We start from the raw sequence: 118,577 nt of genomic DNA on the forward strand, positions 1-118,577 counted from the left end.
AAACATTTTTCTCATTTGAAAATGCCAAGCACACTTAAAACGAAAATAATCGGAGTCTATCTGCACACGACGTTTTTCCAAATAACTGTTATCTCTGAAATAGCTACTGTTTTTTGTTCGTAGTTTTTATACCAACAGATACCAATTAATAATCATAATGAAATCACAAAAGAAGCAAACCTTTCCTTCAACTAATGAATGAAGTATCAAAAGGTAGCGATGAAATGCATAGATTACGAAGCAATTAAACCGTCTGTAAATTAAGTGTCGAAAATGTTACTTAAAAGGTGTGCGCCGACGAAATAATATTAATACATTAATGAATCGTGTGATTAAAATGTTAATGCCGTGGTCGCGATGTGCTCGGCCCCGAAACGAGCGCGACGATTTACTGTAGCGCCCATTGAAATGATTACGCTATTATGTTTCGGTATCTTGCTTTCGCGATGTAATGCCGTTGGTCACTGAGCGTTAACCCGATCAGATATAATTTACACATGGATATTGTTATTATATCACCATCGGCAAGCAGGCGGGCACATCGCGTTGTGGAATATTTATGCGTTATTAGTGTCTAAATGGCTTAATGTCTTAATAAAATATGCATATACATGCAGCCCCTTGGGGCTCCTTCGAGCACCTGCTTCCAGGTCCCCATGGCGCATGGCTTCATGATCGCTGTCGGCATCCGCCGAAAGAACGATTTAATCTGCCACGTTGATTCTTATCCCAAAAATTCCGGGACAGTTGTGAAATAAGTTCACAACAAATTTGATTAATGCCAAATTTACTCTACTGCTACTATTTCCAACTTATTTTATGTTTTAATTATTATATATTTGAATTTAGGTGGATTCAAATTTAAACTAGTGATATGGTTTGTAGATTCAAGTCTAGTATAGTTAAAAGCACGTTTTTAAACCAAACTAAATTAAATCATTACTTTACTTTAATAATATACTCGTGGCGCCACACTTTGGTGGGTAGTAAGAACATCTGCAGAAGTTAATCAAGAACGTAGTTCAAAACGAGCCTAGCGCTACCATCTGTATTTTGCGCTCAATACTAGTTGATATAAAGTATCAATCAGCACCATTCTTAAATCACTACAAATGTGGTGAAGTCTTATTTTCGAAAAAGTACTTCTATCTCATAGAACACACCCCCAATAATTACTAAAAACTTCCCTTCATTGAAAATGTAATTTAAAAGATAAACAGCAGATTACAAAAAATATTAAGTTTTTTATACTAAAACCTTTTCTACATTTCAACAAAGGCAATCTTGTGCATCTTGTGATGTATCAACAATTTTTATTATAACCAGTTTCAAATCTTAATGAACAATTATATCAACAATAACAAAAGTTAAAGTTTAAAGAAAATTGTAATAAATAATTAATGTTTGTGTTCAGACCTTAAAACATTGATTGCATAATACACATATTTTGTTTCTGATATACTCGTAATAGGTCAAACGTTGTGTTCTCATATACAGAATGTTAAATTTCAAATATTTTCATAATTTCTTTAAATAATTTAATTATAATTAACATATCAAGATATCAAATATTGTAAACTTCTACTCTTATGCAAGAATTAATTTACTGTAATTGTTGCAATTAATACCAGACTACTGAATATTTCCACTAATTGTTAATGGAATGTTTTCACGCGTACGTTACACTGTATAATATGTAATATAAGGAACGATAAAGATATAAATATTTATAAAGCCAAAATGTTTTAGGATTCCTTGTCATTTCAACTCACAGTTTGTATTGTACGAGTACTAAGATGTTGTGCATGCCGTTAAATTTTATAGTTTTTGTTCAATCTTAATACAAATTATACAAGCAAATGTGGTGGTTGAAATTGGCAATGGTAAAATTTTAGGTGAAACTTTATTTGATTTGGACAATGAAAAATTCTATAGTTTTCAATCCATACCATATGCTGAACCACCAATTAATGAGTTAAGGTTTAAGGTGCCTTTAATTGTTTCAAATAATGTATGTGAATTATTTATCATGTATTATTACAGGCACCTCGAAGAGCTAAATCATGGAATGGAATCTTAAATGGAACTATACCTGCCCCAATATGCCCACAGTTTCATTATGAAGATCTTGTGGGTCAGGAAGATTGCCTCTATCTGAATGTGTACACCAAATCAGTAAGATATTAATTTATAAGGGAATATTTAAATAGTTGTGTATTGTACTTAATTTTATAATATTTAGATTGATAAAAAAAGTAAGCGACCAGTAATGGTTTATATTCATGGCGGAGGTTATTATGTTGGCTCAGGAAATTCATTGTCATATGGTCCCGAATTCCTTATGACTGAAGACATTGTTCTGGTGACTGTTGATTACCGTTTGGGGTATCTGGGCGCGCTAAGCTTTGAAGATCAAACTCAAGGTGTTCCTGGCAATGCTCATTTAAAGGATCAAGTAATGGCCCTCCAGTGGATACAAGAAAATATTGAACATTTTGGTGGAGATCCACATTTGGTTACTATATTTGGTGAAAGCGTTGGTGGCGCTAGTGTGCACATGTTAATGTTATCACCGATGTCTAAAGGACTTGTTCATCGAGTCATTGCTCAAAGCGGATGCGCTTTAAACACTTGGAATCGTGGAAATCTTGGGACGGGTAATAAAATTGCGGAGATTTTTAAAATTGATGAGAAGTCCACAGCTGATATTATCAAAAAACTACAACAAATTCCAATGAAGGAGTTTGTAACAAAAATACAATCTCCTGGAGAATTGGTAACTCAGCATAAAATAATGTGTTAAATTTATTTTTAATTTTTTTTTATTTAGGGCGTGAGAGTTGATGTTCCTATAGACTATTCACCAGTGATTGAAACACAAACCAACGAACCAGCATTCATTCCAAAACCAATCATAGAAATGATTTCAGAAGCGAGCAACAATGTCCCGCTAATGTTAGGTTACAACAACAATGATACGTTAATTTTTCAAGTTCAAAAACGCCTTTACACTGGAACTGCTTTTATATTTGACAATCTCAACGAAACTATTCCCGCTGATCTTGACTTATCCCATGATGAAAGACTAAATTTACTTGCATCAATCAAAGATACTTTCTTCAAAAACGGACAAATTGATCTGACGACCAACATCGGAGCTATTTCAGAGTATGGCTTAGGACCTTGGTTTGTCACTGGATACTTACAATCGATTCAAAAACATCTTGCCGCTAATCATAACGTATACTTCTATGTATTATCATCGGACACCACTTTAAATTTCTTCAAACGCATGCATCCAGTCACAGGTACATATCCAGGAGCAAGTCATATGGACGAGTTGGGTTATTTATTCAGAACGCCTTACGCGCCATGTTTCAAGCGTGATTCTTTAGAAGAGAAAAGTTTTCGACAAGCTGTTAAAGTCTGGACAAATTTCGCACGTTATGGAAAACCTGCATCCGAAGAAGATACCTTTAAATCTATCAAAATAACTGATTTAAATGACATTGTTTACATAAATATTATTAATGATAAAGTGGTGAATAGTAATGAGCCACATAAAAAAGTATGGGACTTTTGGCGCAATGTTTATAAAACACATAAACGAGTTTCAAATTGAGGTCTATAAAGTAATTAATAAAATATAATCTTGAGTTAAAAGTACAATTAAAAGTTTCAAAAGTCATACGCACAATATGTTTATTTTGAGTGTTTATAAATAATTTATGCAAATATATGCATATGAACAATCGCATTGTTTATGTTTTAAACATTGGTGCGCAATACATGTTAGAGTCATAATTTCATTTGTCATGCATACAATACAAATATATGCACAAGTTTTCTTGTTTAATTTATATACAGTGACTTCAATTGATACTCCAAAAGAAGTTATAGTGAAAACTGCAAATGGATACATTTCGGGTTTGGAACTACAGGATTACAACAATAATTTGTATTATGCTTTTCAATCAGTGCCATATGCGCAACCACCTATTGGAGATTTACGTTTTCTTCCTCCTAAAGAATCACTACCATGGGTAGGAGTAAAGGATGGTACACGCGAATCACCCCAATGTGTTCAACCCGCTGGACCTACATTTGTTGGACAGGAAGATTGTCTATACTTGAATGTCTACACAAATGCAGTAAGATTTAATACAATATAGATATATCATTACATAATTGGAAATATTACATAATTTTAGTTAAATAATTCACATTTGCAACCTGTGGTAGTCTATATTCACCCTGGTGGATTCTTTAGATCATCCGGGATATTTTCCAACGCCAATCCAAAACTTCTCATCACAGAAAACATTGTAATTGTCACTATAAACTATCGTCTATCAGCGTTTGGTTTTTTAACGCTTGGAAACTCAACTTTAATTACACCTAACAACGGATTTCGAGATCAAGTAATGGTTTTAAAGTGGATCCAAAATAACATCATGCAATTTGGTGGAAATCCCTATTCGGTGACGATAAGTGGAGTGAGTGCAGGTGGATTGTCAGCGCATTATCATCTATACTCGCCGCTATCAAAAGGACTTTTTCATAAAATCATTTCACGGAGTAATACTGTACTGGCTCCATTAGAACCACTAAAATGGAACACCGCCATTGAATTAGCCGAAGAACTTGATATCAATACAGAGAATTTTACTAGTATGATACAAAATTTACGTAACATTTCCGTTGAGGATTTATATAAAGCTCAAGAACGCAAACATTGGTTTGATTTTTATTTGGATAAACCAATGTATTCGGGGTTGTACATTGAAAAGCCAAGTAATTTGAGTTTTATAAGTGATTCCTTATTGAGTGCTACTAAATCAGGCAATTTTAATCGTGTTCCAATGATGTTGAGCAATACAAACATGGAAGGCATGGTTTTTAATTCGTCCGCAATTCCGAATTTGTGGCAGATGACAAATATATCTATTCATGTGCCATCATTGTTTGGTGTGAATCATAGTTTGATGGTTGATGAAGTCGAAAACTATTATTTTAATAATAATAGTTTTAAATATCCGTATTATGAATTTTGGGGTGACATTTGGTATAAGCACGCAGCATATCGTACACTACAATTCGCGAGTAAATATCAGAAGATTTACATGATGAATTTTGGATTGGACACAAACCTGAATGTTTTTAAATTAACTCATAGTACTATAGCAAATGTGGATGGTGCATGTCATACCGATGACGATACTTATATTTACAATAAACTACTGAGTCCTCAGATAGTTCCAAATAGTTTAGAAGAGACTTGGATGAAAAGGATGATTCGATTGCAAGCAAATTTCATTAAGTACTCCAATCCTACGCCATTCTCTGATAATTTATTGATGAATGTTAAGTGGAAACCATATCGTAAAGCCAGTGCTAATGTTTTAATGCTAAATAATACAAATATGTGGATAGGCAAAGAATATAATAAGAATTTTGGTTTTTGGGAGAGAATGTATCAGAAATATGCGCCAGGAAAATGATAAAAATACATTAAACGTACATTACTTAAATGAAATTTAAATGATTATAATATAAACTACGGATTACGTATTCTACGAAGAAAATAAATATAATACAAAAGATAAAAAGTGAGAATTGTATATTAAATATTGACTGCTGTACAATTTATTAACGATTGGGGTTAATACTGTAAAACGGGTTGTAGGCTTTAGTATGTGCATCTAGGGTGTACCTTTACTTGTAGAGGGCGGTAAAATAAGTTCTATGCCCAAAACCTGAAAAGTTCATTATATATGGGCCTGAAAATCAATGATGGTTATCGCTTCTCGGCTCCGGCTAAGATCAAAGTGTAGTATCTGTTCTTATCAGCTTAATATCTGATACGACCCGCATGCGGGTCCAGTATATTAAACTGATTTTTGGACATGGATGAGAGTTAGGGGCTTGCTCCACTCACATCACGGGTTGGCCCGGTATTGCAGTACCTCCGGGATCGGCCCACATTTAAGATTATTTAAGAATAAACCTTGTAATATATCTTTAAGAGCTACCTCAGCTCGACATCAGCTACGTCAACACCGATCCAACTCTCGTTCTCTTCTTTGTTTTAGCAATCGCTTTCGAGTTCCGAGTGAATTCCGGTGATTTATCGCTTTGCCACCATTTTCGAGAAATATTTGTATTTTTACGAGTTTGTAGGCGATCTTGGCAGCTTAGTTAGTACCTTCAGCGCGGCCCCGAAAGATGCGGAATTAAATTCTCCGCCGGATTGTATTTGTTAGCGGTCGAAGTGACTAGTTTCAGGGCACCGTGAGAAGGTAGCGGTGGATTTGACCTGATAGAGGTAGTTTCCGACGGAAAATAATATGAATTAATTAATATTTAGACCGCTTCTTTTTAACTAAAATGATATATGAATTTAATTTCAAGAGTAAATTACTAAAAGAGTAAAATTTGAATGTTTTGATGCTTTTTTGTAGTTTTTAAAGAGATTTGATGCAATTTTAAAGAAAATACGTGATTTTATGACGAATATATTCTTTCATTGATTATTTATGCAGTGTATAATTTATTTATTGCTAAATTGATGAATATTTACATTAAAATTGCAATATTTAGTTCATTTATTTTGAATTATTACATTCTAGCGACATCTACATGAAGAGCTTTCAGTTATGTGCTATCGCCAAAACGATATTGTAAGGGTATAGCGTACAGTAAGTGTTTACTTAACTTTACTTAGCTTATACTCACCCTCTCGTACTACCATTGTATTTCAATAATTTCAGTTATGTGTTAAAATTGCTATTCGTTTAGATAGGGTGGTGCATGCGCAGTTGCGTGTACATATGACACACGGGCCCTGCCATTTAATTGCGTGACCATACACTGACTCATAGCCAATCACTTACTGCCTCATATGCACGCCACACTTTTTGACACACTTTGTATTTTCTTGAGGTACTCAAAAGTAACCTCAGATGGCGCAATAATGCATGTTTAAGCTAAGAATATTCCTGCGAGTGAAAGTCGACGTGCCCAGTTGTTGTGTAGCCGGCTCACAACTCTTACTTCATGCGATAAGTAATAATACTTGAATGGATATTCGTGTTTCGTGTTGTAAATTCGTTATATCGCGTTATATTTGCTGAAATTTAGTGTTAATAGACGGGTTTTAGTCGCTAAATATTTATCACGTGTGTAATCTTCGGAATTTAATGTTTGGTGTGTTTAATACAGTTTCGCATGTATCTGGGATCGGTTGCCGACGGACGCCACTCGGCCATATTGTGTGATTGTAAATAATATTTTGGAGTTGTGCGAACCATTTTTGTCTTCAGCAGAACACGACGGGCGGTTGTTCTACCTGGTAAATATTAATATTTAAATAATTATGGCAAATAAGACATTTTTTAGGCAAAGTTTGGGTTCCTCCGGAACTCGGATTCATTTCAAAATTGTCCGAAATTATATCACTAATGTTTTGTTTCTTGTTTATTTCAGAATCTACTCGCATTTGATTTATAGTGTTCGATACAATGGTGAGTGAAATTTTTCATTGTTGCTAGTATCTATTTTGCGATTTTACGGTTTTCCAGCAATTAGAGAATGAAATATCTTAAACTTCTTTTCGTGAAAATTTCGGTCAAGCATTCCGCAGAAAATTTGAAAATGGAAATTCAAACATTTTTATTACGGATGTTCAGCTTTGAACATCGCTCTGAACACTTCATCATATTAAGTTTAATCTATGACTCATAGCTTTTCCGTAATTTGACTAAATGTGAACTTCCATTTTCCGGAGAAATATTAAATTTGAAAATTTAAAGTTTTTATTTGGAATTATGCCATAAAAAGTCCTCCTGAGCATTTTATTTAAGTAAAATTTTACGCTTGAACTAATAGTTTTCCCGCAAATTGATAAAATGTAAACACACATTTTCCACAGAGAAATTAAATTTGTAAATTTAAAGTTTTTATTTCGGAAGTCGTTATAGAAGGTCTTTCTGAGCATTTTGTTTTAATAAAATTTTACTCTTGGATTCATAGTTTTCCTGTAATTTGATCAAATGTAAACACTTTTTCCACAGAAAATTTGAATTTGTGAATTTAAAGTTTATATTTTGGATGTTGCTATAGATTCTATAGTATAGAAGGTCCTCCTGAATATTTTATTTTAGTAAAATTGTATTCTTGAACTCATAGTTTTTCCGCAATTTAATTAAATGTGATCTTACATTTGCCACAGAAAAATTAAATTTGTAAATTTAATGTTTTTATATCGGAAGTTGTTATAGAAAGTCCTCCTGAGTATTTTATTTTAGTAAAATTTTACTCTGGGCCTCATAGTTTTCCTGTAATTTGATCAAAGGTGTGGTCACATTTTCTACCGAAAATTTAAATTTGTAAATTTAAAGTTTTTATTTCGCATGTTGCTAGAGAAAGACCTCCCCTAAATTTGTAAATTTAAAGTTTTTATTTCGCATGTTGCTATAAAAAGACCTCCTCAGTATTTTATTTTAATAAAATTTTACTCTTGATCCTATAGTTTTCCCGCAATTTGGTAAACTGTAAACACATTTTTCACAGAAAAATTAAATTTGGAAATTTGAAGTTTTTATTTTGTATGTTTCTGTAGGAAGTGCTCATGAGCATTTTATTTTTGTGATATTTTACACTAAGACCTATAGTTTTTCCTTAATTTGACCAAATGTGAACTTACATTTTCCACAGAAAATTTTAATTTCTAAAATTAAAGTTTTTATTTTGGATGTTGCTATGGAAAGGCCTCCTCAGTATTTTATTTTAGTAAAATTTTACTCTTGAACTCATAGTTTTCCCGCAATTTGATTAAATGTGATCTTACATTTTCCACAAAAAAATTAAATTTGATCATTTTAAGTTTTTACTTTGGATGTTGCTATAAACCGTTCTCCTGATCATTTTATTTTAGTAAAATTTTACTGTTGGACTCATAGTTTACCCGTAATTTGGTCAAATGATATAATACTTTTCAGCAGAAAACTTTCAGTTGAAATTTATAATTTATATAATTTTTCTACTGAAGTTGCAACAAAACGTTTTTACGAACCTTTTATTTTAGTATAAATTGTGTTTAAAATTCAATTCAAATTCTTCATTGCTAAAATATGAACCTATATAGTACAGCAATACATGTTCAAATTAAATATCACTTAAATATTTGATGTAAAATCGGTCAATCTTTTAGCATAAGAAATCATAATTTCATGTTTTGAATTTTATTCTTTTATTAATTTTATTAATCTAAATTCTGGGACTACTATCTGTTTCATTTATAGATGGCACAAGGATATACTAAAAATCATAAAATCGAGTTATACGACTTATTTTTATATTTATCGACAAACGTTGCCACGAGAATAATTTTGTATACAGTGCTGTTATCAGCGATTCGATATAAACAAATTTTTATCGCATGTGTCCCGCGCGCCGTCTTCTCACGCCGCATCAACTTGCTGCATGCAGCATATTCTAGTTTAGTTTAAATCGCAGGTATCGTGTCTATTACAAACCGCGTTGGTAGTCTTATCATCAATTGTTGCGACCTAGTTTGCTTTGATGAAGCACATCTTGCAATATTTTAATACTTTGTCTTTTAGAGAATTTCTCCTAGATTAATATTTTTCAATCCTTTCCTTTCTACCGCCTTTAGTCTACGAGATATTCGCAATTGAAAGAATTGAGTAAAAAAAATTGCACTTTTTTTGGCCCTTTTACCCCACAAAAATCTTTCACCTTGAGAAATTAGAATTATATCACTCAAATTTTAATTTTTGATCAGTTTTAATAATTTTAATTGCGGGACTACTATCTGTAGCATTCAGAGATGTCACTTGCCTGAACGATAAATCATAAAATAGAATTGTATTCTTTATTTCTATATTTATCAGCAAACGTTGGCATTCGATACGAGAATTGTGTTTGTTTTGAACACAATTTGCACTTTCTTATCGAATGATATTTGATCTTAACTGCCTCAAAATGGCCGCCCAAGTTACGCCTTTTCTTGCAATTTTCCAAACACGCGGTGGAAAACAGGCCCTATCTCGAGAACCCTTTGTCATATTTTAATTTTTTCTTTATTTTATGATACGGCAAGAGTGCAATTTTAAAATGCACTCTTGAATTCCCGCAAACTTCGCCCGTTACTGCCTCAAAATGGCCGCCAAAGTTACGCCTAATCTTGCAATTTTCAAAACACGCGGTGGAAAACAGGCCATATCTCGGAAATCATTAGCCATATTTAAGTTATTTTTCGATTTTATTGAACGGCAAGAGTGCATTTTTAAAATGCACTCTTGAATTCCCGCGAAATTTGATCGTAACAGCCTCAAAATGGCCGCCAAAATTACGCTTTTCTTGCAATTTTCCAAACACGCGGTGGAAAACAGGCCATATCTCGGAAACCCTTTGTCAAATTTTAATTTTTTCTTTATTTTATGCTACGGCAAGAGTGCATTTTTAAAATGCACCATTAAATTCCCGCAAAATTCGATCGTAACTGTCTCAAAATGGCCGCCAAAGTTACGCCTTTTCTTGCAATTTTCCAAACACGCGGTTGAAAACAGGCCATATCTCGGGAACCCTTTGTCATATTTTAATTTTTTCTTCATTTTATGATATGGCAAGAGTGCATTTTTAAAATGCACCCTTGAATTCCTGCGATATTCAATCGTAACGGCTTCAAAATGGCCGCCAAAGTTACGCTTTTTCTTGCAATTTTCCAAACACGCTGGGAAAAACAGGCCATATCTCGGGAACCCTTTGTCATATTTTAATTTTTTCTTTATTTTATGATACGTCAAGAGTGCTTTTTTAAAATGCATCCTTGAATTACCGCGAAATTCGATTATAACTGCCTCGAAATGGCCGCCAAAGTTACGCCTAATCTTACAATTTTCCAAACACGCGGTGGAAAACAGGCCATATCTCGGAAACCCTTAGCCATATTTAAGTTATTTTTTAATTTTATGCTACGGCAAGAGTGCATTTTTAAAATGCATCCTTGAATTCACGCGAAATTCGATTGTAACTGCCTCAAAATGGCCGCCAAAGTTACCCGTTTTCTTGCAATTTTCCAAACACACGGTGGAAAACCGGCCATATCTCGGGAACCCTTTGTCATATTTTAATTTTTTCTTTGTTTTGTAATACGGCAAGAGCGCATTTTTACAATGCATCCCTGAACCCACCCAATTTTGGTCGTATTGACCTCAAAATAACCGCCAAAGATTCACCTTTTCTTGCTTTTCTTAAAACACGCCGTGGAGAGCAGGCCATATCTCGGGAACCTTTTATGAAGATGCAGTTTTGTACCCTTGCGAAATTTTGCCCTACGTGATCGCCAAACACATTTTTCTTTTATTTATTAGAATATTCGATGGCAGCAACCATGTGACAATATGAACATCTAACGTAAACATCTGTAATATTAACATGATTTAATTGCAAAAATTGGAACTGTGGCACGTGGTTGTAAGATTTCAATTTGCGTATATGACAGTACTTATGGCATGTCTTTAAATTTATATTTTAATATATTCGCATATATTTAGTACTGCCGTACTAAATACTACGAACGTAGTACTAACCGTATAGTTTCAATATGCATATGTGAAAATATCTATGCTATTGCCTTAATAGATCCAAGCAATTTTCGTCGTTTGTTGTGAAACTTTTCATGCGATTTGGTAAGCGGAATTTCATATTTATTGATGCATTGTTTTAACTCTCGTTCTCTTCTCTGTTTTAGTTATCGCCTTCGAGTTCCGATGACCGAGTCACGAGATAAATTAGAATGCGAATTTGATTCGCTTCGTTGGTCGACTCCCAATTTAAAATAAAATAAATAATGGCACCCCTTCCCACACTTTCCCTCGATAATGTAATTTATTTCGCAGATTTTTCTCATCTTCATCAATAGTCTTAGTGTTGCAACGCGTGAAATACTGGTATGGTATCATTTGGGGTTTGTGTTGTACTGCACACATGCTCGTAATACGTATGTCCTTTTAGTCATTGCGCACAAACTTGAGCGCGTCCTTTTTAAATGTTGTCTAGCTTTAGCTCGCAAAGGGGACGTCTCTGGAGGTGTTAAATTAAATTCTCCGTGAGGTTGTATTAAATTGTTGCGGGAGTGACACATTAGTAAATTCGAAAATGTGGTATTTTCACATGCAGAGTGAAATCGTTTGAGTTTTTCGGTATAAAAATTAAATTAAAGTGTCCGTCGGGTTGTATTTGGCCAAGCCAAGGCATTTTACTTCCTGATTGTATGAACTCCAATAAATGACAATTTAATATTATACTTATAAGCTTATTTATTTTTGTATCCCATTTGTCGTTTTCAGAAATCGTTTAAAAATAATATTGGGTTTAAATTTGTGTGCGTGGCGAAAAACAAGTATTGTTTTCTTACAAACATAGATGAAAGTGCAACATTTATACCTGAAACCAATATGGTAAGATAAGAGAGCTCGGTGGCTCAGGTGCATGTACCTGTACTTGCAAATTAGAGGTTCATGGTTCGAATCCCAGTAGAGCAAGGATGTTTTCTTAAATATGAAAATAAATCCGAGTAATGTGGGTTGTCTATGCATCAAAGTTGAAATTCAAATGCAGTTCCGGGCAACAACGAAGTACGAGAAGACGGCAGTTCAGAGAAACAACTTGGGAATAATAAGAATAAAGATGATGTGGTAGGAGTACAGAATAGCAGCAGTAGAGCGAGCAGCAGGAGAAGCAAGAAGAGAAGAGAGTACAGGAAGAAAAGTGAATAATAATTAAGGGTGGCGGAATTTTTAAATTCTGCGCAGCCCACTGCTTCGATGTGTCCATTGCTCCCGGCCCATCCTACAGCTACGATGTCTCTACGCTTCATCCCCAGGATTCTCAGGCATATCAACAATTTTTATGGTGGGGGATCATCCCCAGAGAGGGGAAACTCCTTATAAAGACAATCCTTATATGGTTTTGTAAAATATTTCTAAGTTTAAAGCCGCCTCAAGAGAGGTGACTGAAATGAAAAGAAGAAATGAAAGAAGGAGCACACAAATCACAACAGGATACCTTAACAACTTTTATAGTGGGGATCATCCCCTGAGAGAGGAAACTCTCTTAAAGACGTGTTCCTGAAATGATAGAAGGGGTACACAAATCAAAGAAGTCCATATATCTTACTATTTATTAATTAACAATAGAATACAAGTTTATTTTTTACAAGTCAACAGAATACATGTTGCCATATTGAAACAGGACTTACGACCTGCATAGTCGCGCACATACCGGCAAGTACTACTTCATAAAGTTCTGGCGGAAAAATTAAATTAGTAAATAGCCAATCTTCTAGATGAATGAAAATGGACACATATACGAGGGTATACAGGGTGTTCCAAAAGGAAAATTTAAAGTGCAAACAAAAACTCTCAACACAACAAACGCCGCTCACTCAACGATCAGGGAAACTAATATACAGGGTGTTGCAGGAAGAAAATTCAAAGTGCAAAGGGGAAAATACCAAAAACAACAGGTAAAGCAAAATTTTCCCGGACACAGAGGAAAACATACATACAGGGTGTTCTAGAAAGAAAATCCCATCAATCAAAACAGAGAACACTCAAAACTCACAACTAAAGGTGGTTTCCTACGGGTTGTTAGAAAAACTAATATAATGGGTGTCAAAAAAAAATTTTAGAAACTACAAAGGGAGTCAATATTCACAATAAAGAAAGGGGAATTTTACAAGTTTAAAACAATATTTTATTACTTTCATTTATGTATACGTAATCCATTGTATAGTTTAAAAATATTTATTTATTAAAGTTCATAAATTTATGAAGATGCCCTCAGGGCGAAACATGTCAAACTCATTATATAAAATTGTATAATCCAGTAAAAATCACGTATTTTAATATAAAATCAGATATTTTACCCGAAAATCATCGGGAAAATTGAGCAAAAAGGTGCTACAAAAATAATACACTTAAATTTTAATATTTTCTATCCTGTAATATATTCTAACAACTGAAAATTAGCGCAGGGATTAACGGACACTTATTTCTCACTTAAGGAGACTCTAACCGCCACAACTAATCAAACAAAACAGCCACATATGTTTGTTACGAATATTTTGCTGTTGACGAAAAGAATACACGACGATTAATTGAAGTCTGAAAACGCGTAGCGGGTAGTGAGACGCATTCGCGGACCACGCGGTGAAACGACTGCCGTGTGCACGACTTGTAGCAAGGCAGCTACACAGCGATAACACGCGTCAGTCGGACAAAGTTGTTTATATACTCGTACAAACGTACTTATAAACACGTAGTTGAGAAGACGAAACTAAAATTCACAATATTGATATAGCACATATACACGGAATCTACTTTTACTTTCAATATTTCTCGGCCTAAGAAAAGAATATATTTACTTTGGGATGTAATAAGATTGACAAAAACAGGAATTTAATTTACCATTACAAATAAATAATTTATTGTTCTCGTAAAAGTTTACTGTATACCTTAGATATTTAAGTAATTGGTGTTCACAATATCGCGGCTACTTTAAATATTCACTTAAACGGGCAAAAAGGGGGTACTGCGTCATGTATTTTTTTAAGTATTTTTGATAACGAATATCATTTAAACTAAAAACGTTAGCGACCAACGGATTGAAGATTATAAACTTTTGGAAAATTCTCTATCAGATAAAAGTATAAAATAAATAAATTTCCTGGGTTAAAACGACCACCGTGAACACGAGTCACTTCTACCGCTACCTTCGTGCGGTGCCCTGAACACGAGTCACTTCAACCGCTACCTTCGTACGGCGCCCTGAACACGAGTCTCTTCTACCGCTACCTTCGTACGGTGCCCTAAACACGAGTCATTTCTACCGCTACCTTCCTACGGTGCCCTGAATATGAGTCTCTTCTACTGCTTCCTTCATACGGTGCTCTGAACACGCGTCACTTCTACCGCAACTTTCGTACAGTGCCCTGAACACAAGTCATTTCTACCGCTACCTTCGTACGGTGCCCTGTACACGAGTCACTTCTATCGCTACCTTCGTACGGTGCTCTGAACCCGAGTCACTTCTACTTTCAATATAACTCGCGTTACGGAATTTGCTTAAGGGTACATTTTAAAAATGTACTCTTGCGGTATCCAATATATATATATATAGTTACTATATATAAAATGCACTCTTGCCGTATCATAAAATATATATATATTTATGTATCATAAAATAAATAAAAAATTAAAAATATTGTAGCGGCCATTTTGAGACTGTTACGCCTGAATTTCGCGGGTGTTCAGGGGTGCATTGTAAAAATGCACTCTTATCCTATCATAAAATTAAGAAAAAACTAGAATATGACAAATGGTTCCCGAGATATGGCCTGTTTTCCACCGCGTGTTTTGAAAATTAACAATAGAAGGAGTAACTTTGGCGGCCATTTTGAGGCAGTTGCGATCAAATTTTGCGGGAATTCAGGGGTGCATTTTAAAAATACACTCTTGCGCTATAAATTAAAAAAAAATTAAAATATGACAAAGGGTTCCCGAGATATGGCCTGTTTTCCAGTGTGTGATTTGAAAAACGCGAAAAAGAGGCAAACTTTGTCGTTTCCTTCGTTTTCTATATTACCCGCAATTAAAATAAACAAGGCACTCATAATTTGCGAGCTAATGCAACACGCAGATCATAAAACATTTGACCGAAAAATACAACTTAATAAAAACTTGCCAATGCAGTGCTAAGTTGTTTACTCAAGTACGAAAGGACCTCCTAATGACGGGAAACATCATGGCAACGATATGCATTTGGAATGTAAACATCAAACGCAAACATATAAAAATTACGCACAAATTAATCAATAACAAAACACTGCAGATGCATGTTACAACAAAATAGTCAATTGATGACCGAATACAATGCAATTTTAGAAAATAAGAGTCCGATAAAAGGATACGTCCCGCAATTAAAATATATAAACTAATAAAAAATTAAAATTCGAGTGGTGATATGTCTAATTTCAAATGGTGAAAGATTTTCGTGGGGTAAACGGGCAAAAAAACGTGACTAAAAGTGCTAAAAAGTGCAATTTTTATTAAAAATAATAATCTACGAGAAATTCTTTATAAGGCAAAGTATTAAAATATTGCAAGATGTGCTTCAGCAAAGCAAACAAGGTCGCAACAATTCATGATAAAACTACCTACGCGATTTGCAATAGACACGATACCTGAGATCGAAACTAGAATATGCTGCATGTAGATGCATTGATGCGGCATGAGAAGACAGCGCGCGGGACACATGCGATAAAAAGTTTTTATATCGAATCGCCGATAACAGCATTGTATACAAAATTATTCTCGTGGCCACGTTTGTCGACAAATATAAAAATAAGTCGTATAACTCAATTTTATGCATTTTAGTACATCCTAGTGCCATCTATGAATGCAACAGATAGTAGTCCCAGGATTTAGATTAATAAAATTAATAAATGAATAAAATTCAAAACATGAAATTATTATTTCTTATGCTAAAAGATTTGTCGATTTGACATCAAATATTTAAGTGATATTTAATTTGAACATGTATTGCTATACTATATAGGATTATATTTAAGCAATGAACAATTCCAACTGAATTCTAATTTATACTAAAATAAAAGGCTCGTAAAAACGTTATGTTGCAACTTCAGTTGAAAAAATTGTAAATTTCAACTGAAAGTTTTCTGCTGAAAAGTATTATATGATTTTTCCAAATAACGGAAAAACTATAAGTCCAAGAGTAAAATTTTACTAAAATAAAATGATCAGGAGAACGGTTTATAGCAACATCCAAAATAAAAACTTCAAATTTACAAATTTAAATTTTCAATGGAAAATGTGAGTTCACATTTAATCAAATTCTGGGAAAACTTTGAGTTCAAGAGTAAAATTTTACTAAAATAAAATACGCAGGAGGGCTTTCTATAGCAACATCCGACATAAAAACTTTAAATTTTAAAATTTAAATTTTCTGTGGAAATTATGTGTTTACATTTTCTCAAATGGCGGGAAAACTATTAGTTCAAGAGTAAAATTTTACTAAAATAAAACGCTCAGGAAGACTTTTCATGGCAACATTCCAAATAAAAACTTCAAATTTTCAAATTTAATTTTATCCGGAAAATGTAAGTTCACATTTTGTCAAATTACGGAAAAGTATGAGTCCTAGAGTAAAATTTTAAAGTGTTCAGAGCGATGTTCATAGCTGAATCCGTAATATAAAAGCTTGAATTTCCATTTTCAAATTTTCTGCGGAATGCTTGACCGAAATTTCCGCGAAAAGAAGTTTAAGATATTTCATTCTCTAATTGCAGGAAAACCGTAAAATCGCAAAATAGATACTAGCAACGATGAATAATTTCACTCACCAGTGTATCGAACACTGTAAATCAAATGCGAGTAGATACTGGAATAAACAAGAAACAAAACATTAGTTATACACTTTTGGACAATGTTGAAATCCTTGAACCATGAACTTTGCCTTAAAAATTGTCTTATTTGCCATAATTATTTAAATAATAATATATACCAGGGAGAACAGCCGCCCGTCGTGTTCTGCTGAAGACAAAAATGGTTCGCACAACTCCAAAATATTATTTACAATCACACAGCATGGCCGGCTGGTGTCCGACGGCAATCGATCCCAGATACACGCGAAACTATAATAAACACACAAAACATTGAATTCCGAAGATTACACACGCGATAAATATTTAGCGACTAAAACCCGTCTATTAACACTAAATTTCAGAAAATATAACGCGATATAACGAATTTACAAGACGAAACACGAATATCCATTCAAGTATTATCACTTATCACACGAAGTAAGAGTTGTGAGCCGGCTACACAACTGGGGACGCCGACTTTCACTTGCAGGAATATTTTTAGCTAAAACATGCATTATTGCGCCATCTGAGGTTACTTTTGAGTACCTCAAGAAAATATAAAGTGTATCAAAAATGTGGCGTGCATATGAGGAAGTGATTGGCTATGAGTCAGTATATCATCGTGTATCGTGTATTATCGTGTATGGTCACGCAATTCAATGGCAGTGGCCGTGGGTCACACGTACACGCAACTGCGCATGCACCACCCTATCTAAACGAATAGCGATTTTAACACCTAACTGAATGCTTTTAATGTAGATGTCACTAGAATGTTTTAATTCAAAATAAATGAACTAAATTTTGCAATTTTAATGCAAATATTCATCAATTTAGCAATAAATATACATTATACACTGAATATTTACCATAAAATCACATATTTTCTTTAAAATTGTTTCAAATTTCTTCAAAAACTACAAAAAAGCATAAAAACATTCAAATTTTACTTCATTAGTAATTTACTCTTGAAATGAAATACTTATATCATTTTAGTTAATAAAAATCGTCTAAATATTCTTTAATTCATATTATTTTCCGTCGGAAACTACCTCTATCAGGTCAAATCCACCGCTACATTCATATGGTGTCCTGAATCAAGTCACTTCTACAGATACCTCCATACGGTGCCATGAATCAAGTCACTTCTACCGCCACCTTCATACGGTGCCCTGAATCAAGTCACTTCTACCGCTAACAAATACAACCCGACGGAGAATTTAAGTCCGCATCTTTCGAGGCTGCGCTGAAGGTACTGAGTCGCCAAGATCGCATACAAACCCGTAAAAATACAAATATTTCTCGAAAAAAAGGTGACAAAGCGATAAATCATCTTTTTATGCAACTTTTAACGGGTTGCAGGTCGAATTCCTGCAACAGGCAAGTACAACCAACCGGAGAATTTAATTCTGCACCTCTAGCTGTCCCGCTAAAGTTTGTGCGCCGTGTGTATGTATTACGAACACGAGTGTATAAAATAAGCAAGTTATGATACCTTACCAGTATTTTATGCGTTGCAACACTTCGACAAGGGCTGACGATGAAAATAATCTGCGAAATTAATTACATTGTTAAGGAGAAGTGCGGGAACGGGTGTCATTATTTATTTTATTTTTAATCGGAAGTCGACCGACGAAGCGAATCAAATTCGCATTCAAATTTAGCTCATGACTGCGATCGGAACTCAAAAGCGATTGCTAAAACAAAGAAGAGAACGAGAGTTAGAACACTTCAGTGTAAAGTTAAATATGACGGAACAAGCCGGCGGAAAATTCAACGCCGCTGTCAAAAAAGGTCAACTTCAGATTCGCAGCAGCTGGAAGAACCCATCGCAGCCGGTCTGGAGCAGGAAAAGCAACCGTTACACACAAAGTTAACAAATAATTGTATATTAAATAAAATCGAACGTTCCAATTGCGGGAGTAATAATGGCATGAAATTGGTGTCAAAAGTAACAATAGAATGTCAATATTTTTTAATATGTTCTCAAACGACCATATTTATTCTACGAAAGCTTTTCGCTTTTATTTCATATCGTTTGACATATAATAATATAAACAGCGCAAACAACCGCGCATATTTCAGTTTACATCGAAGCGTAGCCATGGTTACGATTAAATTGACGGTGACGACGCATGAACTTGTTGAATATGTATATCGTGTACATAAACTACGTAATACTTTTTACAAGTTCTTTCACTATGAATAAATGCAACACTATATTTCAGTCCGATTACGCTTGGCCTCTGTGCCCACAATAAATACGTTCATAAATTGGTTTAGTTCGCTTTTCAGCTGCTAAGTATTCGCTTCTACATATTGTTTTATTGCATGCTATTGTAGTATCGTTCATTACTAATGGAATATTAATATATTCATTGGGGACACTGCGGTATGCACATGTGAATTGAAAGGGAATTAAAATATACGAAATAATCAACTCATATATATTTTACAGTACTGACGTGTCTTGTTATCATGTTTTATTAAAACAGCATAACATGTTATGAGAGAATTTTACAATTATTTGTTTGTTTGCGAAATATTGCAACCAGTAATTATTATACTATAAAGATAAAACAACATGTACTTCATCAAAAAAACTTAATGAAAATTGACGAATTCAAGTAGGTGTTTGCATTAAACCATTAAGAAACGTGGTGTCACGAAAATCAATTGTATTCTGTTCATATCAACAATAACAAGCTAATAAAACACTTCATCGCTTATAATTTTAATTACCACTTAGTGAAAATGCTAGTTAAAATGTGGTCATGAGTAAATTAATAAGAATATTTGAGAAATCAATTAAAAATACGAGTATGATGTTCAGTACTTGCTGCAACCCTTATAAAATACATTTGTTATTTTTTCATTAACTAGACAAATCTACTTCAAAACGCCACTAAATTTGTTAAAACACTAAAGTAACTTGGTTAATTTATTAAGGTAATCACTTTAAAGAACTTGCAGATAAAAGTAAGTTCATAATAGTTGCATATTTTGAAAGAATTCACTATTACCACATTAGTGTCAAACTTCCGCATTCAATATTAGTCAACTTCATCATTATTAAACGATTTCAAGTAATATACCATTGTTTGTGGGTTACAAAAATACTTGTTTTATAATATGAATATAAAAATACTACAATGTCGAATATATTATTAATGCTTTAACAAAATAGTAAGTTTGAAACAATGTTAATAACTTGGAAAAGTTTAAATACTCTAGTGTTGATAGTGCAGAATGTGTCGTTCTAGATTTACCTGCACTGTGTGCACTTTCAACGCACCAGCCGTCGCCGCTAAGCGCCAGGTGGGAAAATTAAAAAAATAGTGGGAAACTACATGCGCGTCCTGCGCAAGGTCCTGCGGAAACAAGTCGCGGCGTCGCGCGTTGTAACAATGCTAAACCGACTGCCAAAGTGATCGCTTTCTTTCTAGTTTTGAAGGGACGATTCTAACTCGCGTGTGTCGTGTGTCGATTAGTGATAACCAGTAACTAGTGATTAAAATCTACACATAGAATAAACTTTTATCGCATAAATAAATATACACTAGTTTCTTTAAAAAATCGTTGAAAATGCAATAATTACAATAACGACAAAGTAAGTAAGCACATATTTTTCAAACTTGTTTTGCAATACCAAATAAAATATATTTCTCCAAGTGGAAACTGTGCGCATGTTTTGAATATTAACGTCCGTCATCATTCGATTTGATCACAAATAACAGCTAATATGAAACTTTGACCAAGGATAATAGCATTCGATGAACACGTACGATGTATGACAAATGCTCATTTCAATTAACCATAACGCACACGCGGCGCGAGCAAATTGAAGAAATCTATGTTTATGAGGCCGATCTGTTGGAATCCTACATTAATTTTAGGCGATTCAAATGTCCGCGCATTTACTACTCAATATAAATTGTTCGGCCGTCTGTAGTAAGCATTTGCATAGATATAGATTTTAAAGTGCATGCAGGAATGCCAGTATTCGCTCAAGGTTTAAAACGCTGAAAAACATAATGATTTCACAAACGTTTCACGCCACGGAATTTCATGACATAACAAAACATGATTTATTATTTTAGAAGTTAACATATCCGGAGAATTCATGGGATCATTAGATAGAATAGTTAATAATCAAAACAAGGATATTTACATCTATTTTATTTTTAATTTAGCAGATAAATGCATTATCCCCGATTTTCATTATTACAGTTTTGATGCCAAAACATGATAATTACAGTTAATATAATTACATTATAACAAATTAAAAATTTCAAAAAAAATCAAAGTACTAATCCATTCTATTTAAGTAAAATTAAAAAAATACTTCAAATGTTCGGTTTAATATGTAATATTTGAAAGTGACACATACATTTTGGAATTTCTGAGATATTTAATTTCCAATGATTCATAATCGATTAATGATGAAGCGAGATTTTAAGATTGTAATTCCCTACTTAACATTGATAACAAGATGATATTATCAAATAAGTTACCAAAACACTTAAAAATGTTTTAATACATAATTTATGTCCCCATAAAATTGTAACTCCCAAAATGTTTATGACAAAAACACCTTTGAAAATCCAATAGAAGATATAGACGATCCTCAAATGCCCCGATAAGATTACAGCATTACGATATCCAATTATTGACACTGTCGAACACTAGTCAAACAAAATATAACATTTGTTGTGCGACTCTGCACTTCAGTCTATATAGTAATTGCAACCAGTCTCGACAAGTGATCAAAACTTTTTACACTCTTAATTTTAGTTATTTAATCACGTCGGTGCTAAACAAACACGATGGAGGAGGAATTCCCGGTGAAATGCTACAAGAACTCGTATGACATTGGCAAATTTCTCACCTATCATCCTGGAGGATTCAATTACCTACAGAACTATGAGAACAAAAATGTGGAACGTCGTATGAGAGAGACCAATCATTCTACTACTGCCTACTACCTGCTTAGGGAATATGAAATCGATGGCAGGGACGTTGACCAACACGAAGACAATGAAGATTTGGAGGTAATTAGTACATTGTTTTCAAAATTGCTCAGTGTAGTGTAAATCAAATTAATAGAAATGATTAAACACTCTAAAACAATTACAATGCTTACAATTGAAATGACGTAATGATTAAATAGACACGATTTAAAACAGACGTGTAGTAGATATCAATTGTTAACAAAATCAATGGAACTATGCAGGTGCACACGGGTCTGTAATCCGGCCTTCTGAAATGACATATTGCTGAATAAATAATTAAATACATAATTTTGATCAATCAATTACATGCAGTAACATGTGAATAAATTCGCACAAAAGTATAATTCATTCTGCCATTTTTAAAACTTATTTTTTAGCATTTAGTGGATTGGAACAAGCCAATGCTAAGCCAAATAGGAAAATTGGGCACAAAATATAACCAGTGGGTGACGCTACCTGTAGACCGCGAACTGCGGCTGTTTGGAAATCCGCTAATTGAAAACCTCACGAAAACACCATGGTTTCTTGTTCCTATAATCTGGTTACCGGTAATTGTAGTTTTTTTACATATTGGTTGGCAAGATTACACAAAAAGTACACGTAAGGCAGAAAGATTACTGTTTGATTAATCGAAAACCAAATATTGCCATATTTTTGTAGGCCAACCAATCCACACCTCCATTTTGAGCGCCATTGGCCTAACTGCTTTCGGTGTAGTGATTTGGACTCTTCTGGAGTACACGATACACAGATGGGTGTTTCATAAAATGCCATCAGGGCACTCCAAAGCACAAATTGTGTTTCATTTCATCACACATGGATTACATCACAAGGTGAGTTAATATTTTTAAAACGCCATTATCATTATTCAAACATGGGGAGCATAAAATTGTGGAGGCTTGCCACACGAAACGCACGTATCGATTGTGGAAGGACACTGATAAGAGCATTAATAATGATTTATCTACATGCGTTTCATTTTTTTTAACACGCTCGATTCTGTTTACTACTAAATTTCGGTTGTTTTCTTTTTTACGTAACAAAAAAATAAAACATACAAAATGCGGGTGTTTTGTACCAGTTAAGTTAATAAATTACTTTGGCTATCTCAAAAATCTATTCTAATGAGAGATAATGAGGATTTAATACAGTTTGCTACAACATTTTACAATAATCATGTTCTTTTTTCCAAGAAAATTCTGTTCTATAATTATTTGAATAAAATCATATTTGTGTTTGCACGTGCCAGTCCGGAAACGACGTTGTTTAACGCAAACAAACAAAAAACTCATGATACAAACTGTATTTGTCTCCAAGTTGTGGTACCTGGACGCACTTGTTTTCAGTACATTGCTCGTAACTTTATTTATCGATTGAAATAATCGTTTCTGTAGTGTCTGTCACATGTCCAGTGCTAGTAAATACAAACATGTCCGTCTGCCCAGAGCCCCGGACGCAAATTGTCCAATTTATTACAATAAAAAGCGACGGGCAGCAATCAATAGAAGTCACGATTATCGTTTACGAATTGAAAGGGTTGTGGACAGTGTAGGCTTCAAAATTTCACCACTGCACAATAAGAAATCGATTCAGTAATAAATATTTTCAACCGAATACTTGGACTTCCCTCATTGATTTGTTCAATTAACTTAATGTTACTTGATTTGTTGTTCCTAGTTCGTGTGTAAATTATATGTTTTATATCGGTTTGTTTGTATTTCACACTAGTTTAATAGAAGTAGATTAATCCACGCATTTCCTTAATTATTAATTAAGTAATTGAAAACATCAGCGCACCCGTGTCCTAGATTTTTTCACGCTCATTCCTATTTCCCCAACTTGCCCGGACCCGTTACCATTATCATTTTCACCAAGTCGGCTACTATTTATGAATGCTACCTTAATTAAAGCTCGTTATAACACGATTTTTGTTTTTAGGTGCCTTTTGATCACAAACGCCTGGTATTTCCACCATTTCCGGCCGCAATTGTTGGCTCTATTCTTTTAGCGATCTACTCAAAAATATTCCCGGGCTCAGTCTTGTTTTTAGTCGCAGGAGGAACTGCTCTTGGTAAATATTCGAATGTTATTCAAATGATACTATGTTTGCTAAGTCAATCCTTCAAACTCTAAATCATGTATTTATTTTGACTCGTTTGTAGGATATGTGACTTACGATATGATCCACTTCTATTTGCACTACGGTTCGCCCAAAGAAAATACGTTCCTGTACAACATGAAGCGATATCACAATCAGCACCATTTCGTTCACCAAGATACAGGTAAATTGTTTATTTTTAGCCGCATATCGCCACTTCAAATACGCCTGCCATACGTGCGGATTTTTATCAGTTGAAGTGCGTGATGTAATTAGCTAGATTGTATAAATGCGGGCATTCAAAACAAGCTTATTTGTGTATAATATAATTAATCGTAACATTTCTAGGTTTTGGAATTAGCAACAAAACATGGGATTACTTCTTCGGAACATTAATAAACTTGAAGAAACTTGCAATGCCCATAAAATGGTCTACATGTTTCTCAAAGAACAAGTAACCGTGTGATAAAAACTGTTTGCGTATTGAATTTGTTACACGTATGCCAGTGAATGTTACACGTAATTTATTGTTATCATTTTATAAACCAAAGGCACAAAGATTTCGGCTGAATACATTTTTACATTGAATCGTCTATTTCTTCCAACAAAAATTACATTACCTTACATTTCATTCGCATTTTGGAGTAAATAACGGAGAATTGATTTTTCTTGACTACCTTCTTCACCGCATTCCGAATGCAACTTTTCCAATGCTGACAATTCGTGTGGTTGCAAATTCGGTAAGTAATAAAATAAACACAGAATTTTTATCTTTGCAAACTCAGGATTGTGATTCTCATAATTGCTGGAAACTTTAATATGCTTGTAGTTACCTAAAAATAAAAACGACTTTATTATCCCTACTAATATTATAAATGCGAAAGTCCTGATGTTTGTTTCACTTTCACGCAAAAACTACTTAACCGATCATTATGAAAATTTGTACACATATTCTTAGTGGTCCCCGAATGGTTATAGGCTACTTTTTACTTAATAAAAAAATTATTTTTTAAATAAAATAGAGAAATTGTTTAGCCAATAATACCTCTGCATCTGGCTATTTGACTACTTTAACACCATCAAGCATTCTAGCAATGAAGCTCAAACCTAAGTACTATAGTACCATCACACTGTATTATCACACTGTATTACGGACAGCTACGTCAACATCAAATCCAATTGACTACAGTATGGAGACTGTACACTATACTTTCATAGACTATACTTTCAGCCATTTTAAACTTCCCGCCATTCTACTTCATTGTTACTTCTTCTGTGACTACAGACGCGTACGGAAGCAACTCCATTATTTTAGATATTCGCGAGCGAAGCCGCGGGTTAAAGCTAGTAAAGTATAAAGCAATTCTGAAACAGTGCTAGATAATATGTTATATGAACCATAAGACAGTGCACAACAGCTCATAACCCAATAGTTGCATGTTTAATTGTACGTCAGATGAAGTACCTGTATTCTTTTAACCCACCTAAAATTTGTGCCATATTCTCTCTTAATCCCTCCAAAAATTCAACATTATTTTGTTTGCCAACTAGAAGTAGTGCATCAACTACATTTTCACTAACTTCAGTACCACCTAGAGATGCAGATATATTCCCCAACCATTTTTGGTATACAGCATTTCTAAAACACATAAAATAAGCAATTATATTATTATAAAATAATAAAAATGATTTGTAGTTTAAATTACTTGTTTAAATGAGGCAGCTGCGAAATTTCACATAACAGATCAAGAACACTGTTATTATTTTGCTTTGCATTGGCAGAAGCGGCGTCCTGATTGTATATTGTGTCATAAAAGTTCACAAACCGAATCAATATCGTTTCAACGTCGACTTTACGATGCCACTCCAGGTTGTTAAACAAAATGTTGCGAAGTACAATCAAAAGACAATCCATATTCGCATTATTTATATTTCCTCTGGTTGTTAAACAATCTGTAATTGATTAAATAAAATTAATAAATGTTTTATTAGATTCTATTACAATCACAAAAACTTACGTTCGAGATAAGTTAAAATGCGTTGCGCATCGCATATTTGTTTGCTGCGCACTAAACGTTTATTCAAATTGCAGAACAAGTAACAAATCAGTAAGTTCTCACGCACAAACTTTGTATCAGTACTGAGGTATTGCGTCAAAAGTTTATTTACGCCGGAACTCTCGGATTTCGGTCGATCAGGCGATTTAGTAAACGGAAACAATGCAATCACACTTGCAAGAAATTGTTTACACTCGTTTGTAAAAAATGTATCATACTAAAATTAATGTTTTATTTTTTAAATATAAAGTAAAATGATAATGACTCACCAAAACAGTTAAATCCTGAGCTTCATTTTGAAGAACTAATCTTTGTAGAAGTAAATGCTTAACATTCAATATACAGCTTAAGATTGCAGCGGCATCATTGTGTAATAAAGTAAAGTCGCTAAACGCACGTACATCTTTCTCAGGAGCTACTTCCATCCATATCTCATATAATAAACGAATCAAAGTGCTGAGATTTTTCTCGACCACATCATATTTTGATTCCGAATGTAATGACTCATTATTGTATGTAATTTTGCTGTTTAAATAACTATTGTGCATAAGAGGGACGTATCTGGCCGCCTTTTGATTTGCTGATATTTGTATTAAGCTAGAAATTGAATAAAAAATAAACTAGACTGTATTAAATACTAAAACTATACCTATTTGTTTTCAAACATTCATTTGCATCTGCATTAATAGCTTTAAGAAATCCATACATCCCACTTAGAACTTGAATATGCCATTTTACACTAGTTAATTTTGTGTTCAAATTCATGGATAATGTTCTCACAGATTTAGTTTCCACTTTAAACCTGGAAATCAGGGCAAACAAATTTGGTAATACTTTGTGACTCTCTTCAGCAACCATTTCAGGTACACTCTGCAGTAATATAGCCAAGAATCCAAGTGAATCCTCCTGAATGCCACGATTCAGATTTGTCATTGAGCATCTTAAGTAAGAAGATAGTATTGGAAAAAATGGTTTAATTTTTGCCCCTGGCACCTGTTGAATTATTTTTGTAAACTGCTCATCACAGTTTGCCTAACAGTTTTGTTAGCATCAAGTAACAGTGGTGGCAGCCCTTGCAAAACTTGTGCTAAGTGTTGACTGGCGAGTTCTTCAATATGGCTATTTATTATTTGTTTTAAGTCATTCAAACAATCATGTCTCACAGTTACATTATGATGTCTCAGCCTTGATAGAATGTCCTATAAATTATTTTCAGAAATAAAGTGTTAACTCTGCTACCTGATTAGATTTACCTTGACATTCAATTTCCTTTTGCTAAGAAGTTCTTGGGTATCTTTTTGTTTGAGTTGTTCTGGAAGAATGATTGGTTTAATTTTGAAGTCTGTTTTGGTTTCATTCAGGCCTTTGGGAAGGAACTTGGTTTTTTCGGATTTCACTTTTAGTTTAATTTTTGCCTTCTCAGTCTTCAGCATTTTCTTATGGCGATGATTCTTTCCCATGTTTAATAAATATTTCGGCCTTAAAATAATAAGTAAATGCAATTGTAAACGTTCGTGATATTTGTTTATTTCAGGTTAATCATAAAAACACGTGTTTTATTTTGAGTGAATAATTAGTTGCCTATGTTACAGTTATATATTTAGCCCAAACATTTTTAAAAATTGAACGAAAAATATACAAGGAAATTTTGTGGTATATTGTAACGAGGAATAATTAGTGTTACAAAATGTATCCTTAAATTAAATGTAATTAACACCAATTAAAATGATTACTTCTCAAAACAAAAATCATCAGCAAAAAGCAATTATTACGACTTACAACTTGTAAACTCTAATTACATATTTAAGAAACATTAAAACTTTTCCGTATAAATCTTGAGTAATGTTTCCACATTCTATACAATGTCAATCGTTTAACGCGTGGCAATTCAGTTTAACTTATTAATTTGATTGAGATATCAAACAAAGAATTGTATACGTATATTATTAACATGTCGGTTTGCAGCTAGATATCTCAATACAAAATATATTTTACTTCTGCCTTTAATTATCTTGTCAAATATTATATATAAAAAGAACCGTTGATATTATTATTACCATTGTTTACAATTGCAACATGAGAAACCCTTGGACGGCTTTTAAGGATCCCACATTACCTAAAAATTATTTTAGGGTGGAGGCAAATAAATTATTTTTTAAACTGCTTATAAAGAGTATTTTAAAAACAATTATTTTAGATCACAATTTTAAGATGTCTTGGAATCGAATTAATTAAAGAAGAAACTCTGGCATACAGCATTTATTCAAAAATATTTCTGTTGTATACTGTTTTATTGTACACCGGCGTTGAAATTTACGAAATTTATGCGCAATTGGGTGAACTCAACGCAATGCTTGGCGTGCTCAACTATTTAATTACGCATTTAATGGGTAAGTTACACCGTAATATTAAAATCAATAAGTAATGTAAGAAAATCATCGAATTAGGAGCCGTTAAAACGGGACTTTTGTATTGGAACCGCAAAAAAATCGGTGAAATGATGATGTCTCTTCATCAACCACCATTCAAACCAGACGAAACACGCGGTGGAAAAGAAGAAGAACGTTTAATTCGCGATGCAATTAAAAAGACCGAAATTATATTGATTGTTTATTTTCTGGTCGTCTCTGGCACCATATTCTCAGGTGTGTACAATGCGTGTATCATTCGCATACGGAAACCTAAAGAGCAGTGGACATTTCCATATGCGCCAACGATGTCTCTGGGTGATTGGCTTCAAAACTCACCTTATTTTGAACTGGGTATTTTATATCAATTTTGGGGAGTGTTGAGTTTTGCTGGCGTGATTGCAACCACTTATGTTTTACTTTCATCTATTATGGCGCACATTAGTGTTCAGATGAAGATTTTAGGAAACTCATTTCGGTACAATGCAAATAATCACTAATTATATTTCAAACTATTTTTTTCTTCATTTAGCAATTTAAAAAGTCGAGCAGAAATAATGGCGGGTTCGCAGAAGGATGACGCATGCATAGTAAACAAACATATGGAAACTCTAATGCGAGAAGCTGTTAAACATCATATTAAATCATTAGATATGGCTAAAGAGATGGAAAGCTTATGTAGTTTGATGATTTTATCAATTTTCGTTGCAAGCGTAATTTTACTTTGTTTTCTTCTGTATTTTGCGTCTTTGGTATGTCTTTAAGCATTATGGTGGATATATAATAACAAACAACATTGTAGTATCCTCTTGCAAGCGTTGAATTTTTTCAAAATTTCTGTTACTGGTGGATTATTGTATGTCAAGTTGGAATGTATTGTTTCTGGGGCAACGAGGTAAGTTTGGAAAGCGATGAAGTCGCAAAAGCGGCAGCAGAATTAGATTGGCCTGGATCAACCAAAAAAGTTACTAATGCTGTGGTCATGGTCATACGACGCGCCCAAAGACCACTTTATATAACCGCTGGAAAATTCGTTCCCTTGAGTATGGAAGTGTTTATGAGTGTAATACAAATTAACAGTAACAACTTATTTAGTGGGTAATTTAAATAATTTTACAGATTATCAAAGGATCTTTTTCGTATTTTATGGTTTTACGACAAACTCAAGGTCCTGATGCTTAATTACTTATTAATTTTGCAATGTTTAGCTAGTTACAAAGTTTAAAATTTCTCGATATAGTATATTTGGAATCCTATAGCTGGCTCATCATTTATTTACTCATCGGCAGCGAGCAACAATCATTTGCAGAAGTGCCTTCAATACACACGATGCAATAATAATCTTTGTGCAATATATAACTGCTGTTGTAACTGCAATGAGTCTAACATCGGCTCAATTCATAAGATGAATTAAAGAACGAAAATATAAATCAACTGAAAACCTGCACCTGGTCAATGTAGCACTAACCCTGAATTAGATGTTTCTTAAAGAATAATATAATCGAAATTGATAGTTTAAAAAACTAGAAAATAAAGTACAATTAGAAACTTGTTTATATATTTTTTGTTGAGTTATATACATACTTGAAGAAAGAAGGGTCGTGTATAAGCTCTAAATCTTCCAGGTAAGAAAAGGTCCTTTTGAGTACGAAGTAATATTAATAAAACATCCCTATGCACTGCCGGATCTTCTTTCCATGGAATATTTGAATAAATATGTAGAGGCACTGTTGCAGACTACACTTTTCTATTAATCGTAATGACAAAATAAAATTGCAAGACATACTCACTTTTTGTGAAATTCGTGATCCCATCCAAGAAATAAGAAGACTTGGCCCAATATTGAGCGCACCTTGCATTATAATAACGACAAAATCGATTTGCATTTCAATTGAAAGTACAACAGTACTAAATATTGTACTTATTGTAGTAAAGCTCCATTGACAAACCAATATTGGCGTGCTAATAGTCATAAAGCGCTTCCAATTACTAAAATTTAATTAATAGTAGCTTGTTATTAAGGTCATGATATTAAAACATACTCCAGCATAATTTGGTGGTATCTGATGCACAACTTAAGGTGGCTTTTACACTTTGATTTGTTTAATTTTGGTAATTGATCAATTAATAATCGTAGTGTATCAAAGCTTCGGGTTGAGAGGTCAAACAAAGCAATTTTGCACAATAAAAACATCAACACAATGTAGAAACCACCAATTATTTCAAACGAAAATAGTATATTAATTACTAATTGATTTATATTAGTGGTCACGTCAAATGGTAAATACTAGAATCAGAAATTTATAAAAATTCAACTACATACATGAAATTATGTGAAATAGTGTGAACCAAACCATGTTTACAATTAATCCACATCCCGGTATTTTTACTTTATCACATGGTATTATTTGCTTTCCAACTATACACATTACAGCAGTTGCAATAGTCAAGGGTAAAACACATTTAAATACTTTATGATAGATTTTATTAAGGCGATATACTTCATCCCAATCGCAATAAACTCGCATGAGTGTTTTTTGTCGGTTTACTAATTCAAGACACTCTGTACCATTCTTGGTATAGAGAAAAAGAATAGAAATGCACATTGCCACTGTTAAACCTTGCATGATAGTATTTCCAGTTCGTTCCACATCCAAAGCACCTAAACTTTGATACGATATTATCACATTAGCAACTATGAGCAAAAATTCAATGCACAAAATGAATAAAAATATCCGGATGTAACGTGGCATGTAATGTATTTCTATAAAATGGTTGGTATAATTTGGAATTAAATTGAAACGATACAATGTCGCTAGAACATTTCGTAATAGATTTGATTCGGACAAGTTATCCCGTCGCCGCATAATGGGAAACTACATGTATGTACGTAGAGTAAAAGCAGTAAACCTTCATATTTTGCCATTATCATTTTTATGTTACTTATTAATAATTAAGATATACGCATTAGAACCGCCCTACTAAGAGTGTTAGTAGTAAATTATATTGATGGTAATCGCGTAAATGAGCGCTTTTTACTAACAATAGCACCCGACGAATACTATTTAAACACTTTGTGCACACTAAAGACCTAAATCGATATCGATTTATTAAGTAACCGGCTCGCCCACTAGATCAATGGGAATTAAACTTCAAATTTTTGTACTAATGAAATAGAATCTTTTGATTTTAATAAGTTTTATTGTAAAGATTTTACGCCATAATGCCAAAATTCCTTATAAAACATTGAAATATTGCATTGGTGTTGTAAGGGATTTTCTATCTCTTGTGTCATTAAAGGAATTGTTTTTAAAGGAATCTTGTTCTTGACATAGTATGTGTCAACTCTATCAATTAAATTCGTAATTTTATTTTAAAGGTATTAATTATGTAAAGAATTGCTAATAATGCACTTCAACGCGCCATTTCGGATTCAACTATTTAACTATAACTATGATTGAATTTCAATGCCAACTTTTATCCTATAGAAAAGGGCTGTCTTTAGGATTTTCCCAGCAATTATTCAAATTTTTCTCGCCGTACAAATCAATCTGGGGCTTTAACGAACATTAAAAAAAAAGAGTTGGCTAAATTGGTCTAAGCGTTGTTGAGTTATGCGCTTACCAACAGAATTCATTTTTATATTATAGACAAAGGAGTAGCAGGAAAAGTCTAAAGGATTTTTCACAACGACATCGAAACAACTTTATTTAGCTGTTATAAGCTTAGAATGGGTGACTGTTTTAAATTGAATTAGTTAATCTCTGAATTTAATAATATACTCAATGTTTATAATCAGAATTCAGAGCAAATTAGGTTTTCTCTACTGTCGACAATCATAGATAATAAAACACATGCATTTGTAAATACGTAGTTCATTACAGATTTATTTGTCGCTATCGATACATGGTTATTTACGAATTGGTTCTATATTTTATTTCACTACAGTTTATTAGTAGGTATACTTCATTTTTCTAGCAAAGTGTCGCCGCCGATTAATTGATTCACTTGAATGAACACAACTATAATACCTAACCTCGTGCTCGTTTTCATAAGTTAATTACGATTATAGATATGTGACGAAGACATTAGAAGCTTATGTATTGCGTTATCTTTATTAAGACTTTAGGTTCAACGAGTCCGCTTCATTAGTGTATGACTACTATACCTTATCTTTCCGAAATAAATAATTACAATATTAATAAAAATCAGGAATATAACGTTATAGTACATTTAAAATTAACATTAATGTCGTAAACGATAATTTGGTATAACATTGTTAATTATATTAATTGTTAACAAGCATAATTATCGTTTCGATTAATCCTTTCAAAAAATAAATAGAAAAATAAAACTATTTACATAAAAAACTAGTTTCTCTGGTCAATATTTTTTATCTCGTAATACTTTCGTAATTAAAATTAAACAATTAATAAAATAGTACTTTCGCACCCAAGAAAAGCTTTCATTGCAACTCGTCTTTGGTTTTCCGTATATTTCTCTTCAGTAAATTTAAGCAGTCGTCCGTTAATATAAATCGTTGTTCAACTAAAAAAAAAAAAACATTTAATTCAATGTCCAGACAATAAATTACAAAATGTGTAGCTATTACCACACAAAACTTTACTTTAACTTACGCATTTTCCGGAATATTTCGTTTCGATTACATATCGCTTTGAACAGGAATCCTGCATCATCGTGCACCAGGATGTATAAGTACTATTATTACTACCGCAAATAGGGCCGTACATGTGCCTCGGCTTGCAGTGGTGCAGACAAGTGACACACCGCGGCGTACCAGCCACAGGGTCCTGTAGGCACGTCTGCCCGTCACGACATCGTATCTTCTTGCAGGTGGCGCCCGCGCGACACGCGCCTTTGTAAGCTACCGGAATGGCGGCCCCATGACGACACGCCTTTTCACGAAGGTGACATGTGCTTGGATATGTAATACCATCAGCTCCGCAAACGCGCCGACGGACTGGGTTGGCCGCTGGGCATTTTCTAGTACACTTGACGCAGTGCGGTGAGAGATTCTGATCCAAAAGACAGTGTTTGCCGCTAGGACATTTTATGTTATCACAGGAACCTATAAACCAATTTGATTTTAGTTTTATAAATTATATTAAAGAGGAATGGGTTTATACTTTGGCAAAAACCGTAGTAGGCGATGCTTAAGTTGCTATTGCGTCGTCGACACGCACGTTTCTTCAGTCGGCAAACATTGCGATAGCTACGGCCATCAGTGCCACAAACGGCGCCCTTCGGATGGTGTTTGGCTTCCTTCCCGCACTTCGGTGCGCAGATGCAGCGTGGTCGGCCGCCTTTCACAACACACACACGATCTTTCCCACAATCGACGCCAGTGCATGTTTCTATATCATGAGTCAATTTAGTCAATAATATAAATTAATTTAAGTTTAAGTAGTGTTTATTACCTTTGCAGGGGGTGCATGGCACACCGCCACCTAGGACACGCCAGAAGAAAAGGGCACCAGGATCGTGGTGCTCACCCGACCATGCGGTAGCGATGCCGAAACGGGCGCAGCATTCTTCTTTGGTGGACGACTCGCTTATCAGTTCCGTGCATTTGCCGTTTCGCACCATCGCCGACCAACAAGTACCTCCTGCAAAAATAATTTTGTTACATCACTTGTCTTCATAACGTCTTGACAACAACACAACATGATTATATCAGGCTAGTTCATAATTATAAATTGTGTTTATTAAATTAGTAACAATTTCCATAAAATTAAGTGGTACCGATCGATCAATTACGTTAATTGATGAAATAAAACAAAAACAAAATGTTTTATCATAGAAGAACTTTTTTTATAATTAATGACCCTCATAATAAGAGGCTAGTTTGCATATCAATTATCTAAATTAATTCAAATGTACCTGCTGCCTCCATTAATAGATCAAACCTACTAATTGACAGGTATTATAATCATAATTGCCATCATCGATGAAACTTTATACCCATCAGGATGCTGCGAGTGCACAGCGCTTGTTATCAGGACCGTCGTAATAATTTTGGGGAGGAAAAGCCAAAATGTCATGCGTATTGTTGTTTTAATTGCAGTTAAATTAAAATAAAATTTTCACCAAGTGACGGTCCTAATCTATACCTTGATGTAAGAACAGTTGTCTAAAGTCGGCTCTGTTCATTATTAAACGCATCGTTCTCAAGTTCCAAAGGATGTGTTTGGTAAATAACCCATTCAACGACCGAATGCATTTATACAAATATCTAGATATATATTCTAAGGCAGTGATAAAGAAACGAGTCGCATTTTCTAACTTTGGAACGCTCGATGTCCAAGTGCATATTTTAATGCCACATCATTTCCCGTCCTATTAAAAAGCCACCATTTGCACGTCGCCGATATTGCCTATTGCCAATTGCCAACAAACGAAGTACTAACGACTGATGGTTAATGCGCGAAAGAGGAAACAGCGCGTTAATAAAGAGCCAAGGAGCAACAAAACTAGGCGGGCGCGCAGTCGTAAGTAAAACGACCACCCTACGGCTAATATTAATATTATTAACCCGCACCTAGTTTATTTTGTTTTGTTCAAGTAGTATACCAATCGCTGTAGTAAAATACTTTGATTTTTCTGTCTCCAACTGACTGTGAATTAAATTTTAAACACGATGTATGAATAAGCGTAAAAACCCGCTGGTGTTCGTGCTCGTAGTAAATTTAAATGCGAACGTGCGCGATGCATTACGCACGTCGCGGAATGGAAGCAACAGGCAGCAGACGCGCACCGGGGCAAAGCAGATGAAGAAAAAAAATATGATAGAGTCCGAGCAGTCTACGCCAGCGTGTCCGATGGGAACGGGAATTGCAGAAAACGAAGGAAAGGAGCGCGAGCGCGCCCAGCCACAATGTGGCGAGCGTAAGCACGTAAAGTGCATTGACTATAAACATACGCTGCGGCCGGTGTGCGCGAATGAAACGCGTAAACGTGCTCGCGATTCGCGCATAGTTCTGCGCCATCCGGCCGAAAGGCTTTTTCTACGAATCCTACAACCGAGCGACCGTATCAGCGCGTCCGCAGACTCGATTACGTCTCGGGCAGTCGGGCCGGGCCGCCTTTCGCGAATGTGAACCTCAACCTCGGAGGCTTCAGACGAGAGGTAAATCGTGAGCACGTCGACGCAGTTCGCTAGTGTGCGTTCGTAATTGGACATCATCATTGAGAGACGGGCGGTTTAGCGTTACATTTACATGTCGGGAAACTTAATTTGATTGCAACATTGTTGCGTTATTATATATCATCGGTGCTTGCCACTATTTCTTGATCTACTTCCACATAATAGCCCGTCATGTACTCTTTAAAATCTGCATGTTATTAGAAAAATCATTTTTCCATTCAAAACTACAGAACCCCAAAACTGAAATTTACTACTGGAGTGGGTAATAATAGTGTTTACTTTGCGAAAAGTGAAAATACATTTGTACATTTTAATCTAAGCAACACGAAAACTACACAATTGCATCTATAATATAAAAATAAATCGCAAAATCTGTTGGTAAGCGCATAACTCAACAACGCCTAGATCAATTTGGCCAATTCTTTTTTTAAATGTTTGTTAAAGTCCAAGGATGGTTTTTACGGCGAGAAAAATTTGAATAATTGCTAGGAAAACCCTAAAGACAGCCCTTTTCCATAGGATAAAAGTTGGCATTGAGATTCAATTATAGTTAAATAATAATAGTGCATTATTAGCAATTCTTTATATAATTAATTTCTTTAAAATAAAATTGGGAATCTTAATAATAAAATTGACACATACTATGTCTAGAACAAGAGAGTAAAAACGAATTACATTTTTATTAAGCACTACCGGTACGAAGTCGCGGGCAAAAGCTAGTTTTTTATATAAATAAGATTTTATTCACCTCCCTGCGATTGTAAATAGCTGAGTTATAATGCAGCAAAATAACGGGTAACTTTTAACGAAATTGATTGCATTTTTATTCCAACACAACCACAATCTTCCCATAAGATTACGAACGTGTCGGAGCGTTCTAATTATATTTCTTGATTCTTGATTTCATGTTTTCGTCCGGGTCATCCGGCTGTAAACTCTCGGCTACAATTTCCATCCGAGCATCGCAATTACGATGGCGTATATCGCCGCGCGCCCCGACCATCACAATTATTACGAGCGTAAAAAGCTCGCGCCGTTGTTGTTGTTTGCGGTGTGCGCACCGGCGTTTAATGATAGAGATAATATAATAAACGTAATATTAGAAACACGACGGCCGTCGCACACCCAGCGGTCGCAGCGCATTTATGAATAAACAATTCCCGGCGGCGCGAGCTTCGAGCTGCGATGCGGAACGTAAATGCATGTCTACGCAGAACACAACGACGAATTGAAATCATAAGCGTGCCGCAATTATCCAGACAGTAAGAATAATAAGAAGAAAAACTTAACACCATAAATGTACTAGAAAATACACCTGCAGGAAAAAAATCACTCCACTTTCAAAATTTTAACTTCAGTGCATTGCACGATTGTCGTCCAAAGCACAGTTTCGAGGAGAGCTTTGATTGTCGCTGGTGTTTTTTTTTTCTTCCGTACCTCGACCAACTTTCCAAGTAAATGGCATTGGTGTGCATCGTGCGCGCGCGCTCGCGTTCTTATTCTTGATTTTGTTCTTCGGCGCGCGCGTGTGCGTACTACTCGAACACTTGTGGTCATTGTGTGTGCATCTAACAGTACTCGTCGGTAACAAGCATTATTTTATGGCGGCGCTGCCAGATGAAGATGAAGACTTCCACCGACTTTATGAATGCAGCGCATAAAAAGTGCATCGCGAGTGTCACGAGCAAATGAAAAACTTGTTTTCCTTTCCGGTCTCGTAGTATAGTATTTACAACTAATGCGCAGGCAACAATCACATTATGTAATTACGCCTTATTTGCGTTTCATTCATCTAGGATTCATTCAAATCGCAGGAAGAACCTTTCGCCAAAACAATAAACAAGACATTAAAACAACCTTTTTATTAGATATGAATCGAAAATTTAACTTAAAATTGAAAAAAATAAAACAAAGTTTTCGAAACTCTTAAAGTTTTCAGTAAGTATTAAGAAACTTTTAAAATTGTCTTAAAAATCAAAAAAATCACAATCAAAAATTTTCTTGTTTTAGAAAATATCACAAAATTGTATTTTATTATAAACTTTTTTACGATAAGACTTTCGTGGCCATACTTTTATAATTATTAAATTATTAAAGGATTTAGTAATTTCAGTTCAAAACGTACAAGTTACTATAATTAAAACGCAACAAGTTATTACAACTCTAATTGAATTATTACATAAATCTATCTGTTAAATGATTCAATCACATACATACACATAGGTCCTTGACCGCCAACGTGTGGAATGTAAAAACGCAAGGACAACGAGCGTCGTTATTAAATCATCGCGAGCGCCACACGGCTTTCAATCGTAAAAATATTTGCGCTTGTTTATATATTGCTGTGTGCGTGAGTTTTTTTTTTGTGGTGTTTGCCTCGCGTGCCAAATTTATTCCTCCATTTGATTACCCACATCATTAGTGCTTAGTGCCGAATTCGAATGAATAAATATTACAGCATTGGAATGTGCGCCAAGGAAGTTGAACGTAAATATTTTTTTCTTCTTTTCGATTTAATTGCCCATCACGATCTCGCACTCGCACATTACATCCATCAGTACGCGAATTGATGGAGGAGCTGCGTGAAGAAGTGAAGGTCGAGACGTGTCCTAGTAAAATGTGAACGTACCAAGTGTATGGATTGGTGAATGCAAGTGGGTGTAACGCACATTCCACTCGCATGTTCATTGATATTAATTGCAGCCACGAAATTTGTTGATTTGTTGCTGAACATTCGCTTTTAAATTATAGTTGGTGTGTTTGTGTGTGGGTCGGGGTTAGAAGAGATTGTAAATACATGCTTTGCGTAAACGTATTTATCTTGCCAAAGATTAAATACCGTGTAATTGCGCCGGAATAGTTTACCAAATAGCTGGTGGCTATTTGATGTATTAATAGGCGGGCGAGATTTCGAAGATGTGCGCCGTGGCAAACGGCACTATGTAAATACCGTGCCGATATTACAATTTCGCGAAAGTATATCGCACACACCACTCACTCGATTTTCTAAATATATAATTTCGAAGCCGAACGAGCGCGCGCGCTCCTCGCGCTTTAGGTTTATTGACTCCTGCGCTGGCGCGGCCCGTGCAATTTAGCGCCCGGTGCAATGTAAATATTTTTTGCATGACGCGTAATTCTTCCGTTCGCGTTCCGCGCAAACTTCTTTCGCCGGCAGCGCGCGCGCTCGCGCCCGAAGAGGAAGAAAGTCGACGACGGCGCTCGCGCGAGCGTCGACGTTACCGACCGCAAGAACCCGCCGCGTCTCCTTGTCGTAGACAGAAGGCAGACGTCGGGCAGGTCGCCGTGGTAATAACCTCGGACGGCCGGCCCCGCATTATGTAAGTTGGCGGCCATCGGAACGGCCAGCGGGAGCGACCGACCACGTCTGCCCGGCAAGAAGAAAAATTATTGCACATCTGCATCGAGCGGTTTCCTTTTGAAACATTTTCAATTTTTAAGATCTTAGTAACGTCTGAGGATCTCAGAAAAATCATCATGGAAGAATATATGGTAGAGATTCATTTTAGAGTAGAAACTTCAAAAATTTTGTTACCACTCCGATAATTCAATTCCGTTTGTCTAAATAAATCACAATGGTAATAATTATTTCCAAGAGGGGCATGACAAAAATTTAAAAAAATGCATATACCTATTTACTATTTGTGGAGGAATTATCGCGATTTGTTTTTTTCAAATGATTGCAACAAGAGTGAACTAAAATTGCACAGGAAATGCAACAAAAAAGATTTTAATCAATTATATCTTGCTATATACTTGTAAAAAATCACTTCTCAAGTAATAAATCGTCGAAATTCTTAAATTTTACAATATTGCAGTGACTATTCTTGCAATTTTAATCTTTTATTTACTCCCTGTACATGGAGAATTAGAAGTAGTAAACCTTGATGCGTTTTCTCTTCACGTCTTGCTTATCAGATAAAGCAGCTACGCAAAGGTGTAATTTAATAAACTCCAGCAGCAGCCGGCAGGTCAGTCGCTTTATGTTTTGTTTCGCGACGCGTTGTTGTGTTGTTCTTACTTATATGTATCGTGTTTCGAGCGTCCCGCGAAATAGTTATCGGTATCGGCCGCGAATCAGTTTTGTTTAGTCTCCTTTGCGCTCGCGGCATTCCACGCTGAAGATTATAAAAGTTACGTCTCAGCCGCGCAATCGGCAATTATAATTAATAACAACAAAACGTCTAGAGGAACGAGTACTAGAGAATCAGCGCGTATGTGAATTTTCTCGTAATTGCAGCCGAGATAAGCCAGCAATAAAAACAATCGGCATCCTCTTTGGCAGCCTTGTGATTATCGCATTGTGGTAACACGGCTATCAATTAATTTTCTGGAAAAAATCCGGCGCGCTTCTTTGTTTGATTATATTTCGACGCTTTCGGCAGAAGCAGGAAGTTTATTTTATTGGGTGTCAATTAATTAAAGGACAAGGCGTCAATGGATAGGAATCTGCAGTGTTTGACGTAGGTTATTCTGAAAACACAGCTTCCTGAAACTCCTCACCTACTTACTGTACAAATAAACTCATTGAAAGCTAAAAGCTAAAAATATATTATGGGAGGATCTAGTATCCTACGTACTAAAATTTCTAACTGCTTTTTTATTGTGATTAAATAATCTATAATATAAAAATGAATCGCAAAATCTGTTGGTAAACGCATAACTCAACAACGCCTCAACCAATTTGGCCAATTGTTTTTTTAAGTGTTCGTTAAAGTCCAAGGAAAAACCCTAAAGACAGCCCCCTAGGTATTTAGTTGAATCCGAGATGGTGCGCTGAAGTGCATTATTAGCAATTCTTTATAAAATTAATTTTTTTAAAATAAAATTGCGAATCTTATTGATAGAATTAACACATATTATGCCTAGGACAAGAGAGTAAAAACGAATTACACTTTTATTAAATACTACCGGGACGAAGTCGCGGGCAAAAGCTAATAATATTATAAGTGTCGTTTATCTCTGCACAATTACATAATTCAGGATTTTCTTCCACTTTATGTATTATTTATATGAATACGCACGACACCTTTTCTTCCCATGTTCAATTTATCGTAAATTTCATTGTTATAATGTCATAAATAAAGTGTTGCACTTACCTAATACTGTATCAAAATTATAAACTATATGTAAGAGGAAAAGTAAAGGTGTAAGCCGGGGGCCAGTGCTCATGGCGGGCGCAGTGTGTAGCAAGACAATCCCTGTCGGCCGCGGCCCTCACTCCGGCGTGGGGTTGCACGCGGTGCACAACATCAGCTCGGTCCACGACACGCTTACATATTCATTGGCGATCCGGCCGATTCCGGGCGCAACAATATCTGAAACAATACAATAATATGCTCATAAATCAGGCAGGTGCGATGGCCGCATTTGCATACTAGTGCAATTTTTCGACCACACTGGGGGCATTCCATGGCGTCGTCACATTTGAATACTGCCCAAAACACGCGCGAACGACCTTCGGTAAAAGTGCGCGCCGCATAAATTAACAACAATCGACAGTCCGGCCGAGAATGCGTACGCACACACATATTCACCGCGCTCAGGAATAAGCCGCGCGATGGCACGTAAAGCATCCGAGAGAAAACCTACGCACTCTTGGACTCTCGCTTGCGTAATATGAAGAAACTCCGCGGAATGTGATGCACTTAACGCGGCTGGTAACAAGTTATAATGCGCGTTGTGAAATCGTCAAAATTCGGAAGATATGCATTTCGGGACGCAGAGGTCACGCGACATCGACTCGCATTCTTTGTTTAGCATGCTCGCGAAATATTTAACCGTCGAAAGGGTTTATTTCTTATTTTTGGTGTGGTCATGTAGACAATTGGGTGTTGATGATTTATTAATTGATTCTCCAGACGGGCTCAAGTTTTACTTTTAAATAAACAAACGCCCCTTTTATTACAACTCACAATTTGATTTTTCCATTGTATGATCCACATATCTTTAGCACTATAAATCAATCTTTTTTTAAGAAAACAAGACTAATTGGTCGCATGTCGCGCCGATTCAGTTTTCGCACGCGGTCGAAATTGATCGCGTTAATTAAAAAGCGTATAATTAGTTTTTGGCAAGCGCACGCGCGCACTAGTCATGCCATACGTCGTTTTGTAATTCGAAATGTTTACGCTCCAGATTCCACCAAATACCTACATAATTTACATGTGATATTTAAAAGTGGACATATTATAGACCAGTGTCAGTACGTTCAGTACAATTTAATTATGTCACCGAAATTAAACTTTATGCACCTGCAGTTTGAAAATTGTAAATCTCGAAGGAAGCGAAACTTTTATTGCTAACATGGAATGTCGCCGTGCAATAAAACCACGCATCTTGTGTTGTAGGGTCATCATTTATTTAATACGGATGTAAGTTTTTGCGACTCTCAGTCGTTATATGTTTGCATGATGTTTAATTAAATAAGATTGTAAAACCACGTTGACTCGTTGACAAATTACGACACTGGAAACGCATTAAAACTTGGCAGTGCATCAGAAAACAATTTGCCTACACAAAATATACGATATCGCTAACAATAATTATATCTTTAAACATTTTCATCTTGCTTAGAAAATCGTTGTGACAATTATTACCAATTACGCTCGAGCGTTGAGAACAATTTAGATGATGAGAGTGTTTGTCATTTTCCTATACAGATTTTTTTCCACTTTGTTGCCAAGTGCACGATGCAAGTGTGACGCATGTAAGAGGATATGTTTATGACTATTTAAAGATTATTGTTAGTGTTTGATTTAAGCAAATTGAATAGAATTACAGGCAAAATTTTATAATGAATGTTTAAATATTTAAATGTTACAAAAATTAAATTTTTTAAACTAAAAATAACCAAGTTGTAAATTAAGTAATAATATTTAATTTATTAAACTTAAATTTCTACAAAACTGTTAACTGTAACCCCTTGCTTAAATCAATAACTTGCCTTTAATGGACTATTAACATGAACGTTGTTCTTTACATTCAATAACAACTTGGAGAACGTATATCACACTCTAAAACTTGAAAGATTAAATTGCTGTTTAAATTAGATACAATGTTGCAAGCAACAATTTCATTAGTTGGCATGTTGAAATTGTTTAGATTTTCTGAATGAATGAATTAAGATCTCGCTCGCTTTGGCGTCTCACGTCGCTTTAATAAATAACATAATAACAACATTGTGTTCACTGGGCGGTTTGGCACATTTCCATACATACCGCATTCACTTACTTACTTTAATCGGTGAATGTTTCAAAAATTTTCCGCTTATCTCATGCAAAGTGGACATATGTGCACAATCATCCGATCCCTTCATTTGCAACCAATTTTTTGAAGTGTTGTCATAAATTGTGTTTATTACGCGGATAGTTAAGATAGTGTCGCTTTGAGATGACGTTGGTGTATCCAGTCGGATGTTGAGGAGTTTTGATGAGTCGCGAGTTTTCGGCGCGCGCGATAATGTTGCGTTTACTGCATCCTCGCTGCACACGTGCGTAATGTGTGCATAAATTAAGCGCCGGCTGCAAGCCAACGCAAACTGGTAACAGCGGTAACGGACGGCGCAATAAACGATGGAAATTACGTAATCTTTAACTTGTTACTGGCTACTGGACAAGGTGTTAACAGTATTAGATTTATTACGCTTTTAACTCAAATTTTCCAAAGTTATTCGGAAAACATCAGATTTCAAAAGTTATTATTTAGTTAACTAAAAATACTGGAATATTGTTGTTAATGTTAAGTTTAAAGTTGAAGAAAAAGTTACCAAACAAAGATTTAAAAGATTATAGATTATTCAAAGTATTTTAATGGCGTGCACCATAAAAATTATTTACTACACTAACACTTAATTTAGAAAAAAATTATATATTTAATGTTTTTTGCCAAATTTGATTAGCAATTATAAAGAAATCTATTATTTTCATAGTGACTTGACATTAAAAAATAATTAAATTTGTCCACAAATTCGTTTTTCAAAAAAAAGTATGAATATGAATCACTGCATGTTTAATAAAAAAAAAAAAGGAAATTTTGATCGCTCACTAGGCCGATGACGAGCCGACGAATTTATTTACGACGACAGTGCTTGTCCCCGAAATCTGTGCCGCGCGAAAAATAAAACAAACACGAAGCTGCGCGTCGCGAAAAAATAATAACATAATGTAAAACGATTTATTATTGTAACCAGTAAGTAACTAAGCTTGAAGAAGGCGCGTCGAAAAAAGCGCACGTGCTTTCAGTAAAAGTTGGTATTTTCGGGCGGTGTGCGCACCGCAAAAACTCGTAAAATTTTATTATAGGTGCGCTGCGTTTTTTCGCATCCCGTCGACAAAATTCCTGCTAATTTAGCTGAAAATGTTTTCGGACAATTACACGCCGACGAAAAATGTTTCAATGTTGCTGATTTATGAGCTTTGAAGACCGGAAACAATAAAAGTATCTTTCTCTTCAATAAAACGCAAAACACAATTTTATTCTAGTCTTCTAGATTGCGATTAAATATCTACTGCAGTACTGCATACTTTCCGCAGAAACCGGGTGCCGAAAGAAAACACACGCCGACGACAACGACAACAATGTGCGGATCGCACGCTGCTGAATTCCCACTGCAATATCCCGGTATTAGATAGTTAACTCTTGCATACATAAGGCATGGATAGACTTTGTTATTGTAAACCCACGCAGAATAGGCAGAAGAACTAAAACAACTCTAACTCTAACTACGTAACACTTTGTTTTAACTTACCATCAAAATAAATGCGTGCGTATGGAATGTTCGAGTTCGTGTAGTGGTTGTGCACGTTTGAAATTTTATTTTGAGTTAAAAATGCTCAAAACGTTGCACTTGAGCGTTGGTTACCGAACGTTGTTTCGCACTCGGTGATCTCTCGTATTGAAAACGCGCCGCGAAACCGCGCGCTCGTCGTCGTCGATGCTGAATGGGTCCGCACTGCTGCTGCCGACTGCCCGCTGCCGTCTGTGCTTAAAAACTGCTGTGGCTGCGGCTGCAGAGAGCCTCTGCGGAGAGCGTACGTTGCGTGCTTTCCTGCTCGGCGGGGAATGCGCTCGACAGGTGCATCTCGCCGCGTCGGCGATATCTGCATGCGTTGTCCCTCCCGTGTGCGTGGTGCTCTCGTGCGCGCCGAAGAAACTCGCGCAAAGCTCTTATCTGGCGCATATCGCACCCCAACACATCTACATCGAATGGAAATGTTTGGAAAAATGATACTTTTGAACATTGGTTTCTCTTTTGCGAGTGGTTACCTTTCGTATCTTATTTTTCCTTACATTGCGATACAGTTTTATAATTATATCTTGAATGCGTGGAAGAACACTTGTCATTTGGATATATTTCATTTTTGACCAAGATATTGGTTTTCTACTGAATTCTTCAACATTTTTTAACATCCGCAATGTTGTAACACTCACTGGGACTTCATTAGTCCTGCGTTTTCTTATTTTGCAATATTTATTTAAAAAAAAACCAACAAGCTTATAAAATTAATAATAAATTCTCAATAATCTTTTACTTACGTGAAAAATCTTACCTCTAGAAATTTATTTGCAATCAGTACTCTTTACGATTTTAAAAACTCGTGGTATAATACTACTACACCTTTAAACATACTCGTAGTATAAGCATAGTAAACATAGTATTCTTACCGGATTCAATTCAGTTATGTTATTATTCGTTCGTGCAGCGAATCATTTGCATCCAAATCAAAGATTATATATTTTGGGCAGCCACGTAGTTTTTGATTTAATAACTTAATTATACTTGTCGAATATCTGTGCGCTTCAAGTATTCCCTACCTCACCACCATTGCCACGCTCCAACCGAATTAATCTATGACAATTTTAATGCCCTCAATAATTCTTGCTTCCTTCATCATGCGCTGAAAACTCGGATAAACCAACGTGGCATTTTAACGTCGGAGACGGAAAAATTGTAATTCCAGACTAGACAATCCCGACGCTCTTGTGCGGATAATACCTTTCTCTACGTTACGTTTCAATAGGAAGGAAGGATTTTTCACCGGCGTGGCGCTTTTTTTTGTGTTAGCAAATAGTATTCATCTAGCTCGCCGGCTGCACCAGACATCGCGCCGCGTTTCTACGTCGCCTTCGGTTTTGAAACGGTTTTTGAAATACGAGAGTCGAGCGGCCGAGATTATTCAACAATTCTAACCGTTCGAGTGATATCCACTAGATTTTCGACAGGCGCGCCGCCGTCCAAGTCATTTACTATGCGTGTGCACTCAACATATTTTTAAAATTCAAATTACGTGGAAATTGCCAGCGGGCTCTTGCGTTGTCTCACCGCGGCAAGTGGAGCGAGCGCTGGTGGAGCTTTTCGCTAGACACAGACATTTATTTCAGACCGAATGTAAAAGTATACATTTTGCATAGTATTTCTATTTTGCGCAAATTCAATGTTTCGTTTTAAAATAATTTCGTTTCACTACCGATTTATCATCTGCTTGAAAGTCTCCTAACTCGTTAAACTATCACGCGCAATTTGCACCAGAAACAATTCATCAAAACATGCGCTGCACATGCAGGCAACACAACACACACGCAGCTTATAAACATTCGAACTACTTTTTTTTCGCCATTTTTCACAAAACACTTCATAAATCAAGTTTCCCATTAGTTCCAGGAGGTCTTTTATCATAGGATAACAGAAAAATCTGAAGTATTATCCAAATGTGTGACATTAAACACTTATTTAATGTTCTTTGCTCTAACTAATGTAAACATGAGAATTGCAGGCGCAGCTAATGACCTACTCTTAAATATAAATTAGAAGTAACAAAACTTAACCATTATAAACTATACAGTAAGATTTATATTTATGCGTATGGGATGAACAAAAAGAAAATAAATTATTTGCAGGTTACCAATGATATTTATGATGATAGACTAATGTTACTTAAATCGACTAAAATAAAAAATATAGTTTGTTTCGGTAAAATCGACAGTACACTTTTATGTGTTACTCCCACTCAATCTGGTCAATTATTGACTGCCGACGCTCTATTAGTAGTAATTGTTTATATTCTGTGCCGAACTGCCGTCACCTTCTGCGTTGAGATACGGCATGGTTGGACTAAACATTGGCGACTGTGCAGCCGCCGAGGAACCATTAGCCATCATACAAGACGCAGGTTGCGATTGTGTTGTAGCCAAATTTTGAGGTGATGATGGGGGAGGCGAAGGACTGTCCAAAGCAATCACGCCCGAAGGACTGATCGGGTAACCAGACGACGACACAGACGAAGGACCGGGCGTTACAGATACGCGCGACTGATTGCTGCTAGATGAGATACTCGTAGTATCAGAAAATTTATTCGTTGAATCCGGTTTGGTCATAATTGCTCGTCGTTTTGCAAGCGGTTCGTCATCATCCGAGTCTGAAATCGTTAAATCTACAACAGATTTTTCCATAATGGGTGTGGTAGCTTCCTGATCCTTCAACTCTTCTTTAGCCTCAAGTTTTGTAAGCTCAGAGGATGATGTAGCATTTGAACTTGGTAGATAGTCTACACAAAAATATTATTTTAAAATTATGCATACTCATAGTAAATCATACATACCATCGTCGATAATTTCAATCGAGTCATCCAAACTTGCTGATTTTTGAACGGGTTTAGCGACCGGCGCTGGTTTCACCTCGTTCTGCACGCTCCACGAGCCGTCTTTGTGCAGCTGAATTTCTTTGATATCGGAACTTACTTCAGGAGAGTTGAGCACTAACTGGAAGTACCCGTCAACGTCTAGATCCTCGTACAACGCGGGCTTATCGCAGACGGGACACGTCCAAGTCGGTTTACGTTCGTTCATCTGCAGGTATAACGACGCGTCGAAACACTGCAGATGATTGCATGTTTTCGCTCGGCAGGGATTCGTCATTCTCATCTTGCCAAGGGGACACATTAGTGAGACGCGGAGAGAAGTCGTGGCAATTTCATTGTCCGCATCTTCATTTAATTTTTCTTGAACTAAAAAAGAACAGTAATTTTGATTCTCCTTATTAAGAACGCAGTTATTTCCTTACTTAATCCTCTAGTAATATCTGCATGTTTAACCCCACGCGTTTTCAATCGTTGTAGAAGATCAGACGATGCTTGTTTGTGAACTAGGGCTACAGTGATAGCATACACTCTGCCATAATCATGCATCCATTGCACATTTATAGTGTTTGCTGATGTGGGGCTTAATTTGATGTATTGGGTAATATTCACAGGCCGCGGTGGCCGCTTTGGTTCAACACCTGGTTTATTCGTCGGAACAGGATTCTAAAAATTGGATTACTATTATCGGTTTCATTTAGGCAATTAATCTGCACTTACTGGTAATGGGCATTGCTTGTTATTAACTTTAACAACAATACCAGGTGGGAAAAAGTCCTCCTGCTTACAAGAGGTCTCCATCAAACAGAATCTCATCTGGATCTGTTTGAAATATTCGCCGCGACTGTTGTGACGCACATCTCTCGACTGAGCTATGTCCGTAGCTTGCTGTGGAGTCAGATGAAAGTAAAAATTGCATTCCTGTACGCGTGTTGACGTCATAGGCATAAGTGTCGACGGTTTGATAAGCTCTGCGACGACATCAAAGAAAGGAAGTCGTTTGAACTCTACATCGGGATGGACCGGATAATTATTGACTATGTTAGTAGGCGCGATTCCGCGAGGTGCAGCTTGGTATTGCTGCGTATTGTGATAGCTCTGTTGGTACATGTTCTGATGCTGGGAGTAAGTGGCGGCTGCCACTGCAGCGGCGGCGGCTGACCGTGTTTGCTATGGTTATTAAGTTGACAATTAGGCGATTTAATAAAACATGTCAGTATACCTTACCCTAGTTACATGTGCACGCGTATCCATATTGAAGGGGTTTACAGCTGCTCGTGGAATGTTTGCAGGATGTTGTGGCATGTTAGGTGAGACGTTACCAGTTGGTGTGGTCGGTGGTGAAGTTGACTGAATTGGAAGTAGAGAACCGTTTTGTCTGAAAATGTAGAATGATTATTAGCCCTCATCTTCCTCGTATCTTCAAATGCAATAAAAATTACTACAATTTTCAATGTGCAGCAATGAAATTCAAACACGCGATCATCATTGAACCGATTCGAGTTAGCATACCATGTAAGTGTATGTGTTACTTACTGAATAGTTTTATGCAGATCTCTAATTTTTTGGTGAACTGACTGTGACCTAACACGAAGAAGTTCTAAAGCTCTCTGTTGAAGTTCAGTTTTACGCCCGGTTTTGTTGCGCCCTGCGTAACCTAATAGCATTTGCAGTTCAGAAACCCGGAAGGAAAATAGCATACTCTGCAAACAAAAGCAAACAATCCAATCAGCGTTTCGTTTGCTAGTTTATGTTGTTACAACTACCGCGTACAAATATTGTACGTACCCGTAATTCATCTATGTTCTCGGACATCTCCCACAGCAATTTTACTGTCCAAATGCAACGCTTTCTGTTCGTGGTTCATTTAAACAAATAATTAAGCACACTGAAGAAAAAAGACAATCGCACGGGATGGAACGCAAACAGCGATTAGAACGTCGTCAAGTTAACCTCGCCAACGACACTTTCCTTGCGCAGCCACCAGTCGCACTCTAGATTGTTCATGAAACACGCGCATTAATAAAACAACTGCCGTTGTAAACAACGTTCTTTTTAATTGGTATCATTGGTGTATTCTTTGTAATAGTTCATCTGCCAACATGGGAAATTTAGAAAACCAATCTTCTCGTGAAACTAGCGCGATAAAACCGCGTACCAAACCATTAATAATCTGTGTACCAAACGCTCACGTTAGGGAATTTTGTTCTGAGACAATATTCCCCATCTTTTTGCCCGCCATTTTAATTATTTATTAGGATTTATTTATGTAGAACACAAAATTGACAAGCTGCCAATGTTAAACAAAAAACATAAATGAATACAACTTTATGTTTTTCTTTTGTTTTACTACTGCATACTTATTGAATATTATTCAAATTTGTTTCAATGCTTCCCCTATGTAGCGGCGTAAGTGTCAAATTGAATCACCAAAGGCAAAGGTAGTCTGGCAGCCAATTGACAAGAGCTCATTTTGATTTTATGTACTTATGTACATATTTATTGTCGCATTGGGTACGATAATTTCCAATATTGTCAATATCAATGAGTACAATTGATGAACTGACCTATACTTATTATATTATTATATTATACCAAAAAAAATATTAAAAAACCTATCACTAGTATCATCTGTCTGTGAGTAACTCAACTACGTCGCTATTAGATGTTACTGTAATTTGAAAATTCAGCAGCCTACAGCACGTTCTGCGATCCTAATGTCAAAAAGAATTTTGTGTATAAATTTCATTGGCTTTTTCAACAAAATTTGTCGAGGAATTGCCGCTCATCAGTGTGGGGTATTAGGAACGCAGCAAGTGGACATAGACAGTTCCCGCCAGATATAATTTTAATTCGTTTCGGTTCAAATTCAATTTTTTCTATACAATTGCAAATAAGGTCTAACTGTTATTATTAATAACAAACAAGTTACTAAAATAATTGATGTAGAATTAAATTATCTATCAGAATCCGCAAACAGAATTTAAAAATTCCAAATTTTAATTTCGAACATAAATAAGAGCTTGTGCCATTTTGATCATTTTTCAATAAGGATGTCATCTTGTAGAGAAAGTTTCTCACTGCTATGTCAAAGTTAGGGAGTTCCACTATGCAATGAATACCTTATTCCTTTTCAACTTCCTAGCCCTTTTAGAAGTGAGCTAAAATGCCCTTTAAAAATAAGCATTTTTCATAAAATGTAAAAACATTGTGTAGAAAACACCCTGTATCTCGCAAATTAATTGACTTTATCAAAGTTTCTTACTGCTATATCAGGGCTGAAGAATTCCACTACGCGATGAATACCTTTTCAACTTCCTAGCCCTTTCGGAAGTGAATTAAATGCCCTTTAAAAATTAGCATTTCTCAAAAAATTTAAAAACATAGTGTGGAAAACATCCTGTATCTCCTGAATTAATTAACTTTCCTAGAGTTTCTCAGCGCCATATTAGAGCTTAAAATACTCTCTTTACGATGTATCTTATTTCAGAAATCTCGGCCGTTTTAAGTGCCCCGAAATGCCCTTCCAAAGGTGGCAATTTTATGAACATTTGAAAACATGGTGTGGGAAACACCCTGTATCTTGTGAAATATTATACTTTCTTTAAGTTTCTTGGTGCCATATTATAGGTTAAGAGCCCTTCTTCACGACGCAATAAATTTTTACCTGCTAGACCCTTTGCATGTATCATAAAATACCCTTCAAAAGTTGGCAATTTTGTGAAAATTTGAAAACATGATGTGGAAATCGCCCTGTTTCTCGTGAATCAACTGGTTTTTTAAAAGTTTCTCAACGTCATATTAAAGTTCGAGAGTCCCCCTTCGCTATGCATACCTTTTTTAGTATATTAATCCTGGGGAAGTGTGTTAAAATTCCCTTGGAATATCGCTGTTTTGTACAATAAATTTCATTTTTGGCCGAATAACTGAGTCGAACTTTTTTATTAACATTTTTTTGGTCAAAGAACAGGGTCAAACTTACTTTTTAAAATATTTTCGGTCGAACAAGAGGGTCAAACTTTTGTGTTATATTTTTTATTTTGATCGAAGAACAGGGTCGGACTTTTTTCTTTAATTTTTCCCGTGAAACCGGCGGAATTAAATTGCGATTATCTCGAAAACAAAAAGGGCTACGGAAAAAAGGACTTCATATTCTTGATTCTACAAGAATTCTCTATAAGATGGCATCCTTTTAAAAAACGACCAAAAATGCATAAAAAAATTTAACGAAAAGATTTTGTTATAAAAAAGGCAAAAGATTTCTATTTTTTATGATCGAAATTAAAAGTTGAAATTTTTAAGTTCTGTTTTCTGATTCGGATAGATAATTTAATTCTACATCGATTATTTTAGTAACTTTTTTGGCTAGCATTTACCGTTTAGGCCCTATTTGCAATTTTCATATAAAAATGTAGGTATGTAATTTGAATAGCTACAAAATCTGACTTTGTTAGGGGTATTATTATCAAAGAGCTTTATTTTAGAACAAAATTTAATTAAGATAAAGTATGTAGAATCACATGTTCTTCTATATTTGGTAATATAAAGTTGTAATTTCCAATTTTTATTTTTTGCTTAGGAAATTATAGAGAAAACGAATAAACCAGTTTTTCGCTCTTATCTCGAAAATCATTAGAGATAAAGAAAAACGGGTTTCATATTCGTATGTAGAATTAAATTTTACATTATATAACATGTTAAAATTTTCAATTATCAACACTAATAATTAAATATGGTCAATAACTTAAAAACTAATTAAGATGGCGCAACCAAACTTGAACTAATGAATTCCTGGTATTGTTTTTCATCAGTTTGGAAAGTTTGGGGAACATTGCAGGGGTAGTTTTATTTGATCAGTTTTGAATTTACCACCCATTTTCCAAAATATTGATGTTATCGGAAAACTGACTTCATATCTTTCATCCCCTTGGAAAACTCAATTGATTAACGTTTTCGATTTTCTTCTAGCGTAAAAAAATATTTTTGAGTCCAAAAAGAGTCAAGTGTAACCTCTTGATCTTTTTGAGTGGTCTTTGGTCACCTTTGGAAAATGGAAAAACTAAATCTGCCATTTTATAAATCCATATCATGGCATGAACAAAATAAAGAAAATTCTTTTCTAACTTTAATACTTTCTGAGAAAATTGTGGTGGAAATTTTTTTAGGCATATATTATATTTGAATGTTTTTAAACGTTATCTTTCATGGAATTTCATACTAAGCATTATAGTGTTTTCTGCTTTTGTTTATCTCTTCTAGTTTCTGAGCTAATTGATTCTTAAGTCTCCATGTGAACACACGGCTTACTTATATCCGCAGAAAAAACCCTTAGTGTTATTAAGTGAAAAATTGTTTAAATTTGATAATTAAGATCTCCGCTTCACAATGGGGTAGTTTGTATTTATTATTATATTACTAATAATTATCTTTAATATGTCAGGCGCATCCACCATTTTGGTCATAATTCATAACTAATTTCAAAAATATTACAAAATTTACTATTTATCACTAATTATCAAAGAGAGCAATTTTATGATGCGAATAATTTAATACATAATTGTAATTCAGACATCGAGTTATAAGTAATCTTTACAAGGCAATAAGGTCAAAACCAAGCATGCTAGAAGAAAATATTACAAAGATAAATTACTCAAATTTAATTTTTTGGGTTGTAGCGATAATATTCTGCAACATTTTTAACGTATAAATGGATGTTAACTCAGCAAGTTTTAGTTTATTTGCACTGAGTTTTTCTAGGTGTCTAGTAAGTATTTATCCTGTCATCGGTATATAAATGACATTTTGCTGTCTCAGTCTGCCCATTTATCGAAATTGGTAAAAAGTGTGCCTGCCGGGCCGGTTACACACAAGCAAACAAACAAACAAATATACTTGTGAAGCTATTATAAAGCGTGTAAACAGATTGTTTTAAACATTAATTTTACCCGCCACTACTAGTTACCCCTCGAAACTTTATCATCCTCCTCCCACTTTCTGCGATCCGAATACCAAAATCTGATTTTCAACAATTCGAGACCATTTTGATTCTCAGAGTGTACAAAATTGATATTCGGTATTAGGAACCCAGAAAGTGAGCATAGACAAGCTCCCCGATTATACTGACCTCTAGTGGCGACGGATCGAAGTTTATATTTTATAGCTAATAGTACGTTCTGTACAATAAGCTTTAAAACTTTCAGTTGTTGTTGCTTTCAAAAAATAGAGGGCACTGGCATGCACCTATCAAAATGAATCGTTCTAGGAATCTTGAATATGTGATCAGTTTTAAATAACAGAAATAATTATAATTAGAAAAACTATATATTATATTATTCTTTATTACAGAAAACACGGACCCTAAAATTTTGGGAGTCAATTTGTGTGATAATCACAAAGGTTATTTAGGAAAATGACAAAGAAATTTAATACTTACAATCTGATGCAAGAATTCAACAATGTCAGATTTAGGTGCAAAATTTTTAAAACAAGAATAAATTAGTCCTTCATACAAAAATGCAATTTTGGGGGTCAATTTAGGAGATAATCACAACAGTTATTAGGAAAATAATAAAGAAATTAAATACTTACAATCTGGTGCACGAATGGTCCTTCAACGATGTCAGACTCAGATGCAAAATCCTTAAAACCAGCAAAAATTAGTCCTTCGAACATAACAACGCAATTTTTGGGGTCAATTTAGGAGATAATCACAAGAGTTATTTAGGAAAATAATAAAGAAATCAAATACTTTCAATCTGGTGCAAGAATGGTCCATCTATGATGTTAGACTCAGGTGCAAAATCCTTAAAACCAGCAAAAATTAGTCCTTCGAACATAACAATGCAATTTTTGGGGTCAATTTGTGAGATAATCACAAAATTTATTTAGGAAACTGATAATGAAATTCAATACTTACAATGTGATGCTAAAATAGTCCTTTTACGTCGGACTCAGGTGCAAAATCTCTAAAACAAACAAAAATCAGTCATTTGGAACGTTGCAACGCAAAGGTCCAATTTTTGCGGCCCATAGAAATAATTGACCACAAAAGTTATCAGATTGAGAAATGGTTCTCCTATTATGACGGCTTCAAGTGCTCATTTCCTAAAACAAGCAAAAATTAGTTCTTGAAAACACAAAAATGTGTTCATCGGCTCCATTATATTAAATTTATAATTGTAAACATGATTATATGATGACGCGGTAAATAATAACATAATTTATTTAGTATATAATCTATTTGTTTATAGATCCTATTAGTATAACAATAAAGTGTCGCACTAAATAATGAACGGTATTTACAATACGTGACTTAAACAAATTTGGTTGGAAATCGAATAAATTAAACGTAGTTGTCAAAAAAAGAAATAGGCTTGATAACAATGAGCGCATCTAGTGGTTACGATATGTCAATATAATTTATGAACTCATCGAGTCACGAAGTTTTTGCACAAACTCCTCGATTGGTGCGAGTACTTCAATTACAATCAAAGCAGCAACAATTATGATGTTTATGATGATGTATAACGCCAATAAACACTTTCGTGATGAAGAGAACTGAAACAGTTAATATCTTATTAGTGGATGCGACTTCCAACAAACATTTGACTTACAGGCGCATCGGGGTTTCTATCATTGTACATCGAACTTCTGCCCGAACCACCCATCTCCTTCATTGGGAACGAGTTGATTCGTCTCTCCGCGGATTTCTCTGCTGCGTAACCGATAATCTAAAATATACGATTAAATAAGCAAAAAGAAACACTTGACAAAACAGTTGTTTTTGTTACATACCGAGAATATTAAATGCATCGCAACATGAAAAACTACAAATGCCACTAATACCCAATACATCCAATCAGGTAACTCTGCCTTGTTAAGAGTGACGGCAAAGAAAATAGTTACAACTAAAAAAAATACAGCTTAGTATTCAATAGTCAATAACACATAACATTGCGTTTACTTCCGACAATGTGAGCGGCGTTTCCGACCAACCAATGCAGCCAATTAAACAATGGCCTATTCTTGGTCCCAGGATGAGGTCGGAAAATAGCTCCGATGGGTTGGATGAAGCACAATATCGTTGTAACCGTGCCCAGAATAGCGTGTGGATTATTAGCAGCCGACCACGCTTTTAATTCCAAGAAAATTAAAATGAAGCCCGCCATTGTTAAACACCAGGTGAGCACCATAAAAATACGATGCCACTGTCACAAATTAACATATTACAGCAAATTGCACTTATGTATTTGGCAAAGATAACTTACGGCAAACCACAAATCCTTTCCGCAAATGCTTTTTCCTGGCCACATTTGTCTGTAATATCTCGCTAAAATAATACCGATAGATGCAGTGCCCAACCATGCAGCCAACATAAATGCACCATGAAGACGCAGCAATAATTTCGAAGCGGCTTGTATCGCTGAAACGTCCGACAAGTACTTTTTCTCTCCACTGACTATGTAGGCATCATTATGGAAGCCGACTTTATTCGGATGCACGCTGGATCCTGCCGCCACCAGCATGTGGTATTTGTCTTTTGCCAAGTCAAATATCCGTCCATTTATACTAGTCCGGGTCTCGCGTAACACCCTGCAGTACATTACACCGTCGTTGATACTTCCAGCCAGCAATTGAATGTTGGCCTGATGGCGATCGCGATTCACATTCAAATTGGGCCGTGGAACCGTGTAGGAAATGTAGGACTTCACAGAAGAACCTTCTTTGACGCATTCGATGACAGAGTCATCGCCCATTTGCATATCACTTGACAAACCAACACCCACCCATTGGGAAGATGGAGCCGCTTTCATTTCAAACTCATATCTATCTCCGTAAACTGTCACTGCCACTACTGCTTTGCAGTTCTTTGTTTTTACACAATCAACGGGCGCTCCAAAGCAGGCCTTTTTCGTGTCGCATCCATCATAAAATGGATCAAATTCAGTAGATGATTGTTGTTTACCTTCTGGGACGAAATTTGGAGGTGTGGTACTGGTTGGACGAGCAGGTGATACACTAGGCTCGTTGCTGGATCCTCTTGTAACTTGAATTCGAGGTGTTTCTACTCCTGTCCAGAATGTGGCATAGTTTTGTGCGACAGTTGCACTAAAATTAAACATTTAATAATGTTATTTAATAATGTACTTAATTAATCCAGATAGATAACTAACTTGAAAATGATTGGTCCCTCAAAACCACTAGGATTCCATGGGACTTCCACTGAAGGCTTGTCAGCCGTGTTGGAATGAGTTAGAGTATCACCAGGTTGGGAGCAGTCGATGGTGTGGATGGATGAAGCGCTTGGTTCAAAAGACCCGACCAATTCCCCGCCTGGTCCTCGTGCTTGCAGCATAAATCCTGCAAAGGGAATAGTTGCGGCTGATTGGATGGTCACCATGTAGCCGGATCCGTTTCGTCGCGCAGAAATTGCGAAAGGACTAGGTGTGGTTTGTCGTGGTATTCCACCACCGTGATTCGGCAACATTGTTTGGCATACGCTTGGTGGTGCACCGCCGGGAAGCGCACTCGCCGTGGCAAGCAGTAAAAATACCAAATACATTCTGTAAGCGACAAACAATAAACTACTAAATTAGAATTTCTCAGTACAAACATTCATGCATTTTAAACTAGGTGCACCGACAGGCTTCAAACACCAACACATTCTCATCGTCCAGAGGTCGTGCATAAAATTTCCTTGAACATAATTTATGACTCATAACATAAGGTGTGCTGGAGAAACCAAAACATTTAGTTACATTTAGATGCCGCGAAACCCATCAATCAATAATGGTGATATAAATAATGACAAAACGCTTCGAAAAATTTAATTGATTTTAATTTTAATTTCGCTTGCGTAATTTGCATTTTCAACTGCCGTTTATTTAGTTGTAACCATGTTAAATTAAATGCATATCAAACAGAGCATGCAACACCAAACCAGGACAAAGATTTGACAAGAAATAATCAGTGACAGTAATTTAATGTTGTCAGAAATATCTTAGATGAAGTTTGAAATTTAATTAACCGCTATTCTTATTAAAATAAATTCTTTTCACGTTTTACGTTCAGTAACCTTGACTTTAACAATATAACTCATGATAAAACTTATACGCAATAGCCGATGTGCAGCCGATTAGATCATGACATAAAGCATGACTGCACGATTCGCATTCCGAAAGGAAGCGAGGTTTTCAAAGTCTTAACCTTGCGCGCTCGCATACACACATATTTTCGCACTGACCGAAGGAGTAAACAATAACTAAACTTACATAAGCGAAATAGTTTTCGCATAATATTCGTCGAGGTGTCTACTATGTATAAAAAGGTTGTAAACTCTGTATTGTCTTTGTTCGCGGTGTCGTTTGAGGCTGTAAAACTATACAATTAGAGTTTTAGAGGATAATGCCACTGGTAACCATCAAATAACAAACATCTGCCACAAACTAAATATATTTCTATTAACCGCAATATTAATATACAAACAAAAGTATAATTACTTAAAATTCCCAATCGATATAAAGAAATTAAACAGCTCAACGACAATTGCTTCATTTTATTCACCTCATTTACATATAAATTAAATTCGTAATCATCGATTGCGACGGTAAATATATTCTTTTGACGTCGCGTCGCAAGAAATACGTAAATAGCCTACACCCTACTTGTTACTCACGACTCATGACTGAAATCGACTGAATTTAATTTATTCAGTGTACACCATAGAACGTAACATATAATTTGACGCAAACACTAATCGTTCGGGTACGGGTTAACCGCTCAACATACATATCGGTAAATTTTCAACTTAAGTTCGGTTTTTAAATAATAAAATTGATATGAAATAAAGTATTGTTATTCATACGAACGTGTCTTTCCGACATTTGCTAGTTTCAATTTAGATATGAGTTCAAGTTGCTGTTTATTTTACCAGCATGTTTTCTTACTTAAAAAACAAGTCTACAATAATTTGGGGAAACAATGAATCATAAAACCACATTAATTATTTCGTACGCATTTGTATGTGTCATAGATATTAAAATATTAAAGCGTGGAAAAAATATTAGGTTTTTCCATCAGTCGATTCATTTATAATTTAATTCACTTCACATTCTTTCATTTAACAAGACAGTTCAAATGTGATTCTAATCTGTTCTATTTTACCGGAACAGTGAAAAGCCATGGATATATTATGAGTTCGTTTACTACATTAAGTCCATTGAACGCTTCAAACGGTGATTGTAAAACTTTTTTGAGCGGTAGATATTTTACGTTGTGTCTTATAAGTAGACCAACATTTTGGTTCATTTTTCAAACTGCTAATTATAATTTTTAGTTCCGAACCTAGCCTCTAAACATTTTAGTGGGCCACTTACAAGTACAACATTGTTGATTGAACGCGTTTATATATATTTGCACATTTAAACTTTATTTATATTATTTGTCTACCAAATGATAGATTTTGATACCTACATTAGGTGAATTTTATTCATTCACAAATCATTTGTATTAATCTATTCATTTATTCTATTATTCTTATAACAAAAGAAGGCGAAAAAAGCGTGTTTACTACGAGAAAAAAATATTAATGCGGCATGCAACCAACTCATGCCACCAAACAATTTTCGTCTCAGACCATGCACACAAGACATCACAAATGAATGATATAAATCTACAGTTGTATTCATTTTGTTTGTTACTAAGAAATAATTTCTTTATGAATTCTTGTTGTTTGTCTATCACTGGTCTAAACGGCCTACATAAATCCTAACCACATCTAAACCCAAGGCCAACGATTAGCACGGACGCCATGGATACGCGTTATACACACGTGTTTAAAAAGAAAACGAAATCGTGTCAACGTGCCAGAAGTAAAATTATTAAATACAAATATTCCGCTATTGTTTATTACCAGCGCATTACCAGCATGCCTTCTCTGATATTCAACGAAAGCAACATTGACAAACTTTATTTGATGGCACTTGCTTTCATATTTATAGATCACCATAGTTTTATGCCTATGTATGCATCACCATGCATGTACTTTTACTTCCTTTATATGTTGACGGTTCTATGAATTCTTCAACCATGAATTCATTTTCCACTTGCTGTTTTATTTAGCATTTACCGCGCGCACACAAAAAAGCGATTTACGGTAAGCACCTTGACTCGCTTTTATCTATTACCGTAGAAACCGCAAGCATTCCTTCGAGTACTTTTGTGTTTTTAATGTTTTTTTGGTTCAGGTCATTATTTGGTCTTCAGAAAGGTTTATAAGAACTGCGTAGATATTAGCAGACCGGAAAATTATTTAAAATAACATTATATATTCGCAAATATTGATCATACTCTTGTAAAAAGTGTTGTGTCTAGTGTTAACATGCAAATCATCAATGTCAATAATAAGTAACTACCGGATTTCATTTTATTTTTTCTGTGTTGTTGGTAGCTTCACCATGATGCGCAAATTGAATTTTTTTTAAATTTTTCTTGTCCCCTGAGAAGCGAATGGATTTAGAAAGGTTTTATTAAATTAATTCTAAAATCCTCAAAAAATTGTTTACGTTTTGATTTTAAGATGCTTGACATTGCATACACAATTCAAACTACAAGAAATCGAAATCATTTTTATTAACAAACATTGTTAATAATAAATGCTGCCTTATTAAACCGGTGTAAGGACTTCTTTTTATGTATGTATTTCGAAATTATAAAATTCCACTTGCGACCTGACATACAGGTCTACACTACCTCGGACTACGTAACATTTTAACATTCCACTCTTCTGCGGCCGTGCGGCAATGTGAATGTAACCGAATTGCGTACGTAACGTTTAGCTACACCTTGTGTGCCTCCTTAAGAGAAAGCTTTCGAAATCGCATACTCGCACTGACGTTCTATTCATACATAACACAAACATTGAAACATTCATTGCGGCACCACACAATTACACTCGTACCTGGCGGAAAGATGTTCGAAAGATAATCCTCTGAAGTAAGATCCACTAATTCACTACAGTTTAACAAAATAAAACGCCAACCGATTGTTTATTTTGCGAGTATGTTGTCTTTGCGGCTTAGCACTCGTACACGCACATAATGTTTTCACTCACCGGCGACAACTGCAAAACACAGCGGAACGCGCGCAGGAGTGGTTTTTGGTAACTCGACGAATGCGTTCCGCGGTCTGACGCTCGCGCGACTTGCGGCACTTGCGCTTGCTATGGTCGCAGCCAGCACCGTGGAATCCACTACCTCCACTACAACGCGCTGCCATGCCTGCGCCATCAAGGTCGAAAAGTGTCGACGTCACTTCTTCGCGGCGGTAAATCCTTGCGCGCCGAATGCAACCAAAACCTGTCGTCCCGTCGCGTACGTCCGCAATGTGAATGGTGATAATTGCCATAGGAAGTCGTCACGACGCGACTCATGCCCATGACGCGCACAAAGCAAACAGGTGCTTAAAATGCTCACAGTGTATCGTACTGCGGTTCCTTCTTTTTGCTTTGTTTGGGTGTTTACAATTGGTCTGTCGCCGATGACAAATAATGTTAAAGTCGAAGGCGTGGACGGTGATTCGTGGGTAAATCCGCAACATACAAATCGGAAGTTGCGATCAAAGATTATGTTGGTCGCCCGTAGACCTTCGACAACTGTTAGTTAGTGTTGATGGTCTTGACCCGAATGTTATTCTTATTTTACATTTTTTTTACGTTCACTTGGTTTACTTCCTTAGATCTTACGTTAGGTCCAAAACTAGTCAATGTTAATATTTTTGCACAAAATTGCTGTGATTTGAAACTTTTATTTCTAGCGCTACTTTTAATTCCAAGTAGTTATAAATATATGGGTTATATTATAATAATGAGTAAGTGGGTGTATTGCACATAATTTTATTTACCCTTGTCGCCATTTCTGCCATTCTTTGTTTTGCTACTGTCGTTGTCATCCTTGTAGTTGTCGTCGTCGTGGTGTTCGATTTTCACCTTGGATTTTTGCGCCGGCGGCGCCTCCAAGCACATAATGTGACGCTTCAACGTGAGATGATTATTGGGCGCGATCATCAAGAGATTGTTGCCGTTTCGGTCGCACAACGGATGTTGTCCCAAGTTCCTTCGCAATCTCGCTCGCATCCGCAGCGCTTGTGAGTGCGTGGTCGTATATTGGTTTTGGATTGCATGTCGGACGATTGCGTCTTCGCATTTAATCTGCATGTTATTTTCATGGCCATTTTGCCATTCTAGAACATTCGTCAGGAGGCGTATGTACCTTATGGCCATACGAAGTATTTCGTTTTTGGATAGTTTTTTATCTGGAGGATGGGTTGGAACTAAATCGCGTAGTTGGGCAAACGCTCCGCTGACATTCTGTTGACGCCATCGTTCACGAGTGTTTGTAAATATTTTTTTCACTATACCTCGTGGTTCCGAATTTGTTGCCTATAGAAATTTTATACATGTACCTAATTTAATTAAATATTTTTTTAACAATTACTAACCGCATGAATAGTGCACGTTTTCTTTTCATCATCACTATCAAGGAGAGAGAACTCGTCCGACAGATCGTCTTCATCTGACATGGAATCATGGTCCTGCTGAGGATTTCGACGATAGTTGTTGGCCGGCGATGATGTCGTGCTGTAATCCGTGTTGTCACCATCTCCGGACCATTCCATTTCCACCAGCGCGTCGGTATTATATGTGATGGGCTTCAAACACAAAACAATGTACATTATTTAATCGACTTTTTAGATATTTGTACTGATTTTGTTATTTACCATTTAAAGTCACTGGAAATTGGTATTGAATTAAAGTACTCGGAACGAATTGCACACTGGCAGGTCAGAGCAAAACTGGTGACGGAAATAGTGCTCGGAAGTCATGGAAGCTGATTATCAACTACTAACACTCTTATCTGCGCAGAGCAGACACCCCCGCGCGCGCCAATGGGATTTTGGGCGCAGAGCAAAAGGGCGTGTCGGCAAAGAGAAGCTGTGCGTGGGATTCGCCCCCCAGTAAATTCAACATCCCTTCGAAACGATTTCTCTGGCATGTTAGAGTTTGTGCTTGTTAAATAAAGGGAATTTAGAATTTATAATGTACAACAAACAAAAAACGAAACGTGTGGTAATATATTTCTGGCTAATAATATGGGTAGCCGGTTTGCTTAAGTTAAAATAAAATTAAAATTAAAAACATGCCAATTATGTTTTGCAATTAGGTTATTTGGTTTGGTCCTGTTTTTGAGGTTTTTGAGGTTTTACACAACGATATTCAGAATTGTTCAGTGCGGCCGTTCAATATTATGCATATTATTTAAACAAAAGTTATTAATGAAATTCATGAGAGATAACAGTAACGTGATAATTTAGTTTATTATTGTATTTGAACGATGCCTTAAATTTATTTTGAACATTGTTGTTGTATCGCAAATATTTTCTGTTAAGTTCAAGGTAATAGAAAAATATGCGCATAAAAATTATTATCTATTAATACGACCCTAACAACATCTAAATCTAATTTATTGCATGAATGCATACATGGGAATTGAGTACCTAAACCGTTCATCCCTTCAACTCTAAACGAAAGTCACCCCTTATGAGCATAATGCGCTTCTAAATGTGCATTGTTAGTGTGATAGGCGTCAAAATATTCCCATTGTGGCGAACGCGCTGCTCACGTTAGTCAAGTACTTGTTTTTTATCGTCAAGCTAAACACAAACATTGCATAAATTAAATACAATATGAATTTATCAATACTGAAATATTATTTCAGTCAATGGCCTCTTGCCACATTTGTTCGTCACGTTTTGCAATATAAGAAATATAAAATATACCTACAGATAACAAATTGATTCTTGAATAACTCTTGACAGGACTTGAGATGGCACATCCGTATCTGACCCCGCCTTTAGGCCCCTAAGCTGGCTATTGTGCCTTCCGGTTATCAGATGGTGGGTAGAGATGCGTTAATTAATTCCGATTTTTGGGGATTAGCTGCGCGTGTCCAACAAATTGTCTTAGCGGATTAGGATTTATTGTATTTTGAAGGCGTTGGGAAAAATGCTCAGGGTCATAGAAATCTGCAAACAAAGCATCAGTTTCGGCAATTCATGTAAAAATAACAATAATTTAAACTTCATAATTGCATGTTTCGTTGTGATGAACATTGTATTAAACATTTTTTACATTTCGTAACGTGCGATGTGTTATAAAACAATCCACAATATCGACTATTATACAATAGCTTTTGTCGACACACCCTTAATAGGGTAATGAATAAAAAGTCACCCCAGAGCGTTCCCAGCACGGCGGCACGAGCCTAAAACCGCTTATCAGAATTGCACGCGCCTGAAATCATAAAATTCTCATTATGTTTATTTTTTCTCGTTAACTTGGTACTACAAATTGATCTAGAATTTTTTTTGGACCCTCGATTTTTGCACATTCTCAGGCAGCATATTGTTGAACTCATGATGTGGACAAACGTTTACTCCGCAATCGATCCTTTGCGCCAGACTCGACTAAAACTGCTTTCCGCGGAGTAAATATACCTGCAACTGTGCGATAAGGGATGCTGTTAGAATATCACCCTCCACACGTGCGGTTGTAATAAAAGCCATTTTACTAAGCTCGGAGCTCGAAAATTGAAATCAAATTCATTTGAATGGCATTGAAGTTTATCATTCATTTTAAAATGTATGAAAGAAATATTTTGAATGATATTTAAATTCTAGATAAAAAAGGTACAAAAAAACCAAATTGTATGACACAAATGTTTGTTAATTTTGTGTTTTTGCTTGTTGATAGAATAAATAATAATACATATGTTTAAATAAATGCCCACTTAGTAAATATCAATTTAATGAAAACATAACTAAATAAAAATAAAAATGTATCTTGACACAATAATATTAACATAGGTTAGATCTAAAAATAATTTGCAAATATAAAACATTCACATTATCACAACCATTTGTTTTGTTGAATATCACTTAAAGTTGATTTCGCACTCACTGAAATGCGAATAGGATGACTAATATCGGCACAAGAATCACGCAAAAAATGTAAATGGCTGTGCGTGGCTCACAGACCGAAACAACAACGTATTCCTGATTAAACAAATCCTGGTCTTCTTTGATCGGCAGTTCCATCACCAATTTCTCATCTGAAAAGAACTTCAAATCGAGTGCGCATTGTTCTGTACTATTGGCACACTCTGAAATTGGATTCGTCACATTATAGACGGTCTTTTCAATATGGAAATGCACTCGGATATAATTTGTTTGTACTTCATTTTCACTATTGAAAACGAAGAAATAGTATCCGTTTGTTGGCACTCTGGAATTATTAATAAAAGCAATTACTAACATTATAATTTGAAGATGAATAGTAAATACTTACTTGTATGTTATGCGATTAGCTAAATATGCAGTCTCTACATCTTGATCAGATAAACTTCTTTGACATTTCGTGTGAGGACTCAGAGGCAGATTAAGAATTAATCCGGCGCAGTTAAGCAGCGCTTCCTCCGAGGAACTGAAAGACGACCAAAACTCGCTGTTGCTCATATCATTCAGAGTATTTTCGTTTAATGTGGCATGATGATCGGCAATACCGTCGGGAACAAAACCCTTAAAATATAATCATTTATTAAAAATATAAAACTTGTAAAAATTAGTTTCTTACTTCCTCTTGTCCAACATCATCAGTTTCATCGTTTTTATTAAAGGTCTCACTTAGTTCAGCCGTTTGCAAGATTAATTCACGTCGGCGACGTCGGGCTTTATCAATGTTATCGTCAAATTGCACCGCAGGCTTGTGATACTGCCGACCTCTAATATGAATCACATTTTCTTGTTGTTGTTGGTCTAGTCCCGTTGATTTATTCAACGCATATCGTGCGTTTAGTTTCTCTAACAGATTACCACCTCTATCCACTCCTAAATTGTGAAGTTTTCTCAAAACGTCGGAAATGATTTCTTCCGAATCCGTTGTAGTCGATTGCATAAATCTTGGGCTCTTGTTTTCAAAGTCAAAATTACCCGTTTCTCCTTTGCCAATCGTTGAATTTCGATGTACGTGTACATGAGGCTTGCGCGGTGCTTTCTCATTAAGACTGTCCAAAATTTTCTTCAAAACTTTCGGATCTGTCACATCAGTCGTATCCAAGCCTTCACCTCCCAAGGTGTGATTTGTTTTACTGGTTGTTGCATTATGGATAGGATCATGAAATTTGACGTCTTCACGATGTCTTTTCATGAGGTTTGGTGTGTTTGACGGCGCGTTATTATCAACAGTATCAACTACTTCATCACCGGTCTCCGTTTTATAAGTTCCTTCACGAATTGCTTCCATCATTTCATCCAACTCCTCCGATGAATTGTCTCCGATATATGCGCATTCGTGTAAGTGTTTGTGTCCTCTGATTACGATAAGCGATGCACCAGGCCATCTAGGGAGAAAAAAGTTTGCACAGTGATTAAAGTTGTAGTAGTTAGATAACTTTTCGTCTACTCGTGTGTAACTAATGTCTAGAGTCGATTTGCGCATTTACTCAGATTGTATTTGGTTATTACATTAACGATAGGTAGATATCCATGTAAGTACTCGTAAGATAATATAATTAAACCGTCACCCAAGGACGTTTCACTATCGGTCGTTTGCTTTAGCCATCTTACTCAGCAAAAATTATAGATTTGCGGATCTTCTTAAAACGCACTGTAACATGAACTAGCAACAAGAAATAAATTATCTATTGCTCTAAATAATTACTAAAAACAATTGAAATTTACTTATCTTCCTACTATGTTGTTAGATAACTTTCCATCAAAATATTTTTCATTTGTGTCTAAGTTTGATTTACGCATTCGAGCAAATTTTATTTGATGATTAAATTAGACAAAGCTACACATATGTATTTTTCCATTATTGTAGCTATATCAGTTATATCCGTAGCTCACCTGACGCAACTGGAAATCGTGACAGTGGATCCTCTCAACAGATAAAAACCCCAATATTCTTTAGTATCATCTTCCAACTCCAAATGTCGCACCATTGTCATTGGCTTATGTTTGTAGGAAATTGTCGGCGTCTCCGGCAAAAGAAACGCATTAAATGTTGCATTTGTTCGTACGAGTTGGCGCTATAATTAGACGAACAAATCAATTAACTGCAATTAAACGTTATTTATGTCAATAGTACCTGGCACCATGTCGTGGATATTCGATTATCCAACATTCGCATATCCGACACCGCAAGCGGATACAATTGTTCAACATACACTCTGTATCTCATATACAGAATTAGTGATACCAGCAAGCATGGCAACATAATTCCCAAGACACAAAGACGCACAACCCTCAGGGGTCCTTTGAGGCTCTTCGTTTGGGCACGTTGGCCCGTTTGCGAGTTTTGGCGCCGTGTCAGCAAACATTCTGAAATGTGAAAAATACACCAAGTTTATTTTCGGTTGCGACGGAACACCACACACTATTCAACCAGGCGTTGTATTATTTACTATTAGTGTATTTGTAGGAAGGCATGTGATAATAAAATTGCAAAAGCTCTTTATTATCTACTTGACTAACATCGCATTAGCTTAATTGCGATAAATCGGAGACAAAGCTTCAATTTAAGTATTTTAAGGCAATTAACGTTAAAGCAGCCAAAGTAATCACCAAATCACTAAGTGTGTAAACAAATCAATTATAATAATGAGCAAAATCAGTGTATTTTTATCGCTGATCGAACCTTTTAATGTAGATATTAAATATTCTAACATATTCCAACTAAACGAAAATAAAATTAGCAATACACGCGTAGTATAGTCATAATTGTTTGGAAAAAAATTAAAATATTCTAATGTAACCGAGCGCGTCACACACACATATAAGGTGTAAGCACTTTTTACGAGTGTTGATAAAAATGATGCGCAACCGATTTCATACGTTTGTTAGCAAACGAAGCATTAAATGCAACAGTTATACTGGGTGTTACATTTAATAATTAAACGGGAATTGTATACCTTGATACTGCACTTGTTTATCGTCCATATTAATGTATGTCTCATTCACGACCGACGCGCGCTGCTTTAAATTATCAAAACAAAATAATGGAATTCAAAATTACCACGAGACACGGTCACAGACACTGAACTTAGAGATGGTTCCGTGTTGAGTTAAGTAGTCACTTTTAGTTTAGAGTTTGTATATGGATAATCATATCAGCAGGCATTATGTGCTCTATCTATAGTATGGGATGGTTGTCTCGTTCGTTCTTTGTCTAATTCATAATTCAGAATTCATAAATGTTGCAAATGTAATACATTTGCGCACCGCGTGTTTTTGTTTAACATTGTTTTACAACTTATTAGACTGATTCAACTTTTCCGCAATCTGTCAACAACTAAAGTAATATATTACCTTCGTAATTTGGAAACTTCTCAGCCATTTTAAATTATTCCATTTTGACTGAAATCCAAATGCTTTGTACCAAAGCTAACAATAGCACACAATTTATCACACTTGTGATTTGAGTTAAATAAATGTTCAAAAGTTCACGGTTGTATTACGCTACAATGTCTGCCAGTCACCGTTGCTAGTGTTGCTAGACGGAACATTTGGAAAAGACTAAATTTGAACACATTCCACATTAAAAACGTGCTATTATTATAATATAGCGCCCCGTATCTTCCTGTGTCTCTATCGCATTGTAGTTCTCGCTTTGTTTCAACGCGCACTTTACGAAAATGCGACGAAACGTTGATGCGAAGGCCGCCTGACGACTGCGTGAATTGCGTTGCGTTCCCAAAAAGCACGCACTTTTATATTTCCAGATTGGCGCGCGTGCTATGAACTTTGTGCGACGAAATGCACGATATTACTGTGATACTGTGGTGCACAAGATAAAAGTGTGTGCATGTACGCATACACTCGTCTAAATTTGTCCCAGATGCTCTCCCGTTGTGCGTTCAATGTGCTGCACCATGGACGAGACGCGTTTTCCTTCTCGGTAATTTTATTTGCTCTCGTTAATGGCGGCTTGTTGTCTAATTGTAATTAATCACACAGCAATGCGGTTGACTCGCTACCAGCTGCTTCATATCTTGTTTTGTTTATGTCCTATTTTTTTTTAATTCACTTCTTACGGCTACTGCAAATTAATCACGTGATATTAGAGATTTCAAAAGTAATAATAAGCAGTAAGTAAAAGTATTTTTTTAAACATGTATCTTATAATGGTGGATAAGTTATCACCGTATACACAAACACTTTTATTTTCGTCTTATTTTTTGCAACATATATTTACTGCAGAATTACTTTATAATAACTTTATAATACAATATATAAAACTCTCTATCTGTTTATAAAGTTATAAACCATGACGATTAATCCGAATTACAAGGCTGTAAAAAACAAGATTAAATCATCTTTATCCTTTAACTTCTATATAGCTATTTAGAAGACGTATATATAACAAATTGTATATAACTTTACAAAAAATTGTGTAGATTTATTTGAAACAATGTTGATTTAATAAAATCGTCTGAAAACTTTAAAATTGTATCATCTGCGTAAACTTTAGCAAGTGCATCCAAACAAAACACATATCTTTGTATATTGTTATTACTACTAATAAGGCCACTTTCATTACCAGGGACGTTATTATCATTATTATGCACATTAACAACCTTCACCAGTTTCTCCACATCTCTGACTAAATAAATATTTTGTAAAGAAATTGGTTTTGTTGATATCTGCTCATTGATGCAAAACTTCAAAATTGGCAGCTTGAACATACCAGTCTTACTTTTCAATGCAATGAATATATCCTTACCACTCCTAGGTGTCATATATTCATTTACTTCCATTAAAACTGAATAATTTGATTGCTTTAACGTTCTTAATCTGCAATCTTCAACAACAATTTCCTCAAAGTACTGAGGAAAATTGTAGGAGTAGAATGAAATGTTGAAATTGAGCTGCCTTGATAAGTTATTGATAAGTTTGACGGTTTTGTGTGGAAGTGCATTTGAGTACACAATAAACGAATCTACACCAACTAAGTTGTGATAACTAAGAAACTCTGATAGAAATCTCTTGGTAAGAAACTTAGTTGGTGGTACACACATCGTCATTTTAAACTTATTGCTTATGTCATTGTTTTGAACAATTATATTCTTAACTAGTTGTTTTTTGCTGTAGGAGACTGCATAAGGTGTTGCAGCTTCTGTCCATTCACAAATATAATAATAGCCTTCATAGCTGTTGTTTGTAAAAAGATTTTGATATCTTAATTTGCCAACTTTTGGTTTCCATTCATTATCATCAAACCATAGATAACAATTTTTTGCATGACCACTTTTTGGTGATTTAACCACCAACGATTGCAATTGTTGTTGACTGGTCAGGTGACTGGAAAATACAAAGACCGAGTCTTCTTGAGTCCAAACTGGATCAGGTCCCCAGTCATGATGATTCAAGATATTTCCAGAAGTGATTAGTTCGGAGAAGTTGCATGGCTGCCCAAAGAAATTGAATACTTCCAAAACATAACGCAAACGATTATACTCATGCCGATAAACCAATAGTAATGTTAAGCTAAAAACTGAAATTATAATGAGTAACAATTGATGGTATTTGCGCATTATTAAAAGTTAAAATTAAAGTAAATAATAACTAGGGTTAGAATATTACAAATAAAAATAAAAATACAACACTCAGCGTAGGCAACTTAGTTTGCACACTTTGTTCAGTTGTTAAGTCTCTAAACTAGAGGCAACCGAAATAACACAAGCGTGATAATTATTTGCAGGTTAAATTTAAAAAGAAGTTTGTAGAAATCAAGCTATAAATTAAACTTCAATTAGAATTGTTTACGAATTGGAGCTTTTTTTAGAATAATGACGCCACCAGACCAAGTGCTTGTTTGCTTGCCCGGTCAGCGTCTATGCCCCAGCAACAAGAAGCATTTATCTGGCCAAGGCACTTATGAAAAACAAGGCTATATCTATTCCCAACTAACTGGACTTGTAAAAATAAACAAGAATGAGGATGGAGCAGAGATTATTGAAGTTCATAGCGTGTCGGATCAAGGCCTGGTGCCACAACAGGATGATATTGTAACAGCTCAGGTTGTAACAATTAATCAACAAATGGCAAGGTGCGCCATCAAGTGCATTGATGATGTAGTTTTATCACGATCATATAGAGCCATATTAAGAAAGGAAGATGTAAGGGCACAGGAAAAGGACAAGGTTGAAATCTATAACAGTGTGAGGCCTGGAGACATTATTTTAGCTAGAGTGGTAAACTCAACTCATCAGTTGTATTTTTTTAAATATTTTTATACATTTTTTAATTTTAGTTGCCTATAACTGAAGCTCACACATATCAACTTACTACTGCAGAGAATGAACTGGGTGTTGTGATTGCTCATAGTGATGCTGGCCATCCAATGATTCCTATCAGTTGGACTGAAATGCAGTGTACTAAAACATATATTAAACAACCAAGGAAAGTAGCTAAGGTGGTGCCTGAAAATTACCAACAAGCTGTGACAAAATGATTTTGTTTATAAATATATTGTATAACTTGGTAAACTTTAGCTGAATTGTAACTTTTCTTCACTTTTCCGCATCTGTTCTAAGACATAGTGCGTATCCCGTTCTTCGCCGCCCGATTCACCATTGTAAGCTTTTGGCATGTCTTTTATACATTTTTCGTGCATATCAATTGTATCACGCCGACACATTATGGAAGGACATTCGGTTAACATTATTTTGTGTTCTTTAAGGAAAACTGCATCGGCCGTGTCTTCATGGTCGTACACTTGAGCAAAACAGCAGGTTGTCAAAAATGTGACGAGCATTATCAAAGGATAAGTGAGGAAAAATATCACGTTTAAGCAAAATTCGCTTCTTCTGCAAAGAGAATTTAGTTCATTTGAGCGCAGACACGTATAGCATGTATAGGATACTTACAAAGACAGTGCCCGTACAGTGCGTTTGTTGGTCTGCGGATGAACAGGCCATCCAATCATGTCGTATTTCACTGGAAAATCTACTAGTTGTTCTTCTTGATATTCTTTTAACGGTCTTGGTAAATCAATTAACGCACCCAAACCGCACATACCAACAGGTGGACAACAGTACAAACCCATAATACCTTTGATGAGTCCCAGCAATAAAAGAATGAAAATAATGATTAAAATCAAAACTAGGATGCCCACAGTGGGGTTGCTAAAAAGGACAAATGTGTCGTCACCGCCACCATGTTGGCAGCAACTTCGAATATCGCGTAGGCTTGGGGCGTTGGTGAGGTGTCTCACTTTTGCCTCAAAGTTCTTAGATAAGTCATCCTTGGGCAGCCCATTTATTATCATCTGCTCTAAAGCGTCACATTTAGAACGCACTGCGTCATTTAGACAGATGACGCTTACAGCAAACGGGTATTTATTTATTTTAAAGTTGTGAAATGTTTACAACTTCTGAATTTATATTCTAATTGATTTCTACCAGAACTCAAGAGCAAATTTACATCTTATTACGATATATGCGCATTTTAGAAAAATATTTAATCACACATTATCAAAAATAATGCGAAACAATTATTAGATGCAATGTGCAGGCGTTAACATTACCATTTTCTCTACTATAGGATGCTCAGTTTGATTTTCTTTTAATTAAATCATCTAACCCATAACAATATCGGTGAGCGCGCAAGTGGATTTGTTATAAGCTAGTCATCTTCTCCAGGGGAAGCGAATCTTGGTAACTCAGATGCATCAACAAATTGGCACAAAAAACTCATCAAAGAAATAGCGTGGAAGTAGAAAAAATATCTTAAGCTCTTAGCCTACAAGTGAGATTTTTTTTGATTTCCTAGGCAGAAGATGTAAGAGTATCAGTATGATCGTGTTTCAAGCTGTATAAATTTATATTTTCCAACTAATATTTCAAAAAACTTTACACAACCAACGCAGAACTACGAACAAGATTTCAGATATTTGCAGGAAGTCTACAACAGGTGTGTGCGTTATCTCCCAGGTTTAAAAAATAATATTTATTTATTTAAAGTAAAAATGCGTTCCACTAAGCTTCGTCTGCAGAATATCCCATTGCGTGAGATGGGTACCAACAAATTTGTTATGAATGAAGCTCCTAGCAATTTTGACTCCAATAAACCCATAGTGTCTGGAAACTACGCCAATGATCAGCTTACACCAAACATCAAGTTTTGGCAGCGCACGCGTCGCGAAGGGCACCTGCGCCTAGACCCTGCGCCGCAACGTGGCAAGGGCCTACCAGTCGATAACAGACACTGGAAAATTCGAATTTACCGCTTAACATGAGCGCATGCATATTCGTTTCCCCTAGAAAGCTGCTCGGAGCAAAAGCGACGCGACTCGAAGCTAGCGAAAGAACCGAACTGATTTTGGGTTAGTTTTTAACATCGCCGCCAGCTTGTTCCACCTGTCCGTGTCGGCGCGTACCGTAGGTGACGTCCGATCATTAATCATCGATTATCACGAATTGGAGCGCTCGGTGTGGTTCTCGCCGACGAATTCTCGTTTGTTCGCTGCTACGATTATGCTGCGGGCTGCGTGAAAGTGACCGAAAGTCCGACAGACCCAACGTTGATCTAAACGTGTGGAGTGTGTGCGTGCGTGTGGTGCAGGCCGAGATCGCTGTGCTGTGTGCTCGTAGTGTGTGCTTGTGGCCGCAGCAGGCGGACCTCCATTTTAGTCAGTCGCAGGACGCAGGGGACTGTGAGTGTGTGATTTGGAGCACGCCAGCGTTCCGACGCCCAGTGCTAGTGTAACCAAAGTTGAGACTTCGTGTGCCATCTCGATCCTAAATTCTATCTGACGCCTCCTAGCAGGATTCGTGGGCGCTGCAAATCGTTCCTGTTGCTGGGCAGCGTATTAAAACTGTTATTCAATTGACATTTTCGACCGAAATGTTTTAAAATCACTTCAATAATTTTCGATCTATTTCTATCTTTCGATCTGAATTTGTAATGTATCAGGCTGTGCTATAAAAAAAGTTATACATTTAGCCATTTCGCATCAAAGATCTGCTAGTGCATCTCAAATATATATTAAATTCGTCGATAAACACATCGCCCGATACAGAAAATATGAGTCGCAATCAAGGACAGCGTGTACATGTTCCTGATGATCTAAGAGAAGTCCTGCTCGAATTCACAATCACTTATTTGCTAGAGCAACCTGGTGATGTAATTAACTATGCTGCCGAATATTTTACAAGACTGCGAGATGCGCGTCAAACGGATGTAATCTATGAAGGAAAAACTATGGGATCCCCTTCATCTCCAGAGGAATCCATCATTGGAGAAGAAGGTAACAGCGGCGTTTTTCATTTATTTCGCGTTATTATTTTGTTTCTAACCTTGTGTAGGTAATGCTGGATATGCCATGTCTTACTATGAGAACTTGGCTCAACAAGCTTCTTTGCTAAGTCATGGTGGTTGAAGTTGAAGTTTTTTTCTAATTTGTTTCTTCACCTTGAAGTATAAATTCCAAACATGTATTTTTTCAATAAATATATTTGCTCCAAAAGTGGTTGTTTATCTAAGTTAGCTGGTTAGTAACAATCTGTCATTATGAGAATTATAATGTCGCCAATTTCGCTTTCAGAGCCACCCGTTGCGAGGTTCAACGTAAGGCGCAAGTCGGTCTTCGCCGAAACATACGATCCTGAAGAGGACGACGATGACGAAGGCAATAAGGTTGTCTATCCAAAGTCGGACGAGCAACGCCAGCAGCTTGCCGAGGCGGTGAAGAACATCTTGCTCTTCCGGCCGCTTGAAAAGGAGCAAATGAATGAAGTTTTCGACGCAATGTTTGAACGCAAAGTCGTCGCCGGCGAAAGTGTTATTAAACAAGGGGATGACGGTGATAATTTCTATGTCATTCACTCAGGCATTTATCAAGCCTGGGTGGCACCAGACCCAAGCAAGGAGGCCAAACTGATTCACACCTATCAAGGGTCGGGCAGTTTCGGGGAGTTGGCGCTCATGTACAACATGCCACGTGCGGCCACTATCATTGCACAAACGGACGGCTCACTATGGGCAATGGACCGGCAGACGTTCCGCCGCATTCTCCTGAAGTCCGCCTTCAAAAAGCGAAAGATGTACGAGATCCTCATCGACAGTGTGCCAATGTTAAAGGCGTTGCAGAAATACGAGCGCATGAATCTCGCAGACGCCTTGGTATCGAGAACTTATACGAAAGGTATGTTACGGCATTTGTTTTCGAAAAGCGCGCACATGATGTGATACGTTGCCTTATTTTCGTTATCTAGGTCAGCGGATTATAAAACAGAACGACGTCGCGGACGGAATGTACTTCGTCGAGTCAGGAACTATCAGTATTAAAGTTATGGACGACAGCGGGCAGGAAGTCGAGATCAACACCGTCGGCAAGGGCGGTTACTTTGGTGAGCTAGCACTGGTCACTCATCGTCCACGTGCTGCGTCTGCATACGCCGCCGAAGAAGTGAAGGTGGCATGTAAGTACACGTTGATTAAACCAGATTTACTGTAATGGGACCGTTTGACGCTTGTTTGCGAAAGGATCATGTTTAGTTAATCGTGTGTGTTTAAATTTCAACATGTTTACAGTTTTGGACGTGGAAACGTTCGAACGCCTCCTCGGGCCGTGCATGCAGATCATGAAGCGCAATATTCACGATTACGAAGAACAGATGCTCAAAATCTTCGGATCACATCAGAACATCCGCGACATTCGATGAATTGCCAGCCTTTTTCAAATCCAAAATCTCCTAATTGTATTCACATTAAATTATTACGTGGGGGCGCAGTAAAAAGCGGCGGGTTGCAGTTTCAATCAATGAAGGGTGTGCGAGTCAACTACTAGTCAAGTGTACATAATCGCAAAATGCAGATGAACCTTTTGTGCTTATCATGTATGTGTACTACCGGCCGTGCTCAACCAGCACGCGCGCGGCGCCACTGCGGGTCAGTGGGCTCGATGCTCGCGCTGCCGCGCGGCCGATTCGTCTGTATGTGTGTCCAAAAATCCAACTGAGTGTTAAATTTACCACATAACTTATATTATCGAGTGCAACCCTTCATGTGTATTGTATCAAAACAAAAAATTTCAATATTGAACATCGTCGCAATCGAATTACAACGTTCCGCCATATTTTTAAATTTAAGTTTATGAGTTATTATCGATCTGAAGAGAAATTTACATCTGCTGGTCATGTTAATGCGACACATATCATTCTAACGCAAGATATTAAATCTCAAAGCCAGCAGGTGGGATCTATATTATACATTATTTTGTTGTTGACTTTTATTTGGAGTTTTATGAGTATGTATTTCAAGTTATTTATGACGTTTATCTCAAAGAGAGAGAGAGAGAGAGAGAGAGAGAGAAAAGTACAAAGCAAGTTAAGAACAATCTTTAATATGTTGTTTAAATGTTAATTAAAGCCATAATTCTTTCAATTTAACGCGGAGACATGTGCAACTGAATGTATTATCAAAGATCTGACGTAATTACGCCAACCGAAAACGTAACAGTGCAATATTATTTCTTATTCAGACTGCTTTCTTTTTTTTAAATCAAAATTATAAGAAATCATTAATTGGATATAGAAAATAAGAAAATGACCTGCTCATCAGACACAAATATTTGCAATTCGTATTGTTGTATCCAATGAGAAATATATTCAACCAATAAGTATCAAAATGAGATTAATTACCATCATATTGCACAGATTTCACACAAAAATCGTCAGGAAGCAATATTTTCTATTCGCTGTGATACGAATTGCAAATGAATTTCCGTCGACATGAAGGCAGAAACAAAACTATAATGAATGGAAAACTATTAAGGCTGTTTATAATAATAATGTATTATAATATTTATCAATAATTATTGAATAACTACTATGGTTCGAATGAAATGAAAAGAAAGTCCAATGCCTTTATATTAAATCACTAATTAATATGAAGTCAAACATGTATTAGAGAAAATATTGCAAGAAAGATGAGAAACTATTTATTTTCAAAACGCAGAAATGTATTGGTAGCAGTATGGCATTATATCGGTTCGAGTACGAAATTAAATCATCCATTGATAGCACGAGAGTATCATTATGAAATTGTTAACAAATAGCAACTGGTGGATTTTCATATCAATAGGTATCAGGTGAGCGGTTAAATTTTATAGTATTTAATTGTATTATGTAAGCAAATGAAATTGATTAACCCTGTGTTTGCGTTCGCAGTAAATTGGTCGCGGAGCTTATTAGATCCTAAGTATCTCACTCACCTCTAATTTCATGTAGCTCTTATAATAATCGGTACTTTTTGCATATAATTACGAAACCACCACCATCACAAACACTACCCTGCTGTACACTAATGAGCTCCGTCTGATAAAAATATTAATATTCGCACACAGTTCTAATATTTAAATGTTTAGTAATGTAATAGCTAGGTGTATATTGTAGTGGCTTTGTCAGTATTTTCACTGTCCGATAAAAAGTGTGGTTGTTGATGATAATGATATGACTTGACGAGACTTGATTGATCGAACGTAATACATCAACCGTTATGATAATATTTTCGAATGCGATTTGATCTATTGGGGGATGCGGATAGAAAATTGAAGCGAATGTGAAACGATCTGGGTTCATACTATATGTTTAATTGTCACGTTGAATGTTGATTGTTTATCGTGGTAAACGTTGCCCCTCCCCCCATGAAAAATAATAATATGAACTTGAAACTTTTTACTTTGGACAGCATTCACATTTCTAAACTAAGCATATACTTTCGGTGAATATCGTAAATAAAAACACTGTAATCATAACTATCAACAAAATGAAACGTTTGTACTTTATAACTAAAAGAAACTGCACGATTTTGAGTTGGAATTGGTTTAGTTCTTATTGTGTCTTTATCGTATTATCGAATATTATGTAAGTAACCAAATGCGCACTATCCACAATAATAAAATTATAGATTTGCAATGATTGCAATACGCCCAGTTGAAGCGATGATTTCAAGTAGTTACGTAAATTTGAGTTGAAGGAATTTTCGATTCTGAATGTTTGCCATATTATGAATTGTCACCTTATTATATGCCATAATATTCTAAACACTTGAGGGCCAGCCTGTTGGTCCGCCGACAACAACCTGTCTGAGATTCCTTAGTCATATGTACTGCTTCCACGATGATGACTAAATGAGCTTATTAAAATTAAATGTATTCGTTATTTTCACTCATTTATGAAACAATTCCTTTCACCAATCCATAAAATTACATCACATTTTGTTTTGATCGCTAAATATGTTAATACGAATCTACTTTGCATAACAGGGTCCCAATAACGTCAATATTTTCGTTTATATTGTTTGAAAAATATAATTGCTTACCTTACGATGATGTGTTGTTACTGATAATTGGTTAATAGTCGCTGGCTGCATTTAGATGAACATTAGTATTATGAAAACGTGTGGTTCAGCGCGAGTAACGCGCAAAGAGACCTTGCCCGCGCGATATCTCTTTTACGACTAACTTGAGATGTCTCGAGACGCGTTTCCTGCGGTTAGTCCGCCAATCGCATAAATGGTGCGAATATTGTCTGCCAATCTTCGCTCGAGTTGAAGCAATTTAATCAGTTTAACCATGAATTGTGATAACGGACAAACTGTTAAAGCTAATTCAAAGAAGTAAACAACATCAATATTTTACTAACGTAAACTAATCAAACAAATTCTTATAATATCACAGACTAATCGATTTTAAGAGCTTGCCAGATTAATTAGTTTGAATTACTATATTTGGTGTGTATTTTGTTTGAATTTTAAATGATTATTGTTAAAAACCACTTCAATTAATTAAAACAACGCTTACACGCTTGCCATAGAAATACATCATAGAAAAATAAAAAAAATTTGTACTGAAAATGTGCCCAAACAGAATCATTTCACAATTTTGTGTAAATTGTTTTCTTACGAGTTATAAGCCAATCCCCACTTATTAGTTGAAACATCCCGTAGTACTTATAATACTATGAACAAAGATTAGAATGGTTAGTAAAATGTGGTTTATTCTGCATTCATGTTACGGATGTATCAACATTTTTGCAAGACGGAACAGTATGAGCATGCCTACCACCAACACAGACCCCACCCGTCATTTCACGCGTGTTAGTTGTCATAACTCGTGATTTATTAATGTACATAAATTTACAAATAAAATGAAAATTGTTTAGATGTCGATTTGATCGCTCGATCGATATACATAAGTAATACTTACTGCAGCTGCTAATAAAAAAGTGAACGACCTCACTCATTTATTAGATCACGAATTTTAGAACTTACACCTAAAACAATGTAATAATAAAATGTATACACTTTTCATTTATTTATAGTCGTTTTCGTTTTGTTTCGCTTGAGTCATGGCGGCGAACTTCACTTCACGCCAGATGGTGGCTGGGCAGCATTGGCGGCCGACCCTCCAGTTTGCTGTAATCCAGGTGGAACTCTTTCGCAACCTTCCGCCAGTTCTGCGCATCGAAGAAGTAGTATGTGCCGCGTTCGTACGTTGACGTCTTTTCCATGAGCACAACGCCGGGCACCTGTGTGATCCACACCTTCTCTTCCATGTGATAGCGCCACTCTCGGGTGTATCTATAACGTACGCATAAATTAATCCTAAAGAATAACTTTTCAAAATGCGAGAATTACAGTTCGCTGGCGGCGGCAATCTGTAGCACGTCGCCGACATTGTTATAGAACATGAAGAACAACAAGTCGTCCTTATACCGGTTGAGCTTCACTGACGCTAACTTGTCACGGATCGCCGTGTTGATGAGATACTCAGGAGGAACGTGGAAGTCGATGTCCTGCGGACGGCAGGGCTGTTCCGCCCACGGTCCGCCGAAGGTAGGATGTAGGTTGTCGGGCGAGTTGAGATTCAAGCCTAGCGCTGTCAGGTCCTGACCGAGCGCAAGTGAAACGAGGTTGGGGTCAGTCTCTGCGGCTCGAATGAACGTCAGCAATCCGACGATGCCGAACTGATCGTTAACCATACTGCCAGGTATATTTGTAACGAGCCCGTCCGGATACGTTTGGATGCCTGGAAGAAATTGATTATAAGTCTCTGTTCTCTTTTTCAGCAGTCAAAAGCCACAAAAGTTAGTATAGTCTTAGTATATTTCAAGACAGTTTTAGTGACATCCCAATTGTTTGAGTTCAGTTTGATTCCAATTTGACTTGTACCTGTTTTGGAATTATTTTTTTCTGAACCTCGGTCCACACATCCATCACCACCGCCCCCATTGCCCTTATCGCCTACGCCATTACCGGGCGACAAGCCCTCGCGGTTCTGTGTGCCTGGTAACGCAGGGAAATCCTCGTTGGACATCGTGAACTCGCTCGCCTCGGACGTTGGCTGCTTAACCATACCCACGTACGGTTTTGCACCGGGCATGGGACTGGGCTGAGGGACATTTTCGCCGGCACTTCGATTCGTCAGGGATGGAAACTCGCTCAAGTCAAGCAGCGGAGGCGCATTCGTGTCACCTGAGCCGAAGACTGTGTGTAGCGAACTGTAGCCCCCCAGGGCCATATTGCCCATCTGACTGCTATTCCTGTAAATACCGACTATTAAAAATCTTCCTCACTTCAACAATGTCGTACCACGCATTGTTTTCTTTCCATTTATAAACACAAGAGAAACTTATTAGGTTTTTTACAAGAATCATCCTTCTAGAAGATTATGATTCAACTGTCAAATTTATTTTGGTTGGCATGCCAATAATCAAATTTTGTTTAAAGTTATGTTACAAAAACAACTGCAGGGAAAATATATGTTTGCCTCATCTCCTTGTAGATGTATAACCAATTAGAGCAATATTCCCTTCAGTTTCAAGAAATATTACAATTGATACCATCCAATTTTGGCAATGATTGCCATGGCAACCAATAATCAACTAATGTGCTAAAACAAATAGAATTCAACTTCTTACCCAATTGGCAGTGTTCTCCTATCAGCTGTGGCCCGCTGGCCAAACACTGGAGTAACATGTCCAGACAGGGAGTTGTTACCAAAACTAATACTTGATCGAGCAAGGCTGTTGCCTCCTAAATTTCTCAAGTTCAAATTCGCCATAGCTATCTTGTGCAGGGCGCACTAGTTTTCATAACGATACCCAAAACACACAATGCGCGGATGATGCGATGCGGATGATCCAAGACGCTGATTTGCTTATCCAAACAACAGCACCGCCGAAGAAAAACGATGCAACCTCTAGCGTAGTGTGTACGCCGTTCGAATTCGATGGCAATGCGACGTGTTTCGCTGGTTGTAAATGCACAGAAGTATGTTCGTTCGTAGCGGCGGCTTGGCGCAGCTGGGCGAACATAAAATGCAATCCACGTTCAACACAGGTATCGTAATCGCTGGGAAAAGTACGTGCAAAAATACGGTGAGACTGATGTTTTTGTCCGAGTTGATTCCGCCATTACAATCAAAAGCAAAAAAAAGGCTGTCAAATTTAAGCTCGAATTGGTCGGTGACGAGCGCTGCCTTACCGACGGCAGGCGCAAATTTAAAATGCTTCTTGGTTATCAGATAGATGTAGCAGTACATGTAGTTCATTTTAAATAACAGCCCTAACATCATAATTATGAGATTCTTTATGGAGCTAGACTTTTCACGAGTTTTTAATGGTAGCCACTGGGGTACCAAATTTTTTTAGTATTGTACCGCTGATGCCACGATGTTTCGTATGTTTATTGAGGTACTTTCTGATCAGAATACAGAATGTTTTCAAGCATTGCAAGTAACAAAAAATTGAGCGACATTTTGAAAATTTACTATATTTTTAACGAATAATAAAAAATAATTTCAAAATTTACTACAACGCGTTTTCTAAACAGTAGGAGGTTAAAAAATAAGGAAATTAAGTTAAAATAGACATTATAGAAGGTACATAATATGAATAAATGTAAATGTCTGCTGATTTTAATTATAACGGGCAAAGTTTCTACGAATACAAATATAAATATGCACCAATTACCTATTACTACTTATGAGTAAATTAATGAAACACATGTAAAAGTTTTGATACAAGGTTTTTATTAATAAAAACATGTAATGTTTTTGTTTATATGTACTTAACATACAATATAAAATTACATTCATTATTAGTAAATACTTTTTAATAACAAAATTTATTATAAACATATACGCTAAATAATTCCGATAATTTTCTGGATTAGAAATAATCTAACACTCGTTAATACAGAATGACTTTCCGCTAATTGCATACGAAAAGTAATATCACACATTCTCTTACATAAATTCATACAAAACTGCTTATATTAATAATAGGGATAAGCAAAAATCTGAAAGTTTAATTTAACTTTCCCTCTTGTAAATTTTCTCCATGAACTTAAAGAATAGGTTGTGGGGAAGACCTTTCGATATTTGTTGAATATGAGTGCGAATTAAGTTGAAACTCTCCTCCTCGTAGATTGAAAACGTTGTAGGTAAACTTAGCTCTTCATACAGATTTCTGACTGCCTCGACGCATTCCGGTTCCGGCCTTCCATAGTTTTCAACTAACATTTGCTTTTGAGCGGGTGTGGCGCGTTGCAATGCTACTACAACTAACCAGGAACATTTGCCCTCTTCGATATCGTTGCCTACTTTGCCGGTTACACTGGTATTGCCAAAACAATCTAAGAAGTCATCCTAGGAAAATAAAAATTTTGTTATTACAATATGAAACCCCCATTACATCGTATCATCTTACTTGTACTTGGAAGAAATGTCCCATCTCTAATAAGATAGTTTTGGCTTGTCTATGTAGTTCCGGATCAAATTTACCAGCTAAATACATTGCCAGTGTTACCGGCAGCTGGAATGAATAATACGCTGTTTTGTATTTGACAATCGAATTGTAGCGCTTCATTGTGTAGGCGTCCAAATTAGGCTTGCCATCAACGTGAGACAGATTGTCCAGTGCTTGTCCCATGACAGTTTTCATGCTAACATCGTGGAACAATTCCAATAGATGAGTATAGCTTGGGTGTTCTCCAAAGTACAACTTAAGGATGTAATACAGTCCATGTTCCAGCAACAAGGAATCGTTAACGGCGGTCAAACCAACGCCCGGGGTTTTGTACCAGCATGGCGCCCCACGACGCATCTCCGAGCCATCCATGATGTCATCAGCGACCAAATAGAATGCTTGCAGCTGGAAAGAACGACGCAAATGATTAAAATAGAAGATAATCAGGATTTACGTAACTTAATTATGATAATGATATTATGACGCGTGCACGAATCCTTAAAACTGTATTATAAATATTGGGTAGCGATTGCGAGGTGGTTACAATATTTGTATCTGCCTTTGTCACCTCGCAAGTGAACAAGAACCGGATTACCCATGGTCGTTGCTGTTAAAGTATTCAAAAAATCAACACCGAATGGCAAGCTCACCGTTTATTTGGGCAAGCGCGACTTTATAGACCACTTGGACCATGTGGACCCAATCGATGGCGTTGTCGTTGTCGAGAATGACTACCTACGTGGACGGCGTGTCTTCGGCCAGGTCATTACCACATACAGGTATGGCCGGGAAGAGGACGAGGTCATGGGCGTCAAATTCAGTAAGGAAATGGTAATCGCCACCGGAGAGGTCGTTCCTGGTAACCGAAGTGAAAAACGTGACTTGACACCGATTCAGGACAAACTCATCAAGAAGATGGGTCCAAGTGCCTATCCTTTCACCTACAAATTCCCCGAGATGTCACCGTGCTCGGTCACCCTGCAAACTGGAGAAGACGACAACGGAAAACCACTGGGCGTGGAATACTGCGTGAAGATTTTTGTTGGTGAAAATGACGACGATCGCGGGCATAAACGCAGCACGGTTGCTCTCGCAATTAAAAAATTGCAATTCGCTGCAACCAATCGTGGAAACCGTCTACCGAGCTCCCTGGTTTCGAAAGGATTCACTTTCTCAAACGGCAAGATCAACTTGGAAGTCACCCTTGACAAAGAAATCTACTACCACGGAGAGAAAATTGGTGCAAATGTTACCATCAGCAATAACTCAAGGAAGTCTGTTAAAAATATGAAGATCTATGTTGTGCAGCATTGCGAGGTCACTATGGTTAACGCCCAGTTTTCCAAGTATGTGGCAAGTGTTGAAACACGCGAAGGATGCCCTATCACACCCGGAGCTTCATTCACCAAGTGCGTGTATTTGGTCCCATTGGCATCGAGCAACAAGGATCGCCGTGGCATCGCACTGGATGGTCATTTGAAGGATGACGATGTTAATCTGGCTAGCTCGACGCTAGTACCGGAAGGCAAATGCCCCGCCGAAGCAATTGGTATTGTCATTTCGTATTCAGTTCGTGTCAAATTGAACTGCGGCACGCTAGGCGGCGAGTTATGCACCGACGTGCCACTCAAACTGTTGCACCCAATGCCAGGCGCGGTCGAAAAGGAGAAGTCGCATCAGCTGAAGAAGATGAAGTCGGTGGAGCGCTCCAAGTACGAGAACAGCTGTTATGCCAACGATGACGACGACAACATCGTTTTCGAAGACTTTGCTCGACTCCGACTTAACGAACCAGAATAAATCAAACGAATTGCAAACGCATCGAATTATGCAATATACATGTACGACAATGTAGTCAAACTAGTAGAGAATATTTTCATATAAGTTATATTTATTATATGATTATATGTAGTCAATCTATTAATGTAGCCAATGCAATTTAGAATAAATCAAATAAATTCCAATATGTATTTTATCTGAACTAAGATGGATATTATTATGTATGCAACCAAATATCCAATGACACAATTTCATCCTAATAGATACATCAGTTACGTGGTTACACAAGTTTTGAAAATATGGAAATCACTTAAAAATAGAAATCGTTATGGAAAGTGACAATTATTATGCGTGTGAATATTGCCACCTCAATTGAAGAAACTGCGTAGATGCAAGTTAGCATTATACAATTATACGCGTGCGGTAAACAAAAGTATTAACGCGTAGAATCCGTGGCACCGTAAATTAACAGGTAAACAACAAGCAGGAAAGAATGTGTCCGTTAAACTCAATCAGCATGCTTGGCCTGATGAATAATTTGCAATTCAAAAATGTGACGCCGTGCGTTTCTCCTTCTCAGGCAACTTGTTTGATCAAATCATACGATACTGAAACCTGTTGTTTTGTGGCTTGAAAAAACACCTCCGTGCTAATATTAGCGAAGTTCAAGGTGATAAATATTTAGATTTTTCACGTAATCAGAATAAAGTTGCTTGGGTATAAATAACATTTGATATTATGCAAGCACTGATAATATTTCGTTGTGGTATTAAGTGCAACGAGCTCGAGAGAATGTTGATTACGCGGAAAAAAACAAGTTGATAGAAATCGATGTGATATCGAATACACTCAATAGTGACATGTTACTCATCCTGGGACATTATGACAAAATATTTATTCACTTACCATTTCAACACACCAACCGAGGATGTTGGCTAATCGCAAATTCTCCGGCGTTAGATTTTCAGGTTCTTCCAACATTTTATAGGCGGAAACGACTGCCAGGCCACGATTCTTCTTGCCGTTGGGCACATTGTATTGCAACACTTTCGCATACCATTTGGATACTTCCGGAATATCCGTATTGCGGTTTGGATCAGTTAGATGTCGGACTATATCAGGAAAGACGGCCATAAATTCCCTGCTTTCGTCTTTGGTCGCAATCAGTTGACCGTTCTGTGGCTTGGTTTTCGTTTGCAATGTCGACAACGCCCTGCAAATAAAACCATTTAAATAGATACAAATTATTAACTATAAAGGTTTGTGTAACCGGGTAATTATAGCTTATCATTGCATATTATACGGAAATCAAATACAAAAATAAGTGCGCAGTTTTATTTATGAAATGAGCTGTAATAAAAACTTTCGAAGACGTGTGGAGCTTGTTTTCGTCAACTGAGTGAAGGTCAAGCCGGTTCGACACCGGTTTAACCCACAAAAAAGCTGTTGGTAAACAGAAATCATATGATAGGGCTCTCCCTTTGGGTTGAACAGATCAACACATTAATTCAATTCATAAAGCGCATGTGTCATATATTCAGCAACTCTGCTGTTATATTTATCAAGGCTCTTCGCTAATTGTATTGTTTACATCTATAAATAGTTCATTTCGTGTAAATGTAAACAACCGCTTTATGCCGAGATAGTTAAAAACAACTCAATTAAAATGCTACGCCATCTTCGATTGAAAAATGTGTTTTATATAATAGCTGTTTTGCGATCTTCTCCAGCAGTGCGGCTGCCATTGGGGATCATCTCATCGTCACGTACGCAACGTAGGCAAGAGCGAGCGATTAACGAAGAAGCGTCGACCGCGAGAGGTGCGACCAAGCGACTGTACCATGTACATGAACAAACTTAACCGAGTGTTACCGGCACGGCTAAGTTTACGCATGTATGTATAAAACATACATATTTATGTGCGTTGCGGCTCCACGCGTGGCAAACAATTCTAGCACCTGATGTCGATGACCGAGCCCCTAGAAGCACTCACCTATTATTGTTATGCTCTCTGATTTTCGCCCATCTGCTGCAATTCAAATCGCTCTTGAAACGCGCAACGTTCTCGATTTTCGTCTGGATGATATCGCTGTTGGGTGTGCTGGAAGTCTTGCTGATGCACCGCTTCCCGCTAGACACGGCGAAACGCACTGCTTTCGAATGGAACATTTTGTGCTTCGATTTTGCCGAAACTTTTCAAAATCCAGTGACAAATTCTTCACACACGTGAAGATGAAACACGCATGAATATCTTACAACGAACATGCAACCAATAAGTGCGAGACAAGACTGAAAACAAGACGGCCCCCCCGATCGTTTATAAGCGACTCATTTGAGAGTGAGACACAAAGAAAATATAAGCGAGACGCGCAACTCGTGAGCACGCCGTGAGTACGAGCAGTGCGTGCCATGGCACACTCGGTCGCCCAATCGCAAATAAATAATATTTCAACTCCAACTCATTTTGCCATTCAATTTGTTGTACGCTGTTCGTTCTACCGGCTTATCATGTAATACAAACTTTTTTTGCACAAACCTACATATTACTTTCAACGAAAAATATTTCAGGCATCTTGAGTCGTAAATAAATAATATTTCTATATATATTCTAATCTAATGTTTAACTTCTTATGTAATTCTTGTCTGCCATGAAAAAAGACGGACAAGTCCAGCGTGCACCATTGCTGATTAATTATAATTATATTTATCTTTTATTTACATTGGCTAAAGTTCGTTGATGCTTTGCAACACAAAGAGTTCTTCAGCATATCGATTTTGCGCTAGGTTCGGGCAGTTGCTGACAAGCGTCACGTAGGCACCCAGCATTCTACATGGCCAAAAATAGTCGAATGGTCGTATGTCATCATGTAAGATATAAAATGACATCTTGTAAACAATCATTGAGCTTGAGCCTATTATTGCGCGAGTGCACTCACATTATCACACCAAAATTCAATAATACATTGGTTTTGTTTACAAACTAGTTTGTTAGGTATTGCAAATATGGCTAATTTCTCGATATGTACAAGGAAACTTCTATTTTTATCAATATTTTCGTCACAGCAAACACTCGAAGCGTTCACGTTCTTATCTCGTGTGTGTTATTCTGATAAACGTGTTGTTGGTAGATTCGTTTTTAATAACAATCCACTAGTTCTCTACAGCTTAATAAAAAATAGGCCACGCACATTGGTCCACTCGAATACAATATACATGATTGCCATACGTATTTTGATAATGCGATATTAATAGGTAGGCATGCTGCACTTCATTGTATTTGGTCTCATTAATTATCTGATCGCAAATGCATTGCTCGTAACATTTTTTTTTTTAAATTCAAACGACTAGCGGATTCAACTATTAAAATAGCAACCTACGAGTTGTTAAATGTCAATTAAACAGTCGTCTTAGTCACGAATTTATAATAATTGCAGTAATCGATTAAATAAATTTACAGAAGAAATTATCTATTAAATTTTATTTTCGTGTAGTTTTGACTAACACACTGTAACTCAAAATCAATGTTAGTCATGCAGTTGCTAAGCTGGGGTAAAAATGAAACTAACTCATGAACTCATGATAATGTAGTAAACGCGTAATGTATGAGAATATGTGCTCGATTGTTTGCTCGCTAAGTAGATGATGTACATTGCTCACGTAATAATCATATGTGCTCTTTGCTTTGTTGGAAATAGTGTCATAAAGCATCGGCAAATGAGAGTTTTCTTTGTGACGACATCACAGCTTGCCAACAACACTTTTGTTACACATATTTCAGTCAACAAATATAAAATAAATTAATACATGTGTCACGATTTACAAAATTATAAACCAAGAACATAAATAATGTTCATACATTTGCTAGTCTAAAAATAGACTTTATAATATAAATATTGATTTCTGTCGCATTTATCAGCAATCATGTCGACGTCATAGATAAAGACAATTAAACATTTCTTGATAATTTTTATAGTCTTCTAGCCAATTTCGAATAAATGTTATTTGACCCATTATTTTTTAATTTTTGAATAATCGACACAAATTGAACTGTGTTCAATCGGCTAACTTCTTTATTAAAAATAATAATTGCAATTGTAATTATTGCGACAAAAAAAGTCATTCAAATGAGTTAATATCCACAACGTATTAAGATAGCAACAGAAAATATGAAACAAAACAACACTAAATTTAATAAATTTAAAAAAAAAAAATGTATCACAACACGATAAAACCATGAAATTCAGAAATAAAAATTTCTTTTTATTTAAATTAAATAAGAGCGAAACAAAATCTCGTTTCCCCATGTATTTAAAGCATTTTGATTATTATGACAACCACCAGCAAACATAAAATGATAACACATTGTTTATGACCTTGGGGTTACACTACTTCACCGACGTAAGTACATTAAAATAACCCAAATGGTAAAGTTGACCAAGTTCAAATTGAAAGTTTAATCTATACTAATTTATTTTTGACGAAACTTGCCAAATTAATTAGCATCGATGTTTGACATTCATAGAAATCAGCACTTGTGCAAATTTCTAAACAAACATTATACGCATTTCGATCAGGCGTGATTATCAGCGTGCAAATATTTTTCGACACACAAGCATAATTTTATCATGCTAATTTATAAAGAGCATGGTGTTTATCATTAACAATGATAGAATCCTACATCTACATTAGCTTAATTGTGTACTTAAAACAAAACATATCAAACCAAATAAATAATTGATAAAATTATCTAATCAGTGTGTATATGTCGTAATATTACATGCATCTTCAGGCGATTTATGTTGGCCCCCAAGCAACCATTTTATAGCTGATAATGTAGCAATAAAATATTCATTATTACTTATTATATTTGCAAACATTTATGATGCAAGCCATAATATAAACGTATTTTAACTCAGATTAGTGTTACTGGCTCTTATAATTTTTAGTATTAGCTTTACTGCCATACAAAACTCGTAAGTAAAAATCAAGTTGTTCGAATATAATATATGCACATGTGTGTTGTACATGTACATCAACTACATATTTGCAAGTAATGCGAACTTCACGTGTTGCATGTGTGGTTTTAATGCTCCGTGCACGTGAGCTACGTCGAATCAGTGCATAAATTGTACACGCCGAGTGGCGTGACGTGAGACAAAACAATATCGGTCATAATTAAATTCATATGCATACGCTATAAATGTTTAGCAAGTTCAAACATTAAAATGCATTAATTTTTTGTGATAAGGGCAATGCGAAATATCTCATAAAATCTGATTTATAAAAATATAGATAAAATGGTCACATAGCAATTAAATGAAAATATTTTCTGCTCCAAATATCATAACAATTGTTCCCATTTTCATCACCTAACAACAGAAGGTTTAATGTTGTTCACCTCTTATTGTACGGCGTTTGATTTATTAATTTTAATTGAGATACGTGTAAATGTCGACTGATTGGCATAGTGTAACCGCAACAATAAATTAAATAAAATTTTCGTTATTCATCGACGTTTTAATCATAACTCGAACATTTTTATAGATGATACAGTAATAATGATAATACGAGTACTTGATGGTAATAATATAATGGCCGAAAATAACGGAATATTTTACAATAAGTGATTACTTTATTTTAATTACGTTACCACTTCATCAAAGACAAATTTGGGTAATATTACGTTATCTTCGTTATTGCCTCATCTCTTCCATGCGTATGTACTAATTTAATGCGGTTTATTGTTTTGATAATATATAATTGAAATTGACAAGCAAAACCAAATCCGATTCTCGTAAATCGCAAATTACTCTCTGCGCTGATTTCAAATTAGTAAAATGACCTTAGGAGACATGTCCTTGTAATCCTATCCATTTAAATAAAAATAGACTTGCAGGAATTTTACACAATAAAAAAAGCATTGACTCCAACATCGACAATTACGACAATAATTTATGCAAAAGTTATTATAACACCGTGACATTTTTCCATTATATTGTATTGTTTTGTAATCATCAAGTGTTCTATTAACACCACAAATCAATTATCAAATTGGAGCTACATTAGGTTGTAATAATCTAACGGAACATTTCGGTTGATGACCCGTACTACCAATCATCCAGTTTTCAGAAAGTAATTAATTTATCTTTTATTGAAAAAAGTATAACATAGATGTCAGCAGACTGTCGCCAAAAACATGCTTTAAAGATATTTTAAAGCGTTAAATTAAAAACCAATTCAAAGAGTAATAAAAAGTGGAAACAGCGCGCGCATTCAAATATTGTATAGATACAAATTCTTGCACAAGCCATATATCGCAGAATGCGTTCGTTATGTGTGTAATGACCATCCAGTGACCCGAACTACTTTCCCGGAAGTAGAGGACAAAAGCACATCCGCACACGGCAAGGCCCCCATCAGCATCCACGTACAGAGATCAGTCGGTGAGAATAGGTGATACTGATAGGAGGCAATAAGGGCGACACTAGTAAGTACCGCCAATCTTTTGATTGCACCTCATAGTAAAACAATCGCAGCTTCCCACTTGTAATCAATTCTCATCACGGTCAATGGTGGTGGTAGGCGACATAGTAGAAGGGTATCAATAAAATAATCAAAGAGTCTTTCGGTTTGATAGTACTCATTGCGCAATTGAAGTGACTTGACGCTTCGCACATCCTGATTTCTGAGCTCTGCAAGTGTGGGAATTAACCGTGAATGGATTTGAGTTTTCTATGCGCGCCTCTGCTTTTCAAATTTAATATTTGGAAAAATTCTGGTGAGTTTCAAATAATTTTTATAAACACTGGCAAACCTACTAGTAGATTCGGATTACGAGTATAGTAAGTTATTACTCAACTTACATGAAAGTAACTTTGCAACACCAAACTGTAGTTCACTGAAAATCACGCAACTTATAGTCATCGTGTTTCCCATCGCGTATTTATATTTAGTACATGCGCATTGTTATCCAAAAATATAATTTATTCAGTAAAGAGGTTCGGAAAATAGTTCAAAGACCAAAGGGCAAACAAGACGCATCTCGTTTGCATTTAGTGTATGTCGTAAACACTTTCCAAGCACAACTCCGGTTTGTCATACCCCAACTCTTCGGGAGTATCAATACCAAGTTCACACAACATTGGTGTGATTTCTTGGATAATCCACGGATAAATTTCAAGTACGCGTCCGCCACACTTGTCTTTTACACCCTCAAGAAAGCGTACGGCAATGGCATAATCGTTCACGCGACGACAGGCGTTTAAAACAGCAACGATCATTGGCGGTTCTGGAACAAAATCTAAACCCAAGAGGTCGTTCATTCCCTGGCGCACATCCCAGCCGTCCAAATCAGGTCTATTGAAGAAATCTAGAAATCTGAAATAATTTTTACGGCATATTATTCAACCCTTAAAAAATATTAACCATCAGGTAACCTTAGAATTGAAGAAAACATTTGTCACATAAATGGCCAAAAATAAATTAAAATAAGGGCATAATATATATTATCGAAACTTACCGTTTTTCGAGTTCTTCTTCACTCGAGTTAAGAACAACTGCATGATGTAATGGACGTACCTCTTTGGGCACCAAAATACGAGATGCGTTGCGGAAAAGCTGAGCGCCGACGGTGCGTAAGAAACTCTGAAAAACAAAAAAAAACTTACGATGATGCAAAATGTTTAAAGTACAATTACAAGTATTTTTGGCAAAAATATGTAAATTCAACGAGTGGTGTGAAGAATGTGTCATTGGAAGTCACGCATGGTTTCGCATGACCGATGGACAGATAGGTGAGATGCGCCATGAGCTTATTTCGTCCAGGATGCCAGCTTCCGGTTTCTTTGTTCGACCGTCCCCGCGACTAACACGCAAAACTCCGCAATCGACATTTTCACATATGCGAACATGAATTTCGTCCATCTAACGACCATTATTCTAATGTCAGTTATGTTCAGTTTTTCTATTCAGTGTTTGTAATGGGACTGAAACAATTACGGCGCTTACAATGTGTATTTCAATAGTCATTGATGGACCGCACGTAACGTTTGTTAGCGTGCGTGTGTAATTCTACAATAGTATATGTGGGAAAGTGAACGTACTCTATGAGAATTAAATTGATCAATCATATCAAAATTTCAATACTCTGATTATTTGCAGGCGGATATTAAATTATGTCCAGATAGTGAAGGCGGCTATCCACATTTGATATTGGATCCAAAATGAAAAGTTACCCTTACGTTCCCAGCATGGTGCAAGCAATCACTGTACTAACTGTTTTGAAGATGATGACCAAAGGTAAAATACTCTTTAATCCTATATTGCCAACTGATAATAATACCTAATTTAAATATCCAGCCCAAACATCTTGTGGCACTGGCTCAATGAATGGTAAGGTGATGTACGAACGACTACCCAACACGCAACTGCAAGGATTTGATGACGATATCGTGGCAGATACAGGGCCTCCATTTAAGGTTTTGGAAAAGTGTCAAGACTTATGCCTACGTGATCGTGCCTCCAATAATATCGTCCGAGCTTGTACTTCATTTGATTTTCAACCTGGAAGTCGCATAGGTACTTTTAACGGAGGACCCGAGTATGATGATTCAACATGTTATCTAACACGTGAGCAAGCTGCACCTGAGGGTATTGGTAATCTAATGCTAGTACCAAATAGTGTACATTTCACTGAAGTTTGTATATCTTGTAAGTATATTTTCTTAGACCCAGTCGCTGATGTAAACAGCAAATTATCAACATTCTCATTAATATAGCAAATCGACCCGACCGCGAATGTCCAAACAGACGTTACATTTTCGAACGCCATCCTCGTAAAAAGCTCAAATTGCCGGCCGCCGATTTAAAGGAGGTGCAAGCTTCCAATCGCAGCGAGTGCGAAGACAAGTGTCTGAACGAGTTTAGCTTTGTCTGTCGGTCTGCATCCTTTGATTCGGCAATGCGTATGTGCACCCTCAGTAGGTTTACACGCAGAACTCATCCGGAATTATTAGAAGATGAACCCAGTTCAGATTACTTAGAAAACACTTGCTTAAATGGTACAGTAGTAATAACAATGCCCAGACTATCAATATCATAAATTTACCATATGTTGTAGCTGATCGACGTTGCGATGGTTTAGCTGTTTTCATAAAAGAAGAAAATAAGCGCCTGGGTGGTCCTTTCGAAGTTGACTTATTTAGCAATATAACACTGGAAGATTGTCAGGCAATGTGTGTTCGCGCCGAAAAGTATTTTTGTCGATCTATTGAATACGATGAAATGACTAAGCAATGTACAATATCCGAAGAAGATTCAATTTCCCAAAAAGACGACATTGGTGTAAGCAGTAGTCCGACGCATCACTTCTACGATTTCGCGTGTTTAGATAGTCGTAAGAATCCACGAAAATGTAGTACTAGATTAGCATGCCTTATATGTTAGATAATTCTTCCATTTCAGCTCGAGGATCCGAATACCCCGACAATTCCGTAACTTCCCATTTGTTTACTGGCAAAAGACCTGACACGGCATTTCAAAGATATCGAAATAGCAGATTAGGTGGCGAACATCACTCAGAAATTTCTGGCAGATCATTAAGTGAATGCTTGGATGAATGTTTGAGACAACCAAGTTTCCAATGTCGATCTGCAGTTTACAGTGAGCGCTACCGCACTTGTCGTTTAAGCCGGTACAATCAAAAAGATGGAATGCGAATAATCTACGACGCAGATTATGACTACTATGAAAATTTAATGCGTATGTATTATCTATTTTGATAATCTTATAAATAAAACATTTTTTCCAACAGTCGGTACAGATGGGGATGGAAACCAAAAACCAGATAGGCCAGACCAAAGGCCAGGGCAAAGACCAGGGTACCGACCAGGTGGTGATAGATATCCAGGATATGACAACAGAATTCCGGATGACCGTTATCCAGATGATCGCTATCCACCAAACCGATATCCCCCAGGAAGACCAGGAGATAGATATCCAGACGACGATAGATACCCAATAGGCCCAGATCGTTATCCCCCCGGTGGTCGCTACCCCGATGATAGATATCCGCCCAGGTATCCAGGACCTGGTTATCCTCCTAGTGACAGATATCCAGATAGACGGTATCCACCACCACCACCTGGTGACCGCTACGGTGGCCGAGATAGGGATAGGTATGGTGATCGTGATCGCTATCCCGGAGGAGATCGAGATAGATATGGAGGCGATCGAGTCCGATATGGAGGAGACCGTGATCGTTATGGAGGAGATCGTGATAGATATGGGGGTGACAGAGATCGTTATCCAATTACTAGATATCCTGGATACCCAGGTGACGTTAATCGTGACCCATATGGAGGCGATCGTTATGGTGGTGGAAGCCGTTATGCTGACAGCGACAGATATGGTGGCAACCGAGATCGTTATGGTGATGATCGTAATAGTGGGCGAGATGACGGCCGATATGGAGGGCGGGATCAATATGGTGCGGATCGTTATGGCGGCCGAGATAGATATCCGGATCGTGACAGATACGGCGATTACGATAGGTATGGTGGAAGCAGCGATAGGTATTTACCCGGAGATGATCGAGGGACTCGTAGATACCCAGGTTATAGGCCTGGCCAAGACGATAGATACAGTGGAGACAGATACGGGGGAGGCAGGTTTACAGGAAAACCGGGCTACAGTTATTATGGCGATGATAGAGATGGCGGAAGCAGATGGTTCTTTAGACCAGACCGTCGACCTACCGGCAGACCCTATGATGGCCCGCAATATGACGGAATGCGTCGACCTTTTTTACCCGGACCTGATGGTCCACCACCTTATGATGGTAATCGCAGACCAATTTCACCTGGACCAGATGGTCCTATTTACGATAATTATCCACCAAGTAAACCGTATGCCTCGCGATGCGATGAGGGGGACGGTTTTAAGCAAGCCGGTGTTCGACAACGCATTCGCAAAGATTATGTACGTCGCTTCATAGCTGCTACTACATTACGACAATGTGAACTAGAATGTGTGGAAACAAGAGATTTCGTATGTCGCAGTTTTAATTACCGTGAAAGCCCCCCTCAATACGATGGAGAACGAGAAAATTGCGAATTGAGCGACCGAGATTCTCGAGATATAGACATCAACAATCCGCAATATTTCGAAAATACTGGCAATTTTGATTATTACGAACGCTCAAATAGTCGTCAAGGAAGTGATCCAGACTGTCTTGATGGTAAATTAATAACAATTCAAATAATGGACAAAACTTTAAATTGTCAATCTGATTTCAGTTACCCAAGTCTGTAACGACGATGGCATGGAATTTACGTTGCGAACGCCAGAAGGTTTCTACGGTAGAATTTATACATATGGCTTTTACGACAGATGCTTCTTCAGAGGCAATGGTGGAACAATGAATGTTTTGCGAATCAGCGGCGCAAATGGTTACCCTGAATGTGGCACTCAAAGATATGGCGATACAATGACCAATATTGTGGTTGTGCAATTTAGTGACTACGTGCAGACAGGCAAGGATAAACGATTCAATTTGACGTGCTTATTCCGTGGGCCGGGAGAAGCTGTGGTATCATCTGGATTCATCGGAGCCGGGTAACTTAAATACATAATATACATTTACATCAATCAAATTTATATGCTTTCTGTTTCAATAGGAGCTCAGGTAGTCCCATTCCCATAGAGTACCTACCAGCGGAAAACACACTCAGTTCCAAAGTTAGACTCATGATTTTGTATCAAGGGCGACCTACAACTACCATTGCAGTTGGTGATCCATTAACATTCAGGTTGGAAGCCCAAGATGGCTATAATTACGTTCAAGATATATTTGCTACCAATGTAGTTGCCAGAGATCCATACTCAGGAAGATCAGTTCAACTAATTGACAGATTCGGGTATGTAATCACAAATAAAACTATTCTTTATCATTAATCTTCAAAATTTTTACAGTTGTCCTGTAGACAGTTACGTTTTCCCGGAACTTGACCGAGGTCGCAGTGGAGACAGCTTAGAAGCAAGATTCAATGCCTTCAAAATTCCAGAATCGAATTTCCTAGTGTTTGAAGCAACTGTGCGCACTTGCAGAGAAGGATGTCAACCGGCATACTGTCAGTCAACCAGCGGCAGATCTGAACCATCGTTCGGTAGACGCAAACGTGACATAAATGAAACGGCCGCCATTGATACAGATAGTAATACTGTAATCATTACAAACGAAATTATGGAAAACGATACCACAGTCTCGTTCCCAGCCACCACCGAGGGTACTGATGTTACAGAAGAAACCAAATCGGATCCAGAGTTTGTCAGAGAGATGATTGAAGTGTTTGAATCGCGAGAAGAACTGCAGCAAGAAGCACGCCGCGCCGTTCCCATATCGGAATCGGTCTGTATAACTACTGGCGAATATCACGGCCTAATTAGTGCAATTTTAGCGTTAGCAGCTATCCTTATAACAATTAGTTTACTAGCAGGTATAGCCTATCGCCGGTATTGGACAGTCATGCACAAGAATATAATTGCCGATCGCTCCTCCTCTCGATTGTCATCGTCATATCCCACTACGAGAAGTAGCGGTGTATCATCAGGAATATCCATTTTTGGCAACGGCTTTCAGAAACCGTTTAGTAGTTTTGGACGCACGCGTAATTTTCCCAGCCTGCCTAAAGATTCCGACCTTGAATGTCCAATGCCAGCGCCGGGTGGGCTCTTTGAAGATCCAAGCGAACCCATTTATACGGACCCCTCCCTATTCGAACGTTCGCGAAGTTTGAGAAGTATTGCCGTATCGCAAAAACGCCGCCACTCGCCGGGACCACAAAAATAAGTTTCCGCTTCGAAAAAGTACAACGGACTGTTCGATATTCACGTATCAGGAGACCAAAATTAAGTTTTGAATGTGAACCAAATGAATGTTTCTGATTATTACGATAACCAATTAATATCTAATTTTATATTATTAATTATTAGGTATTTATTTGCACCAACTAAGTGTTTGATTCAAATTATCGATAAATTATGCGTCAATTGAACTATAATAAATATAATCTTACCTACGCATTACCATCTTGAATATCGAACAGTTCCGTTAAAAAAATACTCTCAATTGTACTTTGTTTATTCTTCTGTAAGCGAGAATCAATCGATGATAATAATTAATCGATAATTTGCAATTACTCAACATTCACACTGCCTGTTAGTGCATCCATGTAGTAAATGCTCATGTCAAATTTCATGTGATTCGAATGTGTAAGAATATGAACGACTTCAATGGTCGTAACTTTTTTTTAATATCAAGTAGTTATTATGTATTTTTAAAACACGCGCACCATTATTTTCTAATTAAAAGTTTAAATTGAGTAACTGTGTACTACAATTGTAAAGCACCCAAAAGCACGTTCAATCCATACTTCTTATCATCCAAACAATTCTAATTTGTAAATAGGAATGTAAGAAGCAATAAATATACAAAATTTATACACGAAAAAAACACGATCGCCAAATATATAAGCATTACGTGACGAAATTAAAAATTTTAAGAAGAAACGTGATATTTCTTCAAAATTGCATCAGCTTTCTCGTATAAGTAGAGGCTCATACGGAAACTGATAATGTACTGATCGTCAAAATGAAGCATAGGCTTTTTCTGCTTCCTTTATTTGTCCTTTTGGGCCAGCAAGTGTATACTAGTGACATTCTATTTATTTCCTCGCAAAACCAAAAAAATGGACATGGCTTGGATTTTATAAGAAACCAAAACGATAGTCATCCCACAGTAAGATTAAAGAAATATATTAATTTTTCGAATTATAATATCATTGAAATTTATAGCCTATTACAATATCAAGTATTAAATGTAGCTACGAAGGTGAAATTACTCCAAGTCCAGAGTTAATGAGGTATTTCATTTGTAAGTACCCAGCGCATCCCAAAAATAGCCCATTGAAGGCATACTTAAGGTGTTGCAAACCACAACGAATGTTTAACGTTAAAACGGGAACTTGTGATAAAATAAAGGGAGGCGGATATCTAATTTGTGTAATTAAAAAAGCACAATGCCCAAATAACTACATTGGTATAGCGCCACACCCATCACAAATGGATAAATATATTCAATGTTTAACAGACACAATATATGTTTTTCAATGTGCCATACCCAATGCAACTTTTGTACCTGACAAACAGGAATGCATGGTCGAGAACTGGAATACAATATTAAAACGTGACGAATCAAATGGGACAATTCCTCGTATCAATTGCACCCACGCACATTTTGATAATACACACACAAATGTAAAAAACTCACAATGTGCATATTTATGTGTAGAAAATAAAAACCATTATGATTTGGTCATTCAATGTAAAAAAGGAATCCCAGGAAACAAGTTCACATCACAAACCAGGACACACGATAGTGAGGCAAATAAAAGTAAACATGAAATATCAAAAAGAAGTAGCCATTCAATAAAGAATCATGAAAATTCTGACATAAAAACACCAGCAAGCGAACACACCATAGAACACATTGACCCCAACCACTCAAACGGCGACAACAGTCAGTCTCATGGTGGCGGCAAATCAAGCACACCCCAGAAAGATATCGACAACAGTCAGTCACATGGTGGCGGAAAAACAGGCACACCCAAGAAAGATAACGACAACAGTCAGTCACATGGTGGCGGAAAAACAGGCACACCCAAGAAAGAGAACGACAACAGTCAGTCACATGGTGGCGGCAAATCAAGCACACCCAAGAAAGATATCGACAACAGTCAGTCACATGGTGGCGGAAAAACAGGCACACCCAAGAAAGAGAACGACAACAGTCAGTCACATGGTGGCGGCAAATCAGGCACACCCAAGAAAGATAACGACAACAGTCAGTCACATGGTGGCGGCAAATCAGGCACACCCAAGAAAGATAACGACAACAGTCAGTTACAAGGTGGCGGCAAATCAAGCACACCCAAGAAAGAGAACGACAACAAGTCACATGATGGCGGAAAAACGGGCACACCCAAGAAAGATAACGACAACAGTCAGTCACATGATGGCGGAAAAACAGGCACACCCAAGAAAGAGAACGACAACAGTCAGTCACATGGTGGCGGAAAAACAGGCACACCCAAGAAAGATAACGACAACAGTCAGTCACATGGTGGCGGCAAATCAAGCACACCCAAGAAAGATATCGACAACAGTCAGTCACATGGTGGCGGAAAAACAGGCACACCCAAGAAAGATAACGACAACAGTCAGTCACATGGTGGCGGCAAATCAAGCACACCCAAGAAAGAGAACGACAACAGTCAGTCACATGGTGGCGGCAAATCAAGCACACCCAAGAAAGATAACGACAACAGTCAGTCACATGGTGGCGGCAAATCAAGCACACCCAAGAAAGATAACGACAACAGTCAGTCACATGGTGGCGGCAAATCAAGCACACCCAAGAAAGATAACGACAACAGTCAGTCACATGGTGGCGGAAAAACAGGCACACCCAAGAAAGATAACGACAACAGTCAGTCACATGGTGGCGGCAAATCAAGCACACCCAAGAAAGAGAACGACAACAGTCAGTCACATGGTGGCGGAAAAACAGGCACACCCAAGAAAGATAACGACAACAGTCAGTCACATGGTGGCGGCAAATCAAGCACACCCAAGAAAGATAACGACAACAGTCAGTCACATGGTGGCGGCAAATCAAGCACACCCAAGAAAGATAACGACAACAGTCAGTCACATGGTGGCGGCAAATCAAGCACACCCAAGAAAGATAACGACAACAGTCAGTCACATGGTGGCGGAAAAACAGGCACACCAAGAAAGATAACGACAACAGTCAGTCACATGGTGGCGGCAAATCAAGCACACCCAAGAAAGAGAACGACAACAGTCAGTCACATGGTGGCGGCAAATCAAGCACACATGGTGGCCAAGAAAGATAACGACAACAGTCAGTCACATGGTGGCGGCAAATCAAGCACACCCAAGAAAGATAACGACAACAGTCAGTCACATGGTGGCGGCAAATCAAGCACACCCAAGAAAGATAACGACAACAGTCAGTCACATGGTGGCGGAAAACAGGCACACCCAAGAAAGATAACGACAACAGTCAGTCACATGGTGGCGGCAAATCAAGCACACCCAAGAAAGATAACGACAACAGTCAGTCACATGGTGGCGGCAAATCAAGCACACCCAAGAAAGATAACGACAACAGTCAGTCACATGATGGCGGAAAAACAGGCACACCCAAGAAAGATAACGACAACAGTCAGTCACATGGTGGCGGAAAAACAGGCACACCCAAGAAAGATAACGACAACAGTCAGTCACATGGTGGCGGCAAATCAAGCACACCCAAGAAAGATAACGACAACAGTCAGTCACATGGTGGCGGCAAATCAAGCACACCCAAGAAAGATAACGACAACAGTCAGTCACATGATGGCGGAAAACAGGCACACCCAAGAAAGATAACGACAACAGTCAGTCACATGGTGGCGGAAAAACAGGCACACCCAAGAAAGATAACGACAACAGTCAGTCACATGGTGGCGGCAAATCAAGCACACCCAAGAAAGATAACGACAACAGTCAGTCACATGGTGGCGGCAAATCAAGCACACCCAAGAAAGAGAACGACAACAGTCAGTCACATGGTGGCGGTAAATCAAGCACACCCAAGAAAGAGAACGACAACAGTCAGTCACATGATGGCGGAAAAACAGGCACACCCAAGAAAGAGAACGACAACAGTCAGTCACAAGATGGCGGAAAAACAGGCACACCCAAGAAAGAGAACGACAACAGTCAGTCACATGATGGCGGAAAAACAGGCACACCCAAGAAAGAGAACGACAACAGTCAGTCACATGGTGGCGGCAAATCAAGCACACCCAAGAAAGAGAACGACAACAGTCAGTCACATGGTGGCGGCAAATCAAGCACACCCAAGAAAGAGAACGACAACAGTCAGTCACATGATGGCGGAAAAACAGGCACACCCAAGAAAGAGAACGACAACAGTCAGTCACATGGTGGCGGCAAATCAAGCACACCCAAGAAAGAGAACGACAACAGTCAGTCACATGATGGCGGAAAAACAGGCACACCCAAGAAAGAGAACGACAACAGTCAGTCACAAGATGGCGGAAAAACAGGCACACCCAAGAAAGAGAACGACAACAGTCAGTCACATGATGGCGGAAAAACAGGCACACCCAAGAAAGAGAACGACAACAGTCAGTCACATGGTGGCGGCAAATCAAGCACACCCAAGAAAGAGAACGACAACAGTCAGTCACATGGTGGCGGCAAATCAAGCACACCCAAGAAAGAGAACGACAACAGTCAGTCACATGATGGCGGAAAAACAGGCACACCCAAGAAAGAGAACGACAACAGTCAGTCACAAGATGGCGGAAAAACAGGCACACCCAAGAAAGAGAACGACAACAGTCAGTCACATGATGGCGGAAAAACAGGCACACCCAAGAAAGAGAACGACAACAGTCAGTCACATGGTGGCGGCAAATCAAGCACACCCAAGAAAGATAACGACAACAGTCAGTCACATGGTGGCGGAAAAACAGGCACACCCAAGAAAGAGAACGACAACAGTCAGTCACATGGTGGCGGCAAATCAAGCACACCCAAGAAAGATAACGACAACAGTCAGTCACATGGTGGCGGCAAATCAAGCACACCCAAGAAAGATAACGACAACAGTCAGTCACATGGTGGCGGCAAATCAAGCACACCCAAGAAAGATAACGACAACAGTCAGTCACATGATGGCGGAAAAACAGGCACACCCAAGAAAGATAACGACAACAGTCAGTCACATGGTGGCGGCAAAACAAGCACACCCAAGAAAGATAACGACAACAGTCAGTCACATGATGGCGGAAAAACAGGCACACCCAAGAAAGATAACGACAACAGTCAGTCACATGGTGGCGGCAAATCAAGCACACCCAAGAAAGATAACGACAACAGTCAGTCACATGATGGCGGAAAAACAGGCACACCCAAGAAAGAGAACGACAACAGTCAGTCACATGGTGGCGGCAAATCAAGCACACCCAAGAAAGATAACGACAACAGTCAGTCACATGGTGGCGGCAAATCAAGCACACCCAAGAAAGATAACGACAACAGTCAGTCACATGGTGGCGGCAAATCAAGCACACCCAAGAAAGATAACGACAACAGTCAGTCACATGATGGCGGAAAAACAGGCACACCCAAGAAAGATAACGACAACAGTCAGTCACATGGTGGCGGCAAATCAAGCACACCCAAGAAAGAGAACGACAACAGTCAGTCACATGGCGGCGACAAAACAAGCACACCCAAGAAAGAGAACGACAACAGTCAGCCACATGGTGGCGGAAAAACAGGCACACCCAAGAAAGATAACGACAACAGTCAGTCACATGGTGGCGGAAAAACAGGCACACCCAAGAAAGATAACGACAACAGTCAGTCACCTGGCGGCGGCAAATCAAGCACACCCAAGAAAGAGAACGACAACAGTCAGTCACATGGCGGCGACAAAACAAGCACACCCAAGAAAGAGAACGACAACAGTCAGTCACATGGTGGCGGAAAAACAGGCACACCCAAGAAAGATAACGACAACAGTCAGTCACCTGGCGGCGGCAAATCAAGCACACCCAAGAAAGAGAACGACAACAGTCAGTCACATGGCGGCGACAAAACAAGCACACCCAAGAAAGAGAACGACAACAGTCAGTCACATGGTGGCGGAAAAACAGGCACACCCAAGAAAGATAACGACAACACTCAGTCACATGGTGGCGGAAAAACAGGCACACCGAAGAAAGAAAACAGCGAGAACAAGAAGGCACATAGTGACGCTAAAATGGGCAAACCGGATAGACAGAGTAGTGATAATGACAATAGTTCGTCAGGCGAGATTAGTGGACGAGGCATTAAAATCAGAGTGCTTTAACTGTGAAATTATTGTGGTTACAACAATGAGTTGAAGTATAAGTAATCATATTATAAAAATAACTGAATAGATATGGAGGTTCACGTAAATTCACAAATTATATACATGCATAGTTGTATTTGAAAAGTATTTGAATATTACGGACGTGACCCACGCGCATGCGTACGCGTTTGACCGAAGTGTATAAACATAACCTGTTCAGGTTTTGAAGAGATTCCAATTTTCATTATGGTATAATTCAATCCACGAAATATTCGTAAGCATCGTTATGTTCATTCATTCTCATTTATACTGCTAATTAGTATAATATTTAATACAACCGATTGGATACATTGCGAACCATAATTTTAAGTCTTAAATATTGGAAAACCACAGTCCAGGATGGACAATAAAATAAAAATGTATGTATAACTCACCATCTTTGAATGCTTCTACTAACGAGAACGGTCCAACTTTATGATTTCTTGTTGTTTCACTTTGACGTATAATGCAATTGTAAAACTAATTTATCTAAACAAATGAAAACTAAACAATGATGCCGACGCGGTATTTTCATCAAGTATGCTATAATAATGTATGCAACCCAATATTCACATTTTGTTTGAAATTTAAGATGTTTGTATTTAATTCCAATTTTATTTTAGACTGGTATGCGGGGACATTGAAGGAAAGTTCAATATGCTATTTAATAAAGTTGACAATATAAACAAGAAAGCTGGTCCATTTGATCTACTCTTATGTGTTGGAAATTTCTTTGGAATTAACAACACTGAATATTTGCCTTTCCTAAATGGCTCTAAGAAAATACCAATTCCTACATATATTTTGGGGCCAAATAAAGAAGATCATTTAAAATTTTATCCAGCTGAAGAAAGTGATATCTGTGAAAATCTATACTATCTTGGGAAAAGGGGCTTGTATTCAGTCTCTGGTGGTCTAAAAGTTGCTTATTTGAGTGGTACCTTAGTTAATGATAAAGACAAAGTTGAAGCTTTCAACTACACCACATCTGATGTAATAGACTTAAAAGATATCTGTTTAAGAAATAATATAAACTACAAAGGAGTGGATATATTATTAACTTCACAATGGCCCGATGGTGTTACAGCTAAAACTAAGAATGCATGTACCTACAATTCAGTTTTAGATTAATTTTACTCTGATATTGCATTTTCTTTGCAGGAGCTGAGTGGTTTCAACAATGCTACAATTCAATCTGCATGGCTTGCATACCATTTAAAGCCAAGATATCATTTTAGTGGTCTTGAAGGAATATACTATGAGAGGCCACCTTATAGGAATACAATAAATGGCGATTTTGGCATTGCAACTAGATTTATAGGTATGGCACGTGTGGGCAATCCAAAAAAGGAAAAGTGGATTTATGCAGCTAGTTTAACACCCCTCGAAAATATGAAGATATCTGACTTATTGCAGAAAACAACAGATGAAACTGAAATGCCATATAATATTGCTGAACTAGATTTGCAGAGTAAGTTAATGTATTGACTAGAAATTCGAGATGGTTGTACTATTTGATTAACACATATTTATTAATACAAGTTTATTAATATATTGTTTTTATAATAGTACATGGACGAAAAAGTAAATCTACGGATCAAAATCAATTTTTCTATGATATGTCCCGAAACAATGAAGATCCACCCAATAAAAAGATTAAACGACCACGGATAGAATTTGATCAGAGCAAATGTTGGTTCTGTTTAGCTAGTCCTTCAGTAGAGAAACATTTAGTTGTTACCGTTGGTAATTGTGTTTACTTGGCTGCTGCAAAGGGCGGTTTAGTTGATGAGCATTTGCTCATCTGCCCGGTTGAGCACCATCAGAGCGCTGTTGGACTAGCCGAGGATATTCAGGAGGAAATCGACCGATTTAAGGAAGCACTGCGCAAGTTTTACGCTCGAAATGGAAATGTTCCGGTGTTCTTCGAAAGAAACTACAAAACATCACATATGCAAATTCAAGCAGTGCCCATACCACGAAAAGCATCGAAAGAGTTGAAAGAGATCTTCATGGAAGAAGCTCAAGGCAATGATATAGAATTACTGGAGTTAGAAGCTGGCATGCGGTTGGATCAGGTTGTCCAAGCAAAATCACCGTATTTTGCTTTAGAATTGCCGAATGGGGAAGTTTTGTACACGAAAATTAAAGGGGCGAAAGGGTTTCCTATTAATTTTGGCAGGGAGGTGTTGTCGTTGGGACCAGTGTTAAACTTGCCAGATCGAATTGAATGGAAAGATTGCACTGTTTCCAAAGAAAGAGAAATCGGTATGATTAATCAAATTCGCACAGATTTTGAACCTTATGATATAACGGATTAAATGATTTAAGTTAAGTATATTAGTAAGTATTATTTCATAAGATGATAATTGTTAATTAAAACATGTATTTTTATAATTCGCAAATTAGAAATACAGTATCGATAAAGTAAACCCTCCTCTTATGACAAACCAGCCTAAATTCTACCAGAAAACGTAGCTATTATTCTTATCATTTACGCCAATACATCATTTAAAAGCGGACCCAGGAGAGAAAGACGCCGTTAAAACCAGCGTTGTAGACTTGACCCTTGAAGAGTAATAAAAAGAAAGAACAATTACGTATTTCTGTGCGCAGTTTTTCTAATTGCTACATACATCAATTTGCCCCGCAAACGGTTTATGATATTAGTCACGTGGGAATGAAAATTACCCGAATTGTCTTTTTTCAGGTAAGTTGTGTAACCGAATGCCTTACATTTTTTGTGTGCAGTGTATTACATTGACATGTTGTATTATATTTGTTTGGCTTTTCGCAAATCTTGTTCTTTTTTATGTTTACTTGGCAACTTTCCTATTTCCGCGAACTGCATTTTATTACCTTATTTGTACGTTTTTCTTCTTCATTTCTTGCGTCTCTTCGTTGCCTGCACAGTGCCGGCAACACTTTGTTGGCACATAAAACTGTATAAAAATGCGGTTTGGACTTTTCGCCTTAAAATGTTCCTCGGCAATAGCGAATTTTTCCAACCCGGCAGACCGGCAACTAAGTAACTAGGAGTTAGTTTCGGTTTTTGCTATCAAAAGAAACATAATACTCTAACCTTCGACGAACAACTAAACAGCAACGTTCATTATGATTTTATAAATTTTACAGCATTGAAATGTGCCAACATAAATTTGAGTTATACCGGGTTTATTATAAACGAAAGTAATTAATGCTATTAAACGACAATCAATCTTATCGTTTGCTAATTATTAATGAAAAGTACTTGACGACGTACGTACCTATACACAAATGAAGTATGACGGCATACCGGTTTACATTATGTTTGATGAAAATGTGAAAATAACTTGAAACGAATTGCAGTGTGTCGTGTCGATCTTTCGTGCAAGATTATTTATACACTGGGCAATTTCCTCAATGAGCTTGCTGCTAATTTCACCTTTGCAGTTTCGTAGCTTGGCAGAAAATTAAAATAAAACCAACAGTGCACAACAAACAAAACAAACATCGATTAAGCTGTTGTAATAAATTTATTGCAGTTGTCGTTGAAGGCACATCCGCTTTTTGGGGCCCGAATGGATTGTAAACGTTGTCGGCGAGTACATTTAATTTCCACGACGACGCGTTATCAATATGCGGGTTCTAAGTTATATAGGTAATTAGGTTGGGCAATAATTGCACGAACCGCACATTTACATGCCGCCCAGACGAGCGTGTTGGGGCATCGTAAACAATGTCGAGTGCAGCGAGGGGAAACGGGAGAGTTGCTTGCTGGCTAGAGATATGCGACTTCACACTACCTAACAAACTTGGAATGCGTGCAACGTCCCATTACTTTAATTGCGCACACATTGAACGCTTATCTCTGCATTGGCGTATTTACTGTTCGACTATTAATTGTATATTATGCATTATGACCGGAAAATTGTGTTTTGAGTAATCTTTTAAACGTATAGTACAAAATAATAGCATTTTTGTCTCATTTTGTGTTAAAACCAAGTTTTTTAAACAAATAAAATTATATTTAATTAGAAGAAGATTACCTGTTATCTTCAAACAAGCATTAATAAATAATGCATTTAGTGCATAATACCATCAAATATCTGATACGTTGCGCCACTGCGTGATAATTAACAATAAGGATTAGATGAGGCGTAATATTAGATTCCACATTGACATATAGCGGTTTGAGTGCGATAACTTGTACACGCAGGATCAACGTGCGGTTGTTAGGGTTCCGGAGGGTTAGACAAATAATGGCCGGTTAATTATTAAGCTAATATCTTCACACTATCCGTAAGATCATATAATGAAACAATTTTGAATATAAAATATAATGAAACAGAACCAATTGATTTCGAAGCACAACATCGCCACTGAAACAATAATGCAAGTTTTCAAAAACTACTATGCGCATGCGTTGAGGAATTAATTACAAATTAATAGTATATTGGCCAATGATACACATTTCTCATTTTCGTAAATATTGCCAAAGTTTAGTTTTTACTAAACTCTCCCTGATATATTTTTAGCTTTTAGTTTTCAATGAGTATATTTCTATAATAAATAGACAACGCATAAAATAAACTTCCTGCTTTTGCCGAAAGCATAAAACTATAATCAAACAAAACGCGCCTACTTTACGTACACATCAATATACTAGTTTAAAACGCCCTAGAAATAAAACTGAAATGAATACAGGAAGATAGAGTAGAGCAAAAAAAGTGAAAACAGTGACAGACGGACAAAAAGAAGTGAAAAATGCTGGAAATTTAATAATGTCGCGAACGGAGTAGACTTCATTATTATCTAGCTGGCAGTGTAGTCTCATTACGGTTCTAATGAAATTCTGAGCGCCGAATATAAGTAGATGCTATTTGCAGTATCAAAGCAAATGCGCCACGAGAAGGAAAAAGGATAGGAGTGTAGTGAGTGGTGGTGCAGTTGTACAACGTAATGTAAAGTAACGTAATGGGAACAGCGACGATGAAAATAAGCGAAAAAATAACAATTGATGACGCAAAATATTATTAAAAATCATAAAAAAGAAATGAACCATTTCATATTTATTTTTATTTGCATTATTTTGTCGAATTATACAAAATGAAAAATTAATTATCACTGGCAAAAAAATGTTGGACGATGATGATGATGATGTTAGGTGTGGATGAGTTTTTGGATAGTACTTTAATGGGACTTCTAGAAGATACATGCTGATGGCGTACAAAGGAGTTCGTCATGCTGCAGGCTTATTGAAAAGGGGCACGAGAACAAAGATGCATTGAAACGAGGCTCGGGTGAATACAAGTCAAGAAAGGCAAAGAAAAAAGTCACGAAAACAATGTGCGCCTTTTCCGTTCATTGAGTGCTTTTGTTTTGACAGATAATACGTTCTTTTTAATTAGAAATCGATTTTTTCCTATTCTATATCAAAAGTTTTCATTTTTTTTTGTCGTGTAACGTTGATACCCACATAGTTTGTCATAGCTGTAAGTTGTCACAGCACAATAAATAACGTGGTCTTACTTAGTCCGCCTTCGAAATTTCCAACAGTGAAACTGAGCGAACAAATGGACTGCGAGATGAGGGAGCTACAATTAATAATATTTAATACATCGGTTTTCGGGGAGGACTTCTTGCTCCTTAGTAGTGGGGTTTAAACGCTCCCAAGTAAAACCCAACTTTGATGCAAGATGCAGGAAATTCTGCATTGTTGCGAATATGTCTTTGAACAAAGATGTAAAACATTTATTAAACACTAGCTTTTGCCCGCAACTTCGTCTCGGTAGTGTTTAATAAAAATGTAATTAGTTTTTACTCTCTTATTCTAGACATAGTATGTGTTAATTCTATTAACATGATTCGCAATTTTATTTTAAAGAAATTAATTATATGAAGAATTGCTAATAATGCACTTCAGCGCGCCATCCCGGATTCAACTATTTAACTATAACTATGATTGAATCTCAATGCCAACTTTTATTCTATAGAAAAGGGCTGTCTTTAGAGTTTTTCCGGTAATTATTTGAATTTTCCTCGCCGTAAAAACCATTCTTGGACTCTAACGAACATTTAAAAAAAAGAATTGGCCAAATTGGTCTAAACGTTGTTGAGTTATGCGCTTACAAACAGATTTTGTTATTTATTTTTATATTATAGATAACTTTTAATTTTACAATCATGAAAAAAGTTTAATATTCAACTAGATATCTGAATAAAACAAACATAATAATATTATTGATTAATATTAGGTATTATAATGCAATAATATAAATTAATGTTGTTTTATTGAGTTGGCATATTTTGATTTCCGTCGTCTATGTTTATAGTGTGCAAATTCGTACGCCCGCCAGCGATAGAAGCGTTCACTTTGTAATGAAATCATTATCGGATCACTGGCTGGCACCACACAAGCACACATATTGCGCGCGCCATGTCGCCATGTCGCCATGTCGTTGTATGCTCATTTCAAACATGCACGAAACGGCTGATCCCGAACTGCTCGCGAGGTTGGCAGGTTGGGAAATCAATTGCGTCTTTGCCGTGATGGTGATAATGCGATAAGCGGAGGTCGCGCCAATTATATACCAGCAAATCAATACGGCTGCAGACGGCAGTCAACGGCAATTGAAAATGTATTTCAGTATTTCAAAACTCAGCCCGATATGTGTAGCTGCTACGCTTTCTACATGTGCCACACTAATGCAGTGTCAGTTTTGCTAAACTTTCAAAGTAAACACAACAAAGTTTTACTCCGAGCACGCCAACGAACTTTCTCGTACAATTCGTGGGTGGAAGTACAGTTTTTGGGCGGGCGGAGGATCCAGAAGGAAGAGAAACCTCTCTCGGTGATAATAACACAAATACTTAAACTTTTTGAACTTGTACGTGATTTTCCATTTAAACATTTTCCAACAGCGTGTACGTGTTTCTACAATAATTAAAGTCAAATATTTACACTTGGTGGTTACATCACCCATCAAAAATTACATTGCTCATAAAGTCGAGTCATTAATATGTTGAGAATGACTTTTAGGAGCAAAATTTGCGGTGAAATTAGTTACCGATTTTGTAAATGTTGAACTCTTTACTCAATTACTTCTACCAATTATCATAAATGATTTTTCTTGATTCAGTAATTCTCTTAGGAGATGAACCCATCACACACGATTATTCTATCTGATAATTTTTCATGCAGAATGGAGAATGCTATTTATAGCGACCGTTGGAAATTTTGTTCGATAACTTGCCGACGCCCGTCTTAAACCACTTTGGTAAGTGTGAACTGGATGAGCGCCTAATTGAATTTTCTTAATACGTGCGCAGCTCCTTCAAATATTTTTCCGGACCGGTAGCGTTTGGTGTTCGGGCGCGGCATAAATTAGTCGACGCGGTCCTTTTGCTTTCTTTCATTTTCATTCGTCGTTGTCTTTTGAAGCACACAAAAATCTTTTCATTATTCATTATGCAGAAGCATATATTCTTACACGTGGGTGTTTTGTTGGTGGGTGAGATAAGGTATAAAATATTAATTTTCTCGTCTAGGATAACTCGAAGGTAAAAACAGAGTCAGCGAAAATTGTGTACAACAAAAAACGTGTGCATTATTTAACCACAAAATAGTTGAAAGTTGAAACAAGAGAAGAAAATGATCTTAAAATGCAAATGCATTCAACATCTTGGCTTGCGTGTTTTTTGGTCTCGACTTCCGGCGGCTGCTTATCGCTGATCCGATAAGCCGACGTGTATTAGTATGCAGAGCATGGGCTGTTGGTTGGCGCAACTACATGTAGCGCCGCTATCCTCATTTTGGAAATATATTCAATTGAGTTCGATCGGAAAACCGGATGCCGTTAGAATCAAACGACGCGTTGAAAATTCCTATTGCGATTTTTATTGTTCCCCACTCGGGACGACTCTCACGGCTAAGCGAGAGCGTTAGGAAATCAATTCGGATTTTCGATTCCACATTTGAAGATGTATTGAGTGTCATTTGCTCATGCTTACTTTTGTTACAGAGCGCAGAATTATACCTACAATGAATTAATGAGTTTTATTTTCGAAATTTCGGGGCCAATTAAATCAAGTGTTTTGTTTTATTAAACTTACTAGTCTTATTTATTTTAAAGAAATTAATTATATAAAGAATTGCACTTCAGTGCGCCATCTCGGATTCAACTATTTAACTATAACAATGATTGAATCTCAATGCCAACTTGTATCTTATGGGAAAAAAGCTGTTTTGGGGGTTTTCCCCGCAATTATTCGAATTTTTCTCGCCGTAAAAACCATCCTTGGACTATAACGAAAATTTAAAAAAGGGAATTGACCAAATTGGTTCAGGCGTTGTTGAGTTATGCGCTTTCCAACAGATTTTGCGATTCATTTTTATTTTATAGATAACCACGTTTAAGACATTGAATATTTACATAAAATAATTGTAGCATCACAGATCGGGATCCGGCAAATGTATGCGCAAAAGTGATTTCTCATGTTAATTAAATTAATTACGAACTGACGCGTCTGTGTTGGAAAACAAGTGGCTGCACTGCAACCTAAATGTTGCATCTCCCACATGTGTGCATCCATCGCTCTTGTATAACGTGTTCCCACTCGAAGCGACGCTCAATGTTACCAGCATCACTACACACTCGAATGGTAACCGGCAGTCGCCCCCAGAACCCTCAGAACAACCGGCGCCGGCAAACCAACACAGCCGCAGACCTTTCCCACCCGGCAGTACTAATGTGTTACCGCAGCTCATCACGAAAACTATTCCATACGCCAAATGTATAATGTATAGCATAACCCATCCTCGCGCGCCCTTACACATGTTCGAACGCAACCTGCACGTAGCGTACTTACATTACGTCGTTACATAATAAACTCAACTGCTATGTGCCTATAATAATGCTCTGCGGCGGAGTGGCGCTGTTCCGCATTCAGCGTGTTCCGTCGAAAGCCGTTGTGTTGTCATGAACTGCTGACAGGGATTCATGACAATGATTCGGTGCGGAATTAGAATCTATCGTCGATACAATGGACGCCGCGAGCGCGTCAACAGTGCCGTTTTCGGCTACTTCGAGGGCGTATTTGTTTTCACCACAAATCCGTAAAATATAGGTAACGCTACACAGGCGGAGCCCAGTGACATATTACGCTGGATCTATTTTACGGCGAGAAAACAAGGCACAGTCGTTACTACTATTATTGTTTATTTGCGCTACTATAATAATGGTAACCATAGAGACTAAATTGGAATTATGGCTGCGCTAGGGTTCATTATAATACTAAATAACTCACAACACCCGCATTGCAATTATAAATGGCTAGTGTTTTATCTATAATATAAAAATGAATAGCAAAAATGTGTTGGTAAGCGTATAACTCAACAACGCCTAGACCAATTTGGCCAATTCTTTTTTTAAAACGTTCGTTTAAGTCCAAAGATGGTTTTACGGCGAGAAAAATTTGAATAATTGCCGGGAAAATCCTAAAGACAGTCTTTTTCTCTAAGATAAAAGTTGGCATTGAGATTCAATCACAGTTATAGTTAAATAGTTGAATCCGAGATGGCGCATTGAAGTGCATTATTAGCAATTCTTTTTATAATTAATTTCTTTAAATAAAATTGCGAATCTTATTAATAAAATTGACACATACCTACTATGTCTAGAACAAGAGAGTAAAACCGAATAACATTTTTATTAAACACTACCTACCGGGACGAAGTCGCGAGCAAAATCTAGTTTCGCAATAATGTCATTATTACCTTATAGTAGTTTCCAGCAAGGTGGTTAGGTGGAGCGACCGGTTGTTTATTGTTTGTACGTCGTGAAATTGGTCTCGCTGGCGTGTAAATATGCAATATCAATGACGACAAATCTGTACGCAACGCATTTAATTGCGGCTTGTCGGCTCGCGCGACTAATATGCGGTAACATGGGCGCCGGAATCCTCGCCGCCGTAATTTGAAACGCGAAACAGCACTAACCTTTGAATATGATATATTAGCGTCAATATATTCCGAGCGGGTGGCCATATTTAACACAGGCGTGTTTCCGATACCTCGTAAATATCTCGCTGGATATCCTCTTTGAAGCGCATTTCGAAAAGCAGATGAATATTAATTACGCATACCGGCATGCGCCATCAAAAAAACATCACGGTTTTCTGCTCGATAGAGCACAAAACACCAACAAAGATAGTAAAATATTTCTTCGAGATTTGGTTTAAACGAAATTTCTAGTAGTGTTTGCCAGCGGCGACGAGTTTAACGGTCCCAACATATTCCGCGTTGTTCGTCCTGCTGGTTTCCGTCGTGACTGGTTTAGACATACGCTTTACCCATCAGCAGGCTGTTCGAAAGCTGTAAAGAGTTTCTTTGAAATTTTTAATCATACCGTAGTGCCGTACATAGTTTATTTTATGCTCGTTCTTTTTTTGCTCGTCCTTCTGCGACCGCTTCTTCTTAGGCGGGTTGTCGAGCCGTTTCGTGTTCGTGTCTGCTGTGGATATTATATATCTATATGGTTTTTCTTGTGGTGGTAGACGGGAAAGGAAAAGTTGTTAACAGCGCACCGGCAGCGGCAGCTGCAGGTTGTTCGACGGTGCGACTATGAGAGACAAGGGTGAGGTGTAAGTAAAGTAAAACATTACCGCAAGTAAAACGATCGTTCCACCACCGGCCATTTAGAGATGTGCTTCAAAAGTATGGACATTGCCTAAGACTTTATTTACTTTCTTTAGAGCCGCAAAAGTACAAAGATTTTATTATTAATTCCATTTTATATTAGCATATATTTATATTTTTTATTTCATGCAGCACATCTATAATATAAAAATGAATCGCAAAATCTGTTGGTAAGCGTATAACTCAACAACGCCTAGACCAATTTGGCCAATTATTTATATAAAATGTTCGTTAAAGTCTAATTATGGTTTTTACAGTGAGAAAAAATCGAATAATTGCTGGGAAAACCCTAAAGACAGCCCTTTTCTATAGGATAAAAGTCGGCATTGAGATTCAATCATAGTTATAGTTAAATATTTGAATCCCAGATGGCGCGCTGAAGTGCATTATTTTTTATTAAACACTACCGGGACTAAGTCTCGGGCAAAAGCTTGTCCACTAATAATTTTAAAAATATATCTGGTTATCTATTGTTTTCAGGAAGCAATTAAATATCCCAAAATTATATCCCACTGAATGTATAATAATATTATCTTGAACAATGACATGCCCAAAGATGTTTCCTGTGAACCCAAACAAACGTCCTTTATGCTACCAGTACCGACTCCGCACGGAAGCGAAACACGAACAATAAACAAAATTAAATTTTGTAACTTTCCACCATCTGGTGCTGCACTACCAAGCTTTCAACGTTTTTTACATTTTATATTATTTTATTTTACTCCCTTTCAAACCTAGTTATGCCCTTGAACGTTTTTGCTTCCGGCTGGTTTGCAGTTTAATAAAATTATACCATGCACATAGTGCATGTGGCGGCGTACAATTCGAATCTGCGTCGATTTTCGCCCAGCGCGCAATGTTCAACGTCGCGTTCGGCTTTAGTCGCCGGGATTACATAGAGATAGATGACGCTTTACGCTACGCTCGCCCACACAGCGTATAGTGGTAGTACGCGAAGAGGAAAGTGGGTCAGATACATTAACACCGAATTGATTTTCGTCTCGGCGTTAATAATTTCGGACTTACGTTGCGCCCGAAATGTGTCGCTGCCCATCACACGTCAATTAAATATTTACCTGTCGCTTTCAAAATATGCAAAAACGCTTTGCAACCCACACAAGCCACTGGCAATAAAGTGCCATCGAAGGTTTCCAGCAATTTTTTTAAAATTCTAATAAAAATCTCTGATATTTTGTTTATAAACATACAATCATTATAAATAAATAAAATTTAATCGCAAAATACGATTGTGATTGCGTTGAATTACAATACTGCAGTATAAAAATATTTCGATCAAATATTCAGTGGAAATTTAATCAACAAGCTTTTGTTTTGAATTGTTAATAATAGTTTTGTAATTAAATATGCGAACGTAAATGAATATTTTAAATTTTTACTCAAAATTATATTGCAAATACATAAATTTTAAAATCTAATTTGTTATTTAAAGTAAAATTACACTTAAAAATATTAAACTCTTGCTTTCCGCATCTTAACATCCGGGTTTTCACGTTTACCGTGTGAATCGTAACGGAAATTTTACTTTTAAGACCATTTAAACCCGCCGAAAAGCTTCTGAAGGCCAGCGCGATTCTTGTACCGCAAAAGATTACAACCACCTCGATTTCCACGCCGCACGTGACTCCGCAGTTGAATAATTTATAGAGAGCACACGTAAAAGTTTACGCCTTTTTTACATAACTAAAAAATCCTTTCTCTCCTTTCTACCGCTTCTTGCCTACATCTTACATCTTACGAAAGTTGCAACTTTAAACTTTTTTCTAGACGCTTGAAATCCAGCAGCTTTTATACAATTTTACAATTTCAGCGTTTTCGTAACCGCAAACACGAAATTAAGAACTTTGTGTCGTGTTTGCTTTTTTCTTTTGTGTTGATGATGAACATTTGTTCGTGATGATTGGCGTTTATGATGGAAATTTGTAAATTTGGGAATGTTATTTATATTATTAAAAAATAATTTTATTATGAAACTAGCTTCTGCCCGCGACTTCGTCCCGGTAGTGTTTAATAAAAATGTCATTTGTTTCTATTCTCTTGTTCGAAACATAGGTTGTGTCAATTCTATCTATAAGATTCGCAATTTTATTTTAAAGAAATTAATTAAATAAAGAATTACTAATAATGCACTTCAGCGCGCCATCTCGGATTCAACTATTTAACTATAACTATGATTGAATCTCAATGTTAACTTTTACCCCATAGAAAAGGGCTGTCTTTAGGAGTTTTTCGGCAATTATTCAAATTTTTCTCGCCGTAAAAACCATCCTTGTACTTTAACGAATATTTTACAAAAATAATTGGTTAAATTGGTCTAGGCCTAGTTGAGATATGCGCTTTCTAACAGATTTTGCGATTCATTTTTATATTATCGAATAATTCTAATAATGTAAAGTTTTTCCTTAGTTTTTAGTTAGTACAATTTATTAACATATTATTCCATTATATCTGACATTAAAAAATGTAAGTAACAAAAATCACTGTGGTACAATTCAAGCTTACTTAACCAACGACGTTCAATGTGGTTGTTTTTGTTTTCAAATGCATATGACAATATTAATCCAGTGAATTGACAGTGGCAGCGGATTAAATAAGCGAATTATCTCGTTTATGAGGTAGGTATATCTGATTTTTGCGTCGCCCAAAATAGTAACTCAACAAAACCTTTTCATAGAGAGTACGTGAGTGTGTTGTATCTCTGTGTGTAACATTTTGTGCAAAAATTGATCACTTGCATCTCTCTGAATTTTCAAACTTTTGTACCCAATATATTATTACACGAGAGCCAAAAGCATTGAATTGCCGGCTGACTGATCGTTTGGTTACTATGCCAACGCAGAGAAATGCTACGCCATCGTGGTTGTTGGCTGAAGCGGCGGATGTGAATGCGCGACCGGCGTCGTACGCCCGTAGTACTCGAAATCTCATTCAACGTTGCAGGACGCGATAGTGCTGCCACAGCGCGCAGTACGCACACACGGGGTAATCGGCTGCAGGCGCACATCCATCCATCTATATCCGTCCGTGCGGATCCAACATCCAACGCTCACGACCGCATTGATTAAACCCATGTTCTTTTGACATGCATCCGGTGCGGCGCAAATTAATTATATCGCCAATCGCCTCAAAATGAAATATTTCGTCTCGTTGTTCTCGCGCAACGAGGGGACTAGGAGACAATAAATGAGCGTAATGAACACCAGTCTCTTTGGTCGCATCAAATTCTGAACTTATTTCGCGTCAGTATACAGCGAAAAAATAGACGCGTGCACCTGATCCTGTAGCGCGCATCAGGTTAACAATATTTAAAATACTTTTCCTCCTTAGGGGGAGGTCTTGCGAGTTTATGGAGCGGAAAATTTTCAATTTAAATTTCCAGCAGGTATTTCGCTTTCCCCGCATGCGTCTTTTGCGGAATACGGCACCTTGTTACTCAAAGTTATTAATGCGTAAAGCAAAACACTTTATTTCATCAAAATGCTACAAAAAATAAAATCTTTAACCAAAAATGATTTTTTCTACTGTAGAACAGTAGTAAAATGCAAGTTATTCTGATAACATCCTGTCTATAGTTGTTTGAATAGTCGAGTACACTCAACACTCAGTTGCACTAATACCAGGACTGGGGGGGTGGCGCGGCCCAGTCACTATAAATTAATTAGCGATTCCTTTCGCTTAAACCCTATAAATATTCTCAGTCGGCATGATTGCGCTGCTCGAGCGCATGTTATGCGTAAACATTTTTAATTGGATAATTAAATTCATCATTAGCCAATTTGGCGTTGATCTAATTAGCTCTGCAGCGCGTAGATTTAAGCAGATAGCACGGCGAGGCGCACAAGCTAATTACTTCTTAAATTTTAATTGCGCTCCGTTAGTCATAGATCAAAAGACAAAACTTAAACAACTTGTCACTAATCTCCTCCAAAAAAAAGAAGAAAAAAAACTATAAAATCGTTGCACTCAGTTGAACAAAATCAATATTCACTATGCACCAATCTTGAAGCTAATACAACTTCTTCAGATAACATATATTTATGTATGTGTGTATGTACAAGAGGATGCGCATTATTTCCGCATGTAAAATTGATGATGATGATGATCACGTGAGAGAATCATGGAAGGAGAGGTAACGCTATTCAAAGCATTCGTTACCATCCCCAGTGCTACAACATTGCGCCCGCCGTAATTCGTAAAACATTCCGAATGATGAATTTGCGGTTTAATTCGTGTTTCTATACAATTCCCGCCCTGCAAAACTGCTCTCCTCCTTTTCATGACTACAATGTATCGAGTCTATGCTTCTCGTAAGAAACATGACGACAATCTCTTTGTTC

General features: G+C 36.9%; 20 protein-coding genes, 1 long non-coding RNA gene and 1 other non-coding gene across 36 annotated transcripts; 12 read left to right on the forward strand and 10 right to left on the reverse strand.

Moving 5' to 3' along the window:
- Positions 1-2,049: 2,049 nt before the first annotated feature.
- LOC135798811 (esterase B1-like) lies at positions 2,050-3,752 on the forward strand. The gene is made up of 3 exons (XM_065311776.1): positions 2,050-2,175; positions 2,243-2,776; positions 2,831-3,752. Exons 2-3 carry the CDS (start codon positions 2,270-2,272, stop codon positions 3,620-3,622), a joined length of 1,299 nt encoding a protein of 432 aa, XP_065167848.1. The 5' UTR covers positions 2,050-2,175; positions 2,243-2,269; the 3' UTR covers positions 3,623-3,752.
- Positions 3,729-5,989, forward strand: LOC135798810 (juvenile hormone esterase-like). The gene is made up of 2 exons (XM_065311775.1): positions 3,729-4,151; positions 4,212-5,989. The coding sequence occupies exons 1-2, from the start codon at positions 3,729-3,731 to the stop codon at positions 5,499-5,501; spliced, it is 1,713 nt and encodes a 570-aa protein (XP_065167847.1). The 3' UTR covers positions 5,502-5,989.
- Positions 5,800-5,988, forward strand: LOC135799920 (U2 spliceosomal RNA). Its single transcript, XR_010550085.1, has one exon. It is a non-coding gene; the product is annotated as a U2 spliceosomal RNA (small nuclear RNA).
- A 1,050-nt stretch (positions 5,990-7,039) lies between the features above and the next one.
- Positions 7,040-12,331, forward strand: LOC135799206 (uncharacterized). Of its 2 annotated transcripts, XR_010549953.1 has the most exons (4): positions 7,040-7,351; positions 7,486-7,523; positions 11,668-11,714; positions 11,777-12,331. It is a non-coding gene; the product is annotated as an uncharacterized lncRNA (long non-coding RNA). The 2 variants fall into 2 exon arrangements; XR_010549952.1 differs by lacking the exon at positions 11,668-11,714.
- Positions 12,332-20,831: 8,500 nt separating this feature from the next.
- Positions 20,832-25,165, forward strand: Fa2h (Fatty acid 2-hydroxylase). Its single transcript, XM_065311470.1, has 7 exons — positions 20,832-21,077; positions 22,262-22,518; positions 22,857-23,079; positions 23,140-23,312; positions 24,418-24,550; positions 24,642-24,761; positions 24,926-25,165. Exons 2-7 carry the CDS (start codon positions 22,294-22,296, stop codon positions 25,033-25,035), a joined length of 984 nt encoding a protein of 327 aa, XP_065167542.1. The 5' UTR covers positions 20,832-21,077; positions 22,262-22,293; the 3' UTR covers positions 25,036-25,165.
- On the reverse strand, positions 25,085-28,189 carry LOC135798595 (testis-expressed protein 10 homolog). Its single transcript, XM_065311469.1, is given in 8 exon segments — positions 25,085-25,410; positions 26,062-26,216; positions 26,284-26,530; positions 26,596-26,851; positions 26,904-27,231; positions 27,284-27,641; positions 27,644-27,833; positions 27,888-28,189. Coding segments are annotated over 8 exon segments (1,953 nt in total). The 5' UTR covers positions 28,095-28,189; the 3' UTR covers positions 25,085-25,198.
- A 463-nt stretch (positions 28,190-28,652) lies between these two features.
- Positions 28,653-30,594, forward strand: LOC135798674 (odorant receptor 4-like). The gene is made up of 6 exons (XM_065311569.1): positions 28,653-28,773; positions 28,832-29,024; positions 29,082-29,520; positions 29,575-29,794; positions 29,845-30,105; positions 30,162-30,594. The coding sequence occupies exons 1-6, from the start codon at positions 28,711-28,713 to the stop codon at positions 30,222-30,224; spliced, it is 1,239 nt and encodes a 412-aa protein (XP_065167641.1). The 5' UTR covers positions 28,653-28,710; the 3' UTR covers positions 30,225-30,594.
- Positions 30,595-32,901: 2,307 nt separating this feature from the next.
- Fs (Follistatin) lies at positions 32,902-45,276 on the reverse strand. Of its 3 annotated transcripts, none has more exons than XM_065311992.1 (6): positions 44,978-45,276; positions 41,328-41,546; positions 34,481-34,669; positions 34,190-34,417; positions 33,670-34,131; positions 32,902-33,590 (listed from the first exon to the last, which is right to left on the reverse strand). In XM_065311992.1, exons 2-5 carry the CDS (start codon positions 41,398-41,400, stop codon positions 33,671-33,673), a joined length of 951 nt encoding a protein of 316 aa, XP_065168064.1. In that variant the 5' UTR covers positions 41,401-41,546; positions 44,978-45,276; the 3' UTR covers positions 32,902-33,590; position 33,670. The 3 variants fall into 3 exon arrangements, with proteins under 3 accessions (XP_065168064.1, XP_065168062.1, XP_065168063.1); XM_065311990.1 differs by having other exon boundaries at positions 33,680-34,131; positions 44,978-45,274; XM_065311991.1 differs by lacking the exon at positions 44,978-45,276 and adding an exon at positions 43,466-43,772 and having other exon boundaries at positions 33,680-34,131.
- Positions 45,277-46,928: 1,652 nt separating this feature from the next.
- Positions 46,929-50,090, reverse strand: Su(var)2-10 (E3 SUMO-protein ligase Su(var)2-10). Of its 2 annotated transcripts, XM_065311852.1 has the most exons (7): positions 49,653-50,084; positions 49,401-49,567; positions 49,092-49,242; positions 48,585-49,034; positions 48,290-48,530; positions 47,829-48,233; positions 46,929-47,774 (listed from the first exon to the last, which is right to left on the reverse strand). In XM_065311852.1, the coding sequence occupies exons 1-7, from the start codon at positions 49,677-49,679 to the stop codon at positions 47,272-47,274; spliced, it is 1,944 nt and encodes a 647-aa protein (XP_065167924.1). In that variant the 5' UTR covers positions 49,680-50,084; the 3' UTR covers positions 46,929-47,271. The 2 variants fall into 2 exon arrangements, with proteins under 2 accessions (XP_065167924.1, XP_065167925.1); XM_065311853.1 differs by lacking the exon at positions 49,401-49,567 and having other exon boundaries at positions 49,653-50,090.
- A 4,993-nt stretch (positions 50,091-55,083) lies between these two features.
- Positions 55,084-61,090, reverse strand: LOC135799080 (putative ferric-chelate reductase 1 homolog). The gene is made up of 7 exons (XM_065312097.1): positions 60,823-61,090; positions 57,038-57,427; positions 56,132-56,972; positions 55,828-56,071; positions 55,659-55,771; positions 55,478-55,594; positions 55,084-55,421 (listed from the first exon to the last, which is right to left on the reverse strand). The coding sequence occupies exons 2-7, from the start codon at positions 57,424-57,426 to the stop codon at positions 55,284-55,286; spliced, it is 1,842 nt and encodes a 613-aa protein (XP_065168169.1). The 5' UTR covers position 57,427; positions 60,823-61,090; the 3' UTR covers positions 55,084-55,283.
- A 561-nt stretch (positions 61,091-61,651) lies between these two features.
- On the reverse strand, positions 61,652-62,770 carry HLH3B (Helix loop helix protein 3B). The gene is made up of 3 exons (XM_065312106.1): positions 62,640-62,770; positions 62,361-62,570; positions 61,652-62,301 (listed from the first exon to the last, which is right to left on the reverse strand). The coding sequence occupies exons 1-3, from the start codon at positions 62,640-62,642 to the stop codon at positions 61,756-61,758; spliced, it is 759 nt and encodes a 252-aa protein (XP_065168178.1). The 5' UTR covers positions 62,643-62,770; the 3' UTR covers positions 61,652-61,755.
- A 1,938-nt stretch (positions 62,771-64,708) lies between these two features.
- Positions 64,709-68,602, reverse strand: LOC135799081 (uncharacterized). Of its 2 annotated transcripts, none has more exons than XM_065312099.1 (6): positions 68,286-68,602; positions 67,066-67,298; positions 66,825-67,006; positions 65,551-66,316; positions 65,266-65,495; positions 64,709-65,202 (listed from the first exon to the last, which is right to left on the reverse strand). In XM_065312099.1, exons 1-6 carry the CDS (start codon positions 68,311-68,313, stop codon positions 64,875-64,877), a joined length of 1,767 nt encoding a protein of 588 aa, XP_065168171.1. In that variant the 5' UTR covers positions 68,314-68,602; the 3' UTR covers positions 64,709-64,874. The 2 variants fall into 2 exon arrangements, with proteins under 2 accessions (XP_065168171.1, XP_065168170.1); XM_065312098.1 differs by lacking the exon at positions 68,286-68,602 and adding an exon at positions 67,889-68,055.
- A 118-nt stretch (positions 68,603-68,720) lies between these two features.
- Positions 68,721-71,469, forward strand: Csl4 (exosome component 1 Csl4). The gene is made up of 3 exons (XM_065312109.1): positions 68,721-68,874; positions 70,762-71,170; positions 71,230-71,469. The coding sequence occupies exons 1-3, from the start codon at positions 68,837-68,839 to the stop codon at positions 71,428-71,430; spliced, it is 648 nt and encodes a 215-aa protein (XP_065168181.1). The 5' UTR covers positions 68,721-68,836; the 3' UTR covers positions 71,431-71,469.
- Positions 69,096-70,603, reverse strand: LOC135799083 (uncharacterized). The gene has a single exon (XM_065312101.1). The coding sequence runs from the start codon at positions 70,508-70,510 to the stop codon at positions 69,356-69,358; it is 1,155 nt and encodes a 384-aa protein (XP_065168173.1). The 5' UTR covers positions 70,511-70,603; the 3' UTR covers positions 69,096-69,355.
- On the reverse strand, positions 71,431-72,528 carry LOC135799087 (uncharacterized). The gene is made up of 2 exons (XM_065312107.1): positions 71,846-72,528; positions 71,431-71,785 (listed from the first exon to the last, which is right to left on the reverse strand). The coding sequence occupies exons 1-2, from the start codon at positions 72,244-72,246 to the stop codon at positions 71,467-71,469; spliced, it is 720 nt and encodes a 239-aa protein (XP_065168179.1). The 5' UTR covers positions 72,247-72,528; the 3' UTR covers positions 71,431-71,466.
- A 768-nt stretch (positions 72,529-73,296) lies between these two features.
- Pka-R2 (cAMP-dependent protein kinase type II regulatory subunit) lies at positions 73,297-78,131 on the forward strand. The gene is made up of 4 exons (XM_065312100.1): positions 73,297-74,226; positions 74,524-75,123; positions 75,194-75,400; positions 75,513-78,131. The coding sequence occupies exons 1-4, from the start codon at positions 74,004-74,006 to the stop codon at positions 75,641-75,643; spliced, it is 1,161 nt and encodes a 386-aa protein (XP_065168172.1). The 5' UTR covers positions 73,297-74,003; the 3' UTR covers positions 75,644-78,131.
- A 1,063-nt stretch (positions 78,132-79,194) lies between these two features.
- Positions 79,195-81,408, reverse strand: Rga (CCR4-NOT transcription complex subunit regena). 4 transcript variants are annotated; one of them, XM_065312105.1, is made up of 4 exons: positions 80,903-81,408; positions 80,238-80,524; positions 79,620-80,010; positions 79,195-79,562 (listed from the first exon to the last, which is right to left on the reverse strand). In XM_065312105.1, exons 1-4 carry the CDS (start codon positions 81,043-81,045, stop codon positions 79,349-79,351), a joined length of 1,035 nt encoding a protein of 344 aa, XP_065168177.1. In that variant the 5' UTR covers positions 81,046-81,408; the 3' UTR covers positions 79,195-79,348. The 4 variants fall into 4 exon arrangements, with proteins under 4 accessions (XP_065168177.1, XP_065168174.1, XP_065168175.1 ...); XM_065312102.1 differs by having other exon boundaries at positions 80,154-80,524; XM_065312103.1 differs by lacking the exon at positions 80,903-81,408 and adding an exon at positions 80,574-80,724 and having other exon boundaries at positions 80,154-80,524.
- A 589-nt stretch (positions 81,409-81,997) lies between these two features.
- Fpps (Farnesyl pyrophosphate synthase) lies at positions 81,998-104,093 on the reverse strand. Of its 2 annotated transcripts, XM_065313020.1 has the most exons (5): positions 103,940-104,093; positions 92,031-92,155; positions 85,418-85,724; positions 82,694-83,137; positions 81,998-82,632 (listed from the first exon to the last, which is right to left on the reverse strand). In XM_065313020.1, exons 1-5 carry the CDS (start codon positions 103,940-103,942, stop codon positions 82,297-82,299), a joined length of 1,215 nt encoding a protein of 404 aa, XP_065169092.1. In that variant the 5' UTR covers positions 103,943-104,093; the 3' UTR covers positions 81,998-82,296. The 2 variants fall into 2 exon arrangements, with proteins under 2 accessions (XP_065169092.1, XP_065169091.1); XM_065313019.1 differs by lacking the exons at positions 92,031-92,155; positions 103,940-104,093 and adding an exon at positions 86,505-86,816.
- On the forward strand, positions 83,265-84,696 carry Arr2 (arrestin 2). Its single transcript, XM_065313021.1, has one exon. The coding sequence runs from the start codon at positions 83,330-83,332 to the stop codon at positions 84,530-84,532; it is 1,203 nt and encodes a 400-aa protein (XP_065169093.1). The 5' UTR covers positions 83,265-83,329; the 3' UTR covers positions 84,533-84,696.
- nompA (no mechanoreceptor potential A) lies at positions 90,942-97,890 on the forward strand. 6 transcript variants are annotated; one of them, XM_065313016.1, is made up of 11 exons: positions 90,942-90,998; positions 92,672-92,809; positions 92,870-93,220; positions 93,289-93,570; positions 93,630-93,905; positions 93,956-94,270; positions 94,323-95,747; positions 95,806-96,124; positions 96,187-96,426; positions 96,482-96,917; positions 97,006-97,144. In XM_065313016.1, the coding sequence occupies exons 2-11, from the start codon at positions 92,734-92,736 to the stop codon at positions 97,009-97,011; spliced, it is 3,726 nt and encodes a 1,241-aa protein (XP_065169088.1). In that variant the 5' UTR covers positions 90,942-90,998; positions 92,672-92,733; the 3' UTR covers positions 97,012-97,144. The 6 variants fall into 6 exon arrangements, with proteins under 6 accessions (XP_065169088.1, XP_065169087.1, XP_065169084.1 ...); XM_065313015.1 differs by having other exon boundaries at positions 96,967-97,093; XM_065313012.1 differs by having other exon boundaries at positions 93,630-93,923; positions 93,974-94,270; positions 96,482-97,890.
- Positions 98,023-103,523, forward strand: LOC135799684 (hornerin-like). Its single transcript, XM_065312876.1, has 4 exons — positions 98,023-98,306; positions 98,363-100,547; positions 100,628-100,924; positions 101,005-103,523. The coding sequence occupies exons 1-4, from the start codon at positions 98,160-98,162 to the stop codon at positions 103,521-103,523; spliced, it is 5,148 nt and encodes a 1,715-aa protein (XP_065168948.1). The 5' UTR covers positions 98,023-98,159.
- Positions 103,689-105,976, forward strand: LOC135799805 (CWF19-like protein 1). The gene is made up of 4 exons (XM_065313017.1): positions 103,689-103,924; positions 104,168-104,645; positions 104,706-105,015; positions 105,114-105,976. The coding sequence occupies exons 1-4, from the start codon at positions 103,905-103,907 to the stop codon at positions 105,863-105,865; spliced, it is 1,560 nt and encodes a 519-aa protein (XP_065169089.1). The 5' UTR covers positions 103,689-103,904; the 3' UTR covers positions 105,866-105,976.
- Positions 105,977-118,577: the final 12,601 nt, after the last annotated feature.

This window comes from Atheta coriaria, unplaced genomic scaffold, assembly GCF_025399875.1.
Source record: "Atheta coriaria isolate IRGN ID8LTWV9N9 unplaced genomic scaffold, Caltech_Dcor_3.1 hic_scaffold_9_pilon, whole genome shotgun sequence".
In the NCBI taxonomy this organism is placed as follows: Eukaryota; Metazoa; Arthropoda; class Insecta; order Coleoptera; family Staphylinidae; genus Dalotia; species Dalotia coriaria.

Coding starts and splice junctions, on each gene's coding strand:
- LOC135798811 (XM_065311776.1), top strand. CDS start 2,270: ATGGTTTATATTCATGGCGGAGGTTATTATGTTGGCTCAGGAAATTCA. Junction 2,777..2,830: donor TACAATCTCCTGGAGAATTG/GTAACTCAGCAT, acceptor TTTTTTATTTAG/GGCGTGAGAGTTGATGTTCC.
- LOC135799087 (XM_065312107.1), bottom strand. CDS start 72,246: ATGATAATAAATGGGCTGCCCAAGGATGACTTATCTAAGAACTTTGAG. Junction 71,786..71,845: donor ACTGTACGGGCACTGTCTTT/GTAAGTATCCTA, acceptor TTCTCTTTGCAG/AAGAAGCGAATTTTGCTTAA.
- HLH3B (XM_065312106.1), bottom strand. Junction 62,302..62,360: donor AAACGTGCACTATTCATGCG/GTTAGTAATTGT, acceptor AAATTTCTATAG/GCAACAAATTCGGAACCACG.
- LOC135799080 (XM_065312097.1), bottom strand. CDS start 57,426: ATGTATTTGGTATTTTTACTGCTTGCCACGGCGAGTGCGCTTCCCGGC. Junction 55,595..55,658: donor CGATGCATTTAATATTCTCG/GTATGTAACAAA, acceptor CGTATATTTTAG/ATTATCGGTTACGCAGCAGA. Junction 55,422..55,477: donor ATAGAAACCCCGATGCGCCT/GTAAGTCAAATG, acceptor TAACTGTTTCAG/TTCTCTTCATCACGAAAGTG.
- LOC135799083 (XM_065312101.1), bottom strand. CDS start 70,510: ATGCGCAAATACCATCAATTGTTACTCATTATAATTTCAGTTTTTAGC.
- Arr2 (XM_065313021.1), top strand. CDS start 83,330: ATGGTCGTTGCTGTTAAAGTATTCAAAAAATCAACACCGAATGGCAAG.
- Pka-R2 (XM_065312100.1), top strand. CDS start 74,004: ATGAGTCGCAATCAAGGACAGCGTGTACATGTTCCTGATGATCTAAGA. Junction 74,227..74,523: donor ATCCATCATTGGAGAAGAAG/GTAACAGCGGCG, acceptor TTTCGCTTTCAG/AGCCACCCGTTGCGAGGTTC. Junction 75,124..75,193: donor ATCGAGAACTTATACGAAAG/GTATGTTACGGC, acceptor TTCGTTATCTAG/GTCAGCGGATTATAAAACAG.
- Fpps (XM_065313019.1), bottom strand. CDS start 86,680: ATGTTCCATTCGAAAGCAGTGCGTTTCGCCGTGTCTAGCGGGAAGCGG. Junction 83,138..85,417: donor TCGGTTGGTGTGTTGAAATG/GTAAGTGAATAA, acceptor CGTTCTTTCCAG/CTGCAAGCATTCTATTTGGT. Junction 82,633..82,693: donor GACATTTCTTCCAAGTACAA/GTAAGATGATAC, acceptor TTATTTTCCTAG/GATGACTTCTTAGATTGTTT.
- Rga (XM_065312102.1), bottom strand. CDS start 81,045: ATGGCGAATTTGAACTTGAGAAATTTAGGAGGCAACAGCCTTGCTCGA. Junction 80,525..80,902: donor AGGAGAACACTGCCAATTGG/GTAAGAAGTTGA, acceptor CGGTATTTACAG/GAATAGCAGTCAGATGGGCA. Junction 79,563..79,619: donor ATTGCCGCCGCCAGCGAACT/GTAATTCTCGCA, acceptor CGTACGTTATAG/ATACACCCGAGAGTGGCGCT.
- LOC135799805 (XM_065313017.1), top strand. CDS start 103,905: ATGGACAATAAAATAAAAAT. Junction 103,925..104,167: donor ATGGACAATAAAATAAAAAT/GTATGTATAACT, acceptor ATTTTATTTTAG/ACTGGTATGCGGGGACATTG. Junction 105,016..105,113: donor TGCTGAACTAGATTTGCAGA/GTAAGTTAATGT, acceptor TTTTTATAATAG/TACATGGACGAAAAAGTAAA.
- Csl4 (XM_065312109.1), top strand. CDS start 68,837: ATGTGCTGCACCATGGACGAGACGCGTTTTCCTTCTCG. Junction 68,875..70,761: donor GAGACGCGTTTTCCTTCTCG/GTAATTTTATTT, acceptor AGCTTTTTTTAG/AATAATGACGCCACCAGACC. Junction 71,171..71,229: donor ACATTATTTTAGCTAGAGTG/GTAAACTCAACT, acceptor TTTTAATTTTAG/TTGCCTATAACTGAAGCTCA.
- Fs (XM_065311990.1), bottom strand. CDS start 41,400: ATGAGCACTGGCCCCCGGCTTACACCTTTACTTTTCCTCTTACATATA. Junction 34,418..34,480: donor GCCATGCACCCCCTGCAAAG/GTAATAAACACT, acceptor CTCATGATATAG/AAACATGCACTGGCGTCGAT. Junction 33,591..33,679: donor CGAAATATTCCGGAAAATGC/GTAAGTTAAAGT, acceptor TTTTTTTTTTAG/TTGAACAACGATTTATATTA.
- LOC135799081 (XM_065312099.1), bottom strand. CDS start 68,313: ATGGCTGAGAAGTTTCCAAATTACGAAG. Junction 66,317..66,824: donor ACGATTTCCAGTTGCGTCAG/GTGAGCTACGGA, acceptor TTTTCTCCCTAG/ATGGCCTGGTGCATCGCTTA. Junction 65,496..65,550: donor ATGATGTTGGACAAGAGGAA/GTAAGAAACTAA, acceptor TTATATTTTAAG/GGTTTTGTTCCCGACGGTAT.
- LOC135798810 (XM_065311775.1), top strand. CDS start 3,729: ATGCAAATATATGCATATGAACAATCGCATTGTTTATGTTTTAAACAT. Junction 4,152..4,211: donor TGAATGTCTACACAAATGCA/GTAAGATTTAAT, acceptor ACATAATTTTAG/TTAAATAATTCACATTTGCA.
- LOC135799684 (XM_065312876.1), top strand. CDS start 98,160: ATGAAGCATAGGCTTTTTCTGCTTCCTTTATTTGTCCTTTTGGGCCAG. Junction 98,307..98,362: donor AAAACGATAGTCATCCCACA/GTAAGATTAAAG, acceptor TGAAATTTATAG/CCTATTACAATATCAAGTAT. Junction 100,548..100,627: donor CAAGAAAGATAACGACAACA/GTCAGTCACATG, acceptor GGCGGAAAACAG/GCACACCCAAGAAAGATAAC.
- nompA (XM_065313012.1), top strand. CDS start 92,734: ATGAAAAGTTACCCTTACGTTCCCAGCATGGTGCAAGCAATCACTGTA. Junction 93,221..93,288: donor CACTGAAGTTTGTATATCTT/GTAAGTATATTT, acceptor TCATTAATATAG/CAAATCGACCCGACCGCGAA. Junction 96,427..96,481: donor CAACTAATTGACAGATTCGG/GTATGTAATCAC, acceptor AAATTTTTACAG/TTGTCCTGTAGACAGTTACG.
- Fa2h (XM_065311470.1), top strand. CDS start 22,294: ATGGAGGAGGAATTCCCGGTGAAATGCTACAAGAACTCGTATGACATT. Junction 23,313..24,417: donor CACATGGATTACATCACAAG/GTGAGTTAATAT, acceptor TTTTGTTTTTAG/GTGCCTTTTGATCACAAACG. Junction 24,762..24,925: donor TTTCGTTCACCAAGATACAG/GTAAATTGTTTA, acceptor TAACATTTCTAG/GTTTTGGAATTAGCAACAAA.
- LOC135798674 (XM_065311569.1), top strand. CDS start 28,711: ATGAGAAACCCTTGGACGGCTTTTAAGGATCCCACATTACCTAAAAAT. Junction 28,774..28,831: donor AAAATTATTTTAGGGTGGAG/GCAAATAAATTA, acceptor CAATTATTTTAG/ATCACAATTTTAAGATGTCT. Junction 29,795..29,844: donor TTCTGTATTTTGCGTCTTTG/GTATGTCTTTAA, acceptor ACAACATTGTAG/TATCCTCTTGCAAGCGTTGA.